The 142,039-nt window shown below is 48.8% G+C and overlaps 2 protein-coding genes across 4 annotated transcripts; one reads left to right on the plus strand and one right to left on the minus strand.

Annotated features, from left to right (window-relative positions):
• The first annotated feature begins 2,019 nt into the window (after nucleotides 1-2,019).
• On the plus strand, nucleotides 2,020-81,720 carry UXS1 (UDP-glucuronate decarboxylase 1). Of its 3 annotated transcripts, none has more exons than XM_082358456.1 (15): nucleotides 2,020-2,201; nucleotides 18,328-18,355; nucleotides 19,671-19,734; nucleotides 20,791-20,834; nucleotides 31,165-31,225; nucleotides 49,159-49,339; nucleotides 60,111-60,215; nucleotides 62,988-63,047; nucleotides 65,852-65,973; nucleotides 72,052-72,171; nucleotides 72,609-72,652; nucleotides 76,119-76,179; nucleotides 78,214-78,271; nucleotides 79,870-79,973; nucleotides 80,892-81,720. In XM_082358456.1, the coding sequence occupies exons 1-15, from the start codon at nucleotides 2,108-2,110 to the stop codon at nucleotides 81,021-81,023; spliced, it is 1,278 nt and encodes a 425-aa protein (XP_082214582.1). In that variant the 5' UTR covers nucleotides 2,020-2,107; the 3' UTR covers nucleotides 81,024-81,720. The 3 variants fall into 3 exon arrangements, with proteins under 3 accessions (XP_082214582.1, XP_082214583.1, XP_082214584.1); XM_082358457.1 differs by having other exon boundaries at nucleotides 2,021-2,201; nucleotides 19,686-19,734; XM_082358458.1 differs by lacking the exons at nucleotides 2,020-2,201; nucleotides 18,328-18,355; nucleotides 31,165-31,225 and having other exon boundaries at nucleotides 19,677-19,734.
• Nucleotides 81,721-107,471: 25,751 nt separating this feature from the next.
• On the minus strand, nucleotides 107,472-117,922 carry ECRG4 (ECRG4 augurin precursor). Its single transcript, XM_082357475.1, has 4 exons — nucleotides 114,927-117,922; nucleotides 112,991-113,038; nucleotides 110,788-110,945; nucleotides 107,472-108,197 (listed from the first exon to the last, which is right to left on the minus strand). Exons 1-4 carry the CDS (start codon nucleotides 115,354-115,356, stop codon nucleotides 108,039-108,041), a joined length of 795 nt encoding a protein of 264 aa, XP_082213601.1. The 5' UTR covers nucleotides 115,357-117,922; the 3' UTR covers nucleotides 107,472-108,038.
• Nucleotides 117,923-142,039: the final 24,117 nt, after the last annotated feature.

Here is a 142,039-nt window from a genome sequence, read left to right on the forward strand (position 1 = left end):
GTCCCGTGGTTAGGACTCCTTGGTTTCACTGCCCAGGGCCCGGGTTCCATCCCTGGTTGGGCAACTAAGATCCCACAAGCCTTGTGGTGCGGCCACAAAATAAATAAATAAATAAAATTAAAAAATAAAAATCATGGAATCATAGGATCCGAGGAGCTCAGGGCGCTCCCTGCTCTAGGCACTTCTTTGCAGAAATCATAGATTTAACCCAAACTCAAGATGTTAATGATGAGGAAACTAAGACTCCCAGACAAAAAGCGATTTGTCCCAGGCTGGTGTGCTCTGGCAGCCTACCCAGGGGTCTCTCTCTGCCTCCAAAGGAAGTGTCACCTGGCATTCTCCTTGGATACTGCAGGGGTGGGGCTGGGGTTTGGGGAGGGTGGAGGGCTGGGCATCCGGACAGGTGGCCACTCCAGGTGTGGGCACCATCCTCAGGGAGGGGCTTAACAAGTTTCCTCCGACTCAATGACTCTCCACGGCTAATGGGCAGACCTGGGATTGGGAAGGTTGTATTAGAATCACAGAGTCACAGCATTTGTGCTGAGTGGTTCAAAAGATGTAACCAATTACTGCCTTATTGCTAGTTGTGGTGTTCTTCTTGGAGGTTTACAACAAAGCTGAAGAAGGGTATTCCATTAAGTTTAGCAAAAGAACCTGGCATTCCCAGAGGTGAGAGGCGCTGCCGACCACTCTGTTTCTCCCGGGCGGCTGCTTCTCACTAGCTATCTATTTTACATTTGGTAGTGTATATATGTCCATGCCACTTGCTCACTTCGTCCCAGCTTACCCTTCCCCCTCCCCGTGTCCTCAAGTCCATGCTCTACACCTGCATCTTTATTCCTGTCCTGCCCCTAGGTTCTTCAGAACCTTTTTTTTTTTAGATTCCATATATATGTGTTAGCATACGGTATTTGTTTTTCTCTTTCTGACTTTCTTCACTCTGTGTGACAGACTCTAGGTCCATCCACCTCACTACAAATAACTCAATTTCGTTTCTTTTTTTTATTTTTTATTTTTTTTAATTTTAATTTTAATTTTTTAACATCTTTATTGTAGTATAATTGCTTTACAATGGTGTGTTAGTTTCTGCTTTATAACAAAGTGAATCAGTTATACATATACATATGTTCCCATATCTCTTCCCCCTTGCATCTCCCTCCCTCCCATCCTCCCTATCCCACCGTTTCTTTTTATGGCTGAGTAATATTTCACTGTATATATGTGCCACATCTTCTTTATCCATTCATCTGTTGATGGACACTTAGGTCGCGTCCATGTCCTGGCTATTGTAAATAGAGCTGCAATGAACACTGTGGTACATGACTCTGTTTGAATTATGGTTTTCTCAGGGTATATGCCCAGTAGTGGGATTGCTGGGTGGTATGGTGGCTCTATTTTTAGTTCTTTAAGGAACCTCCATACTGTTCTCCATAGTGGCTGTGTCAATTTACATTCCCACCAACAGAGCAAGAGGGTTCCCTTTTCTCCACACCCTCTCCAGCATTTACTGTTTGTAGATTTTTTTGTTGATGGCCATTCTGACCGGTGTGAGGTGACACCTCATTGTAGCTTTGATTTGCATTTCTCTAATTAGTGATGCTGAGCATCCTTTCATGTGTTTGTTGGCAATCTGTATGTCTTCTTTGGAGAAATGTCTGTTTAGGTCTTCTGCCCATTTTTGGATTGGGTTGTTTTTTCGATATTGAGCTGCATGTAAACTCCTCATTTTTAAAAGAAAGACGTTCCAGCCGATCAGAAGGAAAAAGGCACGGGGTCTGGACTTCATTGGTGTTTAGGTAAAGAAGCCGAGAGAACAGTCGGCTTTCAGAGGGAGGCGGTAAAGAACTCCCAACACCTGCCCAGCCCCGAGTCCGCCCCGAGCGCTCGGAAGCACAACGCCCACGGCGGCCCACGACTAGCGCTTGGAACCGCGCACGCGCACGCGCCGCCCGCCGGGGCCGCCGCACTGCGCCTGCGGGGCGGGGCGGGGCGGGCGTGGCGCATGCGCGCGGGCCCCGCCGGCAGGAAGCGGGCGCGGGGCGGGGCCTTCGGGCCGCCCCCGCCTCAGCCGCTCAAGGAGCCCAGCGGCCGCAGCGCGCGGCCCGGGATGCTGAGCCAGGCGCTGCTGCGCCTCGCGTCCGCCGTCAGCCGCAGGAGGATGAAGCTGCTGCTGGGCATCGCGCTGCTCGCCTACGTGGCCTGTGAGTGCGCCGGCTATTCCTTCCCGCCCGCGGCCTACTCTCTCCCTCCCTCCGTCTCTCCCTCCCGCTCCGCGCGCGCGGCCGCCGTCCGGACTGGAGGCGCGGACCCTCGGCCCGGCTGCCCCGCCGCACGCGGGGCTGCGGGCAGCGGTTCCCGAGCGTGCCGCGTCGCCGGGCTGGACTAGGGGGTGCGAATGCTGTCGCCTGGCAGAGCCCCCGCGCCGGCTGCCCGCCCTTAGGAAAATTCCTCCGCGTTTGGCTGCCGGGCAAGCCCAGTGTCGCCGGACCCCGCCGGCCCGCGGCCGAGCCCAGGGGTCCGACGCCCGGGGGTCCCCGCGCCCGGGGTCTTGGCGCCCAGGTTTCTGGACGCCCGGGGGTGCCCCCGCCCAGGTGTCCGCGCCCGGGGTCCTGGCGCCTAGGTGTTCGGATGCCCAGGGGTCTCTGCGCCCAGGACCGGAGGGTGCGGGTGCCGGTCGGCCCAGCACGGAGGCGCAGCGCTGGGGATCCCGGCGCCGCTCCAGTTTGTGTGGTTCTCCCGTCATCACTCACCGCGGCTGCCGGACCTAGGGCAGGAGGGGCACTTTGCAGGCAGAGGGTAGACCCTGTGGTTTCTTAGAGGCAGAAGCTGTCCCTTTAAAAAGAAAAAAAAATCTATTCGATGGGAATGTATTTTCATTGTTGCTATTAATACTTCCCCAAGTACCAGAATTGGACCAAGTGAGCTCGTTTGAATCCTAGCCACGAGGTGATACACGCTGAAACGAAACACCTGCTCACCGGTTGAGTTACCAAGATCTGACTCCCGAGGTGAGGGGGGCGCGGCGAAGTGATTTCAGTTGAGCTCTAGGAAGATGCGGGTGATTGAGACCCAGCCTGTCTGCTGCAGCCCAGCTGGGGGCAGTTGGTTGGGAGTAGTCTTCAAGAGAGGAAGAGCTAGTCTGAAGCTGTGCCAGTCTTGAGTGAGACAGCCGAGAACCCAGGGGAAAGACCGCTTTAAGTTGTGTAACTGTTGTTAGGACAGTAATTACCATATCTAAATTGGCTGCGAGCTTCCCCGTAGGTGCGTGAGCCTGTTTCATTGTCTCCTGTAACTATCTCAGCAATCCTAGGAAATAGGTACTGTCGTTATTCCCATTCTAGAGGTGAGTCTGTTAAGGCCAAGAGAAATCAGGCAGATTTACTGATGACCACACAGATGATAAGCTGTGGAGACCAAGACCTGAGCCCGGCAAGGCCGGGGAGCTGGGGCTGGAACCCAGGTCTGCAGCAAGCTCCATGTCGATTTTGGGGCTTCTGAAGGTAGGGGGTTGTGGGATGTCGTTCACCGTTCTGTAGACCAGGAGATCCTACTGAGCCCTAACCTTTGTCCGTCCAGCCCTTACTGCTGCGTGTCCCTCTGCCTAGTCCCCGAGGACCCCAAGGAGTGCAAAACACCTGGGCAGTGTTTCTCAAACTGCTCTGTGTCAGAGTCACCTGGAGGGTTTTCAGAACCCAGGTTGCCGCCTCTCCCCTCAAGTTTCTGATTCAGTAGGTCTGGGGTGTGGCCCAGCCGTTTGCATTTCTAATAGCTTCACCTCAGATGCTGTTGGTGTGGTCTGGGGACCCCACTTTAGAACCTGTGGCCTAAGCAGGTGAGTTGAGTTGGCCACGAATTAGATGCTCGCCCAAATGAGGGTTAAATTACAAACAGGTAGGAAGGAAGGGAGGGAATGCACGGGGGCTTGAGCTGGGAAGTGAAGTGTGTGTAGGAGTGACTAGGCAGGCGGAGGAGGGGTGGGTTCCGAAGGAGCAGCATGTGCAGAGGTCCTGTGGCGGCCGAGAGCAGGGCGTGTCCTCAGAATGTGGAGAACCGCGGTGTGGCTGGAGTATGGACACGAAGTAGCGACGAGGCTGCCCTGGCAGGCGGGCTGGAGCAGGCAGGCCTGGCGGAGGCCTCGTGCCAGCTCCCGACGCGGGTGAGTTTAGCTGTGAGGTTTTTAGACTAGGGTGGAGGCAGTGCTGGTAACAGGCAGGGATGGTAAGTCCCGGACACTTCGCAGGGAAAAGCATGACATTGTGGCTGCCTGCTGAGAGCATCCGAGAACATGGAAGGCGTCCGTGAGCCACGATGCCTGTGACGTCTAGTCTCTGCTCTCCTTGTTAATAATCTTTCCCTTTTGTTTGAGAAATCGCCCCTGCTCCCAGGTGACACACAGCCCCTTCTGGAAATGCTCTTGTGCCCGTGCGGGCCCAGCGTCCTTGCTGGCACATAATTCTTCGGTCCAGGCGCAGGGGCTGAGCTTGGGCCAGCTCGCACTGCACTGAGGTTCTTCTCCATGCATGTGTTTTCTTCTCGGTAACGGGGATTTCAGCCCTTGTAGCACTTAGATCAGTGCTGTTAGCTCCTTGGAAGAGCTCAGAGATCTGAAAGTCATGCCAACCTGCTAGGTAGATCCCTAGGCAGAGACTCAGCTGGAATTACTTTTAGTGTTTTTGACAGGGCTAGAGTTAAAGTCAAATAGCCTTTGCCGGGTTTGTTGGTGTCCCCAGGCACTGTTTTCCTCTCCCCGGAGGCAAGCGCTTCATTTCTTTGAGCTGATGATTTTGGTGTTTGTCCTTGTGCCGTAGAATTCTAGATACTACCTAGTGGCTCTCTTCTTTAGAAGACGATTGTTTATTCTCCTTGCTTTCCCCCCACCAACCCACGCAGATGCGGTGTGATTTTAAGGAGCTCAGTGCTTAGTGTTTATGCGCATGACTAAATGTTGTTCACCTGAGCCCTGTGAACGGCACCTTTTCTTTTTCCTGGAGCTAATGACTCCACTCTCCAGGCCCTATACTTGTTGGACCGCAAGCTTTGTCGCTCATGTCTTTCTCCCCCAAGACACTGAGCAGCCTCCTGAGCTCCCTGAGGAGGGGCCTTCGGACCTCGTGGCCCTGGCCTCAGCCCCTCAGCCCCGTTGGCCTGGAGATGCTGTCCCCTGACTGCCACTGCCTCATTTCAGCTGGAGGTCACGGGAGGAGCATTGCGAGGCGTTGGCCGTGTCTTCTCTGTCTTCACATGTACTTGACAGGTGGGTGGTGAGGCTCCTCCATCCCTTCTGGGTCCTGGTGCCGAGGCTCGAGCCAGCTCCCGGCTCTCTGTGACTTGGTTTTTCCGGGAGATCCCAGGCCCTGCCCTTCTCCTGCCCCCCGGCGCCATCCTCCACGGCACGCCTCGGCTCGGCCCCTCCGCACTCGGGTGTGCCCCGGGTGTGCCCCGAGTGTGCATTTGTGGACGTGCGGTTGACACCTGGCCTCCTCCAGGACCACCGTGCTCGGCATGTCGAGCCCCCTCCCAGAGTGAGGCCTCCGTGCCGCGGGGGGTCAGGGGCACCTGCGTGCCCACCCACCCGCCCAGGGGTGCGCGCCGGCTGGTGACGTGTGCCCACGTGCCGGGTGCTTCCAAGCCTGGCCGCCCAGGAGCCTCGCTCTGCGGTTCTGGGAACCTTCCGAACTGTCCTTTGGAGCGTTACCCCGCGGTGTGGGGTGGCCTGGTCTAGTCCTCTTCCTTTCGTCTCTTCTGTCATTTTAGACTTTTCCCTACTTTTTGGAAACTTTGTCATCTAACTCTTTTAGTGATTGAGGACATTTATGTTTGCTACCACGTTTTGTTTATGAGCATTCTCTTTCTCCCTGAATTTAAAAAACCAAAGAGCGTGGTCTTTGCGTCAGGGTCTCCTCTGCACGGTGGTCGTTGGCTCACTTTTCTTCCCCTGGAGAGTCTCTTCCCCCGGTGGCTTCCTTTCTCCTTGGAGGCTTTCCCGGGACGCTGGGCCGTCTGCTCTGTTGGCACGATCGGTCCTGGGCGGGTGGGGGGCCCCGGCTGCGCCATGGACCCTCAGCTGCCTCACTGGTTGGTGGAGCGCTCAGCATCCTCCGGGCGGCGGTGCCGGCTCTCTTGGGCATATGGCAGGGCTGCGGGGCTGAGCCGTACCCTGATCGTCCCCCAGCTGACGGGGCCCCGTGCCGCAGACCCTCTGCCCTCCCCTCTGCAGAGGTGGGACCGGGGGTTGGGGGGGCTGGAGCCAGCAGGGTGCCCCACGTCCGTGTGCAGCGGGCAGGGCCCTTCTCCAGCCTCCTCCAAGCGACCCGCCCCCGGCTCCCCGTTCTCCTGGTTCCTCTGCCCTCTTCCTTCTTCTCCACCTCCCAGAAGCGCTTGTCCCCATCCCCCTGCGCACCTTGGTTTATACCCGAAACGACAGAACAAAGGCGAAGCTTGCTTGCTGACGTTTCAGAGGCACTCCTTCAGCTCTTGAAATCCCGAGCTGTGACAGCAACAGCGCTCACATAGGTTTGGGTGTGTCCTGGGTTTTGTTGGGAGGACACTGTATTTGTGGTGCTTTCCTCTCCTATCCCTGTTATTCCACCAAAAAGACGCTAAATTACCCCCTGAAAACCGCGTGCAAGCATGTTTTACATGTGTTAGCTCTGCACGTGTGATAACAGACATCAAGTTTCTCTGAGCTGGGACTTTTGTGAGAGTAGTTTTGCACTTGGTCTGATGAGCCCTCCATAATTGGCGATCGTTAAGTCGCTCAGCAGATAGGTGATGGTGATGCCAGTGGGCTCCTGGGGGAAAAGAGAGGAAAAAAGGGGAAAACAGGCGAACTTGTGTAAGTGGTGCTTCCAGATTCCCCTGAGCCCAGCGGTCACTATGCTTGTCACTGCAGGTTCCCAGGGTCCCCCCAGACCCAGGAATAGGAGCCTAGAATCTCCCCCCACCTTCTTGGTGGCCGGGAGGGGCAACCTGGAAATTGTTTTGACCCTCGACATCTACTGTAAGAGTTTCCACACCTAATTTCTGTTGTATTGAAAAAATAATTCAGCAAGCACCCAAATAACCCTCGGCCTACATATGCCAGTTCTTTTTTTCCCCACATTTGCTCATTCTTTTCATTTTTACATATACTTCTTAGTTGAAATATTTGAAAGTTGTAGACATAGTAATACTTCATGTTTAAATACTTCAACATGTGTCTCCTAAGATCTGCATTTTCTATGTAATCTGATCACCATTATCATAGTCTAAAAATTAACAATAAATAGTATCATCTGATATGCAGTCCATATTTGAATTCCCTCCGCCCGCCCCCGTGGTACCATAAATGTCCTTACAGCCTTTTCTGTTTTTTGTTTTTTTGTTTTTTTTTAATCTAGGATCCCGTCAGGGTTTACACATCGCTGTTACGCCTCTAACTCTTGTTTTTTCATGACATTTACCTTTTAAAAGCACAGGCTGGTTGTCCTTTAGAAACGTCCAGCCTTCTGGACTTACCTGCTTGTTTCCTCAGGATTAAATTCAGGTAAATATTTTTATGATAACGCTGGTCGATTTGCATTACATCAGGCTTGTCCACTGTCAGTGCTGAGTTTGATGCCGGGAGGGGCTGGCTGCCGGCCACTTGATTTCCAGGATCCGTTTTCCCAGGACGCAGCCAGGGGTTCCCGGAGACTTACAAGCCAGTGCGCTCGCATCCATGCCAGTCCTCGCCTGGGTCAGGTTTATATTGGGGATCACACAAACGGCACTTTCGAATTCTGTAAATCCTCCTCTGTTTATTAACTGGCGTTCTTCTGGACACAGAGACCGAGGCCTGCCCCTCTCTCTCTCCCTCTCTCTCTCTCCCTCCCTCCCTCCCCCTCTCCCTCCCTCTCCTTCTCTCTCTCTCTCTCTCCCTCTCCCCCTCTCCTTCTCTCTCTCTCTCTCTCTCTCCCCCCCTCCCTCCCTCCCTCTCTCCCTCCCTCTCTCTCTCCCTCTCTCGCTCCCTCTCTCGCTCCCTCTCTCGCTCCCTCTCTCTCTCTCCCTCCCTCTCTCTCTCCCTCCCTCTCTCTCTCTTAGCTTTCTGGGGGCTGCTGTAATAAATTGCTAGGAACTAGGCGGCTTTAAAACAAGGGAAATTGATTCTCCCACGATTCTGGGGGCCGGAGTCAGAAGTCGAGGTGTCGGCAGGGCCGCCGTGGTCCCCTGAAGGCGCCTTCAGGCTGCGGGTGCTTCATTCCCGGTGCTGGTCCTGTGGCCCCTCCCCTGCTGTCTGTCAGGTCCCTCCGTCCCTTATAAGGTCACTGGTCACGGGATCGAGGGCTCAGCTGGATAATCTGAGGTGGTCTTTTGGTCTCAAGATCCTTAATTACACCTGCTAAGACCCTTTTTCCAAGTAAGGTCAGATTCCCTGGTTCTCGGAATTAGGATGTGAACATATTTTGAGGACCACCATCAATTTATACCCCTCTTTTTTTTTTTTTGTCACTAAGGACTAGAGGTTCTCTCTATCTTTGAGCACTTCCTTGATCTCCAGATACTCCAGGCTCATCTTGTGTTTTCTGTGCCCCAAAGCTGGACTCAGCCATTTCTCCAAGGAGCCCTGCTTCCTTTCAGTGGAGAGCGTGCATTAGAACTCGGGTCTGAGCACTCACTGAGGTGTCCTTGCTTCCAGCTCTTGCAGTGGACAGAGCCGGGACAGGTACGAATATTTTCCAGTTGTGAGTTTATGCCGATGCCCCCAGTTTAAATCATAATGGGGTTCTTCCTCCCCTGCCCACTTCCCATATTGCTATTGCCTCCCTCCCACTATGAAAATCTTGTTTCTGACATCAGGAAAAACTCATTTGCTCTGTACTACCAGCCATACCGGTTTCAGAATCATTGCCTCATTACCAGTACCAAGGACAAGCTTAAGAAAATTCAGAATTTCTCTGTAGTTCTTTTTGTCCTTAGACTCTCTCTCGCTCAGGGGGTACAGTTATTGTGTTCAAAAGCTCCGTGAAACATGTTTTTCTATGCCTGATACAAGTCAGGTTTATTTTTTTTTCTGTTTGTGTTCCGTTTATTTTAGGATTTCTTTTTTCTTTCTGATTGTTAAAGTGTGTAAGCCATTTCCATGGTTCAGAAGTCATACTGAATAAAAAGCTATGTGCAGACGTGTCTTGCTGCAATCCCTGGCCTCCACCCTCTTCCCAGTGTCATTAGTCCTTTTTATGCATCTTTGGTTTCTTTTTGCAAATCCAGGCATTAGGCCGTGTGTATACACACACCTGCTACTCATTGTTACCAGAAGGTGGTGAATCACGTAGACCATCTTGCCCTCTTTTCCTTTCCTGCACAGTATTTTCTGGAAGGCCCTGGTATCAGCGTATGGAGCTCACCTGTGCTCTGTGTGTCTCTCCTGCGTTCTCCGTGACCAGGCTCCTGAGCAAGGCGTTTTCCTTGTTTCAGATACTCTGCTCTTGGAAGCACTGCTGCAGTGAGTAAGCTTGTGCGTGTGGTCCCCCGAGCCATGCCCCAGAACAGCTGTCTTCCCCACACCCCCATCAGAGCTTGTGGACAACTCACCAGGCAGAGGTGGTCTCTCCTGCTTCGGTGTGCGTCCTCTACACAGGAGTGACGTTAAGCATCTTTTCAAGTGTTGAAGGATGCTAATGTATCTTTTTCCGAGAACTGTTCAGCTTCTGCCCATTTTTCTGTTGAGTTTTTGGTCGTCTTTCCCCTCATTTTTAAGAGCTCTTAACGCATCGGGGGTGTTAACTGTCCTTTGTGAGGTAGGCTGCAGCCGTTTTCTCACGCCTCAAGTGGTTCCGAGGAAGATGTCTGTGGTCTTGGTCCCCGTTCCTGGCACAGAGCTCCTAAAACCCTTGGGGTTTCCTGAGCCATAGGGGTGTCTTCTGTTGTTCCTAAGATGCCCCTTTTGATCACCCCGAGTTTTTGCCTGGGGGTGACTCAGGGTGGGCCCTAGATTGGCCTGGGATGGGGCAGGTCACTGTCAGCCTCAACCCCCCCCCCCACCTCCGGGAAGGGGGTTGGGGGCTGGAGATGGAGCTTTGTAAAAAGTCCTCAACAGTGAGGTCTGACGCGCCCCTCGGTGGGTGAGGAGCTGGGAGGGTGGCGCCCGGAGAGGCCGTGGAGGCTCTGGTCCCTCCGAGACTATCCATTCGTCTGTTCCTGAGCTGTGTCCTTGCTGATAAGCCGGTCGTCGTAAGGAGACTGTCCCTCTGAGTCCTGTGAGCCTTTCTAGCAAATTATCAAACCCAGGGAGGGGGTCGTGGAGCCCTGACTTGCAGCCAGTTGGTTGGTCGGAAGCACAGGAGGCCCCGGGCCTGGTGGGGTGAAGTGCGCTGTCCTGTGGGCCTGAGCCCCTCACCTGCGGGGTCAGCGCTTGGGGCAGGTCGTTAGCGTCCAGGGGGCCGGAGAGCTGGTTGGTGGTGTGGAAACCCCGCACGCTGGGGTCAGCGGTGTTCTGGGGGTGGAAACAGATCTTAGGACGATTTTTCCGTTTCCCCACGTGGTTCTTAAGAACGTGGTCCAGGTGTTTGGAGGGAGGTGAGAGGCCTGGGCTGTGAGGGGTGCGGTGCCCTGGAGGCCTGGGGGTCAGCGGGTTGGGAGGTGCACGGGATTGGACCCTGGAGCCCAGGGCGGAGGTGACAGGCGCAGGGACTGGGGGCCCTCGGGGCCAGGAGGCAGGGCTGGAGGTCTGACCCGGTGGGAACCCTTCAGCGAGAGGAGCTGCCGTCGGAGGAGAGCCGTGCAGCTGAGGAGCCAGGATGTGATCCACCTGCCCCAGATGTTCAGACTCGGGGCCAAACGCTGCGTGCGTTGCCCCCGGGCCTGTGGCTGAGTGTCGCCTGCAGCTGTGCACCCTCCTGGGCTCCTGCCTGCCGGGCGTGGGCTGGCAGGTGTGAGCCTGGTGGGACGGGGGGAGCCCTGGGGTCAAGGGCGGGGTGTCCCGTGGGGCTGGCTTCGGGGGTGCGCCCCACGGAACCTCGCACGCTGGAACTTCCGTGTGTGCGTACACGTCTCCCTTCATCCTCTTCCATTTTCTGCCTTTGTCCGTGTTGTGATGAACATAATACGGTACGTGTAGTACACGTGGGGCACGCGCTCCAGAGTTCTCGATCACTGGAGTGGGCGATGGGAGTGGTTTGGAGACTTGGAATCCGGAGCAGGAGCGGGACGAGGACGAGTCACCTGGAGAGAAGGCAGGAGCGCCTCGTGGGAGGGTGGACATGGAAGCACAGCCACGCGCGTCCTGCGGTGGCCAGAGCCTGACGAGGGGGGCCGGCACGGGACCGGGGACGTGGGCTAGAGGGACTCGCTGGGGGAGGAGCCGCGAGGGTCTGCCGGCCACCTGGGGGGAGGGGGGCATCCAGAGCTGTGCCCGTCACAGAGGGAGAGGCGGGAGGGCTCTTGACATCGGTTTGTTTTTATTTTAGTTTAATTTTTATTTTATATCAGAGTACAGTTGATTTACAATATTGTGTTAGTTTCAGGTGTACAACCAAGTGATTCAGTTATACATATATCCTTTTCAGATTCTTTTCCATTGTAGGTTATTACAAGGTATCGAATATAGTCCCCTGTGCCATACAGTAGGTCCTTGTTGGTTACCTATTTTGCATACAGTAGTGTGTATATGTTCATCCCAAACTCCTAATTTATCCCTCCCTCCCTTCCCCCTTTGGTAACTAAGTTTATTTTGTATGTCTGAGAGTCTGTTTCTGTTTTGTGAAGAAGTTGTTTAACGGTTGTCTTAGAACACGGAGCCTTCGGAGGCCTTGAGCAGGGAGGGGAACAGAGGTGGGCTCTCAGCTTGCGGGGAGATTGGCCGGAGCACTTGTTAAACCCCGATGGCTCCCCACCCCCTGAGTTTCTGATTGGGGAGCCCTGTTGGCGCCTGAGAATCTGCATTTCCGACGGGCTCCCGGGGAAACACTGTGTAGCTCTGGTCCGAATGAGCTTCTGCCCTGTCTACCTCGAGGGTCCCGGGGGCTGGGGGCTGTCCCCTCTCCGGGCTCCTCAAACAGCGGGAGTCCTCGAGATGACAGTTGGGTTTGGGGTCTCTACTGACTGACCGGCTCGGGGATCTCATTGGTCACCCTGCACTTTGCAAGCGTGGTGCTGCCCTACCTGGACGGAGTAACACTTCGGCTCCTCTGCAGACCTGAGGGAACTTATTTCAGGCTCTCTCCCTGCCGGCTGTGGAAACTGCAGTAATGCCAGAGCCTAGAAAGGCCTTCCTCATGTTTCTCAGGCTGTCTTCTGCGTAAATACGCCTGCATGAAGTTTTAAACGTGTGTCTAGTGTGAACAAGCAGAAATGGATTCTACTAAGTTTCTCATCTCAGTTAATAAGTGACATTTTTACATGTAAAGACTTCCTAAAGGGACCGATGTTATCTACGACGTCCACGGTTTCTTGAGTTTTTAACCACTTCGGGGCAAAAATTTTTCCCATGGAAATGTTGGGGCAGCTTTCTTAGGAAAGTCTCTGGGAAGGAGTGAGTCACTTAAAGGTGTTCTTTGCCGAATTTTGGGACCCGCCAGCTGGGACTCTGCAGGCTGCGGGGTGGGGAGCTGGAGGGCTTGTGCTGGGGCTCGTCCCGGAGGCCGTCCTGGAGGAGGCGTCTTGGGAAGGAAGCAGGGCTGGTGCAGGGCCTCCGCGCGTGGCCTGGGAAGGACGCCAGCCGCCAGCCTGCCGGGGGGTCCCCAGACCGCCTCATCTGGGCAGCTTCCATTCTGTGTAACGGCTGGCACGAACGCAGGCCCGGCCGGCTGGGCAGGGCTCCGGGCCAGCTCTCCTCAGGTCGGGGGACAGGAGGGCTCCGCGTTCCGTGGCTGCTGCCCTTCGTGTGTGATGCTGCCTGACCCTCAGCACCTGATAGTTTTAGGGAGACCTGGAGGCGGGGAAGCCCTCCTCTGACAGCCCCCTGCCTTATCTGGAGAATTTTAAACAGAATAGTATCTTCTGATGTGAACCCTCTGATCGGTTTAGGATGCGTTTCCTTGTCTGCTTTGAAGGCCTTCAGTTGAGCCACCGCGGGGTCTATATCTGTTCCTCGGGGGCCAGAGTTGTCAGGGTTCGTGGGAGGTGAGCAGGGCTCCTCTTTCCTGGGCACGTTTGATGCTGTGATCACACAAGGCAGGCAGCCTGCGTGGTAGGGATGGGGGCCCCTGGGACCTCAGCCACCCTTTCTGCCCAGGCGGGAGGAACTTTGCCCGGATCCTGGGTCGATGGGAGATTAAAGCACCTGCTTCTGCTCTGGTTCTGGTTGTTTCGCTGCGTGACCGACCACTTCAGGACTTGCTGGCACAGAGCAGCGGCTGTTTCACCACGCTCATGGGTCTGTGGGGTGGGAATTTGAAAAGCAGAGTCTATTCTCTGGTGACGTCTAGCCTGACGGTCGGGACTCACACAGCGGGGCTGGAGGGTCCCCTTCCCGGAGACTCGGCTGGCAAGTCTGCCCCTGAGGACAGCTCGGCCGGCGTGGTTGACCTGTCTGCCCTCGGGCGGTCGTGGTCCTGCCGAGTGGCCCTGGGCTGCAGGATCCGGTGTTTCAGCAACCGAGGCCCACGTGCACGCTGGTTCTGACCGGCTGCCCAGACTGCGGGGAGGGCCAGGACCCCTCCTCTGATGGGATGTGTCAGCTGTGGCACCAGGGAGGGTCTCGCTCTCTGAACGTCACGCTGACGCTGCAGAGTGCGGCGGACGGGCTGGGCCTGGCCTCTGCTGAGCCCCGTCTCGGGACCCGAGAGGAGCAGGGGCGGCCGGGGGAAGGCACCCGCCCTGCGGCGTCCTGGAACTTGCTCTGCAGACGGTGCGTGGTTCGGATGAGCCCAGGAGCCTGGGCGGTACGGGTTTCCATTGTGGATCCGCCTCTGGATGAAGCGTTTCTTACCTGCGCAGGTGGCACATCTTCCTCGGTCAGTGGGCTGCGTGGCCCTGAGGATTTCATGAGGTCGCGATGCTCAGTTTGGGTTTGATCACGTGTCCCACGGGCGTCTGGGGGGAATGAGCTTAGCAGCCGGTTTGGGGACAACAAGGTGCCTGTCTCGTGGGAGTGGGGACGAGCCCGGGCCCTAGACGGGCCACGCAGGCCTGGGAACGAGGCCCCCGCCCGGCCCGGTCACACGGCTGTGGGGTGACCTGACAGGTCACAGGTGCTCCTCTTGGCTCTGGTCTTCAGCTGTGACGTGGGAGTGACAGCGTGACCTCGGGCTTGGAAACGGTGAACCCGGAAGGCCCCTGGGGTGATTCCAGCGCCACCGAGTCCCTGCGCCACCTCGGCCTTGTCCCGAGACCCAGGCTGGGGCCGCCGGCCTCCTGCTCCATGCCTCCGTTCCTGCCCCCCCGTTAGACACCTCTCCCCGTCACCGTGGGATGGAGGGGGAGCCGAGAGTGCGCTTGGCCCAGCTGTTATCCCTCCCCCAGCCGCCCCCCAGCTCTTACCCTGTGACAACACCCATGTCCCACCCGCTCTGACCTCCCGGCCCATCCTGACGCCCCGTCCTCTGCTTTCAGCTCACTTCTCCCCTGCACGTCTGCCCCTCACACCCTGCTTCCTCTGGTGCTGCAACCCTGCTGCCTTCACCACACTGAGTGATGCTGGTCACCTGCTAACCACGGGCCAGCTACCAAAGGGGAAGCAGTGGTGCCCACGTTCAGTTCATGGGCAGAATCCTCGGGGGAGCTTGTCGGGAACACAGCCCCTGAGGCCCACCGTGACCTGCAGCCTCATCTTCCCTCCCCGGGGACCTCTGCTGCCCTCTCCTCCCAGGCCATCCATCTCCTTGTGAGCCCAGAAGGTGGCTCTGCTTCTGAAGATAAAAAGGACTAAGCAAGTGATGTTTGTAAGAAAGGAAGAACATTCCCTGACCTCCGTCTGGCTGGTGTTGGTGCCTGGCCCACCTGTGCTTGGTGTTTTGAGTGTGAATAAGGAAACTCCTGCCCTGGCAGGGAGACCCACCGTGAGCCGCCAGTGAAAAAGAGGGGTGCCGTGGTCACCATGGCAGCACAGGGGGCCACAGCGTCCCCTGCGGCGGGGGGGGGGGGCCGTCCCGAAAATGGAGTGCCCAGGCGAGGTGCCCAGAGACCCCTGTAAATGGAGCTGGAGTGGTGAGGAGGGGCCGAGTCCCGCGGGAGCAGGGGCTGCAAGGAGGTCCGCTGGTGAGGAGAGGGGAGGGGGTCACGAAGCCCTGGGCTGGACGGGGAGGAGCAGCTGGGGAGGAGGGTGCGTGTCCAGGTGCCCGCGGAGGGGCATTACCCGCCCACGGTCCTTATTTTCCGTTTGTAAAGGGCGGGGAAGCTCCTGCGGTGGGCGTCTTCCCCAGCAGATCCCAGGGCCGCCCGCGCTTCCCAAGGGAGAGACGATGAAGCAGAGCCCTGGTGGGGCAGGGGGGGATGACTCGGGAGGCCGTGTGTCTACTTCCCGGGAGGGATGGCAGCCTTACCTGCTCTCAAGTGGTCTAAGTGACCACAGGAGGACCGAGAAATGTCTCCAAAATAGACATTGTAAACAGATTCAAGAAGAGGTTAAGAAGGAGAAAATGGAATGAACTAATAACCGTGGGATGATTTGAGAAGATGGTCAAAAGGCTGTCACCACTCGGAAGGCAACTTAGGGCGTGGGTCATTCTCGCGTGCAGTTAGTTCCCTGGCACAGAAAGAGGGGGACGCTTCTGGGCTGTTTTGATGAGGAGCTAATCCTAAAGCCAGAATGTGAGACAAGGTACTCATTTCAGGTCCCCAGTGAAGACAAGTGTCCCAGGGTCTGCACCTCCTGGTTCACGGGCACCTGGCATCCCAGGTGAGCAGTGACCCAGATAGAGACCGGGGACAGGGGGCATGCAGCTTGGCAGGGGCTCAAGAATCTTTTCCCTCCTTTTTACAAAGCAAGGTAGGCACATAGATACAAGGAAAAAATAGTCAACGTCAGCACTTGAACTCAGTATTTTGGTGTCTTCAGACGGTCTTTTTTTTTCTGTGTAATTTTTAGTAGCAGATATATTTTCTTGTCTGGGGCTGTCACACCTGCATTATCACGTTGCAGCATGGTTTCGTTGCCATATTTTTATTGAGATGTAATTGACATATAACATTTTATTAGTTTCAGGTGTACATGTGATGATTCAGTGTGCGTGTGTATTGGGAAATGATCACCATAAGTTTACTTAACATCCGTCACCACACAGTTACAGATTTGTGTGCGTGTGTGATGAGATCTTTGAAGACTCACCGTTTTAGCAGCTTCCTTCAAATACTCAGGACAGTGTTGTTAACTACAGTCACGTGCTGTACACGACATCCCCAGGACTTATTTAAACCCCATTTCACACCACCCATCCCTCACCTCCCACCTCCCACGTCTGGCAACCTCTGATCTGTTCTCTGTACCTGTGAGCTTGGGTTTTTGTTGTTTGTTTTTAGATTCTACATGTAAGTGTGATCCTACGGTATTTGTCTTTCTCTGACTTATTTCACTTGGTGTAATGCCTTGAGGATCCAGCAGTGTTGCCGCAGATGGCAGGATTTCCATCTTTTTATGGCTGAACCATGTTCCATTGCGTATATACACCACATCTTCTTTACCCGTTCATCCGTCAGTGGGCACTGAGCTTGCTTCTGTATCCTGGCTATTGTGAATAGTGCCGCAATGAACATAGAGGTACACGTATCCTTTGGAATTAGTGTTCTCGTTGCCTTTGGATAAATACCCCGGAGTGGAATTGCTGGATCGTGTGGTAGTTCTGTTTTTAATTTTTTGAGGAACCTCTGTACCGTTTTCCGTAGCGGCTGCACCAGTTTACATTCCCACCAACAGTGAGTGAACCAGGGTTCCCTTTTCTCCACACCCTCACCAACGTCTGTTATCGCTTATCTTTTTTGATAATTGTTACAGTCATATTTAATGACTTTATGATTTCATCACGTGAATGGCTATATTATAATTTATATAATAGTTCCCCAATTGTAATGTATTTTGGTTTATTCTTTTCTTTTAAATTATAAATAAGGCCGTGACTTGTGAAGGCAGCTTTCTTGTGTGTATACTTATTTCCTGAGGATAATCCTCAAAAGTAAGATCACATGGTCCAAAGGCATAAGCATTCTTTGTTTTCTAATGAGTAATGAATACAGTACAGCTTCATTTTAATTTCTCCCATTTCTTGCTTACTTGACACTTTCTACTTATTTATTGCTTATCTTTTTGATCATAGTTTCTTCTTGTATTTGAAGAGGGCTGTGCTTTTATGGTTTCATCATTCCCCTTGTTCACAATGGGGATCTCTTGCAAGGAGCATGATTTTGGACACTGAGAACTCTGCAGTAAACGTTTATTAGCCCCCCGCTGGGTATCGGCAGATGCAGTGAGAACATGCCTAGGGTCGCCCCTCACCTCAGGGCCTTCCCAGGCTCACAGAATTGCCAGCCCCGGACTCCAGGGTGTGTGTGTTTGCTCCCTGCTTTCCCCAGCATCTGGCGGCACCTGAGCACGCCTGGCCTCAGGAGCTGTGCATCACTGGGGGAGTGGTCACGTGGGGGCCGTGTCGGCGTGCGGACAGAGTTTTAGCGACACCGTTCTCTGTGGGCGTCTCTCTGTGAGGTACCCTCTGGTCAGTAACTTCAAGTGCGTGTCGTGGTCTAGTGTGTCTGTAAAGTCACCCCTGGTAAAATCCACTGCGGCAGCCGGACTGGTTGAGACGCGGTTACTCAGGTGTCTGGCGTCAAGGAGGTGGCCCAGCAGACGAGGCTGTGATATAGGGGAGCTGGGTGAGGGCTGAGAGAGAGGACGGCCACAGGGCCAGGCCATCCTGTAGCTTCTCTCAGTCTCGGTCTCGTCGACATTTGAGGGGAGAGGTTGGACTGAGCCCTGGGATCTCTTTTATTCTTGCAGTTCTTTGATTCCCGTGACTGGCTCTTCCTCAAAGGCTGGGGACGTACTGCGTATCAAAGCACGTGCACCATGGCACTCCAGGCCCCAAAAGGTTATGCCAGAGTTAGGGGTATATAGGGTCATCTTTTCGCTCATGTTTAGTCGCACTTATTATCTTATTTATGTAGGTAGGTACGTAGGTATGTGTTCTTGGCCGCGCCACGCAGCACGCAGGGTCTCAGTGCCCCGACCAGGGATCGAACCTGCGCCCCCTGCACTGGAGGCACGGAGTCTAACCGCTGGACCGCCAGGGAAGTCCCAGGACTTACTATTTTGAAAGTGTGCATTTTATTGTCTTCGTGAGCTATAGTTTTCATAGCCAACTTTAAGATATTGGTTAAAAATTAATATTGTATTAGTTGGAGAACTTAAATATTGACTTTTCCTTTTTCTTTCTCTTACAGCTATTTGGGGCAACTTGGTTAACATGAGGTAATTGTTTTTAATAACTTGGCTGTTATGTTTGGGTTGAAAGGACACACGTCATTGTTATATATACACCCTGATTGAGGACGATGTCAAAGTGGACCTGAGCTTCTTGCTGTTCACACGTCCAGCTCGTCTTCTCTCCTGGGGTGCTCTGGAGGACGCTCTGGTTATCACGCTGACCCAAGTCCAGCTCAGACGTGACGGTGGATCTCGCGGCAGCCGTGGCGGCTCCTCGGTGGTGCCCGCCTCAGGCCTTCCCGGCCTTGTGGACAGAAGAGGGTGGACCTGAGCTTTCAGGCTCCTGAAATGTAAATGGCATTCCTGGGCGGCTTGAGCAGAGCACTCAGGGGCACCCTTCCAAAGCCTCTTAGGGAAACCGAGGCCGCCCTCACCCCCAGGAGCAGACCAGTGGATGCTTGAGGCCACTGTCCGTCCCGGGGAGGGAGGGCCCGAGGACCTTCTGGCCTGAGTGAGCATTATTTGTGCTGCTCAACAGAGCATGAGGGATACTTGTAAAAGTCCAATCCTTGTGTCAGTATTCTTAAAAAAAAAAAAATCAGCGAAAGTTATAAGCATTCACTGTAAAAACAAATTTGGTGCCGTGAGTACAGTTTTACATTTAAAGAAAAATCCCCTCCACTTTGTATTTCTTGGTGTGACAGTCAGAGCAGCAGTGGCGTTGCGTTGACAGCAGGTTTGGGAAGTCAGCGCAGCTGCGGGCAGCCGGGGAGGGTAGCTCTGCCCCCCCGGGCTCTTCACGTCCAGCGGGGCTTGCAGGGCGGCTGGGGCCCTGTTGACCCAGTTCCTCCCACCGGGGCTGGTGTGTGTCCTGACAGAGGCCCCTGTGTGTGGCTGGAGGGCTGCTCAGGTCCCATTAAAGGAGCTCTGTCTTTGCACTTGGAAAAACTCCATTTTGCATTAAATCCCAGGAAAACCCAGCAGAGAAACTTGTACTCCCTATAGACACACTTCCTGCCTCTAATTTAAAATCCCGTGTTGGGTGGAATGTGAAAGTGAGATGGTCTTAGTTTAACAGAAACGCCCCGTAAGGTGTGGTGAGCCTGGGGTACGGGGTGGTTTAACAGAAACACCCCGTAAGGAGGTGGTGAGCCTGGGGTGCGGGGCTGAGGAGCTACCCCCAGCCCCCTCCTCCCCGGCCGGCTGTCTGGTCCCCGGTCTCCCATCCTGGGGCGTGGGTGCCCGGGACGGGTTCTTGGGGAGGAGGGGGTGACGTGCAGCCTTCGGCTTGTGTTGCGGTGATTTGGTCAGAAATACACCTTGGAGTCACAAAGCCTTTCAATTGGTCTCAGTTTTGTAGTTTTCTACTCAACAGGTCCATCCAGGAAAATGGTGAACTCAAGATTGAAAGCAAGATTGAAGAGGTTAGTCTCTTTTCCAAAGTTTGCTCCTCCTTTTCCTGCTTATTTGTCCACTTCAGTCCCTTTGCTTGCGCTGGTATCTTTATTGTGGCCGCTTGATGCCGACCTGTGATTCTGAAACCATCTCGCAAGAAATCATTCCCTCACTGAAGAAGAGACTTTCTGTTTGTTAGGCTGTGGCCGCACCTCTGTGTCAGCATTTGTCCATTTGTAAAGGTGCAGTGTGTTACACTCTGCCCTACAGGCAAGATGGATTTACGCTCTTACGTGACTTTTCAGGGGAGCCTTTGCAGGCTTCCTTAGAGGAACGGCGGTGAGAACCGTCCCCAGGGATGGGGGCAGGGGCCGGCCTCCACTCACCTGAGCAGGTGCCCACAGGAAGCACGGCCCGACTCGTTTGCGAGGACCCGGGGACACACAGAGCAGGGCGGGCGCACGAGCGGAGGGGAGGCTGCGGCCTGCCTCACTGAAAGCCGGCAACTCTCGCCCACTTCACACCTTCTGGTTAAAATAATTGCTCGTGTTTTAGTCCAGTGGCGGTGCAGACAGCCTGTTGGAGTGTGGGCTGCGGGGGGCTGGGGGCCGCTCGCTGGGACGTGGAGGCACGTGGCGGTCGTCCTGCGCAGCCCCGGCCCTGGCCCGCGAATGCGGTGGGGACACGGCCTGCGAGGCAGGCGCGGTGCTCAGGGCAGGCGACACAGCGGGGGCAGCACCCGGGGGTCCTCTCTCTCACCTGAAGAGAAGCGGGGGTGGTGATCGCCTCTTTTCACGAGCCTGAACCACCTTTGACGTTGCCCATGAGGTCGGGAAGGACAAAGGTGAATTTCCTGAGAGCTCAGGCGTCTCTGGAGTAAGAGATTCCAGCACACGCAGTTCAGCATCTCGATCCTAGGATCGTGAGTCATGGGGTCTGACTTAACCTCGAGCTGGAGGTGAATCGTAGAAGGAATTAAAATCTGTTTCACATCACGCCCTGTCCGTCGGGAACATCAGAGTGGGTGAACGTGGCGGAGGACTGGGTTTCTGCTTTAAAACTGATACTGGTTATTTTCGTTTTAGATTGTTGAACCACTAAGAGAGAAAATCAGAGATTTGGAAAAAAGGTATGTGTGCTTTTTCTTCTGTGTCTAAGAAAATACTTATATCTTACTGATTTTAGAAGGTCAGTATCTAATGTCAGTTCATCTCAGCTGAGTAATTAACTCTAATTACAAACATACAAGGCACTTTGAAGACAGGGACTTTTCCATGAGAACGTCAATTTTTACTCTAAAATTCGGATGCAGTGCTTTTAGATATTTTTTTCCTTTGGTCATTAAAAACTATTTCTGATGAAAGCTATGGGTTCTCTTGAGAAAAAAAATTTATTTAAATGATTTTTTTTAACATCTTTATTGGAATATAATTGCTTTACAATGCTGTGTTAGTTTTTGCTGTATAACAGAGTGAATCACCTAAATGCATACGTATATCCCCATATCCCCTCCCTCTTGCGTCTCCCTCCCACCATCCCTATCCCACCCCTCTAGGTGGTCACAAAACACTGAGCTGATCTCCCTGTGCTATGCGGCTGCTTCCCACTAGCTATCTGTTTCACATTTGGTAGTGTATATATGTCCATGCCACTCTCACTTCGTCCCAGCTTACCATTCCCCCTCCCCGTGTCCTCAAGTCCATTCTCTACGTCTGAGTCTTTATTCGTGTCTGCCCCTAGGTTCTTCAGAACCTTTTTTTTTTTTTTTAGATTCCATATATATGTGTTAGCGTTACGGTATTTGTTTTTCTCTTTCTGACTTACTTTGCTCTGTATGATAGACCCTAGGTCCATCCACCTCACTACAAGTAACTCAATTTCATTTCTTTTTATGGCTGAATAATATCATTGTATATATGTGCCACATCTTCTTTATCCATTCATCTGTCGATGAACACTTAGGTTGCTTCCATGTCCTGGCTATTGTAAATGTGCTGCAATGAACATTGTGGTACATGACTCTTTGAATGATGGTTTTCTCAGGGTATATGCCCAGTAGTGGGATTGCTGGGTCACATGGTAGTTCTATTTTTAGTTTTTTAAGGAACCTCTTTACTGTTCTCCATAGTGGCTGTATCAATTAACATTCTCATCAACAGTGCAAGAGGGTTCCCTTTTCTCCACACACTCTCCAGCATTTATTGTTTGTAGATTTTTTGATGATGCCCATTCTGACAGGTGTGAGGTGATACCACACTGTAGTTTTGATTTGCATTTCTCAAATGATTAGTGATGTTGAGCATCCTTTCATGTGTTTGTTGGCAATCTGTATATCTTCTTTGGAGAAATGTCTATTTAGGTCTTCTGCCCATTTTTGGATTGGGTTGTTTGTTTTTTTGATATTGAGCTGCATGAACTGCTTGTGTATTTTTGAGATTAATCCTTTGTCAGTTGCTTCGTTTGCAAATATTTTTTCCCATTCTGAGGGTTGTCTTTTCGTCTTGTTTGTAGTTTCCTTTGCTTTGCAGAAGCTTTTAAGTTTCATTAGGTCCCATTTGTTTATTTGTGTTTTTATTTCCATTTCTCTAGGAGCTAGGTCAAAAAGGATCTTGCTGTGATGTATGTCATAGAGTGTTCTGCCTATGTTTTCCTCTAAGAGTTTGATAGTGTCTGGCCTTACATTTAGGTCTTTAATCCATTTTGAGTTTATTTTTGTGTATGGTGTCAGGGAGTGTTCTAATTTCATACTTTTACATGTATCTGTCCAATTTTCCCAGCACCACTTATTGAAGAGGCTGTCTTTTCTCCACTGTATATGCTTGCCTCCTTTATCAAAGATAAGGTGACCATATGTGTGTGGGTTTACCTCTGGGCTTTCTATCCTGTTCCATTGATCTATATTTCTGTTTTTGTGCCAGTACCAAACTGTCTTGATTACTGTAGCTTTGTAATATAGTCTGAAGTCAGGGAGCCTGATTCCTCCAGCTCCCTTTTTCGTTCTCAAGATTGCTTTGGCTACTCGGGGTCTTTTGTGTCTCCATACAAATTGTGGAATTTTTTGTTCTAGTTCTGTGAAAAATGCCAGTGGTAGTTTGATAGGGATTGCACTGAATCTGTAGATTGCTTTGGGTAGTAGAGTCATTTTCACAATGTTGATTCTTCCAGTCCAAGAACATGGTATATCTCTCCATCTGTTTGTATCATCTTGAATTTCTTTCATCAGTGTCTTATAGTTTTCTGCATACAGGTCTTTTGTCTCCTTAGGTAGGTTTATTCCTAGGTATTTTATTCTTCTTGTTGCAGTGGTAAATGAGAGTGTTTCCTTCATTTCTCTTTCAGATTTTTCATCATTTGTGTATAGGCATGCAAGAGATTTCTGTGCATTAATTTTGTATCCTGCTACTTTACCAAATTCATTGATTAGCTCTAGTAGTTTTCTGGTAGCATCTTTAGGATCCTCTATGTATAGTATCATGTCATCTGCAAACAGTGACAGCTTTACTTCTTCTTTTCCGATTTGGATTCCTTTTATTTCTTTTTCTTCTCTGATTGCTGTGGCTAAAACTTCCAAAACTATGTTGAATAATAGTGGTGAGACTGGACAATCTTGTATTGTTCCTGATCTTAGAGGAAATTGTTTCAGTTTTCACCATTGAGAATGATGTTTGCTGTGGGTTTGTTGTATATGGCCTTTATTATGTTGAGGTAAGTTCCCTTTATGCCTACTTTCTGGAGAGTTTTTATCATAAATGAGTGTTGAATTTTGTCAAGCCTTTTCTGCATCTGTTGAGATGATCATATGGTTTTTATCCTTCAATTTGTTAATATGGCGTATCACATTGATTTGCATGTATTAAAGAATCCTTGCATTCCTGAGATCAACCCCACTGGATCATGGTGTATGATCCTTTTAATGTGCTGTTGGATTCTGTTTGCTAGTATTTTGTTGAGGATTTTTGCATCTATGTTCATCAGTGATATTGGCCTGTAGTTTTCTTTCTTTGTGACATCTTTGGTTTTGGTATCAGGGTGATGGTGGCCTTGTAGAATGAGTTTGGGATTGTTCCTCCCTCTGCTATATTTTGGAAGAGTGTGAGAAGGATAGGTGTTAGCTTTTCTCTAAATGTTTGATAGAATTCACCTGTGCAGCCATCTGGTCCTGGGCTTTTGTTTGTTGGCAGATTTTTAATCACAGTTTCTGTTTCAGTGCTGTGATTGGTCTGTTTATATTTTGTATTTCTTCCTGGTTCAGTCTCAGGAGGTTGTGCTTTTCTAAGAATTTGTCCATTTCTTCCAGGTTGTCCATTTTATCAGCATATAGTTGCTTGTAGTAATCTCTCATGATCCTTTGTATTTCTGCAGTGTCAGTTGTTACTTCTCCTTTTTCATTTCTAATTCTATTGATTTGAGTCTTCTCCCTTTTTTTCTTGATGAGTCTGGCTAATGGTTTATCAATTTTGTGTATCTTCTCAGAGAACCAGCTTTTAGTTTTATTGATCTTTGCTATGATTTCCTTCATTTCTTTTTCATTGATTTCTGATCTGATCTTTATGATTTCTTTCCTTTTGCTAACTTTCGAGGTTTTTTGTTCTTCTTTCTCTAATTGCTTTAGGTGTAAGTTTAGGTCGTTTATTTGAGATTTTTCTTTTTTCTTGAGGTAGGATTGTATTGCTATAAACTTCCCTGTTAGAACTGCTTTTGCTGCATCCCATAGGTTTTGGGTCATGGTGTTTTCATTGTCATTTGTCTCTAGGTATTTTTTGATTTACTCTTTGATTTCTTCAGTGATCGCTTGGTTATTTAGTAGCGTAGTGTTTAGCCTCCATGTGTTTGTGTTCTTTACAGTTTTTTTCCTGTAATTGATATCTAGTCTCATGGCATTGTGGTCAGAAAAGGTACTTGATACGATTTCAGTTTTCTTAAATTTACCAAGGCTTGATTTGTGACCCAAGATATGGTCTATCCTGGGGAATGTTTCATGAGCACTTGAGAAGAAAGTGTATTCTGTTGTTTTTGGATGGAATGTCCTGTAAATATCAATTGATTAAAGCTTGTGTTTCCTTATTTATTTTCATTTTGGATGATCTGTCCATTAGTGAAAGTGGGGTGTTAAAGTCCCCTACTATGATTGTGTTACTGTCGATTTCCCCTTTTATGGCTGTTAACATTTGCCTTATGTATTGAGGTGTTCCTGTGTTGGGTGCATAAATATTTACAATTATTATATCTTCTTGGATTGATTCCTTGATCATTATGTAGTGTCCTTCTTTGTCTCTTGTAATAGTCTTTATTTTAAAGTCTATTTTGTCTGATATGAGTATTGCTACTCCAGCTTTCTTTTGATTTCCATTTGCACGGAATATCTTTTTCCATCCCCTCACTTTCAGTCTGTATGTGTCCCTAGGTCTGAAGTGGGTCTCTTGTGGGCAGCATATATACGGGTCTTGTTTTTGTATTGATTCAGCCGGTCTGTGTCTTTTGGTTGGAGCATTTAATCCATTTACATTAAAGTACCTATTGGTATGTATGTTCCTATGACCATTTTCTTAATTGTTTTGGTTTTGTTTTTGTAGGTCTTTTCCTTCTCTTGTGTTTCCTGCCTAGAGAAGTTCCTTTAGCATTTGTTGTAAAGCTGGTTTGGTGGTGCTGAATTCTCTTAACTTTTGCTTGTCTGTAAAGGTTTTAATTTCTCCTTCGAATCTGAATGAGATCTTTGCTGGGTAGAGTAACCTTGGTTGTAGGTTTTTCCCTTTCATTACTTTAAATATGTCCTGCCACTCCCTTCTGGCTTGCAGAGTTTCTGTTGAAAGATCAGCTGTTAAACTTACGGAGATTCCCTTGTATGTTATTTGTTGCTTTTCCCTTGCTGCTTTTAATATTTTTGCTTTGTGTTTACCTGTTGATAGTTTGATTAATATGTGTTTCGGTGTGTTTCTCTTTGGGTTTATCCTGTATGGACTTTCTGTGCTTCCTGGACTTGATTGGCTATTTCCTTTCCCATGTTAGGGAAATTTTCAACTATAATCTGTTCAGATATTTTCTCAGACCCTTTCCTTTTCTCTTCTTCTTCTGGGACCCCTGTAATTCAAATGTTGGTGCGTTTAATATTGTCCTAGAGGTCTCTGAGACTGTCCTCAATTCTTTTCATTCTTTTGTCTTTATTCTGCTCTGCAGTAGTTATTTCCACTATTTTATCTTCCAGCTCATTTATCCGTTCTTCTGCCTCAGTTATTCTGCTATTGGTTCCTTCTAGAGTATTTTTAATTTCTGTTATTGTGTTGTTCATCACTGTTTGTTTGCTCTTTAGTTCTTCTAGATCCTTGTTAAATGTTTCTTGTATTTTCCTCATTCTGTTTCTGAGATTTTGGATCATCTTTACTATCATTACTATGAATTCTTTTTCAGGTACGTTGCCTATTTCGTCTTCATTTATTTGGTCTTGTAGGTTTTTACCTTGCTCCTTCGTCTGTGACATATTTTTTTGTCATTTCATTTTTTTTTTTTTTTTATGGGTGGGGCTGTATTCCTGTCTTATTGGTTGTTTGGCCTGAGGTGTCCAGCACTGGAGTTTGCAGGCAGTTGGATAGAGCTGGGTCTTGGTGCTGAGATGAGAGCCTCTGGGAGGCCTCGCTCTGATTGTTATTCCCTGGGGTCTGAGGTTCTCTGTTAGTCCAGCGGTTTGGACTCGGAGCTCCCACCACAGCAGCTTGGGCCCAGCCTTTGGCCTGGGAACTGAGATCCCTCAAGCCAGTCGCTGGGGGTTCCTCCCACCCCCTTAGGTGTCCGTGGCCCCCCACTCGTGCCTGGTAGGTGCCCTAGTTGTGTGGAGACACAAAGTTAATTGATTTTTTTCAGGAGTCTTCCTGAAGCCTGACCCCAGATCCTGTGGGAAAGCCTTTCCTCTAAGGCCCTTTGTCAGTTTGATTTCTGCAACCTGTGACAATTCAGACAAATGTCCACATCAGTGTCATTGGTCCCCCCGCCAATAAAACTCCCAAATAGTCTGAGTGTTGGCAGAAGGAAGGATGTAGGGGCTTTGAAACCTTCCTTTCCCGAGCCCTGCGGACTTCTCAGCTCCTGCAGATTCGTGGCACACGGTCTGAGGCCACGCCTGCCCTCTTCTGGCTCCAGCAGGTGGTCAGATGGTTTCTAGCACCTGTTGACCGGTCTCAGAGGATTCCAAAGCAGGAATGCCATTTGTTGGGCCTGGAACCCAGGACCACATGGAAGCACCATGGGATGTTAGGGATGGGGAGCCGGGGAGCCTGTGTTTCGTCCCATTCAGTCATCTGTTTGCTTTTGTCCCCATACTACCAGTACATCGGGAAGTTTCCAGAACTGAGTCCAGGTGAAGCGACTGGGAGGGAAGAATGGTATTAGATGGTGGACACTCTTACTTGAATCCATGTCCAGAGGAAGGTCCTGGGTCCTGCTCGTGCTTTGTTTTGGCTCCATCTCTGTCTTGGCCTCGGGCACAGGGAGCTCTCCCTTGAGTGTGTGTAGAAAACTCCCAAGTGTCTGGGGTAACAGTCGGGTCTTAAGAGGTTTAAAAAAGAAAAATGAAGACATTCATTCATGAAAGTTTGTATATTTTTTTCCCCCTGGGAAGTGTTTGGACAATGTGGTTAGCCTTGTGTGAGCCCTTTATCAAGTCTAGAATAAGAAGGAAGCAATGGAGAGCAATTTTTTTTGATCTCGGTGTTTTCATTAAATGATCAAGGAGAAATGAGGATGGAGAAAATTCATCAAACTAAATGTGTTCATTCACTCTCTTCTTGCCCTCAGCTGATAAGTTATATGCAGTCAGCAAGCTATCGATTTTAACTCTTAACTGGAGCAGACGTTGTTACTTGTTTTTTTAACTAATTCCATCACTAATAGAAGGCTGTTATTTGTGCTTTAATCTTTCTTGCCACTATTCGGTGCTGAAATGACACTGCCTGTAACATTTCATTGGATGGGAACCAGAAATCCTGCCTTCGATAGGACTGCTGTAATTTGAGGAATGTTAATTGAAGCTTTTTAAAAAATAAATTGTTTACAGTAAGAAGTAACCCACCACAAGTTTTACCTTGGCTGAAAAAGAAAGAAAAAATCTGCCCACCAGTGATCATTTTCTTTAGAGAATAACATGAACTTTCTTATGAAAAGAAAGTGAATCATTTAGGTAACTTTTCTAAGGCAGTGGCTTTACACACAGGAGCTCTTGAATTATGAGAATTATACAGTTCCCTTTGATACTTCTGTGATGTTCTTGTTCCTTTTAACTTGGGAAGAGAAGCACACGTATGACTGTAATCTTAAATAGTTTTCTGCTAACTCATTCCTGTGAAACCGTGAGAGTTCCCTGTAAGCTGGGCACCGAGGGTGAGTGCTCGCCCCGCGGCGTTGCTTTGCTGTGACTCAGCCTGAAAGGGTTCTGTCCCTCTAGTGGGTGAGCCACTCAGGCGACAGCTGGGCCCTGGTTACTGGGTGAGTCAGAAGGTCAGGTGTGGACGTGACCTTGTGGAAGTTGGAGGAGCTCTGTCTAGTTTCATTCCTCCTGACTTTGTGTGATAGGAATGTTCACACAGCCATCCTGACCCTGGCAGCATAAGAATGTCACTGGGAGGAAATACGTGATCGTCACTTGGGGGCAGAGGGGCCCCAAGAAATAAGGACACAGTTGACAGGTCAGCACCAGTTGACACAGGGAGGCACAGGGGTCCGTGCCATCCTAGCAGCCTGGGTCGTGGACTCTGCGGTGTTTTGTTTGTTTTGTTTCTAGAGAGTACTGACACCTGGGCCCCCCTCCCTGCAATGGTGCTCTTATTGGCCCAGCATGCAGACTGGGCTTTGGGGGTTTGCACATCTCCCCAAGTCATTCTAATGTACAGGCAAGTTGCATTTCTTTTCTTTCTTTCTATTTTTTTTTCTTTAAATTTTATTGAAGTGTAGTGGATCGACAGTGTTGTGACCCTGGTCCTTCTGTCCTCCTAACCTCACGCTCCAGTTCCTGATAGTCGGCTTGCGTGCTGTTTCATTCCATCTCCACGTCTTTGAACATTCTTTGAATAGATAGCGGGTGATAATGCTAATTAAAATTCTGAGTAGAAGGACCTAGGCTCTCCTAACAAACAGGAAGGTTAGAGTGGGGAATGCGATAACTAACGACTATAGGATCCATCTGGGGGGTAAGGAAAGGTCCGTTAGGGAATTCACACTTCCTTCTGCCTTCTTGCCGCTTCTCACTCAGAAATGCAGGCTTCAGGTGGGCGGCTTCCCGCCGCCGCCCCATGGCTGCTGTGTCCCCAGCGCAGGGCGTGGTCTGGAACAGGTGCTCCGGAAAAGGTGCCTGAGCACACGAATCCCTGGGTGAGCGGCACCTGGGTAGGATTTTAAAGGGGCCCCGGCCTGAAAGAAGCCCACACCTCGCCCTTGCCCTGCCCACCCAGCTTGGGGCTCGGGGCTCAGCCCCTCGCACGGCCAGCTCGGTCACACGGCTGTCACCACAGCCTGGAGGTGCACACCCAGGAGGACCCTGGCTCCCACCTAGAGCTTTGTGCCCTGAGTCCTCAAAGCGAGGAACGAGGGCCGTGAGATCGTTTTTTAAACTTTCAGTAACATGATCACCCATGTGGAATCTGAAACTTGGTTGTTACACGTCGAAGAAAAACAGGGCACGAAAGCAGCCAGCGTTGTGTTTCTTAAATCAAGGGCTTATTAGCACACACTGTTTGAAGTGGTTTTCTTAGTCATCCTGCACCAGTGACTGTGTCAGGCGGCTGTGTCTGCTTCAGTTTTATTTCTTTTAAGTATATTTCCTATAAGAAAACCGTTTGCTCTTCCTGCCTGGTGTAAATAGCATATCTGGTTTCATGTTAAGCTTTCATGCAGGCACTGTTCTAAGCTCACCACTTGGATGAAAATTGGTTTCAGTGGACAAATTGGTCACCTCCTCCTGGAGGCACGAGTCTTGTATTGTGTTCCCTCCTCCCACTTCCATCCCAGGGTGCAGCCCTGGCCCGCCCTCCCCCGTGACTCTCTCTAAAACCCTTCAGCCTGGAGGGGATGAACCCTGGTGGGTGAAGGAAGGGAGGCGTCAGAATGGCCTGGAGGAGAAGCAGGCTGGTGGGCAGCACGGGGAGGGTGGGATGGAGCTGAGTCAGCTGGGCCCGCGGATGCGGGGAGCTCAGACTGAGGCAGGAGCGGGGGTGTCGGGCCCGCGGAGAGCGGGGTACCGGGCAGGTGGGAGGGCTGCCCCGGCCCCGCTTCATCAAGCGCTTACTGTGGTGGCCGGGTCCCAGGACGGCTTGTGGGCAGCCCCCTGGCTCGAGGGAGCAGGAAGCCCCGAGGTGCCCAGAGCGCCTGGGGGGTCTTGCCCCAGGGGTGTGGACGGGGTCACAGAACTGACACGGGAAGGCTGGTATTCTCACCATCCCCTGGGCGTCTCCCAACTGCCTGCCTGTGTTTGGCGTCTGCATGGCGAACTTGACCTTTTGAGAGTCTGGAAGCTCCTACGGGGGGATCACGTGCACTGCCAACCCGCCCCAGCTCTGTTGTCAGCGAGCTTCACTCCTTCAGGAGATGGGAAGCACCTGCTTCAAGGTCTTCTGTCTGAGGACCTGTCCTGCTCCGTTAAGTTCAGCCACCGCTGAGGAGATGCGTTCCGCGTCCCGGCTGCGGGTGTGGAGGGGATGGAGACGGGGGCCCCCGCCCAGCACATCTGCAGTTAAAATAATAACTCTAGAGCTGCTTTCTCCACATTTTTTTAAAAGCCCTTTTGTTTCTGACCGAATCACTTTAAGAGTGGATATTTCAAGTCTATATTTATCAACTCTCTTTTGACACTTTATATGTCTTTTATGCTGCCCCAGTCCTGGAACATCCATGTGGGTTGGGGACTGGTGGCACCTTGATGGGGGCAAGAGGCATTGAAAGATAAGGTGAGACCCCAGACAGGTTCAGACAGACCACGGTGGGCAGAAAGGGCTGATGCCCAATCGCTTTGTCCAGGGCCCCCGGCTGGGTAGGGGAGGCTGGAATTGTGAGACTGCCCAAACAGGGGAAGAGTCTTACTTACACCTTCTCTTCCTCTTGGGGGTACAGTCGGCAGGGCTGGGTCTGTGACTCCACACAGCCGATTTCTTCCTCCCAGGCCTGGGCACGGCATCTCGAGAACGCCGCCCCCTTCCGTGTTTTGTGTTCAGCTCTGGCTGCCGGTGGCTAGTACTTCCTGACGTTTTCCCTGCCCGGGGATAGCATCGCATGTCACACCTGTTTGATGGTAAACAAGGAGCAGGTTGATCTTGAACTCAGATTAACCAGTGCTTGCTTGGTTGCTGCAGCCCTCATTTGGAGAAGAGAGGGGAGCAGACAGTAACAGTTCTCAAATCCGGCATTTGTTTTGGTGGCAAGTAGAGAAAATACTCACATGAGATGTTTGACTCTTTCTTTTATAATCTCTTTATGTTATACAGCTTCACCCAGAAATACCCGCCTGTAAAATTTTTATCAGAAAAGGACCGTAAAAGAATTTTGGTAAGTTTACACATCTGATTCATATTTGTAATCAAGGAATTTGCTTTTTAAATGAAAGTGTAATTCACAACCCGTAAAAGTCACCGGTACAGTGTATACAGTTCAGCGTATACAGTGGTTTATGGTTTGTTCACAAAGTCCTGCACCAGCTCCACATCCTAATTGCAGAACATTTTATCGCCCAAAGAAACCCCTTAGCCATCAGCAGTCATTTCCCATCCCACCCCCCTGCCCCCCCAGCTCCTGGCAACCACGAGAATGACTTTCTGTCTCTATGGATTTGCCTATTTGGGGCATTTCAAATGATACAGTGTGTGGTCTTTTCTTAAACTTCAATGTTTCCAAGGTTCATCCGTGCTGTAGACGAATCCGGGCTTCATTCCTTTTTAGAGCTGAATAATTCCATTGTGTGGTCGTACCACACTTTGGTTATGCAGTCATCAGTTGATGGGCATTTGGGGTTGTTTCTCCTTTGAGGTTATTGTGAATAATGCTGTTGTGAACATACGGGTGGGTACAAGTTTCTGTGGACATAGGTTTCCTCTCCTTTTGGGTATATGTACACCTAGGAGAGGAATTACCAGGTCGTATGGTGACCCTGTCTGTAGCTTTCTGAGGAAATGTGAAACTTTCCGGAGCAGTGGTTTTTAAACCCTTTGCTGGTTCACACACCACCTTGATAGATACACCGGGGGCTTCCTCGGCTAGTGGTCTCCTTGTTCAACGCGAATACAAATTCACCGGTGAAAGAACCCCATGTGCGTGCAGCAGAGTGTGTCCAAAGAGATCGGCACCTTGGCGTTTTGTAGAAGTGCCAGCTTTGTTGAGATATAATTCATGTACTGTGCAACTCACCCCCTAAAGTGTACAGTTCAGTCGTTTTTAGTACATTCACAGGGTTGTGCAACCATCATCGATTTCAAAACAATTCATCCCAAAAGAAACCCTGAGCCCGTGAGCAGTCACTCCCCATTTCCACAGCCCCTCCACCCCTAGGCAACCACGGATTTACTTTCTGTCTGTGGACATTTGCCAATTCTGGGTATTCATACAGGTGGAATAATGCACTATTTGGCCTTTTGTGACTGGCTAGCATGTTTTTAAGATTTATTCATGTTGCAGCATTTATCTGTACTTCATATCTTTTTATTACCAAATAATATTCCATTGTATGGATAGGACACATTTTATTTATCCATTTATCCTATGAGTCATGTGGCAGCTCTTTAAACTTCGGAGGAACTGCCAGACTGTTTGCCACGTCGGCTGCACCGTTTCACATCCCATGACACGCAGCAGTGTATGAGGAGTCCGATTTCTCCACGTCCTTGTCAACACTTGTCATTATAGGTCTTTATTTGTAGCCCTCCTCGTAGGTGTGAAGTGCTGTCTCATTGTGGTTTTTATTTGAGTTTCCTGATGGCTGATGATGTTGAGCATCTTTTTTCATGGGCTTATTGGCCATTTCTGTATCTTCCATGGAGAAATGTCTACTCAGACACTTAGCCCATTTTAAAATTGAGTTCTCTTTCTTTTCATTATTGAGTTCTTTATCCTAAATCTAAGTTTCTTATCAGATACATGATTTGCAAGTATTTTTTTCCCATTCTGTGGGTTGTCTTTTCGCTTTCTTGATGGTATTCTTTGAAGCACAAGTTTTAAATATCGATGAAGCTTATTTTTTCTTTTGTTCCTTGTGCTTTGGTGTCACATTTAAGAAGTCATAGCCTAGGGTCTTCCCTGGTGGCGCAGTGGTTAAGAATCCACCTGCCAATGCAGGGGACACGGGTTCGAGCCCTGGTCCGGGAAGATCCCACATGCTGCAGAGCAACTAAGCCCGTGCGCCACAGCTACTGAAGCCCATGCACCTAGAGCCCGCAAGCCACAACTGCTGAGCCCACATGCCACAACTACTGAAACCTGCACACCTAGAGCCCGTGCTCCGCAACAAGAGGAGCCACCGCATTGAGAAGCCTGTGCACTACAACTACTGAGCCTGTGCTCTAGAGTCCATAAGCCACAACTACTGAGCCCTGTGTGCCACAGCTCCTGAAGCCCACGCACCTAGAGCCCGTGCTCTGCAACAAGAGAAGCCACCGCAGTGAGAAGCCTGTGCACCACAACTACTGAGCCTGTGCTCTAGAGTCCGTGAGCCACAACTGCTGAGCCCCGTGTGCCACAGCTCCTGAAGCCCACGCACCTAGAGCCCGTGCTCTGTAACAAGAGAAGCCACTGCAATGAGAAGCCCGCGCACCGCAATGAAGAGTAGCCCCTGCTCGCCGCAGCTAGAGAAAACCTGTGCACAGCAATAAAGACCCAAAGCAGCCAAAAATAAATAAATAAATTTATTAAAAAAAAAAAAAAGTCATAGCCTAATCCAAGGTCACAAAGATTTGCCCTGTGTTTTCCTAAGAGTTTTACAGCTTTGGTGTCTTACATTTAGGTCTCTGATCCATTTTGTGTTCATTTTTACGTATGGATTTAGATAAGGGTCTCCCATCCTTTTGCACGTGGCTGCCTAGTGGCCTAGCCCTGTCGGCTGACAAGACTAATCGTGGCCTGTTGAATTGTCTTGCCACCCTTGTCACAAATGAACTGACCATAAATGTGAATGTTTATTCCTGGACTCTCTATTCTGTCTGTTGATCTATATGCCTATCCTTGTGCCAGTACCACACTGCCTTGATTACTGTAGCTTTGCAGTTAAGTTCTGAAACTGGGAATTGTGGGTCCTCCACCTTTGTTCTTCAAGATCATTTTGACTGTTCTGGACCCATTACAGTTCCCTGTGAATTTTAAGACCAGCCCGTCAGTTTCTCCAAAGAAGCCGGCTGAGATTCTTACAGAGATGCATGGAATCTGTAAGTCAGTTTGGGCAATATTGCCATCTTAACAGTATTGTCTTCCGGTTCTTGAACATGGGGTGTCTTTCCATTTATTTAGGTCTTCAGTAGTTTCTTTTAACTTTTTTTTTTTTTGTAGTTTTCAGAAGACAAATTTTGCACTTTCTTTGTTAAATTTATTCTAAAATGTCTTATCCTTTTTGATGCTAGTATAAATTGAATTGTTTTGCCAGTTCCATTTTCTTTTTTTTAAATTAATTTTTAAAAACATTTTATTATAGAAAACAATAAAAACAATAAAATATAAACAAAAATAACAGTATAATGAACTCTTCTGTATCCATCATCCAGGTTCAACTCATAGTTAATCTTTTTTATTTCTGAGATATACATTTTAAAGTAATAACTAGAATTATGACTTATAACATTATACCAGAACATATAAGATTTTTAGAAATTTCATGTAATGTCTGAAACATTTATATTAACATATTTCCATACAAATAACCCAATGAAAGTTTAGTAGTAGTTGTTTTGTTTGTTTTTATACTGTAGGTTCTTGTTAGTCATCAATTTTTATACACATCAGTGTATACATGTCAATCCCCATCACCCAATTCAGCACACCACCATCCCCACCCCACCGCAGTTTTCCCCCCTTGGTGTCCATATGTCTGTTCTCTACATCTGTGTCTCAACTTCTGCCCTGCAAACCGGCTCATCTGTACCATTTTTCTAGGTTCCACATACATGCGTTAATATACGATATTTGTTTTTCTCTTTCTGACTTACTTCACTCTGTATGACAGTCTCTAGATCTATCCACGTCTCAGCAAATGACTCAATTTCATTCCTTTTTATGGCTGAGTAATATTCCATTGTATATATGTACCACATCGTTATCCATTCGTCTGTCGATGGGCATTTAGGTTGCTTCCATGACCTGGCTATTGTAAATAGTGCTGCAATGAACATTGGGGTGCATGTGTCTTTTTGATTTATGGTTTTCTCTGGGTATATGCCCAGTAGTGGGATTGCTGTATCATATGGTAAATCTATTTTTAGTTTTTTAAGGAACCTCCATACTGTTCTCCATAGTGGCTGTATCAATTTACATTCCCACCAACAGTGCAAGAGGGTTCCCTTTTCTCCACACCCTCTCCAGCGTTTGTTGTTTGTAGATTTTCTGATGATGCCCATTCTAACTGGTGTGAGGTGATACCTCATTGTAGTTTTGATTTGCATTTCTCTAATAGTGATGTTGAGCAGCTTTTCATGTGCTTCTTGGCCATCTGTATGTCTTCTTTGGAGAAATGTCTATTTAGGTCTTCTGCCCATTTTTGGATTGGGTTGTTTGTTTCTTTAATATTGAGCTGAATGAGCTGTTTATATATTTTGGAGATTAATCCTTTGTCTGTTGATTCATTTGCAAATATTTTCTCCCATCTGAGGGTTGTCTTTTCATCTTGTTTATGGTTTCCTTTGCTGTGCAAAAGCTTTGAAGTTTCATTAGGTCCCATTTGTTTATTTTTGTTTTTATTTCCATTACTCTAAGAGGTGGATCAAAAAAGATCTTGCTGTGATTGATGTCAAAGAGTGTTCTTCCTATGTTTTCCTCTAAGAGTTTTATAGTGTCTGGCCTTACATTTAGGTCTTTAATCCATTTTGAGTTTATTTTTGTGTATGGTGTTAGGGAGTGTTCTAATTTCATTCTTTTACATGTAGCTGTCCAGTTTTCCCAGCACCACTTATTGAAGAGACTGTCTTTTCTCCATTGTATATCTTTGCCTCCTTTGTGATAGATTAGTTGACCATAGGTGCATGGGTTTATCTCTGGGCTTTCTATCCTGTTCCACTGATGTATGTTTCTGTTTTTGTGACAGTACCATATTGTCTTGATTACTGTAGCTTTGTAGTATAGTCTGAAGTCAGGGAGTCTGATTCCTCCAGCTCCGTTTTTTTCCTTCAAGACTGCTTTGGCTATTCGGGGTCTTTTTGTGTATCCATACAAATTTTAAGATGATTTGTTCTAGTTCTGTAAAAAATGCCACTGGTAATTTGATAGGGATTGCATTGAATCTGTAGATTGCTTTGGGTAGTATAGTCATTTTCACAATATTGATTCTTCCAATCCCAGAACATGGTATATCTCTCCACCTGTTGGTATCATCTTTAATTTCTTTCATCAGTGTCTTATAGTCTTCTGCATACAGGTCTTTTGTCTCCCTAGGTAGGTTTATTCCTAGATATTTTATTCTTTTTGTTGCAATGGTAAATGGGAGTGTTTCCATAATTTCTCTTTCAGATTTTTCATCATTGGTGTATAGGCATGCAAGAGATTTCTGTGCATTAATTTTGTATCCTGCAACTTTACCAAATTCATTGATTAGCTCTAGTAGTTTTCTGGTGGCATTTTTAGGATTCTCTATGTATAGTATCATGTCATCTGCAAACAGTGACAGTTTTACTTCTTCTTTTCCAATTTGTATTCCTTTTATTTCTTTTTCTTCTCTGATTGCCGTGGCTAGGACTTCCAAAACTATGTTGAATAATAGTGGTGAGAGTGGACATCCTTGTCTCGTTCCTGATCTTAGAGGAAATGCTTCCAGTTTTTCACCATTGAGAATGATGTTTGCTGTGGGTTTGTCATATATGGCCTTTATTATGTTGAGGAAAGTTCCCTCTATGCCCACTTTCTGGAGAGTTTTTATCATAAATGGGTGTTGAATTTTGTCAAAAGCTTTTTCTGCATCTATTGAGATCATATGGTTTTCATTCTTCAATTTGTTAATATGGTGTATCACATTGATTGATTTGCATATATTGAAGAATCCTTGCATCCCTGGGATAAATCCCACTTGATCGTGGTGTATGATCCTTTTAATGTGTTGTTGGATTCTGTTTGCCAGTATTTTGTTGAGGATTTTTGCATCTATATTCATCAGTGATATTGGTCTGTCATTTTCTTTTTTTGTAGTATCTTTGTCTGGTTTTGGTATCAGGGTGATGGTGGCCTCATAGAATGAGTTTGGGAGTGTTCCTTCCTCTGCAATTTTTTGGAAGAGTTTGAGAAGGATGGGTGTTAGCTCTTCTCTAAATGTTTGATAGAATTCACCTGTGAAGCCATCTGGTCCTGGACTTTGTTTGTTGGAAGATTTTTAATCACAGTTTCAATTTCATTACTTGTGATTGGTCTGTTCACATTTTCTGTTTCTTCCTGGTTCAGTTTTGGAAGGTTATACCTTTCTAAGAATGTGTCCATTTCTTCCAGGTTGTCCATTTTATTGGCATAGAGTTGCTTGTAGTAGTCTCTTAGGATGTTTTGTATTTCTGCGGTGTCTGTTGTAACTTCTCCTTTTTCATTTCTAACTTTATTGATTTGAGTCCTCTCCCTCTTTTTCTTGATGAGTCTGGCTAATGGCTTATCAAGTTTGTTTATCTTCTCAAAGAACCAGCTTTTAGTTTTATTGATCTTTGCTATTGTTTTCTTTGTTTCTATTTCATTTATTTCCACTCTGATCTTTATGATTTTTTTCCTTCTGCTAACTTTGGGTTTTGTTTGTTCTTCTTTCTCTAGTTCCTTTAGGTGTAAGGTTAGATTGTTTACTTGAGATTTTTCTTGTTTCTTTAGGTAGGCTTGTATAGCTATAAACTTCCCTCTTAGAACTGCTTTTGCTGCATCCCATAGGTTTTGGATCGTCGTGTGTTCATTGTCATTTGTCTCTAGGTATTTTTTTATTTCCTCTTTGATTTCTTCAGTGATCTCTTGGTTATTTAGTAACGTATTGTTTAGCCTCCATGTGTTTGTGTTTTTTACGTTTTTTTCCCTGTAATTGATTTCTAATGTCATAGCATTGTGGTCAGAAAAGATGCTTGATATGATTTCGATTTTCTTAAATTTACTGAGGCTTAATTTGTGACCCAAGATGTGATCTATCCTGGAGAATGTTCCGTGCACACTTGAGAAGAAAGTGTAATCTGCTGTTTTTGGATGGAATGTCCTATAAATATCAATTAAATCTATCTGGTCTATTGTGTCATTTAAAGCTTCTGTTTCCTTATTTATTTTCATTTTGGATGATCTGTCCATTGGTGTAAGTGAGGTGTTAAAGTCCCCCACTATTATTGTGTTACTGTCGATTTCCTCTTTTATAACTGTTAGCAGTTGCCTTATGTATTGAGGTGCTCCTATGTTGTTGGGTGCATGTATATTTATAATTGTTATATCTTCTTGGATTGATCCCTTGATCATTATGTAGTGTCCTTCCTTGTCTCTTGTAACATTCTTTATTTTAAAGTTTATTTTATCTGATATGAGTATAGCTACTCCAGCTTTCTTTTGATTTCCATTTGCATGGAATATCTTTTTCCATCCCCTCACTTTCAGTCTGTATGTGTCCCTAGGTCTGAAGTGGGTCTCTTGTAGACAGCATATATATGGGTCTTGTCTTTGTATCCATTCAGCAAGCCTGTGTCTTTTGGTTGGAGCATTTAATCCATTCACGTTTAAGGTAATTATTGATATGTATGTTCCTATTACCATTTTCTTAATTGTTTTGGGTTTGTTTTTGTAGGTCCTTTTCTTCTCTTGTGTTTCCCACTTAGAGAAGTTCCTTTAGCATTTGTTGTAGAGCTGGTTTGGTGGTGCTGAATTCTCTTAGCTTTTGCTTGTCTGTAAAGCTTTTGATTTCTCCATCAAATCTGAATGAGATCCTTGCTGGGTAGAGTAATCTTGGTTGTAGGTTCTTCCCTTTCATCACTTTAAGTATATCATGCCACTCCCTTCTGGCTTGTAGAGTTTCTGCTGAGAAATCAGCTGTTAACCTTATGGGAGTTCCCTTGTATGTTATTTGTCGTTTTTCCCTTGCTGCTCTCAATAATTTTTCTTTGTCTTTCATTTTTGCCAATTTGATTACTATGTGTCTTGGCGTGTTTCTCCTTGGGTTTATCCTGTATGGGACTCTCTGCGCTTCCTGGACTTGGGTGGCTATTTCCTTTCCCATGTTAGGGAATTTTTCGATTATAATCTCTTCAGATATTTTCTCTGGTCCTTTCTCTCTCTCTTCTCCTTCTGGGACCCCTATAATGCGAATGTTGTTGCGTTTAATGTTGTCCCAGAGGTCTCTTAGGCTGTCTTCATTTCTTTTCATTCTTTTTTCTTTAGTCTGTTCCGCAGCAGTGAATTCCACCATTCTGTCTTCCAGGTCACTTATCCGTTCTTCTGCCTCAGTTATTCTGCTATTGATTCCTTCTAGTGTATTTTTCATTTCAGTTATTGTATTGTTCATCTCTGTTTGTTTGTTCTTTAATTCTTCTAGGTCTTTGTTAAACATTTCTTGCATCTTCTCGATCTTTGCCTCCATTCTTATTCCGAGGTCCTGGATCATCTTCACTATCATTATTCTGAATTCTTTTTCTGGAAGGTTGCCTATCTCCACTTCATTTAGTTGTTTTTCTGGGGTTTTATCTTGTTCCTTCATCTGGTATGTAGCCCTCTGCCTTTTCATCTTGTCTATCTTTCTGTCACCAGTTCCATTTTTATATTGCATATTCTCTTGGTAAATAGAAACACAATTTTTTTTTTTTTAATGAGAGTCACTTCTTTTTTTTATTTTTTAAATTTATTTATTTCTTTATTTTTGGCTATGTTGGGTCTTCGTGTGAGGGCTTTCTCCAGTTGTGGCAAGTGGGGGCCACTCCTCATCGCGGTGCGCAGGCCTCTCACTGTCGCGGCCTCTCCTGTTGCGGAGCACAGGCTCCAGACGCGCAGGCTCAGTAGTTGTGGCTCACGGGCCTAGTTGCTCCGTGGCATGTGGGATCTTCCCGGACCGGGGCACGAACCCGTGTCCCCTGAATTGGCAGGCGTATTCCTAACCACTGCACCACCAGGGAAGCCCCACAATTGATTTTTGTCTTAATGTCCTGCAACCTTGCTCAACTCGTTGGTGAGTTCTAATAGTTTTAAGTGAGTTCCTTAGGATTTTCATGCAGGTCGTGTTATCTGTAATTATAGGTGGTTTAGCTTCTGCCTTTTCAATGTGGATGCTTTGTATTTCACCTTCTTGCCTAATTGTCTTTGCTCTAACCTCTAATACAGTGTTGAATAGAAGTGGGAGGAGCAGACGTCCTTGTCTTGTTCCTGATCTCAGGGGAAAGGTTTCAGCCTTTCACCATCAAGGGCCATGTTAGCTGTGGGTTTTCAGAGATGCCTTTCATCAGGTTGAGGAAGTTCCCTTCTCTTCCTAGTTTGTTCATTTTGCAACCAACCTTGCATATCTGTAATAAATCCCAGCTGATTACCGTGTATAATCCTTTTTCGTATATTGCTGGATTTGATTTGCTAGTATTTTGTTGAGGATTTTTATGTCTATGTTTATAAGAGATATTGGTATAGAATTTACCTTTCTTATGAGGTCTTCTTCTGGTTTTTGTATCAGTAATAATGGCCTCGTAGGATAAGTGGGGCAGTGTTTTTTCCTCTTCTACTCTTTGGGAAGACTTTGAAGATTTGACATTACAGTTGACCCTTGAACAACATGGGTTTTAATGGTGCTGGTGCACTTATATTTGGATTTGTTTCAGTAAAGACACACTACAGGGGCTTCCCTGGTGGCGCAGTGGTTAAGAGTCCACCTGCCAATGCATGGGACACGGGTTCGAGCCCTGGTCTGGGAAGATCCCACATGCCGCAGAGCAAGTAAGCCCATGTACCGCAGCTACTGAGCCTGCACTCTAGAGCCCACGAGACACAGCTGCTGAGCCCGCGTGCCACAACTGCTGAAACCCACACACCTGGAGCCCATGCTCCACAACAAGAGAAGCCACTGCAATGAGAAGCCTGCGCACCGCAATGAAGAGTAGCCCCCGCTCGCCACAACTAGAGAAAGCCAACATGCAGCAACGAAAACCCAGTGCAACCAAGAAAAATAAATAAATAAATACATAAATTTAATCAAAAAAAAAAAAAAAAGACACACTGCAGTCCGTACTGCACGATCTGTGGTTGGTTGAATCTGCAGATGTGGAACCACAGATGTGGAGGACTGACTGTAAAGGTATCTTGGATTTCCCACCGTGTGATTGTTTGGCACCCCTGACCCCTGAGTTGTTTGAAGGTCAACTGTAAGTCTTCTTTAAATGTTTGGTGAAGTTCACCAGAGAAGCCATCTGCACTCAGGCTTAATTCAATCTCTTGTTACAAACCTGTGCCGTTTTCTGTTTCTTCTTGAGTTAGTTTTGGTAGTTTGTATCTTTCTAGGAATTTCACTGCTTTAGCTGCATACCCTAAGTTTTCGGAATGCTGTTTCTTCATTGTCATTCATTTCAAAGTATTTTCTAATTTCCCTTATAATTCATTCTTTGATCCATTAGTTACTTGGGAGTGTGTCATTTAATTTCTACATACTTGTGAATTTCTCAGATATCTTTGTTATTGATATCTAATTTCATTCCGTTGTAGTCAGAGAACATACCTTGTATGATCTGAATCCTTTTAAATTTGTTAAGGCTTGTTTTATGGCCTAGGATATAGTCTCTCCTGGAGAATATTTCATGTGCTCTTAAAAGGACTGTGTATTATGCTGCTGTTGAGTGGAGTGTTCCATAGGCATCTGTTCGGTCCAGGTGGCTTATCATGCTTTTCAAATGTTTTATTCCCTTGTTAATCTGCTGCATAGTTCTGTCCAGTATCGAGGATGAGGTATTGATGTTTGCTGTTTTTGTTGTTGAATTCTGTTTCCCCCTCTGATTCTTTCAACTTCACTTCATGTATTTTGGGTCTCTGTTGTAGGTGCATAAATGTTTGTAACTGTTTTATCCACTTGATGGATTGACCCTTTTATCCTTATAAAATGCCCCCTCTTTATCTGTGAACATTTTTTGTTTTAAAGTTTATTATGTCTGATAGCATTGTAGCCACTCTGTCTTTCTTATTGTTGTTTCTATGCTGTGTTTTATATTTTCACATTCAGCCCATTCTATCTTTGAGTCGACAGTGTCCTCGTTAGACAGTGGTTGGATCTTATTTTTTCTAGTGTTCTGCCTTTTGAGTAATTGTTTAATCCATTCACATTTAATGTTATTTTTGACATAGTTGATTTTTATTTTCGCCACTTCATTTTGTTTTCTGTTTGCCTCACATCTTTGTTCCTCTGTTCTCCATTACTGTTTTCTTTTGCATTAAGTGAATCTTCTCTTGTATAACATTCAAATTCCTTTAAAGATTTTTTTTTTTTTTTTACAGTATTTCAAAAATTTATTTTGTTCCTGGTTGCTCTAGTGCTCACCACATATGCCCTGACTCATGACTCTGCGCCAGGTTTATACTGTGGTCCAGTGAGGTGTAGAAATGCCCCCCGCATTAGTTCTGTGTATTACTTCTATCCATGTTACAAACCCAACACATTGTTATGATTATTACTTTATACAAGTTTATATCTTTTAAATAAGCTGAGTGAATAAAGCAGAGAAAGGATATATTTATGGAATTTGTTACATTAACCTTTTTATAATGTTTTTATCTACCTTCATTTGTTCCTGTGGGTTTGAGTTAACTTTGGTGTCATTTCCTTACTGCAAACAACTTAGCTCTCACCTACCTTCTTTGCACTATTGTTGTCAAATATATTTCTGTATTTTATAAGGATAAATAATATTATTATATATATTATTTTGTTCAAGTGGCTTTTTCTTTTTTGTTGTGGTAAAATATATATATAACATAAAATTTATTATTTTAATCATTGTTAAGCGTATAGTTCTTTGGCTTTAAGTGTGTCCACATTGTTGTGCTAAGTAGTTTGGTCTTTAAAGCAATTAAGAGGAAAAGGAAAAAAATGCAATTATATTGCCTTTTATAGTTACTCAGTTACTTTATTCTCCCCCCACCCCCCAGTATCATCTGCCTTCTGCCTGAAGAATTTAGTATTTCTTGTATGGCAGGTCTGATAGCAATGAATTCTCTCACTTCTTACCTCTCTGTTTTTTATCTCTAAAAGTTACCTTTGGTGTCTGTAAGATTCTCGGCTGTAGTTTCTCTCTACTGCTTTCTCCATCATTTGTTATGAAACCTCAGCTGTGAGTCACATTGGGGTTTCCTGCACTTCAGGGGTCATTCTCTTTTCCTCTTGTTCAGTTTCCTGCGGCTGCTGTAATAATTCCACCAACCCCGTAGCTCAGAACAACAGGAGCTCCCAATTCTGGACGCTGGAAGTGTAAATCCAAGTTGTCGGCCGGGCTTTGCTCTGCTCTGTCTGGAGGCTCTGGCGGGAGTCGTTCCCAGCCTTTCTCTGCACTCTGGTGCGGCCAGTAGTCCCTGAAGCCCTGCCTTGTGGGGCATCACCCCAGCCTTTGCCTCCATCACCAAGCGCTGCTCTCCCCATGTCTCACGCTGGACTCACGGTCCACCCGGGTCCACTCTGACCTCACCTGAACTAATTACACCTGCAGTAGCCCCACTTCCAAATAAGGTCACGTTCTGAGGTTCCCAGAAGGACATACATTTTGCAGGACAGTATTCAACCCAGTGCACCTGCTTTCAGACTTCATCTCTGTCTCTGGTTTTCATCATTTTTAGTGTGACGTGTCTGCGTGCATCTACCTGTGTTTACATTTTCCTACATGGAGTTAGTGGAGCTTCTTGAAGTATAGATTACTGTGTTTCGCCAGTTTGGGGGAGTTTCAGCCTTTATTTCCTTGAGCATTTTTCTGTTCCTCTTTCTTCCTTTTTCCCATTACATGCATGTTGGGGTGGTTATTGGCGTCTCATGTTTGTCAGAGGCTCTGTTCACTCTCCCTTATTTTCTCTCTGTTTTTTTTTAAATTATATTATTTATTTTTGGCTGCGTTGGGTCTTTGTTGCTGCACACAGGCTTTCTCTAGCTGTGGTGAGCGGGGGCTACTCTTCCTTGCAGTGCGTGGGCTTCTCACTGTGGTGGCTTCTCTTGTTGTGGCTCGCAGGCTCTAGGTGCGCGGGCTTCAGTAGTTCTGGCACGCAGGCTCAGTAGTTGTGGCTCGCAGGCTCTAGGTGCACGGGCTTCAGTAGTTGTGGTGCATGGGCTTAGTTGCTCCGTGGCATGTGGGATCTTCCCGGACCAGGGCTCAAACCCGTGGCCCCTGCGTTGGCAGGCAGATTCTTAACCACTGCGCCACCAGGGAAGCCCTTTCTCTCTCTTCTTCACGGTGCAGAAGCCCCCTTGGTCCAGCGTCAAGTTGGCCAATTTGTGCTTCTGCCAGATCCAGAAGATTGTCGAATCTCTCTGGCCCACTTTTCTTTTTGGTTTCTGTGCTTGTCAACATAGAATTTCCATCTGTTTCTGTCTTATAACTTTTCTCTTTTTCGTCTCTCTTTACTTCCTTAATCTGGTTTCCTCCAGTTCTTTTGAGTATACTTGTGGTGGCTGCTTTGGAGACTGTCGAGTCCGTCGCCTGCGTCCCACAGGCAGCTTTGTTGCCTGGTTGCTTTCCTGTGCATGAGTCACATGCAACTGTTGCTTTGCACATCTCGACGTTTTTGGTAGAAAACTAGACATTTTGGGTAGTTCATTGCAGCAGCTCTGGATCCTGACCCCCTTCCCCGAGGCCTGTTTTTACTTTGGTGTGCTTATTTATTTGTTCGGAGGCCTGGCTGGTTTACTTTGGTGACGTCTGCGTCCCCTGGAGTGTGAAGGTCTGGTGGCCACTCCTCAGAGGCTGCAGCCTCGGGAGTGGACACGGTCACCTGGATGACGGTGGTTCCAGCAGGGCCCTTGTCACGGCCTCCTTCCCTGATTGCTCTGTTGAGCTGTCTGCCTTGTGTGGTAGGCTCTGATAACTGGCCGGTGGGGTGATCTGTCCTTTCGTCAGAGCTTTGCATTATAAATTGCTCCTCACTTTTACCTAATTAAATTCTGGCCCCTTTGCAGAGGGAGATTGGAGCGCAGTCTTGGAGGCTTGTTCTGACCCGGGAAGGCTCTTGGGTCTCTCCCTGGTCCCGTCTGCTAAGCCAGCTGTTCTCCTAGAGCTGCCAGCCTCCTCCTCACGGCTTGCCACCGCCATCTCCCTTATGCTTGAACTTCCCCACTGTCTCTTCCAAGTCAAGTCAGTTCCTTTAGGGAGATCAGTAACGCCTGATCAGTTGCAGACTTCCATGCCTGGGGCGGAGCTTCTGCTCCGAGTCGGGGGTGGGAGCTGGTTGGGGGAAGGGAGCGCTCGACCAGCAGGCTTGGGGGTCAGGAGTCCAGGCCGAAGGGGACGAGAAATGTGAAATGCGGGGGCCCTGCCCTTCCTGGGGAGATGCTACGTCTTTCCCTGGGAGCCCCTGGTTTTGGCCATGCCTGACACTCTCACCGGCTCTGCACCGGGTGGAGGGTGGAAGGACGGAGTGAGCCGGGGCTCAGTTGTCCAGACTCTCACGGTTCTTATTAAATTTTGCCAGATTTTCATGGATAAATGTTTCCGTATCTGCTATATGCCCTTAGGGCAAAATCCAGAGACTTAAATATTGGCTTTTGAATTAATTTTCTCCTGTTGTGGTTGTCTTGTTTCACCAGGTCTGTGGAGCTCCTGGTATATCTGTGACCTTGGCATATCAGTGGTTAGGACACAGGGGTGTCTGTTCCTGGCCATCATCTCCAGTGTAGGACCGTGCATCCCAAACACCAGAATAACACTTGTGAATCAGTGTTAAACTGTTGCCTGTACAAAATCTCCCTTTTCTTCCAGAAGTTACAGGAAGTCTCTTGCCTTTTTTGGGTGGCTACTATACCTCACCCTGAGTAGACTCTAAAGCCAGTTGTACACCCATCTTTTGGGTTATTTCCATCACATCAAAAACGTATAAGTATTTAGGCATGAATTGAGAAATATATCAGTGAGGAGAAAAGCTGATTTTCCTAATCTCCCTGCGGCCACACGTCAGAGTGATCAGAAAATCTGAGGCTCTGCGCAAATGTATGAGCCCTGCACGGCCTTGCTAGGGTTCTCATCATTTCCACGTGGGATGGTTTTCCTGTGATGCCGGGCACTGTCGTATTTTTTTCACTTCACGCATAACCACAATCCATGAGCCTAGTGTTTTTGACTCATCTGCCGCCTCATAGGTTAAGTCACATCTCCGAGTCATTTGGTGCCCAAGGCTGGCATATGGTTGCTAAAACTTAAAGCCTTTTCAGTAATTGTTGAAGCCTTCGCACAAAGAAGAGTTTTGTTCTGAAAGACATCCTTTTTTCTTTTCTTTTTTTTTTTTTTGCTGATGGACGGGGCGGCATGAGATTGCGTGCTGCCCTGAGCTGGACCCGCTAGCTGCCTGTTGGCCCCTACAAGAGCAAGCAGCGCACAGGGCAGAGGTCACGGACTGCAGAGCCAAGCAAAGCTGTGCACGGCCTGATCTGTTCCGTGCACGAGGCCTGTGTCTCCTCTTCCCACCATCCGCTCCCTGTTACTCAAAGGCCTGCGTTCAGCGGTTATTTTCCTGGGGAGGCTACCTGAGTGCTAAGCTTCTGCCCGTTTTGTTTCTGTTTGAAATGCTTTCCTAAAGGGATGAAATTGATTAGGAGAAACATTTTATTTTATTTTGTTTTTATTTTTTTAATTTTTAAAAATTTATTTGCTTATCCTTTCACTTTCAGCTGCATTGGGTCTTCATTGCTGTGTGCAGGCTTTCTCTAGTTGTGGCGAGCGGGGGCTACTCTTCATTGCGGTGCGCGGGCTTCTCATTGCGGTGGCTCCTCTTGTTGCGGAGCACGGGCTCTAGGTGTGCGGGCTTCAGTAGTTGCAGCACATGGGCTCAGTAGTTGTGGCACGCGGGCTCTAGAGCGCAGGCTCAGTAGTTGTGGTGCACGGGCTTAGTTGCTCCGCGGCATGTGGGATCTTCCCGGACCAAGGCTTGAACCCATGTCCCCTGCATTGGCAGGTGGATTTTTAACCACTGCACCACCAGGGAAGCCCAAGAAACATATTATAACCACCCAGCTAGGTTACATAAATCTTAAGTATTTTAGATAGAAAGGAATTATTCAAGAAAAAAGAATTTTTTAAATTTATTTTAAGAAAGGCTAAGGTGCTTCCAGCAATTTTATGTCACCACTGAGACTAGTGAAGTGTTGCCAGCCATCGTGTATGATTTAATGCCCTGCGTTTCTGCTGGCTCCCAGGCCTTACCGGTTATTTTAGGTGCAGAGATAAAGTTAGCAAGCTACAGAACATCTTATTTTAGAAAACATTTGCATATAGATATAGAGTTACATTAAGAGGGGTTAAATTTCTTCTAAAAAGATGTAATTTTTTGCAGAAATATTCATATAACATCCACAATTTGAGACATACAAAATAAAATTTGTAAGAAAAAAAAGATGTAATTTTTCTGATTTAAAAACTGTGGGAAAATGCAGTAAAACAAAGGTAAGATAAAATGAAATCTCGCCCTGTGAGCTAAACACTAGTGGTGAGCCAGATTGGAAATCCAGTTATTTTCCCAGAAAATTATTTTTTCAAATCATCATTCAGGTGTCCAGGTAAATAAAGTGTAGGAGTGCTAAGATAAGACACACACCAGACAAGTCGACAGGTGGTGGAGAGAATATGAAATGAGGACGACCGGGCTGATTGCGTCATTCCGGTGATCTGGGGATCTTGGTCCAAAACTCCACCCCCCCAGATGTCAGTTCACATCCCTAAAGCAAAGGGGTTTAGAAAATGGGGCTCCCGATAAGGAATGGACGCAGCTGATAGGAAACTGTCGGGCATCAGGGCTTCTCAGCCGTGCACGTTCTAAGTGTTTGTATTTGTCTTTTCATCCGAGCACCCACATCTCTCGGTGGTGGTGGACGGATGGCTCTTCTTGGGCTGGTCTTACCCGCCCCCTCCCCCCGTCTGCCTTTTCTCCCCCAGGCTGCTCTGCTCCTGCCTGCCATGAACATGGGAATTACACATCAGATTTTATGTGAACAGAGGACTTCGTGGCAGATTAAATGTTTTAAAACCGTAGACCTAGAGGTTAAGGTGCTTTTTCTTTAGGTTAAAAGGAGTGGGTGTTTTTTCTGCTGTTAATTCTTTCCGTTTGGAACAGGAGGGTGATGTGAATGTGAAGTTTGAAGGAGCAGAGGGGAGGGGAGGGCAGGACAGGCAGAGAATATAGTTTCCCATCCCACGGCTGTCTTCTGGGTTTATTCTTTTCGCTCCTATCCTCCAAAAACAAAATACGCTTTATCTAGCCCCCTCCACTGACACTATTTAATTTGAATAAAGTCTTTTTATTAGTTTAATTTTTTCCCAGTCATAATTGCCTTTACACATTTGGAGGGTTTAAGTTTTAGAAGCACATTAGTGGTGATCTCCTTCCCCTCGTGGGCCCCTCAGAGCTGCCTTCCTTCTGTTTGGCTGGGTCGCTGACACTAGGTAACCAAAGAGTAGAACTGAATCATTTAGGGCCTTGGTCTGCACACGGTGTCTGCTGCTTATTAATTTGTTCTTATAAACAGTCTGGAAGATACCAGTTTTTCATGAGGTGTTTTTTTTTTTTTCTGTTTTACTCATCATTTCCCCATTTTATTTTAAATTTTTTTTTAGTTTTATTTTTTAACATCTTTATTGCGGTATAATTGCTTTACAATGGTGTGTTAGTTTCTGCTGTATAACAAAGTGAATCAGCTATACACATACACATATCCCCACATCTCCTCCCTCTTGCGTCTCCCTCCCACCCCTTCATGAGGTGTTTTGAGTCCAGTTTCAGTATCACATCCTTTTTTTTTGGTAGTTCACCAAATAGATGCGTGTTGCTGATCATTTTTTTAAAAAGTGATTCTAAAAGTATTAGAACCACATAAGTGATGCTCAATATCCCATCCACTGTAAAACAAGGACCTTTTAATAATGTCAGATTTTGAAACTCGTAACTACTCTTTTCCTGTGTTATTTAGTGGCGGCAGTTTAGATTTTCAGGCTGCTTAGAAGTTTCGGAAGGTTCGGCTCCCTCCTCTGGAGTGAGAAGAGACGCGCTTTGAAACCTTCCCAGTCCCCCTTCCCGCCCCCTCCTGTGTTCCGTGGGGACCGCACCGGGACCCATCGCTCGCACGGGTGGTCACCGCACCCTCCCCTGCTGTCCGCATGCAGGTCACCGGAGGCGCGGGCTTCGTGGGTTCCCACCTCACGGACAAGCTCATGATGGACGGGCACGAGGTGACCGTGGTGGACAACTTCTTCACGGGCAGGAAGAGGAACGTGGAGCACTGGATCGGCCACGAGAACTTCGAGCTCATCAACCACGACGTGGTGGAGCCCCTGTACATCGAAGGTGAGCGAGGGCCGCCCCGTGCCGGTTGGTGCCAGGCGGGCAGGCGGGCGGGCAGGCTTGACGGGGTGGCAGCCCCAGGGCGCCGGCTGACTCGGCTGAGTCCCTGTCTTGTTTTGGAAATGGTCTCACCGCGTCCCAGGCACCACCCTGGCCCCTGCGATGGAGAACAGCCGGGACAGGGGAGTCTGGATTCGCTGTCACGTGGCAGCCCTGCGTTTTAGCCTCGTGGGCTGTTGAGGGGGCTCGATCAGGGCACCCCGGTCCTGGTGGCCTCACAGTCTAATGCCTGCCGGCTGGGGGGAGTCACTTCTGTCCTGCAGGGAGCTGGCTGATGGAGGATGCTGGGCTCATAACGAGACGCCCCGTGTCAGAGTTCAGAGCCCTCCGGTAACTCTGCCACCCTGAAGGAGTTAGGTTTGGGGGACGGTGGTGGGTTGGATGGTGGTCCCCAAAAGATGTGCACCTCACGTGCGTCCTCACTTGCTCTGGCTGCAGCCCTGAGGGTGGGAGGCTGCACCCACCTGTACTTGGTGCGTGCAACCTGGAGCCAGGGGGCTGCCCAGCTGTGGGGCTGGTGAGGCCGCACACACACCGCAGGGGTAGCTGGCTCTGCTTTTCCCGTGGTCCCCCCATCATGGGCCTCCTCCCCGTCCATAAGGGGAACCTTGAAGAGCTCGTGTAATCACTGAGCAGTGCTCTTGTGCAGGTACGCCGCGGTTTATGTAAATCTTCCCTTATTTAAAGGTCTCCAGTGCTTCATTATAAATATCTTCGAATTTTACATCCTTGGTAAAGAGTCCAAACGTGAATTGTGCTCAGCACTAAGGAGTCTCCTTCGTTGTTTGGTGGTGTCTTTTTCACTAATACATTAGTAGCCTTGAGTGTTACCTTAAAAAACTACTAACAAAAATAGTTTGTTAATTTGGTAGAAAACCCATGGTTTGGTGTACATTTTTTTGGTTACTAAAAAGGTTAGACTTTCTAATGTGTTAATTCCCAGAGGAAATCCAAATAGTTCTTCATCATAAGGATGTAACTCCTTTGGTGCCTGTTTAGTAAACCGCCGCCCCCTTCTGGCTTTTGCCTTTTAGGTAGACAACCAAATTGAGTAACAGTGGTAACTCAGTTGTCTGCTTTGAGCTCTGACACCACAGCTGTTCTAGGCCATTTCTGCCGCTTCTGGCGCTGGACTCCACGTAGAGGGCCCCCCCCCCCCACACTCTCTCTCTCTCTCTCTCTCTCTCTCTCTCTCTCTCTCTCTCTCTCTCTCTCTCTCTCTCTCTCACACACACACACTCACTCACACACACACTCACTCACACACACTCACACACACACACACTCACACACACTCTCTCTCTGCATGGACTCTCCCTGCCCCTCCTGCCCCTCACTCTCCCGCCCCCTGTAGCGCACGGGCTTCTTCCAAGCGCCAGGTCGCTCCCAGCCATCCCGGCCGCCTCCTCACTCTGTCCCACGATGCCCACCGGGCTCTGAGGTCCTCGCGTGGAAGGGCCATGGTTCGGGGACAGCTGTGCTTTTCAAAGGTGGTGATCCCTCCTACCCACTGAGGTCCCAGTCACAGCAGGAATTTAACCAGCTGAACTTAGCTCCATGGCATGAATTATTCACTCCCCGCCCCCCTGCTTTGCGTGGTGAGAGTGTGTAACAAAGTACAAACACTCGGTGTTTACTCTCTGTGGGTACCTTTTTCCTAATAGAAGCAGCCTTAGTTGATCTGATATTTACAGCATAGCAGGAATGTCCTCCTGCTTTGGCAGGTGTTTTGCGGGATCGTGTTGGTCTGTCTGTTTCCCGGGCTGACAGGTGTGGGTTTTAACGCGGCAGCAATGGCGTCGCCTGACCTGGCAGCGTCCCAGCAGAGCTTCACTAAGTTCTCCTCAGCACACGCTTCCTCCTCTTGTTATTTTCAAAGTGTAACCATCGTGGTTTATTCTCTTTCCGTATGTCCAGTGGGAAAGTAACTGTTGTCTGGGCTCAGGGTGGGGTGGTCGATGTGGAAGGTTAGCTGTGAGCGCGGTAACTCACGTCGGGGCCGAGGTGGCACCGTGACCCTGGGGGCCCCCTCGTGTACTTAACTATGAAACGATCAGACAGGAAGCATTGTTGTCACGCGGCTTACGACGGAGGCCTCTGCGTTGTGTAGGTTAGATGTTTGGGGGAGAAAATCGTTGCTTCGGAAGGAATCATAAGTCATCATTGAGATAACTTAATCGGATTTCCTGTTGCTTTAAAAGAGCTCTGGATTTTACCCACCACAGCGTTTAAGTTCCAGATGTTGACTCCACCCTGCGAACTGGCTCTGGAAGGGATAAAGTTAACTCTTCTTTCCACCCGCCCATTCGGGACGCCGGGAGGTTTCTGAGAAGCCGGGGTCGGGTAGAGGGTGTGTGTGGTCTGGGGGGTGGACGCCAGGCCGTTGGGACGGTGGTGATCGCAGAGCTGCGGCCCAGGACGGCTCCGTGGACGCGGGCAGGCGTCTGTCTGGGGAGGGGGCCCCGGGGGAGCACAGGACAGCGGGCAGTGACCGGGCTGTAAGGGCTGACGGGACACTGCAGAAGGGAGCAGGGAGCACCACGTAGCGGGGAGGAGCCATCTGCGTCTTCGTCTTCGCGGGCGGCTGGATGGACTTCAGGTTTCTGGTCTGACCTGTCGGGACCCCGGAACAGTCCCTCCCGTCCTCACAACAGGGAAGATGAGCAAGCTGATGGCCCGTGGCCCTTCTCGGCTCCAGCAGGGGACAGGGTCCCAGGGCAGGCTGCCGCCTGGGAGCTGGAGATGGCGGTGGATGCAGAACCCTGACTGGGGCGGAAGCGGCTGCGGGCGAGTGGGAGCTGCCCGCGGGCAGGGACAGCGTGGACGGGCCGCGAGTCCGGGCCCCGGTTCTGGGGGTCGGGGGCTGTGTGGTGAGCTTCACCTCCAGGACCCCCACGAGGTTCTCAGTGACGATCAGCCTTCCAGCTGGGGGAGGGGAAACGAGCCTTCCTGAAATCCGCCCAGAGCGCCCTGTTTTCCCCCAAAGGCCTCGCAGGGGCACTTCCCCCAGGGCCTGACCGACGAAGAGGAGACGCGGGCCTGGGACTGGGGGGCTCCGGCGCTCAGTGGAGACCCCGAGGGTGACAAGAAGCAGAGGAGGCACGGGCCCATGCCCAGGTAAGGAGGGGTCTCTAGGGAAAGCCGGGGACAGCGGGGACATCAAGCAGGGGCACGGGGTGGAGGTACAGCCTCCGACCCCGAGGGCTGCAGGGCAGCCAGCGAGCTCGGACCTCGTGCCGAGGCCCGTTACCCCCGCCCCTGGTGCAGCGTGTGTGCCTTTCAGCGAAGAACTGCAGGCGTGTTCCAGGGCACGAGCACAGTCTGAAGAGGCGGAGCAAACATCAGACCCGGACAGACGTGGCAGAGACTTGGAGTCACCACGAGGGCTGGTTCAGTAACTATGGTCAACGTGCAAAGGATGCCGGTGGGAAAAACGGACTCTGCAGGGATAGGTGGGTCATGGAAGCTGAGAGGTGGAAACTCTCAGAATCAAAGGGTAATGCCCGAAATAAAAAGCATTGTGCCAGAAATGAAGAGGGCCTTCGATGGGCTCGTCTCAGCCCAGGAGAAGGACAGGGAGCTTGAAGGTGTGTCAGTGAAAAGTTCCCGAAGTCAAGAACAGAGAGAAAAAAGAATAAAAATCCAGAGCGGACTATCCAAGAGCTGTGGGCACATTACAGAAGGTGTAACGTACACACAGGGAGATTCCCAGAGGAGAAGAAAGGAAAGAACGGGAGAAACGTGTGACGTAAGGACGGCTGAGAATCTTCCAAAGTTAGTGACACGGACTACGCCGGAGGCTGAGGGAGCTTGGAGAACACCAGGCAGGATACACCCCCAAAATCTACGCATTGAACTTGTAGAAAATGACTGATGAACAGAAAACCTTGAAAGACGCTGAGACGGGTGCGGGTCACACCTCACCCGTAGAAGAACAAGGCTGAGGGTCACGCAGACTCTCTTCAGGAAGCGTGCAGAGTGGAGGGAGGTATTTACATAATTGAAAGAAAAACCCACCAACCTGGAATTCACCATCCTGTGAATTTGTCCTTCGCGTGTGAAGGAGAAATAAAGACTTTGAGGGATCTGTCCCCTGTAGACCTGCTTTGCAGGAAGTGTTCCAAGAAGTCCTTTAGAGAAGGAAAATGATGCAGATCTGAAACTCGGATCCGCATAAAGAAAGAAGGAATTTCAGAGGAGGAATGTGATGGTAAAATTAAAACTTCCATTTTTCTTTTTCTTAATCTAACAGGTAACAGTTTGTTCAAAATAATAATAGCTCTCGGGTGATTACTGCTCATGATAAATGAAAGAATGACAGCAGTGTCACCAGAGACGGAGGAGGAGTTGGGGATACTCTGTTTATATGAGGCACCTGATTGCCTGTAGGTCAGTCACATATGGTAAATTATAGGACAACCACTAAAGGGATTTTTTAAAAGGTATAATTGATATGCCAAAAGATGAGAGAAAACGGGATCATAGGCAATGCTCAGATAAAACGAGAGAAGGCAGAAGAGGAGTGGAAGACAAGAACAAGGAAATGAGTAGAAAATAGCTAGAAATATGGTAGATATTAATCCAGGTCTATTGATAATCACTTTAAATATGAATGCTCTAAATACGCCAGTTGAAAAACAGATCGTCATAGAGGTTAAAAAACAACAAGACCCAACTCTCTGTTTTCTGCAGGAAACCCACACTGTATATAAAGATACAGATAGATTAAAGGGATGGAGAGAGGTGAAGCATGCTGACACGAATCAGAAGAAAGCTGAGGTCAGTGTCTTCACTTCAGAGCAACTGGACCGCAGAGCAAGGCGAGTTACCACGGTAAAGCCAGCGCATCCTGACGTAGGGTCAGTTCTCCAGGAGGACGTCACGGACCTCCCTGTATATGCACTTCACAGAGCTCGGAACTGATGGAATGAACGGAGGAGGGGATGAACCACCGTCATAGCTGGGGACTTGGACACGCCCGTCAGAAAGGACGGGTCCAGCAGGCAGAAGATCAGTGAGGACATGGCTTCTCGCAACACCGTTGATCAACAGCTTGTGATGGACGTGTACAGACTAGTTCATCCAACAACAGAGAACACATTCTTCTCGAGCTACATGGAGCGTCTACCAAGATTGACCACATTCTGGCCCAGAAAGTACACCTTGACAACCTTTTAAGTTTGTTACTAGAGTAGAAAACAATTGAATAGAAATTATATAAATGTACTTTCAGATCACAATGGAATTAAACTAGAAATCAGTAACAGAAAGATAGACGGAAAACCACAAAGTATTTGGAGAGTAAACAACATACTTCTAAATAACACGAGTCAAAGAAGAAATCTCAAGAGAAATTTAAATATATTGTGAACTAAATGAAAGAACTGGGTTTTGTGTTTATGTATTTGATAAAGAATAACATGGAAGAGAATCTTAATTTTTTTCTCTTTTCAAAAGACGATTGTTTCCTGATGATAAAAGTTATACATGCATGCTACAGAAAATTTGGAAAAGGATAAAAAAGAAGAGAATTTTAGAGGAGGAATACCCAGAAATACTCTGTTCTTGTTAACATCCAATCATTTCTTTAAATGTGATCTTTTTTAGATTAAACATATGCTTAATAGGCAGTATAATTATATGGTTCAATTATTTTTAAAAAAATTTAAAAAGATATTCCGTAGAGAGTCTTTCTCTTGCCTCCGTCTCCAGTCTTCCCAGGTCCCAACTCACCTTCAAGAAACTGCTCTTAGCATTTCTTTGTTCATCTGCAGTTTATGTGACCCAGTTAACACATCTAGGTATTCATAATTCTCCCCTGTGGGTAGAGAAAGTAGCAATTTCTATATTGCTCTGAATCTTGTTGATTTTCTGCTTTTTGTATCCCGGTGATCTTTCTGTATCAGAATTCACAGGGGGGCCAGTGTGCTGCGGCCACCCCACCCCGGGCCCATCCTCTCCCCAACATAAAAATAACATGCCCAGACCTGCCAGGATGCTGCTTTGAACCTATTTAAGGAAATTATGTGAAAAAGGAGAACACGCCTTTGCTTTTCTGTTTAGTCTCTCATTAATTTGAGCTCTTTCAGACTCATTTCTCAAGGTTCTTCTTTCCCCAGCTGTGGTTCCTGCACTCAGCCTTGTAAATGGGACAGGGCCTCCGGAGGGTTGCTTGGCGGCCGACGGCCAGCACGAATGGCCGTGCCGTTCTTCCTCCCCCAGCTGGGACGCTTGAACGCCGCGCTCATGTTTGGTGCAGTTTGTGCCGTGCAGTTGGCAGGCTTTGAGGGCTTTTTTCCTGGGCTGTGAGGGCTCACCCTGCTGCTCTGTTGTTAACGTTTCTTCGTATTTTCCGAGCACCTCTCGTGGCTGATCATTTACGCTTGTTCTGAAGTTGCCCCGCTCTCCTCCTCGTAATTCCTTCCAGAAGACTGTCAGGGACTGGCGCTGTGTCCTCCTGGGACGGGCGCTGGAGCTGCTGTCCTTACTGTTGCAGGCAGGACAGCCTCGTAGGAAAGAGGCGCTGCTTAAATCAATGCAAGGAATGGTCTTACGGGGCGTGTCTTCTTAGTCCTTCCAGCTGCGGTGGGTGGGGACAGCCGCTGGGCTAAGCTGTCAGATGATGGAGAACGCGACAAACCAGATGGAACGGCCTTCGGATGAAATAAGCCCCAGTGTGCAGCCCATCTCGACACTGGCTGACCCCACTGAGCACTGCTCCCACGTCAGCCCCGCCGTGCAGGGGATGTTTCCAGTTGCAGGTTTCCTGGGTCTGCCCGGGAATCTACATTTGCACGTGCTCTAGTCTGCCGTCCTGCAGAGAGCGGGGCCGTGTGCGGATAAATCATGAGGAAGGACGTGTGTGGAGCCCTCGCTGAGGCAGGAGGAGGGATTGGGAACCCGAGGTCCAGGCCGCCAGCGGTGACATGTGAGGTCCTGACCGCACGCACGCCCTGACGCCTGGATCGCGCCAGCGTGGGTGAGGATGAGGGTGCACGCGCGGAGGCTCGCGTTTGAACTTCGCTCTCTGAAGTGGCCCTTTTCCTCTGTCTTTGATGCCGTTTCCTTTTTTTTTCACTGTATATGTTGTCGCCTCCAGTGTGAAACCAGTGGTGAATGATTTGTGCCAGGAGGTCGCAGCCCGTACGCCTCGACTGACGCTGTCTGCAGCCCTGCTGGGGGCCTGTGAACCGGGAGGGACGCCGAGCAGGCCCCACGCCGTGGCCCTCGCTCTGCAGCCCATCTGGAGCCCAGCGCTGCCCCACTCGCTCGCTCGCGAGGTTTTGTGTTTTTTTAGTTTCTTGAAAAAGGATTATTCTTTGAACAGCATGGGTTCCATTTTTAAATCAACCCAGTAGTTTTAAAACGTGGTTTTACAAAATACATAAATATACACATGTAAGTAAAGGTCCAGAGTCTCCCCGCCTGTAGTGTCTGCGGCAGGATGCCAGGGGTGCGGGCCCCTTTTATTCAGAAGCTTCCCTGGGGGGGACTCTGATTGCAGAGCGAGGACTGAGGAGAACCCTCTGCAGGCTGGCAGGGTTGGGGGTAGAAAGGGAGGGGAACAAATGCACAAACCACAACTACTCATTTCCACCTCCACTTTGGTAAAGGCACTGATCCTCTTCTTTGCATTTGCTTTCACTGCTCCTAAGCCTCTTTTTCTGTTTTTACCATCGTCACCAAGTTTAAGTGCACTAACCAGCAGTGTGAAGTATGTTGTTGTGAACTAGAGCTCCAGAACTTTTTCATCTTGCAAAACTGAAACCCTGTACCCACCAAACAGTAAGGCCCTCCCCCAGCCCCTGGCAAATTGTTGGTGCTTGCTGTCTCTCTGACTCTCACTGCTCTAGGGACCTCACGTGCATAATAGAATCACAGAGCATTTGTCTTTTTGTGACTGGCTTATTCCACTTGGAGTAATGTCCTTAAAGTTCATTTGTCCTGTAACACGTGTCAGAATTTTCTTCCACTTTAAGACTGAATAATATTCCACTGTTTGGATTTACCTCATTTTGTTTATTGGTTCATCTGCCTGTGGACACTTGGGCGGCTTCCATGTCTTGGCTATTGTGAATGATGCTGTCGTGAACATGGGTGTGCAAGTATCTCTTTGAGACTCTGCTTTTTAATTCCTTTGGCTATGTACCCAGAAGCGGAATGTCTTATCATATGTTAATTCTATTTTTAATATTTTGAGGAAATGTCATACTGTCTTCCACAGTGGCTGCAGCATTTACATTCCCACCGGCAGCGCACAGGGGTTCCAATTTCTCCACATCCTTGACAACAACGTTTGTTACTTTCTGTTCCTGTTTTGTTTTTTTGAAGTAGTCATCTGATGGGTGTGAGGTAATACCCATTGTGGTTTTGATTTGCATGTTTCTGATAAGTGACATTGAGCATTTTTTCATACGCTTGTTGGCCTTTTGTATATCATCTTTGGAGAACTGTATATTCAGTGCTTTGCCATGTTTAAATTTGGTTATTTATTTTTTGTTCATTTGTAGGAGTTCTTTATATATTCTGGATATTAGCTTATCACATATGTGATTTGCAAGTACTTTCTCCCATTTTGTAGGTTGCCTTTTTGCTTTGTTGATCGTGTCCTTTGATCTTGGCAGAAAAGTTAAGTTTGATGTAGTCTCATTTGTCTGTTTTTGCATTTGTTGCCTTTGCTTTTGGTGTCACATCCAAGAAATCTTTGCCAAATTCAGTGTCATGCAGCTTTCCCGCTATGTTTTCTTCTAGGAGTTTTATTACTTTAGGTCTTATACTTAGGTTCTTAATCCATTTTGAGTTGATTTTTGTGTGGGGTGTAAGATAAGGGTCCAGTCTCATTCTTTTGCATGTGGATATCTAGTTTTCCCAACACCGTTTGCTAAAGAGACTGTCATTTCTCCATTGGTTCAGCACCCTTGTCAGAGATTGTGTGATCATACACAGAAGGGTTTGTTTGTGGGCTGTCTATTCTGTTCCATTGGTCTTTATGTCTTGATGCCAGTAACACACTGTTTTGTTACTGTAGCTTTGTAATATGTTTTGAAATCAGGAAATAGGAGTCCTCCAACTTTTTTTTTTTTCCAAAATTGTTTTGATTATTTGGACTCTTGAGATTCCATATGAATTTTAGGATGAATTTTTTTCTGTTTCTGCAAAAAAAATGCTGTTGAGATTTTGATGGAGATGATATTGCAGAGTATTGGTTTTAAAATAAGAAGACTTTAAAAAATAAAAATCCCATCAGGAGTTTGCTGGAAAGCTCTTAGCAAAGCAAGAAGCCACGTCAGTAAACACCCAGAAGACAGGACCTGCAGCCTTGCACACGTAGTTCTTGCCTCCCTCGGTGTATGGTCCTGGTATAGGAAAAACCGTAGTTACCAGGTTATACCATGAGTCTGTCTTCACCTAGAACCCCTTCCCAAAGATGCCGTGTGCACAGAACCATCCGGGTCCTGGTGGCTCACGTGTCCTCTGTCCCCCAGACGCCCTAGGGCTTGAAAGACCATGATCATTGGGGTGAGTTGAGTGGGACCAAGCCCCCTGCCTAGAATACCAGGCTCTCCTGGTCTGAGGATGAGAAAGCATCATCCGCTGCTCACCCCGGGGTGGATGTGTCGGGAAACAGCCCCGGGTCCCAGACGGCACTGCAGTGGTGCCCACGCCGCCCCGGGGGTGACAGAAGACTTTCAGGGGGACAAGGGGTGTGTGATGTGGGCAGGTTGGGCACTGTTTGGACGGGGGCTGCTCTCTGAGAACGTCATACTGCAGAATTCGTCATGGGGACCTTTTTTTTCAAGTTTGCCTGTTCCACCCATCATCTCTGAAACCTGGCCTCTGAGGTGCCCTGACCTCAAAGGACAGCAGTGGTCCTGGCTGGGAAGAGGATGGGGGGACAAGGGGACAAGGGGTGGAGGGGCAGGGTCCCTGCAGGCGCTCATGTCGGGGCCGAGCCGTGTGGGAGGGAGGCTCCCACTGGCAGTGGTGTCTCGGACCCCGTCCCCCGGCTGGCCTCGGCGGGGGTGGTTTCCCTTGACTGTAGTGCAGTGGGTGGCATCACAGACGGTGTGTCTGCAGGGATGGCTCCCCCAGGGGACACGGCCCTGCCGGCCTCTGCTGTGGGGCAGGGGTCGCCTGACCCTGGGGAGTGAGGGTGGGTCGCAGGTGGTGACATTCCTCAGGTCGTGCGGAATCCAGACATTCCCCGTTCGTGGCCTTAAAAACCACCCTCCGACTGTCACCTCTGGGTCTGTTGTTTATACGCAGGATAAATAAAAACAGAGCAAAAGGCTCTCTTCTCCCACACATTTGTGCCCCTTGTGTCAGCTTTGTTTTATAAGTTTAAAATGTTGTTTATTTTAATATTCATGCTTAACTCTGTCTGAAGAATCAGTCTGCCTTCCGATTTGAATGCTTTATTTGGGACAGATCTTCTCAGAAAGCAATCAGCTTGGTAATCAGACCGTTTCTGATTAGAGGAGAACAGGCCACGTCAGGGGCCAGCACGTTTTTGTTCCAGATTAATGAGACTTTCTATTTTTGTTTAAAGTTCTTCCCATCGCAAATGTAAACTAGTTTGTAGGAAGAAGGAAACGTGACAACTAGAATTTCAGCGGAAGACACACGAACACCCGTATGATACGGTCTGATTCTTAGGGGTTCAGGTGTTCAGTGTTTTCCGTGGACGTAACAGATGTGGTTTTGCCCCCCACAGTGGACCAGATCTACCACCTGGCCTCTCCAGCCTCGCCCCCCAACTACATGTACAACCCCATCAAGACGCTGAAGACCAACACCATCGGCACCCTCAACATGCTCGGTGAGTCGGCCTCCCTTATTCTGCAGCTGCTGTCGGGCTGTCTTGGTCCGGCGTCGGTCACTGACTGCTCTGTTTCAGTTTGATCTTGGTCTTCAGCCGGCGCCCCACACCCCCCGTCTCCGTCCGTGCCCTTGGTGTGACTTGATTTGCCATCAGAACTTGTCATGGGGGTCGGTAGTGACATCCCCTGGCCCCCGAGCGGCCGCCCTCCCCTCCTGCGCTTTCCGGGACTCGTGGCATGTGTGCCTCGGCGGCTCTGATCCGAGATGGAGTGGGTGGACTGAGCCCACGCGGTTTGGGTGGTGGCCCTGGGAGGATGGGGAGAGCGCCCCTCGTGGGGTGGTGGAAGCTGAGCTCTTGGCCCTGGACTGACCGCAGGACTCGCCCTGGAAGCGGGAGGTGAGAGCGAGAGCACCGTCCCAGGTGGCCGCACGTGTGAATCCACGGACAGCTGGCCTGAGACCCGGAGTCTGGGCCGTGTGCACGTGGATGGTTGAAATCAGGCGCTTCAGTTCCCACAGGTTTAGAAAACCAGGGCCTTTGGTTAGGTGCAAAGTGGAAGAGAGGAACCACTTCATTAAATGTCAAGTAAAAAGTGGATTTAATTATGGAACATTTAAGACAGGTTCCGTAAATGGGTTTGGGAAATAGCGCTGCATTTTAGTTTGAGCGAAGCTGGGAGACGGGCGTGAAGGGCGGTGGGGCTGGGCGCTCCGCCTCTTACACGAAGCCCTCGGGGGAGCAGGCTGTGCAGGAAGTGAAGGGTGATTCCTCTGACCCAGAGAGGGCGTCGGCCTGCGGACGGAACAGAGCCCAACTCTGCTCACAGGCGCGCCTGGTGGAGATCCCCCGTTCTCGGCGCTGCAAGCGCCTGCCCCCTCTCTCCAGCCGCCCAGCCCCTCCTCCACACAGAGCCAGAGGCAGTGCGGGAACAGCCTCATGTGCACGGAGTTGTTCAGAAAGACGACTTGCCTCCCCCCCGTCCTGTCCACTGGGGGCGCTCAGATGAGGATTACACTCGGGCTTGGCGACCATGGGGGACGGACAGGTTCCCAGAGCAGGCGCCCTGAAGTGCCCTTAGAGCTCCGGGGGGAAGGCTCGGGCTGGGGCTGGAACCACAAGTGAAGGCGGCCTGGAGGACTGAAGCGGGTGTGGGGAAGGGTCTTCCAGGGGCGACATGGACAGAGGCTGCAGGGGGACAGTGGCCAGGCTGGAAGGAGACTCAGTGGGACTTGGTTTTCTGAGCGGGGTGCAGTGTCACTAGCTCTTCTGCACTCGGGGCGGGTGCTCTGAGCCTGGGGGGCCCTCCCTCTGCGGCGTCACCCCCTGCCGGCGCTGAGCACGGCTGCGTCTTGGTGAAACCTCGTCCAGTTTCAGTGCAAACACCGGCCTCGCCCCAGGAGGGGGCCGCGTGGTGAGGGGTGTTCTGTGACTGTATCCCTGTCAGTATCCTGGCTGTGATGATGTGCTGGTCTTGCACATTGTTACCGTTGGGGAAGCCGGGCGAAGGGCATCTGTCTGGATTACTTGTAACAACTGCATTTGAACCTACGCTTTTCTACATTGGAAGTTTAAATTAAAAAAAAAAAAAAGACCTCAGGATCCTTCGTGACTCCCACCGTCCCTGTGCAGCAGTGGGTCTGGCGGGGTCCACCTGGCCGGCGTCTGTGGGGTGGGAACATGGGAGGTGGGCCTGCAGTGCCGTGAGCTTGTAGATTCCACTTCAGCTGCAGCCCGTTTGCCGTTGTCTTCCTCGAGCTCGTCGTGGCGTCTGCACCTTCACCAGCGCTGGTCTCTGTTCTTGCAGTCATCCTCAGGGCTCCGCCAGATGCTCCTACACACTCACGCTGGGACCCTTCTGTCTCGCCCCCCCGACACCTCCGGGATGCCCGCAGCTGGCGTGCGCCCTGAGCCTCTCCCTCTGGTGCACCTGACGGCCCGAGTTGGCCCTCTGCCCTGAGCAGCGCCCGGCGAGTGGCACGGCCGGCCCTTCATCCCGTGGCGTCTGTGCACAGAGGCTCCGTGGGGGAGTCGTTTGGGAAGCAGGGGGTTGAGTGCAGGCGGTGGGTTTCCCTGGGGCAGGGCCTGCTGTGTTGGGACTGTGGGAGCATCTGGAGGACTTACCTGGGCACTGCAGGTGACGATGCTCTAGTCCGTTCTGCATGGAGTGGGGCGAACCCGGGAAGGGTTCAGAGCAGCACGAGGATGCGGCCAGTTGCTCTGGAGAAGATGCTCTGGAAGCCGGACCTCAAAGGAGGGAGGGTGTGGGGCGGAGGTGCCCGGACAGGAGACGGGCTCGGGGGCAGTGGGAGACGCCTGGGGCGTGTGGGGAGCGGGGGCAGGCGGCCGACCATTGAGGGGGACAGTGGGGGGGGGGGCTAAGGCTCGAGGGGCCTTGCGTTCTCCCTGCGGGGGTGGGGTGGAGTTACCTGATGAAATACCGGGTGGTACGTTCGGGCCAAGGAATCTTTATGAAACTACTCAAGTCGTGACTTACAACAAACCCACAGACTCTGCATTTGGCCCTGCTTTCAGTCACAAGTGTCCAGCTAAATACTGTGCTTCTGGAGGTTCATTCGTGCTTCCTTTCCTTACTATTTTAATTTTGGTTCCAAAGTAGATGCAATAAGAGTGGGTAATGGAAGATGCATGGATGATCAGATACAGTTAATACTAAAAAATTGCTTAAATTGGCTACGGAAATGAGCGTGTGCACACGTGTTTTCCTTGTTCCCTGAAGGTGACGGTGTCCTGGTGTGTGTCTCTCTGCAGGGCTGGCAAAGCGAGTCGGAGCCCGTCTGCTCCTGGCCTCCACCTCGGAGGTGTACGGAGGTGAGTGGGTGTCGCTCCGGCCCCCTGGACGGTTGCATCCCATCTCAGGCGGAGAAGGGACCAGTGAGTCTGCACTCCATTTCCAGGAAGGCCCGGCTGGCTCTTGCTCTCCAGCAGGTGGCAGCAAGGGGCTCCCTCCTCCGGCTGGGGCGAGCCTTTCTCTCCTGCTGAACGACCACGCCCTGAGGACGGTGTCCTGTCACTTTGCCCGCGAGCACCCACCACTTACCAATCCACAAGAGTGTCTTTGCTCCACAGGTGCCCCAGAAGTCAGATCCCTGGGGACTTCGCCAGTTTAGCTGGAGCATTTGCTCCAGTGAGAGCAGGGTCCCCCCACCCCCACCGGGAGCTCAGGGGTCGGCTTTAGAGCCTGCTCGGTGGGGAGACGTGCGCTGGTTGCCTCACCTGTAGGAGGATGGGTTCTGGAAGAGTCTTAAGTAGGTGGAGCCAGAAAACCCAGGCGCCTGCTTTGCCCTCCACAGGCCTTGAGGAAGTGAGCGTCCGGAGAGGGCTGAGGGCCACCTGTCCTCTCATGGGGCTTCCTGCTCGGCCCCGCCAGCTGGGCGCAGGGTTCTGGAGAACTGCTTAGTTGACGCAGCAGAAGCCAGGTGCTAATGCGATGCAATTTTCTCCTTGCATTACTGTTGCGGAAAGGAAGTGAGAAGGCAACATGGGAAGAGATGACTTTTTAAAAGATAATAAGGGAACCAGATGGAAAAACCCATAGAGGCAGCAATTCTACTGACGCAGTTCTGCTCTTTGCCACCCCAGTGGGAAGGCAAAGCACCCACCGCCCCCGGCTCTGGGAGCGGGGCAGGCAGGGGGACCTTTCTTCCCCGTCCCCGTGCTCCCCGCTTCCAGCCTCTGCAGAGGCCCATCGGGTACTCGAGTGGCACCAGGTGGCCCATCGCGTCACGTGTCCCAGCAGCATTGGTGCCGACGCCGTCGGGGCTGCGTCCTTGTCACCGTCTCAGAGTGCTGACGGCACCCGTCCAGGCCCCTGATGTCTTTCCCCCGCCCCCCCCCCCACTCAGCTTTGCATCTCTGACGGCAGCTCGCGGTCTTCAGGGCTTGTGAGTGACGTCAGGGAAACTCACGGAGGCCCCCCTGCCCCGGTCTGCAGGCACCCACCTCCTGTGGGTTCCGTGCCTGGTCTGCCAGCCTCCCCGATGCTGAACAGGGGACACAGAGTCCAGACGAGGTGTCCCTCTGCACCCTCGCTTCTGTCGTAGCAAGGTGGTTTTGTGTGTCCTGAGCCTCGGGCTTGTCCGCCTGGACGGTACCAGTCGAGGGGCGGTGCCTGTGCCCACTCTTCTCTTTCTGGTCCTTTGCCACGTTCAGGGTCTCTCTCTGGGAGTCCAGCTTGCCCAGCCCTCGGCAGAAATCCCTGAAGAGGTCTCGCGTCATCAGCACATCCACGTGAAGTCCCGTCGCTGGTTTTCTTCTCTCAGGGCCTGTTTGCCTCTGAGCTGTTCTCCTCAGGGAACTTTAAGCACAGCAGCAACTGTAGAGGTCTGGGTCCCGTCCTGTCCCGGCTCACGTCCCGTCATGCCCACGAGCTTCAGCTCCGACATAAGCAGAAAGGAATTGTGAACCTTATTCAGGTTTCTTGGCAAAGATTTATGCATTTTATAGCATAGTTGTGTAAAATTCCTGCTGTACCGGATAAATTAGGTATTAATTGATTCCAAAAATGCACTTGTGTTAAAAAGAATTTGTGACTAGGGACTTCCCTGGTGGCGCAGTGGTTAGGAATCCGCCTGCCAGTGCAGGGGACGTCGGTTCGAGCCCTGGTCCGGGAAGATCCCACATGCCGTGGAGCAACTAAGCCCGTGCACCACAACTACTGAGCCTGCGCTCTAGAGCCCGTGAGCCACAACTGCTGAGCTCACGTGCCACAACTGCTGAGCTCACGTGCCACAACTACTGAGCTCACATGCCACAACTACTGAAGCCCACGCACCTAGAGTCCGTGCTCTGCAACAAGAGAAGCCACCACAATGAGAAGCCCGTGCACCGCAACGAAGAGTAACCCCCGCTTGCCGCAACCAGAGAAAGCCCATACGCAGCAACGAAGACCCAACGCAGCCAAAAATAAAGAAAAAAAAAGTCAAGATAATATTTTTAAAAATAATAATTTGTGACTAGGTTTCTTTACATAGTCCACTCCTCTGGTACATCTTAAAGTGTGATTGATTTACACACCAAAAAAACAGGCGTTGGGAAGTACACAATGCGTGCTGGGGAAAGAGCTCTTTGCATTGCATGCTTGTGCTTAGAGGACCAGGGCCGACCAGGTCCTCAGGTGTGTCACTGAGGCTGTCAGGTAGTTCTGGTGACAGCACAGGTGAAAGCCATTGTGTTCCAGAGAGAGGCTCTTAAAATATTTTCAGTAAGTCCATGCTTTATAAAATTCTGTATTTTATAAATGTGAAATTGGACCCTATGTCTTTTCACATAGATGTTTAATTTAGTCTGTATAGTAATCTAGAAGTTAAGAACAGTTTACGGGAGTGGGGAGACTTAAAATTGAGAGACTTTGCTCTTTGAATTAATTTTTTTCCTGTAAAAACTGTCATCACTGATACGAGCGGTCAGAATAGCGCATCCCTCTGGACTCGTTAGAGGTGGACCGAGGGGCGCTGAAGGTGCTCCTCTGGTAGGTGTCTCTCCAGGTGAGATGTTCACCTTGGTCTTTCCCAAGCTCCCTTTTGCACTGTCAGTATCCATTGTTCGTAATGTCTATGAACGGGAACAAAGGGAGACTCTGAAAGCACTTCTTTATTGTTTCCCCGCCCCCGCAGACCCTGAAGTCCACCCTCAAACCGAGGATTACTGGGGCCACGTGAATCCCATAGGACCCCGAGCCTGCTACGACGAAGGCAAGCGCGTCGCCGAGACCATGTGCTATGCCTACATGAAGCAGGTATCCAACGCGGCTCTGGGGCTGGCGGTGTACACACAGCTTTGTAGACCAGGACTGTGCTGGAATAAAGCACCGTGACTGACCCTGCCCGGGGGTGGGTGTTTCCCCAGTTTCCCACTGTCATAAATCAGTGGTGCCATCAGCAGCTTTCCCCATGTCTCCCCTTTTTTGAAAAATGATTTCCAGGCATGAAGCCTTAGGTTTGGAACACCCTCGATTCGAGTGACTGGGGTCAGCCTTATTCCTCATCACCCACCAGCAGTTAATGAGAGCCTCTGTTTTCCCAAAGCCTCCCAATCGGTGGAATTTTTTTTTTTTTTTTTTTTACTTTTCTTTTTACCTTTCTTTCTGTTTTCTAATGGGTATAATTCATTCTGGCTTTAATATAGGTCTCTTCAGGGATGGTTATTTATACTTACTCTGATTCCCTGCTTCCTTAATCATGGCTGTGCTGGGGCTTGCCTGTGGATCTTTCCAAGTTCCAGATTTGCTCACCTCCACGCTGGAGCAGGTAGAGCCTACAGCCGAGAGGCGGGGGTCTGGGTTCCCACCTGGATCCCCACTGTCTACTCCGGAGACGTGACCCATTGGTCACAGGGCCCTGTCCTGCCTGCCTGAGGGCTGTGCAGGGGCCGATCAGACGTCCAGATGGGGCCCAGCTAGGCCATCCATTGTGCTTGACCAGCTCTGGGACCCTCACAGACATGCCCTTGGAGGGACGTGTAGGTGAATAACCGTGGACGGGGGTGGTTCCAGGACAGGCTGCTGACAGAGGCATGGTGGCCACACTCCGGGACTCAGAGACGAGCAAGTGTCCATCCTGGAGAAGCCTTCTCAGGCCAAGGGTTCCTCCTGCCGGCCCGCTCGGAGGTCAGCTGGCCACGGGCTTTGTGTGATGGGGGACCCTGCCTGGGTACCCGGTGCTGAGAGCTCACGGCTGGGCTGGGGGCACTGAGCGCCTTGTTTGTTTTTTGGAGGGCAGGTGGCAGAGACTTTTTTCTCATATTTTTAATGAAATACCAATATTGACGACCCACAAAATAATCTTGTGCTGAGGTAGGTATTGTTATTTAGGTTTTTCTGCCTTATTTCTTGGCCAGGAGCAGAACTGATTGTTTTCTAAGCCACTTTGGGCAGTTGGCTTGTAGTATCCATTTATTTTAATCAGTTTTAGAAAAGACAAACTGTATCATTTTGGAGCCCAGAATATCTTGACCCAAAAGTTTAATAAGATGGTCTCCCAGGTACACAGAACAACCTCTGTGTATGTTGGTGCCTAAGAAAACTAACTCGAGTGTGTGAGGGGACATAAATCAATAGGGTTCTCGGCTGTTTCGCTTTCAGTCTGTGGGTGTGTTTCATAGTGAGTTTTTGTGTAGGTAAAGCTGGTGGGCAAGTAGGACATTTTCATTGAACTTTTAGTTCTTGTTAAATGATGAGTAGTGTAACTTAATAATGTAAGTATTCATGTTACCTTAAGGTATGAGCTCATGATAACTATGGTGTTTAGTAACAGCGTAGCCAGCATTTACTGAGCACTGACTGGATGCCAGGACCCGGGGTGTGGGTTCCACTGCACACGTGCTGACCCGGGATCTGTAAGCGCCGTCCAGCTCGTGAGCGCAGGATCACGGCTCCCTCCACACCCGGGGGCTGTCAGCGTTTGCATTTCTGCTCGCACAGCTGGTGCTCCCCGTAAGGTATCCTCTAGGAGCCCCGTGTGCGGCCGGCCGGCGGTGGCCGGCGGGAGGGTGTCGCCCGCTGCAGAACGCCTCTGCTGCAGGGGCCCCAGCAGATGATGTCACCTGTGTGCAGAAGTCACCTGGTGGTTAGGGTGACAGTGGGCTTCTCACTGAGGACAGTGCACAGACTGCTCCCCGTCACGGTGTCAGGGCCGAGGGTTGCTTTCGGACGCGGGCTCAGCACCTTTTGTGAAGCTCGGCTCTAGGCCAGCAGCACCGTGTGACCTGTGGGTTCTGCTCGGCACACCTGCCCCAGGACTCCCGTCTGCCCAGGGCAGCAGTGCCGTCCGGGCATCCGGAAATGCACCGTGGAAGGCCTGCCCCTGTGGCCTTGGAGGCAGGTGTGGGTCCCGCTCTCCCCACAGTCCCAACCCCACTCCTGCTGGCTGGCCCTTAGGTCCAGGAGTGACCGTGTCTCTGGCCCTGTGGCTGGCGGAGTCCCCTCTGGTTCCGGTGGCTGCAAGGCCAACAGGCTGATGCAGGACAGCAGGGCTGGGCGCCTGGGCCTGGGTGGAGGTCCCTGTGGTCTCGCCCGCTTCCGAGTGGCCTTGAAGAAGGCCCAGCGTGAGCTTCACACCTCGCATGCCTTGTTATTCATGTTGCACGTACTGTGTCCCCTTCTAGGGGGAGCTGTGGGCCCAAGACTGTGACCACAGCTGGGGCTAAGCCGTGCCCCTGCACTCGCTGTCCCTCGTTTGTCCGAGTCGTGCTGAGGGGGGGAACCGTGGGCATCTTCTCTCTCTGTCCACAGGGCCAGACACCACACAGCTGAGGGGTGTTGGGATTCTCGTACTGCAGGTTGCTTTGCCAGGATAGGAAATAAGAAAACACAGATAAGCAAGAAGGAAAAAATACTACCACCCGCGGTCCCATTCAGAGATAAACGGAAGGGAAAAATAGGGCAATTCTTTCACTTGGGATTTTATATTAGCTGCGGCAGGGGGTGAGTCAGAGCCCCTCCTGCCACACTGGGCTGGCCCCTGTGGGCACAGCCCAGTCTGGGGCAGATCAGACCATCTTTGGAGTTCAAACAGCAGAGCGACTGATTTTCAGTATTCCAGCTCTCCTGCTTCAAAACTTTGGGTGTTAGTTTTTGCTATCTGGAGGCAAATGAAAAAATAATGGCCAGTAAAATGATGAACCATGTGGAATAGAATGCCTTTGGCCTATTTTTAGTTATTTTAATAATTAAAATTTTTTTTAATACATAAAGGCATGTCCCCTCTTAAGTATAAATCATCATTTTATTGAAAAGACCACATATGGTATGTGGATGTATCTTTCTCTGACTAAATTTAATATATAAGGATTGAGAATATAAACAAGATAAATCCAGGGATGAATACACATTTTATAAAAGATTTTAAAGGATTCTCTTCTGGGTTTGTTGTAGTGAATTAAATATCCTAAAATGTATTCAAAGTAGAATTTGATTTCCCAGAAAAATCTATCGCAGGTACATTTCAGGGCACGTTTCTTACATAAAGAGGGGCTCCCTTGAGTCTTCCTCCAGGGGATGGGTTGAGCTGCCAGTTGGGATCAAAGGGCATCGCATCTTTCAAGAACACTTTGAACTTGTCAGAGAAGTTACATTGGGCTCGTCCGTGCCCTTGGACGTGCTGGTTTCATAAACGTGCGGACTTGTCCAGAAGGCTGCGGTCAGCGCTTGTGTGCTTTGGAGCTCGTGGCCCCGCCTGCGTCTGACCCTCAGGGGTCTAAGCCCGACCCACGGGGCTGGGTCTGCGAAACAGGCCGCCATTCCTAAAACCACAGACCGCAGAGCAGAAAGAAAGGAAACTCAGAAACACTCTCGTCCAGGGCCTTGAGGGTATGGTTTTGTTTTATTTTCTGGCATCAGAATACTTAAAATTAAATGCCTGGTATGCGTATTATACTTTAGTTAACAAAAGTGTTCAGCAACCAGCTAAAAGACGTCAAATGTCCAGTGAGCGGGGTTCACCCCAAGGGGCTAATTAAGCCCATGGCCTGGAACCCCCAGTGCAGGCCTGTTTCTGGTGCCCACTCCCCGCTGGCCGTGGCCTGGGCCTAGTGACCGCTCTGGCCTGAATGTTAAGGGTCTGGCGGGACCGTTGAGGGCAATTGCCAGGCAGGCATCCTGCTGTCCCCAAACCTGTGTGGCCTCCCTCTGCCACCACCCAGCGTGAACGGGAAGTCTTCTGCACCTTCGGGCATCTTGCTCAGCAGCTGAGCTCTGCCTTCTGTAATGGCCTCGGTCTCGTCCCCAGGCGGGGAGCAGACCCCACGAAGCTATGTTTATGAGAGGCCGGGGGGAATCGTGTGGTTCAGCCTTCGGGGCTGAACCCCCCGTGACCCCCTTACTTTAGGGATGGCATGTCCTTCTCCTGGGGGCCTGCCGTCTCTGGGGGCTTCCCGCTCTCTGTGTGTCCTCCTCCCTGCAGGCGAACGTGTCCTGGGCGCCTCCCTCAGGGCAGACCTGGCACAGCGGAGAGGGTGTGAACGAGCGTGAGAGCCGGGGCTCCTGGGAAGCCCGTGTCAGCCGCACCTGATAGTCGGGAGGAGCTGCCTGTCCCCTGAGGTCCCGGACCCAGGTGGACAGGTCACAAGAGGCAGGTCCCTCTGCGCTGCAGTTCATGTGTGCAGAGCCCAACGCTCCTGGGGGAGGGGGGCGGGGAGCAAAGCACAGCCCCCCAGGCGCCCTGCCGGCACGCGGCCTGACCGCTGTGAATGTGCTGAGCTTTTCCTCTCTCCTTGGAATAAAGCCACCTTCACTCACTTCGGATTTTGTCGTCTTAACAAGTGACTGCAGGTGGATACTTGGGAGCTGTTTTCTAGTGAGAGCAGCGTCTCTGCTCCTCCCTACGCCACCCCCCGTGTTTGACATGCTCCCTGGTCAGTTCAGAGAACAGGGTTGGTTTATTCCTGGACCTGGAATTACAGCTCACATCGTAGTCCTAGGAGTCTGAATGCCCATGGGAAGGCTTGACGGTGTATTGCTGGGGCTTAGCAGAGATGTGGCAGCTCCGGTTTCTGAAAGCTACCTGGGCTGGGTCCACGCCTGCCAGCCACTGCACGTCGGCACACGTGGAGACCTGGATGAGACCACTGTGGGCGGAGGTGGCTGGCAGCTCCAGCCACTGGGAGGCCTGGTGGGGCCCTAGGGATGCCGCAGCCCATGGCCGTTCACTCGCCGTACTTCTGGTGGAGAAATTCTGTGCTAACTCAGCCCCATCAGCCACGGGTCCCTCAGGTCCCAGCCTGTACCGGCTCTGATACATAGAGTCAGGAAAGAACTGTGTCGACCAGCAGGACCCCGGCAGCAGCTAAGCTGTCATCACTGGGCCTGTGCTGAGGCTGACTTGTACACGAGCCCCGCCCTCTCCCGCTTCCCCGGCGAGGAGAGACTGACAGCGCGGCCTGGCCACTGAGCCCTGGGGCTCAAGCCCACCCCACCAGCCCTCTGACACCCGGAAATGCACATCTGTTGTCTGATGGGTGATGGATTGCTGTAAGAGTCTGCTGAGTCAGAGTGTGATAGAAACATTTAACTTTTTATCACTGACAAAGTAGTCTGTGAAATTGATAATTAAACGAGATAGTTCGCAGAAGGCTTTTGGGGTTTAAAAAACTATACTTTCCTTGATTACATGTTTGAAAATATGCTTTCCCCAATTACAAAAGTAAGAGATGTTTATCGTAATAAAAACAGAAACATTAAAAGTACAAGCGGGAAAGTCTGTGAAGGTCTGGAACACCCGTTTTTGTAAACAATGTACGTTGGCATCTTCCCAGGCTGTTTAGCTATATATAGCCTGTATCAGGTGCCAGATTGTCTTTGGTTTTTCACTGAACGGATGAGTTTTCCAGCAGAACAGATTGGGGATGTAGTAGGTACAATGTAGCCCTTTCGGAACGCTCACCTGCCCCTCCTTTCCCAGGACAAAGTGCTCTCTTGTTTTTCTTCAAATCAGCTATTAAACATTCACAAACATTTAAATCTCTGTTGAGTGATAAAGTTATACAGAATATTACATGAAAGAGATGATGAAAGAGATGCATAGCCTGGTCCTAGTTAAGAAAGTAGATATTTATTTACTGGGGAAGAAATGTATACCCATCATTTACCCCTTGCACTGCTTTAACTGTCTCTCAGGTTTCTGCAGCACGTTTCATGCCGGGGGCCTCAAGGTGGTGGGAACCGGGGCTCATGTGAGTTTGGTGTAACTCGCAGCCTCCAGATTTGATTACAGGGAACACAGCATCTCATCTGGACGGAAAAGCGCCTGTGTCTGGAAGGAAGAGCAGAGGTATCTGTGGGGCGCAGGGGCCGCAGGGCTCACCCTCTTCTGTGTTGCAGGAAGGCGTGGAGGTGCGCGTGGCCAGGATCTTCAACACCTTCGGACCCCGAATGCACATGAACGACGGCCGGGTGGTCAGCAACTTCATCCTGCAGGCGCTGCAGGGGGAGCCGCTCACGGTGGGTGGCGGGCGGGCGCGGGGGGAGTGCGTCCGATCGGGTGTGTGGGGCGGGTGCCTGCCCTGAAGTCAGGAGTCCCCGCTGCCCTTGGAGGGAGGGAGGGAGGGGGCGGTGCGTGGAGGGAACACACGGGAGCCGTGACCCTGGACGGGGCTCAGGTCACCCTGCTCCCTGAGCTGCAGACACCCTGGTGCCTCGGGCTCAGGGCCTGCCTGCAAAGGCCTCTCCCGCCGTGCTCTTGGCCCATGACTGTGCCCAGGGGCGTCTCTGTCCACAAGGTGCCTCAGGGTGCCCCTGGGTGAGGCCCCGGGCCTGGTGGAGGGCCTGGCACGGCCGGACCCTGGGGTTGTCAGGGCTGAGGTCAGGCTACGCCCCTGGTGGTTGAAGGCTCCCGTGTAGTCCGTGGTTCCGGGACCCTCAGTGTGGTCTCCCCCCAGGTGTACGGATCCGGGTCGCAGACAAGGGCCTTCCAGTACGTCAGGTAAGACCCCCAGGCGGGCGAGGACCGTCCAGTCGCGTCTGGGTCACTTGCTCGTTGTGCTGTGTTCATTCCGGTGAAGCAGCTGGGTTGATGTTAGTTCTGCCCTTCCTGTGGGCGGCCCCCCCCCCACCCCCCCGCTCCGGGTTCTCTGCCAATAGAGGTCGGATGTGCTGGTCTCCTGCTGCCACCTAGTGTCTTGTCGGCCAACCTGCCGGCCCCGAGGGTCACCCAGGGCCTCCAATTCAGGCCAGTGAGGTGATGGCCTCAGGCATCCAGCATACCTGCAGATGCCGAAATCAGACCCTTTAGACGTGCCTTCTGGGGTGGACGAGGTCGTCATCATTAAGAAGGTCAAGAGGCCTAATGTTGATAAATTTTGTGCCCAAACTAAATGCAGATAAAAATATTTTAAGAACTTTGTTGAACAGTCTCACACGGTCATATTTACTGTTTTCTTGGTAGTGCTCCTCAATCTAGTTTTTTGTCGGCCAGTTCGGTTGGTGGCAAGTTTTAAAGTGCGGTTTGGATTCTGAGAGAAGAGTTATTATATGAGCAGTTAACATCTACCGAAATATTTTCCCATGTGGCACAGTGATGGTGAATTCTGCACAGGTTTGCGGTGTCCTCAGTCATTGGAAAATCTAGCTGTATGTTTTGGGACCGTATACTTGCACTTTTCAGTACAAATACCCTGGACTGCCTGTCCATCAGAAAATGCTGTCCCTGGTGCCTGCGGCCACCCCAGGGATGCTGTCAGGCGAAGTGGTGGCAGGTCTTGGGGGGCTCCCACCCCACCTCGGCCCGAGCAACCACACGATTTTTGCCTGGTTTAAAAGAAAAAAAAAAAAACAAAACACAACCACTGTAGATTTTTTTTTTCCCTGCAAGTGTTTGTGAATTTTCACATTTAGTCCAAAAGAAAGCTGAGTAAGTGTCTTATAATGAACAGTGGTTTTTCTCTCCCCATCGGTTAGTATCTTGCCCAGCAGGGCAAAAGCCTGGGACCATCACGTCACTGGCCCATTTTGTTGCCCAAATAGTCTAAGAAGGGATTCAGCCAGGAGCTAGCCGGCCTGTTCTCATGTCAGAGCACTTAACCCGGGAGCCGTGCGCTGCAAGGAAGTGATGGCGGCCCGTGTCTGTGTGGGGACCGTGCTCCTGGGATCCTGCGCTCGGGTACCGTCTTCTCATCGTGACACGTGTCCAGCCCGCCTGCCCTCCCCCGGCCCCTGTCTGCGCACTTTCTCGAGGTGGGGGGGGTCTTGACGTCTCAGTCACGTTGAATCTCCTCCAACAGCCTCATCAAGGCCCCCAGACTCCTCCAGCCGTACCACCTCGTGGAGTATTCCAGAGACTGTGCAGTGAAAGGGGCATCAGTTACAACCCGTTCTTGCTATTTCAAAGGCATCAGATAGAAAATTCATTTCAAGTAGCCTCTCAGGTGCTTGTTTTTGCTGCTGGTTGAAACCTTTTAAGCATCGAGTGACGCACGAGCTGCACTCCATCCCCGACAGGACGTGCCTCGCTGGCCGGCCTGTGCGGTCCACGCGCCCCGTCACCGACCCAGACACCAGGGTGCGCCCTGGAAGGGACCTCAGTGGTGTCACTAAAAGTGGTGTTGGGGGCCCTTCGGGCAAACCCTTTCTTCGTGAGGCCGTGCCGTCTGCTGGTCTCACATCTTGAGTTAGTGGGCTCTGACGTGCTGAGGTTCCCTGACTTCACCAGGCTCGGGGAAGGAGCTTTCCTGGCTTTCGCTCTCCATTGTTCAAGGCTTGGCTGAGAGAGTTAACTTACCAACGCTGGGCTGTTTTAAAGAAGCTATTTTGTAGAAACTGAGGCTCTTTTACTTCACAGTTAAAAATGCACAACGTTTGGATCTGTAGTTACTGAACTAAATTACCCATTTCCAAAATCCACAGCTGCCCTGCGGCAGCGTTGCACCGTTTCTGGGTGACCGTTGCGGTGTCTGGGTGGCGTGTGCGCTGACATCCTGGCGTGACTGTGCTTGGTGCTCTCGTGGCCAGGTTACGTCCTCACCCCATCACGGAGGCATGCTGTGTTGTCTTAAAAAGTCACTTTGTCAAAATGACACTTTTAAAGAGCTTCAGGTTAAATGGATGTGATCTGTGCACTTTGGGCCTTAAAAGTTGCCAGTTTTTTGCATAAAAGATGCATGCCCCTCCCCCCAGGATGATTACATAAGTGTCCGTCACCTTCCAGCTTAATATGGACCCCCCCCCCATTAAAAATGTTTGTGGATGCTACCGAATGGCACATTTTAACGTCTTTTCCAAACATGCAGAGATGTGTGCTGTTAGAGGACGCGTTGGGATGTGGTCGTTAACGGCCATAGTGATGAAGGGACTTTTTGCCAGTTTCTAGAAGCGAGGAATCATCTAAAGTCAGCGGTTCTTTGCATCTGTGCTTGATCCGTGAGAGCAGAACGGACTTTAGGCGTGTTTCCTGCAAAATGCCCATTGGCTGTAAGCAAAAACCCAGAAAATCATTTGTTTGCTAAATTACCCCCCCCCCCCCAAATTGTTTTTCAGTGAAAAGGAAAGCAAAACCTGAGGTTTCCTTTTGGAAGTTTAGCACAGTAACCTGCTCCTTGCTGGTTACGGCGGAGGAGGGGAGAGCGTTCCAGGCGGCCGCGTTTGCATCCCCGGAGCAGCGCCCTCACAGCCTCGTGAGGCACAGCTGGTGAAAGTGACCTAGTAAAAGTGCTCGTGTAGCAGCGAGGTGTCATGTGTACGAAGTCACTTGTTTTTGACAGAACCACCCTTTAACGTTTCTGAAAATAAGAACCAAACCTTGGTAAGCGGAAGTTCGCCTCTTGACCGTCACCCTCACGGCCCGCTCGCTCGCCATCCGTCTGCAACACCCAGACGCCCCCGCCCGTCCCATCCGGGTGCTGGGGTTCCTGGGGGGAGGTGAGGGGCCAGACGTCCAGGGAGCTGGTTTCAACACTCAGGGTTGTCTGGCTTTCTCTGTGAGTTGCCAGTATGAGACTTACATACTGGAGTTCTTTCATTGCAGGAGACCTTATTTTTTAAAAAACCATCTGCTTTTCCATATGGGCCGACTACCTGGGTTCCCGTTAAACATGGACTTTCCTCAGAAACTTGCATAAACGCCATCTTTTTTTGGGTGTGTGCCTTACTTTCATTTTTTAATTGCTGAAGGGTTTCAGAAATACACAAAGCAGGGAGCTCAGCCCCATCACTGAGCTTGCGTCCTGCTCAGCCGCGTGCCGACGCCCGCCCGCGGAAGGCGGATCCCAGACGCCACGCCATCCCAGCCGCGAGCACTTGAGCGTCCTCTGCGCCCTCTTACGCGCAGGGTTTCATTCTGACGTCCAGTCCCCCACGGGGGTTTTGGTTTCCTTCCGGGAGGTGGGCGGCTCGTGCCCGGTGCTCGGCGCCTGCGGGCCCCGGCGGGCAGCTGAGCGGCCGCGCCTCTCTTCCAGCGACCTGGTGAACGGCCTCGTGGCGCTCATGAACAGCAACGTCAGCAGCCCCGTCAACCTGGTGAGTCCCTCCCCCCGCCCACTCCCTCCCCGGCAGGCCGGTTCCCGCTTCGCTCGCTCCGTCAGCACGCTCAGGGCACGTGCCAGTCTGCTGCTTGCCCAGTACTAGAGGAAGATAGACGGAATAGAACAAAACGGCAGTCCACAGAGAAGTAAGATCTGGGATAAACTAACCCCGCTCCGTCCACCGGAAGGGCCAGGTCTAGAAATTCGTGGAGCCTTTGGTGGTTGTAGGTGACATTCTGTGTGTCCTTTGTCCATCACTGAATGTGCAGTTGGTCTCGATCAGCTTGCTTTCCGGGGCTGTAGAAGATGGAGTGGCTAGGAGAGCTTCCCTCACTGTCATGTCTGTGAGCGCCCAGACCCCCTTCGTGCCGCTTCCTCCCTCACTTCCTGCAGCCCAGACGCTCCCGGGAGGGATGGGGAGCTGGTTCCGCCTGATCTCTGATCCAGCCTCGCTCACTCTTAGTGCTGGAGGATGTGTTTCTCTGCAGAGCAGTTTGTCCTGTCCTTGGCCGGTTCTCACTGGCAGAACGTTTTTCCTTCTGTTTAGAGGTAAAACCTCGTCCTCTGTGTGCCTGCCCACGGGCCTGCCTTCTCCGTGGGGACCCCCCAGAGCTGGTCTATGCCGCTGTGATGTGACAGCTTCCCCAGGACTTCCCCAGTCTCCTCTCCAGCTCTTCCAGGGATCAGGTTGGGCTAGAGCCCTCTGACCCTTTTGGTCCCTGTCTCCTGAATGGTTTCATTCCATCCCGTTTAAAATGTGAGGTGTCCAGTGTAGACTGCCCGTCATTCTAGACGGTCCGCTTCTGCCGATGGCAGCTGACCCGAGCCCCCGTACCCCCCCCTCCCCGCATTGGGGGAGCCCCGCCCCTCTCACCACCTCGGCCCCCTCCCCTCCCTGGGAGGGGCTAAGCTCACAGGTGTGGACGTGCTTGCTCATTTCTTGAAAGCACTTCACTCGCAAACCGTTCCGTGTACTTTTCTTCATGACCAGCAGTCTGAAGCACGCTCTGGAACGTTCATTTCTCCTGGGTTGGGCGGGAGTTCCTACCAACGGCGAAGGACGGGCCCTGGAGAGGTCCACTCCCTGTGGGACCTTTGACCAATTCATGGGTACCGGCGGCCGCAAGCACCCAGCCAGCGCTGTTGTCATGCATTTTCGAAGAAACAGGCAGTTAAATAGCATAAGCCGTGTCTCGTGATCCTCACTTCATCTTGAGCCTTCACCGCCCTTACCCTGTGTTTTCACTTCTCGCCCTTCCAAGTGTGCGTCTTAACCAGTGGTCGCCCCAAGCAGCCACTCCCCGCGTTAGTGTCGCGTCCTTCTTGCCCCTCGGCACAGAGCCGTGCTGGAGTGTCCGACTCCTGTAGAAACCTGTCTTGTTTAGGGGCGTGTCTGCCGGTAGCCCCGGGGTGCTCATAATTAGGCCTAAGGTCCCTTCCTGCCTCTTTTACCTTTGGTCTCAGACGAAACCAGGAGATTGGGGATGAAGAGTGTTGGGACGTACAGTTGCCAGACTTCACGGTGCTCTCTCCCGACGGGACGAGCAGGCTCGGGGAGGGGCTGGGCCGCGGCTGCTGGAAGGTAGGGCGGCAGGAAGAGGCGGAGGGGCGTTCAGAGGCCCCCAAAGTAAGCCCGCCGTAGAGCCACATCCTGGGTCTCGCACCGGCTGCCCAGGGCCCCCCCTGCGAGCGCGCTTCGCGTCCGTTGGGACTCCTGGCCAGGCTCACGCGTCTTCATTACCGAGGGGGCAAGCAGGGCGCCCCGAGTGGGAAGCAAGAGTGTCCTGGGAGAGCTAAGCTCGCAGAACCAGGCTTTCCTGCCGAGCGACACCGAGCCAACAGTACCTTTGCGTCTGGAAACCGTCCCGTACCTGGGCCAGGGGACGCAGCGCCCTGATGCGCCGCTACACGGGCGGGCGTCTGCTGACCCTGCCCAGCCCCCGGCGTCGGGGACGGCGTGCGCGTGGGGCGGGAGGGCGTGCCGTCGCCATTGCGTTTACACCTCTAACCAGAGACCTTTCTTCCTTAGGGGAACCCGGAAGAACATACGATCCTGGAATTCGCTCAGCTAATTAAAAACCTCGTTGGTAAGTAGGACAGAGGCCTTCCTGCGTGTGAGCGGCCGCGCTTACCCTGTCGGTTAATAACGCCTCGCCTGGACGGTGGGTAACGAATACACGCTAATTGAATTGGAAGAGAAGCAGAACTTGCTCAGGAGCGCCTCACCGCTTCGTAATTCTAAGCGACGGAAAGGTGAAGGGGTGCGGGGAGGGGGCCAGCTTTGTGCGCCCTTGTGACAGAAGGCCTGTGTGGAGCAGAAATGGTACGTCTGTCCTCTGTGCTCAAGACGTGATTGTGGTCGGCAGTTCTGCCCCGGTGACCACTGTCTGGTTCCAGACGCCAGCTGGGCCGAGCACAGGGTTTCAGGGAGCAGGAGAGCGACACCGGGGCTTGTGTGATTCTGGTGGAATCTGGTGGCGAGTTTCAGGTTCCACGTGCAGTTCTGGCCAGCCTGGCTGCGGGGTGTCTCAGGCGGTGTGGACACTGGGCCTGGCCCCCGAGAGGGTGTGCTCTTAAGCCATGAGAAGTCTGTGCGTTTTCAGCCAGCCGTGGGCTGCCGGTGTCTACGGGCTGTGCCCTTGGTCACAGGGTCAGGTTCCTGGGGCTCGGGTTGGGGGTTGTCTGCTTCCCAGGGTTGATCAAGAAATCAGAGTCCAGACACAACCAGATTGGAGTGGGGTTGGCTAGACCAGGCGAGCGTGATGTGGGCCCGTCTAGACCCTACGCTTAGCAGGCTGGATTCGCTGCAGTTGTCCTTCCTGGCACTGGACAGTCGGACAGGACAGGGGATGGTCCTCCTGAGATGAAAACCACAGCATCTTCACCACCGTCAGGCACTTGTTAGAAATGCGGAGTCACACACCCTGCTCGGGTCTCCCGGATCAGAATCTGCGTTTTGCCAGACTCCTCGGGTGGTCGTGCTCACGTTGAAGTTGAGAAGCTTGTCTGAAGCCTGGGTGGATGGCTGTGTAACACATCGACCCAGACCACTGGCTTCAGACAGCAGCTGTTTTATTCGCTCCAGATTCTGTGACCAGGCCTGGCCAGTGGTCACTGGGCTGGCTTCGTTCTGTTGGTCCTAGGAAGCTGGACCGGCCAGGCTTCTGTCCTTCTGCTTGAGGTCTGTCCGGCAGGGTGGCTGGACATCTTTTGTTGGCTCAGGGTGGCCCTGGCAGGGCGTAGGTGGCAGGCCCTCGGAAGGTGTCAGCCTGGGCTGGCCGATGGTCACTCCCCGGCACTCTGCCCGTTAGACGGGCTGAAGGGAGCCTGGCTGCAGGTGAGGGGCTCCCGCAGGGTGTGAACGCCTGGGGGTGGCTCATCGGGGCGTCAGGGTCACAGCCCCCCTGGCGGCAGCGGGCACGCGGCTGTGTTGCTGGGGGGGGTGGTGGTGTGCGCGGGGCCTGCCCCCTCCTTCCCCTCGGGGTGGCTCAAGCCGGTGTCCTGCCCTCGGCAAGCGCCGTGTGGCCAGCGGCACAGTCCCCTGGTGGGGGCCCGAGGTGACTTGGGACACAGTACTGCATCTGCACCTGTGTACCTGGCTGGCGGGCCTTTGGTGTGTGTGGTGAGTCGCGTCCCAGTGGTTCCTGATTCTCTTCTGACATTTTTTTTTTTTTCAATACTACAGGCAGTGGGAGTGAAATTCAGTTTCTCTCCGAAGCCCAGGATGACCCCCAGAAAAGGAAACCAGACATCAAGAAAGCGAAGCTGATGCTGGGGTGGGAGCCCGTGGTAAGTGGTGGTGGGGGGGGGTCCCACTGCCCTGTGGAGAAGGCCTCCCACCCCCGCGCCGTGTCTGTTCCTTGGGGGTGCTGCTGTGTGGGGCGGTCTGGGGGCTTGGGGGTCGGGGTGGCCCCAGCAGTGTCTTCTCCAGGCCCACACGGGGCTTGTAGCCTGTGCCCCTCGTCCTCTGTTACGGGGAATGGCTTGGCCCCAGGTAGCGCTGCTTGGCCTCCGTCCACTCAGCCAGGGTGTCATGGACGTGCAGGGCTGGCCACGATGCCCGCGACGTGGGCGAGCTCATCCACCCCGGTTCCCATGCAGGCGGAGCCGGGTGGGAGTGTGAGGGGCTGGAGGGGGGAGACCACGGGCCTCCCCACCTTTCTGTTACGCTTAGAGTCCATCAGCCTGGTGGGTGTGGCCTCGCCAGGCCCGGGATGCCTGTCCCCCAGGCTGACGGTCCCCGGGGCTGGGCGTGGCTGCTGCATTCCTTTCTTTGAGGTCTCAGTTGAGAGGTCATGTCCGCAGAGAGGACATGGGCAGCTGATTCGGTTTCTGTTTCCTGTTTGCTGCAGGGCAGCTCTAAACTATGAGGCTTCCCAGGTCATGGGTCCCTTGTAGGTCCCCGGGGGTGAAAGTACAGAGAGTAAGTAAGTGTCACCCAGAGAATCAGGCATGTGGATTGGATACGGATGCTTCCAAGCCTCTTCCTCCGCGGAGACTTCTGAGAGAAGGGCGCACGTGGGCATTATTCTAAGGGTGCCTTTTGTGACTGATTCAAACTGGAACAGACTCCCAACCGGCAGGAGGAAGTGTGGGTCTCTGGGGCTGCAGCTCGTTCAAGTGCAGTCTGTCAGGGTGCACAGCACAGGCGCAGACAGCCTCGGGGGACCCGGCCGCGCCCCTCATTCTTGCTCTCTCTTTAAATAGGTCCCGCTGGAGGAAGGGTTAAACAAAGCAATTCACTACTTCCGGAAAGAACTCGAGTACCAGGCGAATAATCAGTACATCCCCAAACCAAAGCCCGCAAGAATAAAAAAAGGACGGACGCGCCATAACTGAAAACCTTGCCTTTTGGGACGGGAGATGCCCTGTTTCACACTTGACGAGATGTGTTTTTCTTTTTTTTAAAAGAAAGACTTAAACAGGTATCATGAAGAACAAACTGGAATTCATTCTGAAGCTTGCTTTAAGAAATGGATGTGCCTAAAAACTCCCCTAAAAAAACTGCAGATTTTGCCTTGCACTTTTTAAATCTGTCTTTTTATGTAAAATAGCATTGATGCATCTCTGCGTATTTTCAAATTTTTTACCTTGCCGTGAGAGCCTATGTCGTGACTGTCATCGACAGTTTTATTTACTGGTTTCTTTGTGAAGCTGAAAAGGAACATTAAATGGGGTGATTAAATGCTGATTTATTTATAAAGTGGGTAGTTATAAATGAGACGTTATACTATGCACAGAGGAGAAAAAGCAGACCAGCAGTATTGTCAGGTAGGTGGGTGGCGTACCGCATTAATTCTCGGGCAGATAAAAAAATTCTGTTTGAGAGCTTTATGTTTCTTCTAATTCAGAATTTTTCCAACGTCTAGTTTTTAGTTGCAGACTTGACTTTGAAATGTTTCTGTTGGTTATCACAATCCAGGATATTTGAAATCAATCACTACTGTGTTGTGCTGCATATGGTGGGGGTGGGGAGTTAACATATTCTTGGTTAACAGTGGTTAAATATGCTATTTTAATAAAATATTGAAACTCACTCTCAGTTTTAAAGGTTGGCTTTCTGCTTTGCATTGTGCATCATCAGATGGCTAAGAAAAATATTGGAGAATTTAATTTTAAAGAAAATTCTGTAACTATCCAGGTTGGTATAATATGTAACTTGATGAGTGGACAGTGGAAACATTTCTGTGCTGCTGGGGCTGAATCTGTGCAAACGGTGTTCACTGCAGTGTGGAGAGATTTTCAGGTCTCACCCAGGGTTGGAATCATTGTGTGTCCTTCCCTGGAAGCATGGAGCAGATGGAGAAAAGGAAATGTCATTAGTGGCCTGTGGAGTAGAAACTGAGAGCTTTCATTTCATTTTCACTAAGAAGAATTCTTCCAAGATTTAGTGGTAGGGCTTACTGGTAGGGTTTTTTAATTCCTTTTATAACAAATGGAAGAACACATAGAAAGTTAGTTAAAGCTACACATTTTCGAGTCAGTTGGCTCCATGTGGTAGTGACAAATGCTGCAAGGACACCAAGGGGATAAAAGCATCAAGCAGGGGCACTGCGCTCATCTCCATACTAACCAGGGTAAACTAGGCTTGCCTGTCTGTCCTTCTAAATCTCCTAAGGATATCTGTTTTTTTAATTGGGCATGTTTTTCCAATCAGTCAGAATCTCTGGGGTCAGACCAAGGAAGCTGTGGTTTTGTTTTATTTGTTGTGCTAAGGTCCCCAAAAGATTCTGGAACTGAAGGTCGATGCTAGAGTGGACATGGCGTGAGAAGGAGAGGACTCAGGATGCCTTCTTATATTTACTTGTCATTATTTGGGCCTGAACTAAGTGACACCATTTACTGAGAGGGGGTGAACAGAAACTTGTTTGGGAGCCACTAACAAACAGTGACGGCCAGGCACTGAGGAAAGAGTGTAGGCATGGAGGGAGTTTGGTGGAGCTCAGCTGTGCAGTGCAGGTAGGGAGAGCCCCAAAGCCCCAGGCTCCAGAATTCTCTTACCTCGTTACTTGCTATATCTAGAATATAGGAATATCTAGAATTCCTTTATGAGATTCATTCCTTCGACTTTCTTCCCCACAGTTTTCATCAAATATACTCATGGAACAAGGAAGAGAGGGGGGAGCTGAAAAAAATATTCCTAGGAAAAGGGCTGACCGTTTGCTGAATTTGGCAAAGCAACATAAAGGTTCAGATTCAAAATGCTGAGTGAACCCCAAATGAGATAAAACCAAAGAAATCCACACCAAGATGTCATAGTCAAACTCAAAACTAAAGCCATAAGAAAAGAATCTCAAAAGTAGCCAGAGGGAAATGACACATCACCTCCAGGTTCAAAACAATCAGAATGGCAGCAAGTTCCTCAGAAACCAGGGCCCCAGAAGTACGTGGCCACATTTTTCATGGGCTGAAAGAACTCTCAATCCAGAATTCTATATCCCATGAAAATATCCTTCAGAAATGGAGGGGAAATCAAGACAGACATTCTCACATGAAGTAAAACTGAAAAGTTTTCACCAGCAGACCTACCTTAGAAGTATGACTAAAGTAAAATTCCCTAAACAAAAAGGAAACAATAAAATATGGAAACTTGGGACATCAGGAAGGAAAGAAACAAGGAAAGAGCAAAAATATGGGTAAATATAATGGGTTTTCTTTCTCCTCTCAAAGTTTTCTAAATTACGTTTGATGGTTGAAGCAAAAATTGTATAAGTTTTATGGTTTTCAATGTATATAAATGAAATAAAATAACTGTATTATAGATACGGGAGGGTAAAAGAAAGTAATGTTTCCAAACTGGTAAAACTTGACACCAGTAGATTTTGAGAAGTTATGTGTATATATACTGTAATACCTGGAGCATCCACTAAAAATCTGTACAAATGCCCAAATAGAATTCTAAAAAAAAAAGAAAAGAAAAATTTTTTTAATTTAAACTACGTGAAGGGAGGAAAAAATAGAAACAAAAGACAAGCAGAAAACAAAAAGTAAAGTGGCACATTTAAGCCTTAACATAATACATTAAATATAAATGGAGGCAACGGTCCCTCCCACCAGGAACCTGCAGAAGCCTCTTAGACAGCCTCCTCCACCATGGTGCAGACAGCAGAAGCAAGAACTACAACCCTACAGCCTGCAGAACGGAAACCACAATCACACAAAATTAGACAAAATGAGATGGCAGAGAAATATGTCCCAGATGAAGGAACAAGATAAAACCCCAGAAGAACAACTAGAGGAAGTAGGCCATCTACCTGAAAAAGAAGTCAAAGAAATGATAGTAAAGATGATCCAAGATCTCGGAAAAAGAATGGAGGCACAGATGATTGAGAAGAGACAAGAAATGTATGACAAACCTAGAAGAACTAAAAAACAGAGACGAACAGTACAATAACTGAAATGAAAAATACACTAGAAGGAATCAATAGCAAATAACTGAGGCAGAAGAATGGGTAAGTGAGCTGGAAGACAGAATGGTGGAAATCAGTGCTGCAGAACAGAATAAAGAAAAAAGAATGAAAAAAAATGAGGACAGTTTAATAAGACACCTCTGGGACAACATTAAATGTACCAACATTTGCATTTAGAGGTCCCAGGAGAAGAGAGGGAGGACCTGAGAAAATATTTGAAGCGGTAATAGCTGAAAAATTCTCTAACATGGGAAAGGAAACAGTCATCCGAGTCCAGGAAGCGCAGAGAGTCCCAGGCAGGATAAGCCCAGGGAGGAAACACGCCGAGACACGTAGTAATCAAAGTGCCAAAAATTAAAGACAAAGGAAAAATATTAAAAGCAACAAGGTAGGGCTCCCCTGGTGGCGCAGTGGTTGAGAATCTGCCTGCCAATGCAGGGGACATGGGTTCGAGCCCTGGTCCGGGAGGATCCCACATGCCGCGGAGCAACTGGGTCCATGAGCCACAATTACTGAGCCTGCGCGTCTGGAGCCTGTGCTCTGCAACGAGAGGCCACGATAGTGAGAGGCCCGCGCACTGCGATGAGGAGTGGCCCCCACTCGCCGCAACTAGAGAAAGCCCTCGCACAGAAACGAAGACCCAACACAGCCAAAAATAAATAACAAATAATACATAAAAATTTAAAAAAAAAAGCAAGGTAAAAGCAACAAGTAACATACAAGGGAATTCCTATAAGGTTATCAGTTATATCAGCTGATTTCTCAGAAACGCTGCATACCAGAAAGGAGTGGCATGATATATTTAAAGTGATGAAAGGGAAGAACCTAAACCAAGAATACTCTACCCAGCAAGGCTCTCATTCAGATTAAACAGAGAAATCAAAAGCTTTACAGACAAGTCAAAGCTAAGAGAATTCAGGACCACCAGACCAGCTTTGCAACAAATGCTAAAGGAAGTTCTCTAGGCACAAAAGAAAAGGACACAACTAGAAACAAAACTATGAATGGAAAAGTTCACTGGTAAAGGCAAACATACACTACAGGTAGGAAATCATCCACACACAAATATATCAAAACTAGCAATTGTGACAAGAGGAGACCACAAATACAGGATATTAGAGATGCATCTGAAATTAAAAGACCAGCAACTTAAAACAATCCTGTTTATCTACAGACTGCTATATCAAAATCTCATAGTAACTGCAAACCGAAAATCTATAATAGATGATACACACAAAAAAGAAAAAGGAATCCAAACACAACACTAAAGTTGGTCATCAAATCACAAGAGAACAAAAGAGGAAGGGAAGAAAAAAACACCTCCAAAAACAAAGCCAAAACAATTAACAAAATGGCAATAAGAACATATATACTGATAATCACCTTAAAAGTAAACAGATTAAATTCTCCAACCAAAAGAAATAGATTGGCTGAATGGGTACAAAAACAAGACCCATATATGTGCTGCCTACAAGAGACCCACTTCAGATCTAGGGATAAATACAGACTGAGAGTGAGGGGATGAAAAAAGGCATTCCATGCAAATGGAAATCAAAAGAAAGCTGGAGTAGCAAATACTCATATCAGATAAAATAGACTTTAAAACAAAGAATGTTACCAGAGACAAGGAAGGACACTACATAATGATCAAGGGATTAATCCAAGAAGAAGACATAACAACTGTAAATATATATGCAGACAGCACAGGAGCACCTTAATATATAAGGCAAATGCTAACAGCCATAAAAGGAGAAATTGACAGTAACACGATAAGAGTGGGGGACTTTAACACCCTGCTTTCATCAACAGATAGATCATCCAGACAGAAAATTAAGGAAACAGAGACCTTAAATGACACATTAGACCAGATGTACTTAATTGATGTTTATAGAACTTCCATCTGAAAGCAGAATACACTTTCTTCTCAAGTGCGCACAGAACATTTTCCAGGATTGATCACATGCTGGGCCACAAAGCGAGCCTCAGTAAATTTAAGAAAATCGAAATCATATCAAGCATCTTTTCCGACCACAACACTTATGGGATTAGAAATCTACTACAAGAAAAAAGCTAAAAAACACAAACACATGGAGGCTAAACAATGTGTTACTAAACTACCAATGGATCACTGAAGAAATCAAAGAGGAAATCAAGAAATACCTAGAGACAAATGACAATGAAAACACGATGATCCAAAACCTGAGACAGCAAACAGTTCTAAGAGGGAAGTTTATAGCAATACAATCTTACCTCAGGAAAGAAGAACAATCTCAAACAACCTAACCTTACACCTAAAGCACCTAGAGAAAGAAGAACAAACAAAACCTAAAGTTAGTAGAAGGAAAGAAATCATAAAGATTGGAATAGAAATAAATGACATAGAGACTAAGAAAACAACAGAAAAGATCAATGAAACTAAAAAGCTGGTTCTTTGAGAAGATAAAATTGATAACCCGTTAGCCAGGCTCATCAAGAAAAAGGGAGAGGGCTCAAATCAATAAAATTAGAAATGAAAAGGGAGAAGTTACAATGGATACCACAGAAATACAGAGGATCGTAAGAGACTACTACAAGCAACTATGTGCCAATAAAATGGACAACCTAGAAATGGACATCCTAGAAGAAATGGACAAATTCTTAGAAAGGTACAATCTCGCAAGACTAAACCAGGAAGAAATAGAAAATATGAACAGACCAATCACAAGTACTGAAATTGAAACTGATTAAAAAACTCCAAACAAACAAAAGTCCATGACCAGATGGCTTCACAGCCAAATTCTATCAAACATTTAGAGAAGAGTTAACACGTATCCTTCAGAAACTCTTCCAAAAATTGCAGAGGAAGGAACACTCCCAAACTCATTATATGAGGCCACCATCACCCTGATACCAAAACCAGACAAAGATACCACAAAAAAGAGAAAATTACAGGTGAATATCACTGATGAACATAGATGCAGAAATACTCAGCAAAATACTAGCAAACCGAATCCAACAACACATTAAAAGGATCATACACCGTAATCAAGTGGGATTTATCCCAAGGCTGCAGGATTTTTCAGTATCCACAAATCAGTGTGATACACCACAACAAATTGAAGAATAAAAACCGTATGATCATCTCAATAGATGCAGAAAAAGCTTTCGACAAAATTCAACACCCATTGATGATAACAACTCTCCAGAAAGTGAGCTTGGAACCTACCTCAACATAATAAAGGCCATATATGACACACCCACAGCAAACATCACAGTCAACAGTGAAAAGCTGAAAGCATTTCCTCTAAGATTGGGAACAAGACAAGGATGTCCACGCTCGCCACTTTTCTTCAACATAGTTTTGGAAGTCCTAGCCATGGCAATCAGAGAAGAAAAAGGGAATCCAAATTGGAGAAGAAGAAGTAAATCTGTCACTGTTTGCAGATGACATGATACTATACATAGAAAATCCTAAAGGTGCAACCAGAAAACTACTACAGTTCATCAATGAATTCAGTAAAGTTGCAGATACAAAATTAATACACAGAAATCTGTTGCATTTCTATACACTTAATGACAGAAGATCACAAGGAGAAACTAAGGAAACAATCCCATTTACCATGGCATCCAAGTGAATGAAATACCTAGGAATAAACCTACCTAAGGAGGAAATAGTCCTGTACTCTGAAAACTGTGAGATGCTGATGAAAGAAATCAAAGACGACATAAACAGATGGAAAGATATACTATGTTCTTGGATTGGAAGAGTCAATATTGTCAATATTGTCAAAATGACTATACTATCCAAGGCAATCTACAGATTCAGTGCAATCTCTATCAAATTACCAATGGCATTTTTCACAGAACTAGAACAAAAAAGTTTTAGCTTATATGGAGACACAAAAGACCCTGAATAGCCAAAGCAATCTTAAGAAAAACGGAGCTGGAGGAATCAGGCTCCCTGACTTCAGACTATACTACCAAGCTACAGTAATCAAGACAGTATGGTACTGGCACAAAAACAGAAATACAGATCAATGGAACAGGATAGAAATCCCAGAGATAAACCCATGCACGTATGGTCACCTAATCTATGACAAAGGACGCAAGAGCATACAATGGAGAAAAGACAGCCTCTTCAATAAATGGTGCTGGGAAAACTGGACAGCTACATGTAAAAGAGTGAAATTACAACATTCTCTACCACCATATACAAAAATAAACTCAAAATAGATTAAAGACCTAAATGTAAGACTGGATACTTTATAGAGGACATAAAGAGCAGAGTATCTTTTTGGATCCACCTCCTAAAGTAATGAAAACAAAAACAAACGGGACCTAATTAAAAGCTTTTGCACAGCAAAGGAAAACATAAACAAAAAAACCCCTACAGAATGTGAGAAATATTTGCAAATATCATCATCATTTGCAAATGATGTAACCAACAATGGATTAATTTCCAAAATACTGATATATCAACAGCTTATACAGCTCAATTGCAATAATAATAATAATAATAACCCAATTAAAAAATTGACAGAAGTTCTAAATAGACATTTCTCCAAAGAAGCCAAAGGATGTCCAACAGGCATATGCTCAATATCACTAATTATCAGAGAAATGCAAATCAAAACTACAATGAGGTATCACCTCACTCCAGTCAGAAGGGCCATCATCAAAAAGTCTACAAATAATAAATGCTGGTGAGGGTGTGGAGAAAAGGGAACTCTTCTACACTGTTGGTGGGAATGTAAATTGGTGCAGCCACTATGGAGAACTGTATGGAGGTTCCTTAAAAAACTAAAAATAGAACTACCATATGACCCAGCAATCCCACTCCTGGGCATATATCTGGAAAAGATAAAAACTCTAATTCATAAAGATACATGCACCTCAGTGTCCACTGCAGTACTTTTACAATAGCCAAGATGTAGAAACAACCTAAATGTCAATCAACAGATGAATGGATAAAGAAGATGCGGTACATATATACAACGAAATAGTACTCAGCCATAAAAAAGAATGAAATAACACCATTTGCAGCAACATGGATAGACCTGAGACATTATCATACTAAGTGAAGTAAGTCAGATAGAGAAAGACAAATACCATGATATCACTTACATGTGGAATCTGAAAAAATGATAGAAAGGAACTTATTTACAAAACAGAAACAGACTCACAGACATAGAAAAAAAAATTATGGTTACCAAAGGGGAAAGGATGGGGAGGGATAAATTAGTAGTAACAGGTACACACTACTATATATAAAATAGGTAACTACCAAGGACCTACTGTATAGCCCAGGGAACTATACTCAACATTTTGTAATAAACTAAAAGGAAAAAGAATCTGACAAAGAATAAAGATATATGTGTATAACTGAATCACTTTGCGGTACACCTGAAAGTAACACGACATTATAAATCAACTAGACTTCAATTTTTAAAAAAAAGAAGAGGAGGAGGAGGAAGCAGCAGTGTCTAGGCCATGCCATCCTCCCATGCCCAATTTAAGAGTTAAAGCTCTTGAGGGAACTCTACTCAGTGCTCTGAAGTGACCAAAATGGGAAGGAAATCCAAAAAAGAGTAGATACATGTATAGGTATAGCTGATTCACTTTCTGTACAGCAGAAAATAACACAGTATTGTAAAGCAAATACACTCCAATAATAATTAATAAAGCTCTTGGTCAGTATCTTCTTCCAATGGGAACTTCTGTCCCTTATTGAAGCTTTATATGAAAATGGTTGGTATAAAATCCTGGAAAGTAATTCTGATCCATAGAGGAAGACAGTATTTCTTGACTTAAAGGGGATGCTTGGAGGACCAGGTGGTGTGATTCGGAAAGCACTTGGCCCAGGGCCACTGACCAAACTTAGAGAATATTCCACCTAATGGGAGCTCAAGTACTCATCTAGACATGGGGAGCTCCTGCCAGAAGGCAGCTGACCGTCAGTGCAATGTCAAGAGGAAACACTACTTTGCTATTTCCAGGCTCAGTACAGGCTCATGAAACTGCAGGCCCATGAGGCATACATTGAGGGGGAGGTGAATCCTGCCATGGGGGGGGGGAAAGGGGGAAAGGAGGAGGTGGACAATGTTATGGGAGGTCAGAGGGGGCCACGGCAGAGGTGGACCCTGTATGTGAGTTCAGAGGGGGGCACGGCAGAGGTGGACCCTGTTCTGGGGGGTCAGACGGGGGAACGGCGGAGGTGGACCATGTTATGGAAGGACAGAGGGGGCACGGCAGAGGTGGACCCTGTTATGGGAGGTCAGACGGGGGCAGGGAGGAGGTGGACCCTGTTATGGGGGGTCAGAGGGGGGCAGGGAGGAGGTGGACCCTGTCATAGTGGAGGGAAGAGGGGGCAGGGAGGAGGTGGACCCTGTTATGGGGGATTAGAGGGGGGCAGCGAGGAGGTGGACACTGTCATAGTGGAGGTGAGAGGGGGCAGGGAGGAGGTGGACACTGTCTTAGTGGAGGTAAGAGGGGGCAAGGAGGAGGTGGACCCTGTCTTAGTGGAGGTAAGAGGGGGCACGGAGGAGGTGGACCACGTTATGGGAGGTAAGAGGGGGGCAGAGATGAGGTGGACCCTGTTATGGGGGGTCAGAGGAGGGCAGGGAGGAGGTGGACCCTGTCATGGGCGGGTAAGAGGGGGCAGGGAGAGGGTGGACCCTCTTATGTGGGGTTAGAGGTGGACAGGGAAGAGGTGGACCCTGTCATTGTGGAGGTAAGAGGGGGCACGAAGGAGGAGGAACGTGTCATTGTTGAGGTAAGAAGGGGAACGGAGGAGGTGGACACTGTCATAGTGGAGGTAAGAGGGAGCAGGGAGGAGGAGAACACCGTCATAGTGGAGGTAAGAGGGGGCACGGAGAAGGTGGACCCTGTCATTGTGGAGGTAAGAGGGGGCACGGAAAAGGTCCCACTCACTGTAGAGGTAAGAGGGGGCACGGAGGAGGAGAACCCAGTCATTGTGGAGGTAACAGGGGGCACAGAGGAGGAGAATCCTGTCATTGTGTAGGTAAGAGGGGAAACGGAAAAGGTGGACCCTGTCATTGTGGAGGTAAGAGGGGGCACGGAGGAGGTGGACCCTTTCATTGTGGACGTAAGAGGGGTCACGGTGGAGGTGGACCCTGTCATTGTAGAGATAAGAGAGGGCACGGAGAGGTGGACAATGTCATTGTTGAGGTAAGAGGGGGCACGGAGGAGGAGGACCCTGTCATTGTGGAGGAAAGAGGGGGCACTGAATAGGTGGAGGCTGTCATTGTGGTGGTAAGAGGGGGCAAGGAGGAGGGGGACCCTTTCATAGTGGGGGTATGAGGGGGCAGGGAGGATGTGGACCCTGTCATAGTGTAGGTTAGAGGGGGCAGGGAGGAGGTGGAACCTGTCATAGAGGAGGTAAGAGGGGGCACGGAGGAGGTGGACCCTGTCATTGTGGAGGTAATAGAGGGCACGGTGTAGGTCCCAGTCACTGTGGAGGTAAGAGCGGGCACGGAGGAGGAGGACACAATCATTGTGGAAGTAAGAGTGGGTATCGAGTAGGAGGACCCTGTCTTGTGTAGGTAAGAGGATGCACGGAGAGGTGGACCCTGTCATTCTGTAGTTAAGTGGGGGCACGGAGGAGGTGGACCCTGTCATTGTGGAGGTAAGAGGGGGCACGGAGGAGGTGGACCATGTTATGAGGGGGTCAGAGTGGGCAGGGAAGAGGTGGAAAACGTTATGGGTGCTCAGAGTGGGACACGGAGGAGGTGGAACCTGTAACTGAGGAGGTGAGAGGGGGCAGGGAGGAGGTGGATCATGTTATACTGGAGGTAAGAGGGGGCACGGAGCAGGTGTACCCACTCATAGTGGAAGTAAGAGGGGGCAGGGAAGAGGTGGACCCAGTCATTATAGAGGTAAGAGGGGGCAGGGAGGAGGTGGAACCTAGCATAGTGGAGGTAAGTGGGGGCACGGAGGAGGTGGACCCAGTCATTGTGGAAGTTAGAGGGGGGACGGAGGAGGAGGATCCAGTCATTGTGGAGGTAAGAGGGGGCACGGAGGAGGAGGACCCTGTCATTGTGTAGGTAAGAAGGGGCACGGAGGAGGTGGACCATTTCATTTTGGAGGTAACAGGGGGCACGGAGGAGGTGGACCCAGTCATTGTGGATGTAAAAGGGGGCACGAAGTAGGTGCACCCTGTCATTGTGGAGGTAAGAGGGGGCACGCAGGAGGTGGACCCTGTCATTGTGGAGGTAAGAGGGGGCACGAAAAAGGTCCCACTCACTGTAGAGGTAAGAGGGGGCACGGAGGAGGAGGACCCAGTCATTGTGGAGATAAGAGGGGGCACGGAGGAGGAGAATCCTGTCATTGTGTAGGTAAGAGGGGCCACGGAGGAGGTGGACCCTGTCATAGTGGAGGTAAGAGGGGGCAGGGAGGAGGTGGACCCTTTCATTGTGGAAGTTAGAGGGGGCACGGAGGAGGAAGATCCAGTCATTGTGGAGGTAAGAGGGGCACGGAGGAGGAGGACCCTGTCATTGTGTAGTTAAGAGAGGGCACGGAGGAGGTGGACCCTGTCATTGTTGAGGCAAGAGGGGCCACGGAGGAGGTGGACCCTGTCATAGTGGAGGTAAGAGGGGGCAGGGAGGAGGTGGACCCTGTCATAGTGGAGGTGAGGGGGCAAGGAGGAGGTGGACCCTTTCATTGTGGAAGTTAGAGGGGGCACGGAGGAGGAAGATCCAGTCATTGTGGAGGTAAGAGGGGCACGGAGGAGGAGGACCCTGTCACTGTGGAGGAAAGAGGGGGCACTGAGGAGGTGGACGCTGTCATTGTGGAGGTAAGAGGGGGCAAGGAGGAGGTGGACCCTTTCATAGTGGGGGTAGCAGGGGGCAGGGAGGAGGTGGAACCTGTCATAGAGGAGGTAAGAGGGGGCACGGCGGAGGTGGTCCCTGTCTTTGTGGAGGTAAGAGGGGGCACGGAGGAGGTGGACCCTGTCATTGTGGAGGTAAGAGGGGGCAAAGAGGAGGTGGACCAGGTTATGGGAGGTCAGAGGGGGGCAGAGAGGAGGTGGACGACCCTTTTATGGGGGGTAAGAGGGGGCACGGAGGAGGTGGACTCTCATAGTGGAGGTAAGAGGGGGAACGGAGGAGGTGGACCCTGTCTTAGTGGAGGTAAGAGGGGGCAGGGAGGAGGTCGACTCCGTCATAGTGGAGGCAAGAGGGGGCAGGGAGGAGGTGGACCCAGTCATAGTGGAGGTAAGAGGGGGCACGGAGGAGGTGGACCCTGTCATAGTGCAGGTAAGAGGGGGCACGGTGGAGGTGGACCCTGTCATTGTGGAGCTAAGAGGGGGCACGGAGGAGGAAGACTCTGTCTTTGTGGAGAAACGAGGGGGCACGGAGGAGGTGGATCCTGTCATTGTGGAGCTAAGAGGCGGCACAGGGGATGTCCCAGTCACTGTGGAGTTAAGAGGGGGCACGTAGGAGGAGGACCCAATGATTGTGGAGGTAAGAGTGGGCAAAGAGGAGGTGCACCATGTTATGGGGGGGTCAGAGGGGACAGGGAAGAGGTGGAACACGTTATGGGTGGTCAGAGGGGGACATGGAGGCGGTGGACCCTGTCTTTGTGGAGGTAAGAGGGGGCAAGGAGGAGGTGGACCACGTTATGTGAAGTCAGAGGGGGGCAGAGAGGAGGTGGACCCTGTTATGGGGGGTAAGAGGGCGGCAGGGAGGAGGTGGACCCTGTCATAGTGGAGGTAAGAGGGGGCACGGAGGAGGTGGACCCTGTCATTGTGGAGGTAAGTGGGTGCACGGAGGAGGTGGACCCTGTCATAGTGGAGGTAAGAGGGGGCATGGAGGAGGTGGACCCTGTCTTAGTGGAGGTAAGACGGAGCAGGGAGTAGGCGGACCCTCTCATAGTGGAGGTAAGAGGGGGCAGGGAGGAGGTGGACCCTGTCTTAGTGGAGGTAAGACGGGGCAGGGAGTAGGCGGACCCTCTCATAGTGGAGGTAAGAGGGGGCAGGGAGGAGGTAGACCATGTCATAGTGGAGGTAAGAGGGGGCACGGAGGAGGTGGAACCTCTCATTGTGCAGTTAAGAGGGGGCAGGAAAGAGGTGGATCCAGGCATTGTGGAGGTAAGAAGTGGCATAGAGGAGGTGGACCCTGTCATTGTGGAGGTAAGAGGGGGCACAGAGGAGGAGGACCTTGTCATTGTGGAGGAAACAGGGGACACGGAGGAGGTGGACGCTGTCATTGTGGAGGTAAGAGGGGGAACGGAAAAGGTCCCACTCACTGTAGAGGTAAGAGGGGGCACGGAGGAGGTGGACCCTGTCTTTGTGGAGGTAAGAGGGGGCACAGAGGAGGTGGACCCTGTCATAGTGGAGGTAAGAGGGGGCAAGGAGGAGGTGGACCCTTTCATTGTGGAAGTTAGAGGGGGCACGGAGGAGGAAGATCCAGTCATTGTGGAGGTAAGAGGGGCACGGAGGAGGTGGACCCTGTCATTGTGTACTTAAGAGAGGGCACGGAGGAGGTGGACCCTGTCATTGTTGAGGCAAGAGGGGCCACGGAGGAGGTGGACCCTGTCATAGTGGAGGTAAGAGGGGGCAAGGAGGAGGTGGACCCTGTCATAGTGGAGGTGAGGGGGCAAGGAGGAGGTGGACCCTTTCATTGTGGAAGTTAGAGGGGGCACGGAGGAGGAAGATCCAGTCATTGTGGAGGTAAGAGGGGCACGGAGGAGGAGGACCCTGTCATTGTGTAGTTAAGAGAGGGCACGGAGGAGGTGGACCCTGTCATTGTTGAGGCAAGAGGGGCCACGGAGGAGGTGGACCCTGTCATAGTGGAGGTAAGAGGGGGCAGGGAGGAGGTGGACCCTGTCATAGTGGAGGTGAGGGGGCAAGGAGGAGGTGGACCCTTTCATTGTGGAAGTTAGAGGGGGCACGGAGGAGGAAGATCCAGTCATTGTGGAGGTAAGAGGGGCACGGAGGAGGAGGACCCTGTCATTGTGTACGTAAGAGGGGGAACGGAGGAGGTGGACCCTGTCATTGTGGAGGTAAGAGGGCGCACGGAGGGGGTGGACACTGTCATTGTGTAGGTAAGAGGGGAAACGGAGAGGGTGGAACCTGTCACTGTGGAGGTAAGAGGGGGCACGGAGGAGGTGGACCCTGTCATTGTGGAGGAAAGAGGGGTCACGCAGGAGGTGGACCCTGTCATTGTAGAGTGAAGAGAGGGCACGGAGAGGTGGACAATGTCATTGTTGAGGTAAGAGGGGGCACGGAGAGGTGGACTCTGTCATAGTGGAGGTAAGAGGGGGCACGGAGGAGGTGGACCCTGTCATTGTGGAGGTAAGAGGGGGCATGGAGGAGGTGGACCCTGTCTTAGTGGAGGTAAGACGGAGCAGGGAGTAGGCGGACCCTCTCATAGTGGAGGTAAGAGGGGGCAGGGAGGAGGTGGACCCTGTCTTAGTGGAGGTAAGACGGGGCAGGGAGTAGGCGGACCCTCTCATAGTGGAGGTAAGAGGGGGCAGGGAGGAGGTAGACCATGTCATAGTGGAGGTAAGAGGGGGCACGGAGGAGGTGGAACCTCTCATTGTGCAGTTAAGAGGGGGCAGGAAAGAGGTGGATCCAGGCATTGTGGAGGTAAGAAGTGGCATAGAGGAGGTGGACCCTGTCATTGTGGAGGTAAGAGGGGGCACAGAGGAGGAGGACCTTGTCATTGTGGAGGAAACAGGGACACGGAGGAGGTGGACGCTGTCATTGTGGAGGTAAGAGGGGGAACGGAAAAGGTCCCACTCACTGTAGAGGTAAGAGGGGGCACGGAGGAGGTGGACCCTGTCTTTGTGGAGGTAAGAGGGGGCACGGAGGAGGTGGACCCTGTCATAGTGGAGGTAAGAGGGGGCACGGAGGAGGTGGACCCTGTCATTATGTAGTTAAGAGAGGGCACGGAGGAGGTGGACCCTGTCATTGTTGAGGCAAGAGGGGCCACGGAGGAGGTGGACCCTGTCATAGTGGAGGTAAGAGGGGGCAGGGAGGAGGTGGACCCTGTCATAGTGGAGGTAAGAGGGGGCAAGGAGGAGGTGGACCCTTTCATTGTGGAAGTAAGAGGGGGCACGGAGGAGGAAGATCCAGTCATTGTGGAGGTAAGAGGGGTATGGAGGAGGAGGACCCTGTCATTGTGTAGTTAAGAGAGGGCACGGAGGAGGTGGACCCTGTCATTGTTGAGACAAGAGGGGCCACGGAGGAGGTGGACCCTGTCATAGTGGAGGTAAGAGGGGGCAAGGAGGAGGTGGACCCTGTCATAGTGGAGGTAAGAGGGGGCAAGGAGGAGGTGGACCCTGTCATAGTGGAGGTGAGGGGGCAAGGAGGAGGTGGACCCTTTCATTGTGGAAGTTAGAGGGGGCACGGAGGAGGAAGATCCAGTCATTGTGGAGGTAAGAGGGGCACGGAGGAGGAGGACCCTGTCATTGTGTAGTTAAGAGAGGGCACGGAGGAGGTGGACCCTGTCATTGTTGAGGCAAGAGGGGCCACGGAGGAGGTGGACCCTGTCATAGTGGAGGTAAGAGGGGGCAGGGAGGAGGTGGACCCTGTCATAGTGGAGGTGAGGGGGCAAGGAGGAGGTGGACCCTGTCATTGTGGAAGTTAGAGGGGGCACGGAGGAGGAAGATCCAGTCATTGTGGAGGTAAGAGGGGCACGGAGGAGGAGGACCCTGTCATTGTGTACGTAAGAGGGGGAACGGAGGAGGTGGACCCTGTCATTGTGGAGGTAAGAGGGCGCACGGAGGGGGTGGACACTGTCATTGTGTAGGTAAGAGGGGAAACGGAGAGGGTGGAACCTGTCACTGTGGAGGTAAGAGGGGGCACGGAGGAGGTGGACCCTGTCATTGTGGAGGTAAGTGGGTGCACGGAGGAGGTGGACCCTGTCATAGTGGAGGTAAGAGGGGGCATGGAGGAGGTGGACCCTGTCTTAGTGGAGGTAAGACGGAGCAGGGAGTAGGCGGACCCTCTCATAGTGGAGGTAAGAGGGGGCAGGGAGGAGGTGGACCCTGTCTTAGTGGAGGTAAGACGGGGCAGGGAGTAGGCGGACCCTCTCATAGTGGAGGTAAGAGGGGGCAGGGAGGAGGTAGACCATGTCATAGTGGAGGTAAGAGGGCGCACGGAGGAGGAGGACCCTGTCATTGTGGAGGAAAGAGGGGGCACCGAGGAGGTGGACCCTGTCAGTGTGTAGGTAAGAAGGGGCACGGAGGAGGTAGACCCTGTCACTGTGGAGGTAAGAGGGGGCACGGAGGAGGAGGACCCTGTCATTTTGTAGGTAAGAAGGGGCACGGAGGAGGTGGACCCTATCATTGTGTAGATAAGAGGGGGCACGGAGGATATGGACCCTGTCATTGTCTAGGTAAGAAGGGGCAGGGAGGAGGTGGACCCTGTCATTGTGGAGGTAAAAAGGGGCACGGAGCAGGTGGACCCTGTCATTGTGTAGGTAAGACGTGGCACGGAGAAGGTGGACTCTGTCAGTGTGGAGGTAAGAGGGGGCAGGGAGGAGGTGGACCCTGTCATAGTGGATTTAAGAGGGGGCACGGAGGAGTTGGACCTTGTCATTGTGGAGGTAAGAGGGGTCAGGGAGGAGGTGGACCCTGTTATGTGGTGTCAGAGGGGCCCAAGGAGGAAGTGGACCCTGTTATGGGGGGTCAGTGGGCGGCAGGGAGGAGGTGGAACCTATCATGTGGGGGTCAGGGGCCATGGAGAAGGTAAGAGGGTGGTGATTATCCCGGGGAGGGTGGCAGATTAAAGGGTGTGGGCAGGACCGCCTAATGTGAGCTATAGGTCCCGTTTTGTTCCTAACTCACGTTGTGTCTAGGAGGCGACAATCTACCCCTCTGTCCATTGTCCTCACGTGGAAACGTGAGACTACGTCACCTGTTTCTTTCCGGGTGCCCTCAGGCTCCACCCCGCACACCTTCTAGAGCGGATGGTCCGACAGGCTCTGTGTGCGGCTCTGAGGACTTCATGGCACAGACTGTGGTGATCCGCATCCTGGGTTCCCCGTCCAGCTGGAGAAACGTCTGTCACACAATCACCTGTGTTATTCATAATTTTCCCAAAGATGATGCCTTGGATGCATTAAATAAATAAAAAAATAAAGTGTTGATATCTTTTTCAATATAGCTGCTTTCATTTTTAATCTTGTGTATTTTATGTATTAAAAAGCATTATTCTTAGAAGAGATTTCCTAGACACACAAAAATGGTGAAGCCTGTCATTATACATTACCCAATAATAGTCATTGCTGTATTCAATAATGAATTACTTGACAACATATGTCTTGGGATCCTCGACCATATTTAGAGTACAAATATTAATATAACCTGTTGGATTAAAACTAATCAACCTAAATTAGTCATGATTGTTGCTAAAATGTCACTATCACATGTATTGATTTTGATTGATAAAACTTGGCCTGTGGGGAGATGCAAGAGGGAAGAGATATGGGAACATATGTATATGTATAACTGATTCACTTTGTTATAGAGCAGAAACTAACACACCATTGCAGCAATTATACTCCAATAAAGATGTTAAAGAAAAAAATCCCGCCCCCCAAAATAAAAACTTGGCCTGAGACTTCTCACTGATGAAAGACAGTTTTAACAAAGATTGCAAATATCCCTTTAAAAATCACCTTGGCCAAGCACAGTAGACCCTTGCCATATGCGGCTTTAATATCCATAGTTGCAATCACTAGAAATATTCCCCGAAGGTCAGTGACACATATTGATTTATAATTTTGTTGAGACAGAGATTTGAACCTTCTTGGCCTGATGTGCCAGTCACTCAAGCACAGAATGTGCCTCTTGGTGTGTTAGTTATATCCTTAACATTATCCAGCTTTGATAACGCAGGGTGGTTTTGTGTATTTTCAAATACTCCCCATAACGTGTAAATTACTTATAAACCTTTCTCATCACAATATCACAGTTTGCAATGATATGCTTAGTGAATTACTTGATTAATGCCTATCTTCCCCATTAACTTCCATGAAGACAGGCATAGTGTCTTCTGGTTTTAATTGACAAGTTTATCATTAATGACTAGCAGAATTGTCTGGTTCATTGAGTAATGAATGGGTGAATTATGTGCTAAAGAGCAATTCTCCAATTTGGGGCTACTCAAAGATTTCAGCATTTATTTATTGAAAAAAATTAGATATTTCAATGTTAGATATCCAAAAAGATCTACTGCTGATTTGGTAGCATGACAGTAGTAAAAACTTAGCCATTAGACATCTTACCTTCCTTAGACTAGGAATCCAGATCATTTCTAAGAGTTAAGAAAGGGATCTGAGCTAAATTCAAATTCATCAAATTATTCAATATATATGATATTATGCTTTTTTGTGCCAATAATTTAAAAGAAAAACTTTAGTATGTAATATATAACTGTCAGCTTTTAATAAGCTCATAGTTAGTTAATACAATGTATTGTATTAGTATACAATGTCCCTATCTTATCTACATACATCCCTGTGACCTTCACTAATGATTCCTGGTTCACCAGAAGCCAATTGGGTAAGATCGCCAAGATGACTTGTCTAGTTTTTGACAGATCAAGAACTGCCTTTTTACTGTGGGTCTTGCTAAACTTCTCATTTCCAAAGTAATTCTCCTTAGAGTATGGTACCTGGCCATCATCCCCTGGGAACTTTTAGAAATAGAAATGAAATTCATGGCCCCGACTCCCAGGAACTCTGGGGATAGGACTCTGTTTTAACAAGACCTCTAGGTAAGAGAAGTACTAATCTAAAGAAACTTGGTTCTATGAATTCCTGCTCAGATGATGACTATATGTTTGGTTTTACTAGAGGATGTAAAGATTTTTAAAAAAATATTAGCAGTAACCATTTCATACAGATAGTGTGATTTTCTTTAGGAGTTTTTATTGCCCCACAAAGAGCTTTGCTGATGTGGCACAGAAATAAGCAAGCTACCAGTGTAGAATACTCTTGATAGCTTTGAGTCATATCCCGTCCCTGTTGTTCAGCTCCTGAGATGGATTTCCTAATCTCTATCTAAAATGACCCCTCAGAGGCTAGTGATCATACCTGCAAATATGAATCACCTGCATGAAAAATTCCTATGACCAGGCCACACCCTATACCATTCAGAATCTCAGGGACTTGGGTTAGAGTGGGAAGGGAGAGGTGAAGGGGTGGTAATGTTAAATCTCTCTAGGTAGTTTCAATAAGACACCAAGTTTAAGGACCAAAGAACTGGAGCAGTGGTTTTCATAGTGTGGTATTCAGACCAGCAGCATTAATATCACGTAAGAGCATGCTAGAAAAGAAAATTATAACATCCCACCAAATGTAAGTTCTCACACCCCGAAGACTTAATCAAAACCTCTGGGAATACCCCATCTCACTCCCTCGCCTGCTGTGTTTTAACAAGCCCTCCAAGTATTTTGATGCACTCTCAAGTTTGAGAATCACTAAATTACAGTATCTCACCTCTTATGCTCAATATGGAATAAACTATGAGATGGCAAAGGGAGAATTAAAGGACTTGAACTTTGTAAGGTAAACTCCTAAATATTTTCAGGGTAAATATAGATATGGAATTTTTACCATTGTCACCATCAGTAATTGACAATCATTAAATGTGCTCACTTCTCATCAAATGCTTGTTGACTCGAAAGGCTCCTTAGAGATGAACTCTTAGGGAAAGTTCCTTCACAGAGGACCGCCATTGGAAAGTACTGACCTGAAGTCTCTCTACTATAGAAAAACTGGTTGCTGAAGGAAAACATGCACTATTTAGAGTCACGTGTATAATTCATTAACTTTGGAAACTCATCTCAATTGCAGCATCTGTTGTCAATGAGCTCTTACAACAGGATTAGCCACCTTGCCCCTGAGCTTCTCAGGAGGAACCAGGACATATATGCAAATGCTCATGTAATGAATCTCTAGTGCCTTTCTACTTCTGCTCACTGAGAGTGCAGAGGGCTTACACTAAGGGGTCTGTGAGGTTAAATAAGTTCCAGCCCTCTAGCAATTGGAAAGCTATTAGAATTCAGAGATAAAATTGTAATAATAACTATTTGTTGGAAAACTCAAATCTCATTACAATAAATCATTTTAAAACTAAAAAAAAAAAAAGCATTCTTCTTAGAAGAGATTTCCTAGACACACAAAAATGGTGAAGACCGTATGATTTTCAATCAATGATCAAATGGGAGCCTCTAGTAGTGGGGGCAGATTAGATAGATAACCTGAGTCATCAATGCTCCAGTGGGAGCAGATGAGCTGCTGAATATGAGTTTTAAAAATCTGTTTAAAATGCATCCCTTAGATGATACGAAAGCAAGGAATCTGCAGAATCCCAATATGAAGTGAAAGCAGACTTTGCCTGGAGGATTCTGCAGAATCCTGTAGAGCCTGTGCTTCTCTGAGGGCTGCCTGGCACTCAGAATAGGAGACAAAGCCCGGGTCAGATGCCCCCTATGAGACTGAGCCCCCTAAAGGCTCCACCTTGATGAGGGGAAGTGACAAATTAAGCCATCACAGTGAAAAGGGCAGGTAGGATGCTTTGGGTGGGAGTAGATGGGTGGGTGGGGAGAGGGCACCAGGAGAACAGGGACCACGAGGGGTCCCTGTTTGGTAGACGCCCACCCTCCAGCCCTGGCCCCTGAACCTTAGGCCACTAGCAACAAGAAATCCAAGTGCTGGCTGGAAGAATCCAACTTAACTCAGGCTTAACATTGCGTGCAGCAACGGAGACCCAACACAGCCAAAAATAAAAATAAATAAATAAGTTTTAAAAAACCAAAAAACAGCTCCAAAGAAAATGAGTACATCATGGTTAGAAATTACATGACATCAAGGAGGCGAGACACCATGAGTGAGAAGCAACGGGTGGCAGCTAGAAATAGAGCCGCAAAGACTTCAGATGGTGGAAATAAAGTTTAATACCTTTAAGGAAATGAAAGGGAAACTTGAAAATCTGAACAGATAACAAGACATAACTAAGCACATTTGAAAAAGGGAAAATAGTGAAATTTATACACCTGAATAAAGTTCAAGAAATAATAGGACGGGGAAGAAGTAACATTCAAAGAAATAGAATTTTCCAAATTTGTTGAAAGACACCAACCCTCAGATTAAGAAGCTCAAAAAACCCCAAGCAGTATAAATATATAGACACAGATATAAGGAACAAAGGTGGGTCTGTTATAAAAGACAGTTGGAGAGGATGGTGTCCCCTCCCCACAGGAAAGACAGGTTATAATGAAAGCCTTCACATCCACAGTGGAAACCACAAGGCTATATGACAGTATCTTCAAAGTGCTGATTAACTCAAGCAAGAATTCTATAGCGAGTAAAACAAGGGAAAGTGTGAAACTTGGGAGTTTACCATCAAAGGACCCTCACTAAATGGATTCTGGAGGATGGAATTAAAGCCAAAGGAAAATGAGCTCAGATGTGTGGTCTGAGTCTGAAGGAGAAATAGTGAACCAAGCGGCTTTGTGACATCTAATCAAACCAGCAACTATAAATGAAACAACGGTAACGTATGGGGAAATAAAGCAGACTAGATTTACAATGCCAAGTTACTGTAGGTTATAAATTGGGAGGGGAGGTTGCAGAATAAAGTATTTTGGGGTCCTTGTATTGTCCAGGAGAAGACTATGGCTATTGATTACTGGTAACTTGTTAAATATGGATTAAATGGGCAAACACTAATAGAACAGACCCAGTGTAACCTTCAAAAGAAGTGAAGGGAAAAGAATAAGTGAAGGAAAACAAACAGTCCAAATGAAGGCAAGAGAAGAGGAAAAGAGGGAGAGGAACACGTAAAATGGGACAAGTCAAAATTCAAAATGTGATGTTAGAGATAAAACCAAATCACAAAGGACTTCCCTGGAGGTCCAGTGGTTGAGACTTCGCCTTCCAATGCAGTGGGTGCAGGTTCAATCCCTGGCCAGGAAACTAAGATCCCACATGGGATCTTTTGGCATGGCCAAAAAACCAAAACATAAAACATAAGCAATATTGTAGCAAATTCAATAAACACTTTAAAAATGGGCCACGTCAAAAAAAAAAATCTTAAAAAAAAAAAGAAACCAAATCATGGGTCACAATACATGTAAGTGGACTAAATTCTCCTGTTCAGACCTTGAGAGTTATACCCTATTTTAAAAACAAAACAAATTTCAGCTATGTACTCTTTGCAAAAAACACACCTAAAGCACGCAGAAAGATAAAAGGCCCAACTATGGAAAAGACAGACCAGGCAATGAGTAACCAACAGGAGGCAAAATATAGTCATATTAATAGCAAAGGAGAATTCAGGCAAAAAGCATCATTAGAAATAAGGAAATTTGCTGCAGAACAATAAGTGATTCCATTCACTGGGAAAATGTATCAATGCTAGATGTGTGTCCCATGTGAATTTGTGTATAGCCTCATGTGAAGCCAGACTGACAGAATTAAAGGAAAAACTTGTCAAATCCATTGTCATAGTAGATTTTAACACACTTATCAGTAATCGGTAGATCAAATGAACCAAGAAAATTAGTAAGAAAATACAATATGTGAACAGTGTCACAATCGGGCTTGAGCTAAAGCACTTGACTGCATCTGACGTCTGGAAAAGACACATTCCTTTCAGGCACACATGAACACGTGCTGGTTTGGCACACGCTCAGATGTAAAGCTGGCCTTGGTATACTTCAAAGAATTATGATCAGACTACATTTTTTTAAAACCGCAATGCAATTAAGTTAGAAAACAAAGCCAATAAGATCATTAGAAAAATTCATTCACTTGGAAATTTCATAACACTTGTAATCGACTCATGGGTCAAAGGAGAAATTATAACTGAAATTAGACAAAATCATCATCTAACTTTTCACCTCAAACCATGGGATACAATTCTTGAAAGGAAACTTAGAATAGTAAGAATTGGCCTTTGAAAAAAATAAGGCTCAAAATTGAGCTAAGATCTAACAGAAATCAAAGACCCACAGGTGCAGAAGGAAGGAAATTAAGAGAACAGAAATTTATGAAATAGAGAAGCACATCAACAAGGCAAAAACTACATGTTTGAAAACACAAGATTCATTTTTTTTAAAGGCACAAATGAAATGGAGTGAAAAAAACCATAACCACAGATGTTACAGAGAAAAAAGGATAATATACTAAGACCAACTCTCAAAACACTTCAAATTTTCATATAATCGATGACTATTGAGAAAGACAGAATTTAGCAAAACAGATTCAAGGAGAGAAACGAAGCCAGAATAATCCTTTACCTGTAAAAGAAATGCATTCAATGGTCAAAGATTTTACCATGAAGAAAACACCACATGCAAATGGCTTTATCAGAATGCTCCCAAACATTCAGGAAACAGATAATTCCATTCTTACATGAAGAAATAATAAACAATTCATTTTAAGAAGCCAGCATAAGCTGGACACCCAAACTGACAAAAACGGAACGGGAAAGAAAACTACAGCCCAATCTTCCTCATGGACACGGATGCAAAAATTCTCAACAAATATTATCCAACCAGATCCAACAATGAAAAAAAAAATCATGATCAAGTTAGTTTTTATTCCAGGAATGAGACTGATTCATATGAAAATGTATTATAGAATTGCTGTTAAGATTTAAAAGGATATGTTATCTCAACAGATAAAGAAACTAGAATTCAGCATCCATATATGACATTTAAATTTTTTCTTAGCATATTTTGAAAAGAATAGTAATTTCCTTAACCTGACAAAAGACATCGACCAAGCACACCCAGCAAACATACTTTATGGGGAAGCACGGCAACATTTAAGATGAGGAATAGAGTGAAGACGTCCTTTCCACCACGCTCACCCCGCCTCCCCCTCAGCGCTGCACTGGGGTTTGCGGCTGCCCCAGAGGAGTGAAGAAAAAGAAACGAAAGTTTTCATGGACTCTGTTACCCAAGCTCTCACTGCTCGCCACACGACAAGCGAATAAATTGAGAGGCTGAGAGGCGAGTTGCTGGGGCAAAGAAGAGTGACTTTATCTGGGAAGCCAGCAGAGCAAGACGGCGGACCGGAAGCCCAAAGAACCGTCTTGCCTTCGTCAGCAGTCAGGCTCCTTTTATACCAAAAGGGGCGGGACTAAAGCCCAGCACTTCCTGGTTCCCAGCAGCCTCCGGAGGGGACGTGTTAATTTCTCCCTCGTGCAGGCATTCACAGGTGGGCCTGCTCAGGAGGGTCCCTGGGGGCTAAACACAGGTGTTTGAGCTGAATGCTCATTACCTGGGAGGCAGGGCTCCCAGAGATGGGCCGTTATGTAGAGTTTAAGCGTATAGGCAGCATCCCTTTAGTGATTAACTGGTAATAGGATACAGAGGTTCTTCTCGATGCCAATTACCCACCGTCAACGTCCATTCCACAGTCTTGTGGGAAAAGGCACAAAGATTGCCCTGGCTATTTCCTACTGAACGGGGGCGATGAGTATTCTTTAGAATCTTTAGTTGGTAGTAAACATTCCCCGTTTTTGAAGACAGAAATTCAAGATAAAACACAAACAGCACTTACAAGTGCTAGCCTTCAGAGAAGCAAACGAATCCTCTCTCCAACAGGGTATACCCCACTCCAATACGAAACAAACTGGCTTATTCCAGAGAAAAAGCCCCAAACGGAGAGGAATAAAGTCGCCGGCTGTACACGCCGGAGCCACTTACCCTAGCGTACGCAGCCCGTCGGCTCCCAAATGTCGATTCCTTCCTTCCACTGCCAAGCGCTGGGGCGGCCGGTGCTGCTTCAGAGAACTCTGAAGGGCAGGTCCTCAGGACAGGGGGTCCCGGCAGCTGCTAGGGTCTCACCCCAGAATTCCCCAACCAGGGCGGGCAGGCCACGAGCAGCAAGGCTCCTGGGTGGCTTCATCAGAATTGGTTACTAAGTCCAAGCTTGTACTGCTCGCCACACGACAAGCGAATAAACTGAGAGGCAAGTTGCTGGGTGCAAAGAATAGTGACTTTATCTGGGAAGCCAGCAGAGCAAGACGGCGGACGGGAAGCCCAAAAAACCGTCTTGCTGAATTTGAATTCAGACTCCTTTTATACCAAAAGGGGCGGGACTAAAGCCAAGCACTTCCTGTCGGCCTCCGGAGGGGAGGTGTTAATTTCTCCCTCATACAGTCATTCACAGGTGGGCCTGCTTAGGAGGTTCCCTGGGGGCTAAACACAGGTGTTTTAGCTGAATGCTCATTTACCTCCATCTCTCGGAGGCAAGGGTCCGAGATGGGCCATTGTGTGGAATTTAAGCTTATCGGCAACATCCCTTTAGTGATTAACTTGTAAGAGAATGCAAAATGTTCTTCCCTATTACAACTCTATGTTATATTAAAATGTAGAGTATTACAACTGATGTGGAAAACATGTGTGGTGATTCCTCGAAAAATTAAACAGAGTTATCATATGATCTAATAATTCCACTTCTCGGTATATCCCCAAAAGAACTGAACGTGGGGACATGAAGAGATGTTTACAGACCCCTGTCCACAGCATTACTCACAACAGCCAGGAGGTGGAGGCAACCCAGTGTCCGCTGATGGATGATGGATAAACAAAATGTGGGCTACACACAAAATAGAATATTATTCAGCCTTAAAAAGGGAGGAACTTCTGACATCTGCTAGAACATGGATGAACCTTTAGGACATTATGCTCAGTGACATAAGCCAGTCACCAAAGGACAAATACTGTATGTCTGATTCCACTTATATGAGATCCCCAGAGGAGTCAAATTCACCGAGACAGGAAGTGGATGGTGCGTACCAGGGGCTGGGGGAGGGGATGGGGAGTGAGTGTTTAATGGAGACAGAGTTTCAGTTTGGGGAAGATTCAGTGATTCTGGACGTAGAGGGTGGGATGGTTGTACGACAAGGTGAATGTACTTAATGCCACTGACCTATACATCTCAAACTGCTTAAAATGATGGATTTTATGTTGTGTACATTTTACCACAAAGTTTTAAAAGTTGTAAGGATTCCAAAAGATTGTCCACAAACACTGGTCTCCTGATGCTGGTAGGTACTTCCCACCAAACCCAGGGGTTTATCATCTGCAGCTTGTGAATGAGGATGTGTTTCAGAGACTATATGCAAAATCACATACCATTTTTCTGAGAAAGCTTCCATCAGGCTGTCAGAGGGTCTGTGACCCACACGACTTCAAGAGCCATTCTGAGGGCCCCTCCCCTCTGCAGGTGTCACCTCCCCACTTTCCTCCCCTCCCTCTACCCACCCCCAGGACACTTTGCTCTTTCATTCACTCAGATTGTTTAAACATGATGCAATGTATATTCGTAAATCTTTCTTGAACTTATTAGACAAAGTTTAATTTTTTAAGACAAGTGAGGCTCTGAAATCAAACTTCAGTGTTTTTTCTATTACCCTTTTTCTCCTGCCTGATAATATTAAACAGGTCCACCTGTGGCTAGGGATGTGGAACAGCAAATTCACAAACCCATGTGCATGCTTAATCCCCCAAACCGTGTTCTGTGACCTTAAATTAATTTCCAGCTAAATTTTCTTGCTTTTTTATTCTTAATTTGGCATTTAGTGTGGACTGAATCCTAATACATTGAAGACCCCTGCTCGGTCCCATGGTCTGGGGTGGTGGGAATTCTTGGAGAGGTAACACTTCAGATAGCAGAGGGGAGGTGCCTCTGAGAAGTTGCTTCAACCTCAGGAACATGCAGGGAAGGAAAACTCTCGCCAGCTCAAGTTTCATCCAAATGAACTCTGAGACTTTTTAACAAAATGCTTTTATTTCTATTTTTAAATGAAATACATTGTTAGGTACTTGCATGAAACCTCGAAAGGCATTTACGTTCTTTGCTTTAACTCTTCCTTTGTGGCCACGGAAAGCGGGTAGAAGGATGAACCGAGAACAGGCGCAGCAGACACAGCCCGGGCATCGTGCGGAGCCTGCGGCCCGAGCTCGCCTGAGTGACGGTCAGTAGTCGTCATAGTTGACGCTGGCTCCGTGCCTGAAGCCATAGGGGCTCCAGGGACCAATCTCAGCATCCTCATCATGGTGGCGCCGGTGGTAATCGTAGTAGTCGTGCCCATTCCGACCTCTGTTTAGCCAATAGGTGATGTCATCCTCAAATTTCTGCAGGAAAAGAGGATGAGAGGGAATGAACGTAAGGACACCGTTTCCCAGAGAACATCTTACTGACACTGTTTCTCTGGGATTTTTCTTCAACGAGGAACAACCCCCCTAAGAATAACTCCTGCCACAAGGACCTACTGTACAGCACAGGGAGGAAATATATTCCATATCTTGTAATAACTTATAATGGAAAAGAATCTGAAAAAGAATATATGTAGAACCGAATCACTTTGCTGTATACCTGAAACTAACACCACATTGTAAATCAGCTCTACTTCAATAGAAAACAATAAATAATCGTTTTTTAAAAAGAATAGCTTCTGGCTACAGCATCCCTGGGCCAGAGGTCAATACTAAGCAGCTGGAGAACACTGCTGAAAGCTTTTTCCCCCAAAGGAGTACACACCCCTACCCTTGAACACGTCTGTCTGTGAGTTCTAAATATACCCCAGACTTCAACAGTTTTCTCTTTTTCAGTAAAGAAAATGGACATCTGCCCAATACAGTAACAGCTGGGCCTGTCCCCAGGCGCTGGGAATCTGATGTGGCAGACACTGACCCCTTCCCCATCCCGCCCAGGCTTCGTAAACGTGCTGCATGAAACCACACTGCAGCCTCGGGGCAGGGCATTTGGACACGTCTGGTGGTGACACTCTCACACCTGTCGTGTTGCTCAGACAGGTCTGGATGCAGTGATCCAGGCCACAAACGCTTACTACGTGGGCACGATTCAACCCTCATCCCCGTCTACTCACTCGGCCGGGGGCTCCAGCCTCCTCTGACCCTCCCCCAGTCCCTGCCTTGAAAAGGAAACAGCTTGCTTGTCTCACAATACTGCAGTTTTTCCCATAGTGAAGTAGTCTCGTTCCTTGGTTTTTCTCATTTTATAATCTTGTTTGAGGTTTTGGCTTCACATATTTTTTTCCCAAACAATTTGTAAAATCTTTTATGAATACAGAAATAATGCAGACACATTTAACAAATGTGTATGTGAGAGGGAGACAAAGAAAAAGGGAGATATTTCCATTGCCAAAGGCAACCACTACTGACATTTGGATGCATTTCCTTCTAGTGTCTTCTATGCATCATATTTAGTTATTATACTCTTACTTGATCCCCATTTTTATTCTGGTTTTGTCACCGGTCATTATTTTAGCCATTTCCCCATGTCAAACTCTTAACACCCATTTTCTTGAACTGCAAATACAGGTAATCAAGGAAATGCAAATTACTAAATTATGATATGGCATTTTCATCTATCAAAGAAGGAAATTGATTTGTTTTAAAATTTCTTCAATGGCAATACCAGATGCTGCTGAAGATTTGAGAATAGTGGGGCTCTCATGCATGACTTATGGGAAGATGAAATTTGCTGGTACTTAACGACCCTGACGTGTGATTCTATCTTTTGGCCCAGTAACTCCACTGGACAAAGTGATACTAAGTAAGGAGAAAACTACACACGAAGATGCAAATAACAGTACCTGCCTTTTCGGTTGTTGTGAATGTGAGGGAATTCATATAAGTATGAGACCCGTGCCTGGCACAGTTTGGCTATAGGTGCTTAGTGATTTGCACAGCAAGAAAATTATATTTGAGTAGCCAAAAGATAATTAGGGAACAACTGGTATATCCAACGGTTAGGACTGGGAAGGACATTATACAGCTACAGGATTGCATGCTACGCAACCATGAAAAATGATGTTTCTGAAGAGTTTACTTTTGTTCGCCTCTTGCAGTATTTTGTATACACCCTCCATTCACAATATGAGCCATGAGCCCGTTTGGAAAAACCCTTCCAGCTCCCCCCTGGAAGATGCCACCCTCCGTCCACTCCCTGGCTGGGGCAGTGAGCTGTGCTCTCCACATCAGGCCTCACTCAGCACAGCCCTGCCCATCACCCTGCAGACTCGCTCCGGGCCAGCGGAACCTCACACCTTAACTCCGCCGCTGGCTGACCTGAACCTGGTCCCCAGCTGGGAGTCGGTGATGAGAAGCAGTCTTTTTCCTTAATTTGGTGAATATGTCCATTCACGCTACCTGGACACATGAACCGAACCGTACTTCCTGCAAATGTATTGACAAATTTTCCCAGAAACATCTGCAAAGACCCGTCTCTCTTTAAAAGTCGCTTTGCATCTCTTTCCATCATCCTCATGGGGCTTTGCATCGATCTTGCTGTTTCTGACATTTTTTTGGAGGCAAAGTTGAAAATGTTTTGGGAGGTGGTGAGTTATTTTTAAGGACACCCAGGCAAAACTGACCAGATACATTAAAAGAGTCTCTAAGAAAACCAGATTCTCGATGAATTTAAGTCCCAGCCACTTTGGGCGGGGACGTCTCTGGAAGTCTGCTTCCAAAATCTGATGGGAGAGATTCCCATCTGGGCACAGTGGGATAGAAAATTCCAGCTAATACCCTTATGCCTGACGGTCATGTGGTCCAATGCCTGGCAGCTCTTGGCATAGAACGGGGGCTCTGACTTCAGGGCAAATAACAGAACTTCATTCTCTGTGCCCGTTTCCCCAAAGCAGGCCTCCCCACCCCCGTCCTGCCGGGCAGGAAGCCAGGCTCCAGCCAGAACACCCACCGCTTCGTCGAAGCCCAAGTACAGGAAGTGCTGGTACCACTGCTGCACCTCGGGCCGCGTGCGGTCCCACAGCTGCCGCTTGAGCCGCCTCAGGCCGCTCAGGAACTCCTTGGCTCTGCTCTCTGGGACGGCCACCGGGGTCGTAGGGGGAGCAGGGGCTGAAACGAGGGGTTCCCCACCCCCAAGTACAGAGAATGATTCCTTTCCTCATTGGGGTGAATTGCTCTTCTCCATCCCCCTCCCCATCCCCACCTGGCAGGAGGTGGCGTTCACTGGCACATCCTTCCTGCAGGGCGCGGGTGCTGTGTGGGCTCCCACCGTCTGTCCCGGGCTCTGGGGTAGCGAGCCCTGCTGTCCAGGCACAGCCACGTAACAGGCCCGGGGCTGGAACCGAACTCAGCTCCTCCTCTGCAGCCCCTCGCCAGGCCCAGACCCCAGGCCCCAGGCCCTGGGCAGGGGCTGGTGCTCCCCCTGGGCTCTGCCGTGGGGAAACCATCGGGTGTCCAGTGCCGCTGGGTGTGTATGCCTTGTCCGCACACACACGAGCGCGCTGGGATTGCTTAGGGGGCCAGGGGAGAAAGAGCCGGAGCAGGGGTCTGAGCAGGCCGGCCAGTGAGCCCAGCGGTACAGCAAGTCCTCAAGTCAGGCCGCAGGGACACGAGGCACCCCCTCGGCCACCGTCTCTGGGCCTCACAGTGTGACCATGAACGCTTCGACTGTCTCTTGATGGGGGTGACCCTCGCTTTCCCACGGCTTCCCCGGACGCCTTTCCATCGTGGGCTCAGCTGCAGAAAAGGCCGCGCTTCTGCAGATGTGCTCGGGGAAGTGCTGTGCCGCTGGGCCGGCCCTGCTGTCCGGCTCGGAGCCTCTGTGCCCTCATCTGCAACACGGGACTGAAGGGCCCGCCTCCCGTTATGGAGGCTGCGCAGGCAAAGGAAGTCAAATGCCCTTGTGTCCCTTGGTCACGTGGATAAATATCAGCACATTTGTGTTTTCACCTCCTGTCCACCTGTGCCTTTCCCTCAGGGCCTGTTACACTGATCTGTACACAGTAGGTGCTCAAAATGTGTTTCTTGGCTTGAGCTGAATAAAAGCTGAGGATGTACACGGAGGAGTCATGATCATCTCGGCCGTTAGCTCTCCAGTCCCCCTTAGACAGGTGGCCCAGCCAGGGCCCCCGTCACCCCTGGTGTCCCCGGGAGATGGCTGTCCAGCACAGGGAGGGGCCATCTGAGGGCCCTGGGAGGTCGGGGGTGGACCAGGGCCTTGGGAGCAGCTGAAAGAGCTGCAGAAGATGCTGGGAGCTCCCCCAGGAGCCCCTCCCCCGAGAGGGGCCATGTGTGCTCAACAGGTGTGTGTGTGGCGGGGGCAGCAGACTTCAGCCTCCTGGAGCACCCGTTAATCCAGGGGAAAGAATAAGTAGTTAAAAGTTCACCTCAGAAATGTAGTCTTGGGAGGAGATATGGGGATGTATGTATATGTAGAGCTGATTCACTTTGTTGTACAGCAGAAACTAACACACCATTGTAAAGAAATTATATTCCAATAAAGATGTGAAAAAAAAAAAAAGAAATGTAGTCTTCATTCTAAGAGATCGATAACTTGCTAATTTCCAGGTGAAGACGAAAGTTCTGCGGGAGAATGGCTTTCACAAGCCCACACAATGATCGAACTGATTACAGTGGGCCCAGAACTCACCTGTGTGGCTCCCAGACAGTTCTGTTTCTACGACATTTTGCTGCATTACCATATCTATCTGAGGTGTGTTCTTCACAACAGGTGTCAGTAACAAAACGGTCTTTCTGTTCAACCCTCCCACAAGAGCTAGTTGGATACAGAGGACACCCACAATACCGCTCTGTGCTGCCCCAGAACAGAGGCTGTGTGTGCTCTCAATTCAGGTACGTGCTGTAAGGGGTATCACAATTCTAAAATAAACAGCCTTCAATTAACACTACAGCTCGGTTCCTTTTATTTCTGAGTCCACACTGACAGCTGTCAGAAAAGCATTAACTGGCAATAATATTTACCTGATGAAATACCGCACCACATCCCCACAGGACGAGCCCTTCAGATCTGCTAACCTTCTAAGGAGTAAACACTTTGGTTTTCCAAACACAAGCCTCAGGTGAGCACATCAACATCGCTGTTTCATTGCAACCTGGTTAAGAATGCAACCCTTATCTGTGTGCGCTATATTTACCTTCCCCTTTCTGAAGCATCAGCTTGAGTTTGTTTCCACTTATGCCACCTAAAGGAATGAAAATGGAAATTATTTCAGGGTTGCACTGCACCCTTAAATTTCTCACATGCAAAAATCCACACTGGAAAAAATCACTTCATACCCCTATGTTGCTTTAGCAACTTGGTAGTATTACATTATTTAATGCTTGTTGCATTTCCTGTTGTGTAGAAAAAGCAATTCAGGCTGCCTGTGGCTCAAACTAGTGACAAGGACCATGGCCGAGCAGGGCACTTTGAGCTACCTGAGACCATCTGAGCTGTTCTCTAGGAAAAGTGACGTTGTCCTTTGAGCCTTTCTGTCATAATATTTGGGCAGCCACCTGTCATATGCACCTGCCTGCAGACTTAACTTTTCATGGTACAGTCGATCAACTAGTGTCCCCCCAAATTCATACCCACCCAGAACTTCCGAATGTGAACTTATCTGGAAACAGCGTCTTTGCAGACGTAATGAGTTAAGGACCTCGAGGTGATATGATGCCGGGTTTAGGGTGGGCTCTAAATCCAGTGACCGGTGGTGTCCTTATAAGAGGAGGTGAGGCCACAGGGAAGGCAGCCGTGGGAAGACGGAGGCAGAAGTGGAGGTTCTCCACCACAAGCCAAGGAATGGGCCTTAGTGCTCTAAAAGCTCAGCCCCGTTTTGTAACTTGCCCTGATTGTCTTAAAATCAGGCATTATTTGTACCATTTATTGTTTTTTTTCAGATCTAAAAGTGTTTCTACACTCTACAAAACGATTTTCATTTGGTGTCCTAAGAACTTTCACATTCCAGCTCAATGATGATAATATTTTAACTGATTCCTATCACTGCATTCTCGGTATAAACGAAATAAAATATAAGTTCTGAAAAGGACTGGCTTATAGCCGATGCCCACTTGCTGTGTTCAGATGTGCTTCTTAAAATGGGAGGAACAAAGAGGGAAGTGATAAAGCACTTGACGGGGAGTGATGGACTGGCCCCCCATGTGGTCCTAAACTAGAACAGCCGTCACCCTCCCCCCACCCCCCTCCCAGGGCTCCTGCTGCCCCCCCCCACCCGGTGTTGGGCGTTCCCTACTTGTGCTGAACACCCAAAACGCAGAAGCTGAGCACCAAGGGGGGTCCTGCCTTTCCACCGCACCGTGCGGCTGCTTTGCGGTGGAAGATGCACCAGCCTCAGGGTGTTGGGCGAGTCACCTTCCGTCTTCCAGCCTCAGCATCTTCGCCGTAGACCTGGGTCATGACCCCTGCCTCTCAGAGGCCCGAGCCTCAAGGGCGCCCCTTGCCGGCCTGAGCCGGGAAGGACGGTAGGAGGGGAGGTAGCAGTGTCAGGGCAAACCCTCTGATTTCAGGTCGCCCTTCTGCGGTGGGGATGTGGGCTCCCAGGGTTCAAAAGTCCACACCCCGAACCCGCCGCATTTCCGGCGTGCGTGTGAATGCGCGCATTCTGTAGGGAACGGAACCGGGATTTTCAACCCATTCACGGAGGGCTCCAAGGAAGTCGAGAAAGTTAAGCCTTTCTCGCTGGAGAACTTTCCCCCAGCTGGGAGGTGAGGCCTGCTCGCAGCTCTGCAGACCTGGAACTTGACCGAGCCAAGGCGCCGGGAAGGGGACGCCTGGTAGGCCCTGTGGGGATGGCCCTTCGGCTCCGCTCTGCCCTGGGCGCACCACCCGCCTACAGCGCCCACCGCGCCCGGCCCTTCGCGTTCAGCCCGAGGCTTCTCCGCCTCCTTTTCCAAGCTTGCCGCGCACATCGGAGACCCTGCCCTTGACCCAAGCACGCCACTTCCCACCGCGCAAGGGCAGAACCCAGGACCCCCTGTCAAACCTTGGCCCTTGACCGGGCTCACGGTGGGTGCCTAGGCCCCCACGCCCTCACCGAGCCTCTCCCCGGCGCCCTGGCATCGCCCCCTTACCTGGGCCCACGCACAGCAGCAGGAGCAGCGCCAGCGCTGGCATGACCAGGGCGGCGGGCCGCGCGGAGGAGGCGGCCATGGGTGCACGGAGTGCGCAGGGCGGAGATGCCGGCGCCTCGGCTGCCGCCGCGCGGGGAGGGTCGACCAGGCGCGGAGGCACCAGGCGCGGGGGGACTGCGCACGGGAGGACCGCGCATGGGGATACTGGGCGGGCGGGCGGTCCCTGCGTCCCTGCGTCCCTGCCGGGGCGGGACCCGCCGGGCGGGCGCTGTGCCTTCAGGTCCCGGACCAAGCGTCCGTGCCAAGCCACCGCGCCCCTCTCTCCGGCCGCGGCTCCTCCAAGCCCACGGGGGGTCCGGGTGCGGGGGCCGCCAAGGACCGCGGGCGAGGGGCAAGCGAGGTCCAGCCGCCCCGGGAGGGGCCGCGGCATCCAGAGAGGGGAGGCCTCCGCCCGGGAAGGACTGAGGATGGTGTGCCGGATCCCCGCTCAGGCCGCCGGGTCTCGCGCCTGCCTGCCCCGCCTCCGGTTGGCGGCGCCGCTCCCCTCCGCGCCGTGCGCCCCGGCCTCCCCAGCCCGCTCCCTCCCGCGCAGGCCTTTGCAATGTCCTGGATTACGGATGCCTTTGGCAGTTCTGTGCTTCGTGCTGTTTTGAACGTCTCCACACTCTGGGTTCAGAGCTGCGTTCCAGGAAAATATCTCACTCCAGACGACCCCGATAGACGAGGCTTTTAGTAACCAGGAGCCGGTGAGCCCATTTGGTATTCTCAGGACGTATTTCCCCCTCGTGCGCCCCGGATCCACGCACACTGAAGCGGTACCGCCGTGAGGCCCGGCGAGAACCGAGTGTGCCTTCCCCGGCCGCGGGCCTGTTCGCACACGAGGACTCTTCGCAGGCAGGGCGGCTGCTGAGAAGTGACCTCTCTAGGCCTGTCTACACCGCGGCCGCTTCCCTTTTTAAACCTTTGCACCCTGACCCAGCTCTCCGCGTGATGCGGTTGGCGCTCTGCAGGCGGAAAGAAGCGCGTGTACGTTGAGCCAGCAAAGGCCAAAGGACCAAAGGGAAGGCGAGAAGGGGCTCTAAGAGAACCCCAAGCCTTGGGCTCACAGGCTTCCCGAGGCGCCAGAGAGAATCCGGAAGATAACCTCATACTTGCAATGCTGGCAGGAAACTGCTTATAAACCCCGGGGAGCTGGGGAGCTGGGGCAGGATGAGAAAAAGCAAAGCCATACCTGTCCTTCTGCCCAAGGACAAGACGTTTATCGTGAGGAGGAAGACCCAAGCAAAGGACTGGCTTAGAACAGGCGTGGAAGATATTAACTGTAATCTCTCCCTTATCTGTGGAGGTCTCCCGGCTCAATCCAATCTCCAACAGCATTTGCTTCTCCTGTAACACTGAAATTCTCCACTTAACCAGGGTCCGATCAGAACCCAGTCGTGTTGCCTCTAAGGACAGTAGCCATCTCCTTGAGGAGTTTTCTTTTTCCCTCTCGTGGAAACGGGCCTTCATTTCACACCCTCCCACTGACAGTTAAAACGCACGTGGCGATTTTACTTTTTGTTAATTCCAAGATTCCAAGAGGGAAAAAAAAAAGTCTGCTTTAATCAGCTCATACAGTTGTAGGATTTGAAGGTAAAGTAAATATTGAATCCTAATTTTTTATTAGCCTATATTAAAAAAAAACCCTCAATTGCTGTTTTAATGTAGAATTGGTTAGACAGATCAAGGATCCCACAGGAAATTATTTCACAAGAATTGTCAATAAGGTGAGAAGAACACATCCTGAGGACCTGGCCCTGCTTCCTGTCCACAGGGAGGGGATCGAGGTTAGGTCATTCACCAGCGCCCTCGGAACTGCTCAGATGACATCCTTGGGGCCCGGAGTGGCAGCCTGGGCCCCAGCAGGGCAACGGTGAAGTTGCCAGAAGTGGATACTGTTGCTGAGTCTTCTTCCTGAGCTAAGCTTACACGTCCAACAAGAAGACAAAACTGGTGACCGTTCGACGTAAAGGACCCATCTGGTAACCACATAAGGCTTTGACGTCCACTTGTCTGTTTACACTCTTTACGAAACGAGAATGGTTTCCAGGAGATTTCACAGTTCCCGGGTAAGTGGAACATTACACACCCTAAATAAGGGCTGAATTCTCCATCTCTGCCATTAATAGAGACAGTCCCTTCATGTCAACTTTTTATTGAAATGTAACATAATATAGAAAAGTGCGGAGATCAAATATACAACATAGTGATGGAGAAACCATGTTACTAGCCCTCTGGGAGCCCCTGTGTCCCTCCCAGTCCCCCCTCACCCCACATATAAGTTTAGTTTGAGGCAATCCTCTTTTAAAAGCACTTCGTTGGTATTTTATTTTCATTTCCTTAAAACGAACAAAACTCAACATACTTTTGATTACCGGTAGGAAGATACTAATGATAAAAAGAAGGATTAAAGGGATCAGATTCATGACTATCAATTGAATCCAATTTGATTCAGTATCAATATCTGTTTCTCAAATACTCAGTGGACATCCCTGTAGACAACCTTCCAGAGTGAAATGTCTTTGGTTCCCGTGTTCGTGTGCCTTGCACATTGTTAGTAATGTTTATTGCCGCGAATAAAGGCACACAGAGCATTGCGTCCACCTGTCCCAGCCTTTTGTCCGTTTCCATCCATGCCAGGTCTCTGGTTGCTTGGGTCCTACTCACTGGGGTTTCTCTCTGTCTCCCTCTCTCCTGCACAAACATGGGAGGGTTCACTTGTAAGGAGGGCGTGGGAGGGAAGGTGACCATGATGGGGCCCAGGGCCATTACTGCCGCTTCAGTGAGAGGTTCGAGGTGTGATGAAACCCCCCATGTTTATTCACAGGAAAACAGCCCTGGGTCAGTAGCAGGGCCAACCCCCTGCCTTCCTGGGGGCTGCCAAGCTCAGGTGACCGGCTGGAGATGCTGTGCCAGTTCCGATGTCCAGCTTCCTTTCCATTTGTTTACTTGTTCACCTGTATTTACTTATAAAAGGAGGCACTGTGAAAAGTCCTTTTCTTCCTATTTACTTAAATTCGCCATCCCCTTTCTCCCTCTACTAATGCTGGTCTAGTCCTTATTCCTTCTTCCACCGTTTCTCAGACTCGGTCTAAAAATCCCAAGGCGCTTGTTCAGGCAGGTTCCTGGGCCACATTCCCTGGAATTGCGATCCACTTGGTCTTGAGTGAAGCTCGGGGCGCTGCGTTTTTGGGGGGATGCTGATGCGAGCGGTGCCCAGGGAGCTCCCCGGCTCTCCACCAACACTCACCTGCTGCCCTCAGCGCCCACTCCGCCGAGGCTGTCCACTGACACGCCCACATGTGGCCTGTCCGGCAGGAGGGGCCCGGCATAGGTCCTGCAGCGAGGCTCGGGGCTCCCAGAGAGAGTATCCCAAGATCAGCTGTTCCAAAAGATAAGAAGAGGAAGCTGCCAGCACCTTAAGGTCTTGGCCTGGAAGCTGACCTGAGTTAATGCCACCATATTCGCTTGATGGAAGCAGTCACAGAGCCCACCATCCAGGGGGCCTTCAGGGGGAGGGCCAAAGGTCCCATTTCTGAGTGGGGGGGGGGGGACGTCAAAGGTTGTGTGGCTGTCTTCAACCCACTGCACTCAGTCACCTTTCAAGGTCAAGCTTAGATGCTGCCTGCTCCAGGAAGTCTTTCTTGCTTCCCACTTTGGGCCGGGAGCATATTTTCCTCTGAATTCCTCCAGGCCTATGTTCCCCCTGAAGGTTTCCCCATTCTACCTTATTTTTCTTTGAGCTCCTCCAATTGTTTGTTCCCTTTTTTATGACCCCATAAAACTGACACCCAATAAATATGGCGTGAATGAATAAATGTTGCCATCTAAAAGTGACTCTGTAGTTACACAGATCTTGTATAAATGAGATCATTTCATATGTCGTTTTTAAGTTTGATATTAGAAAAGTACGTGTTATAGCTAACGAAAACTCATAGCAGCCCAGGAATAGTAATAAGGGAGGACCCCTGAGTAGAGACCCTCCCCGAAGGCCAGCGTAGAAACTGCTGACATTGCAGGACTGGCAACTGCAGGCTTCATCTTCATGCTCAGCAGCGGGTCCTCAAAACTCCTTTCCTGTTTATTAAGCAAATTCCCACGTTGGAATTTTAATAACTTTTGCCATTTCAAATAACTAACTGAAGCCAAAGGCAGGGAAAGCAGGAGAGTTTCCGTTCAGCCTAAAAAAATAATGAGAGGCACAAAGTCCTTTTTATGCACAGCCCTGCTCATGGAAGGCTCGGTGAGCAGGGCTCTGGGAGGGGCCAGGGACCCACAGACAAACGAGGTGTTAGTGATGTGACCCTGAAGGCAGACATGGCCCTTAGTGATGGGGTCCTGCAGGCAGACGCTGTCCTTAGTGCAGGTGAGCGTAGATCCCTAGCCCCGGGTATAGAGACAGTCAACGTCTTGAAGCAATGGTCTTCGGATCCCTAAGGGGCCTCTGGTGAAAAGAGATGATTCTACTAAAACAGACTCGGACATTAAATGGGGCCAGTTTCCAGTCCCTCCATACCGTAAAATTTCCAGCATTTTAACCAAAACTATCCTGAAAGCTGAGGAGACCCCAGAGACTCAGAGTAGACTGCTGCAGTTGAAGGTAGCGTAGCTGCCCGCAGTAGAACAAGCCCCTGTGAACTCTGCCTGAAGTCCTTTGCCCTGTGGGGCAGGGAGCACGCAGATTCTCAGCATAAAACCCAGGGCAGCGGCTCCACCACCTGGACGCAAAGGATGGTATAATAGTTGGGGCTCTGCTGCTCCAGGCCTGAGGGGTCCCAGCCTCGGGCACCAAGGCCAAGGCCAGAGGGCTGCTGTCAGAGCCAGGTCCTGGCTCCACGCTGGGCGGCCAGGAACCGGATGAGGCCTGCCGTCGCCTGGCACAGATGGGGCCACAGTACCGACAGGGCCACAAGCACCACCGTGATTCTTCCCTAACGAATGACTCAAAGTAGCCCTTTCAACTTTGACAGAGACCTTGAATCCCAAAGAGGTGGGAGGGGGTCTTGCCGTGGCCCCGCTCCTGCAGTCATGGGCCATCAGGGACGGAGCCCGGCTGGGGTCTCTTCAGGGCTGCCCGATTAGAGCACCAGCACCCACTTGGTCCACGGAGCTCCCCCAGATTGCTGGGGCTGTTGTAATTGCCTTTTGTTTCTGGTGTTGTTTCGTTTCATCGTACATTGATGTTGTGAATTACTGAGTGCAGAATTTTAAGACAGCGGTATGGGTAGAGTGAAAGTGTGATTCAAACTAGCTCCCTCCAGCCCCGACATGAGCATCCAAGATTCACTCCTTCTGCTAAGGCAGTGTACTTCCAAGACTCTCCACTCAAATACAAACATGTTTGAGGGGGTGATAACAGTGAAATATCCTCCCTTCACGGAGATGGAGAGCTGCAGCGGTACCATCACGGGCACGCATTCTGTCCACTCTGAGGATGCGGGCACCTGTTAGGTACAAAGGGTGGCCCAGGGATGCAAAGCCTACAGCTAAATGGTGCTTTCAGATTTCCAAGTCCTCCCCAGGTCCTGCAGGGCGGGCAGGAGCGGCCCCCCTACTTTACAGATTAGGAACCCGGGGAGTCAGAGGTTGTGACTTGCCCGTCAGCAGTTTGCTGATCCAGCCCGGTGCTCTTCCATTCTTTTGGTCTGTTGGCATCCTCAGGTGGCCCAGAGGCAAGACGCCGTGCTGCGTGCCGTCCGCGGGCAAGTGTGAAGTCCGATTCTGGTCCTCAGGGCGCTGTCCATCTGGTGGGGGAAGCAGGACATACATAGCAAAGTGTCAGGAGCAACAGACCGTAGTTAGACTTTGCAGCTGTTTGAAAGCTGTCTCAGAACTGGCATTTTAAGGGCCCCAAACAGTCAAGATTACTATCATTAGAAACAAGAATGATACAGCTTTATATAAGTGATTGATGGTTTATAAACACCTTCACATACAGTTCATTATTTCAAACTCGTGGTTCAGAGGTGAGGTCATTCTTTTCCGCCAAAACCTGTCTCTTCATCTTACGATTCTGCTCAAGAATCTTGTCTCACCTGAGACATTTAGGCAGGAAATCTCCTTTTATCTTTGATATAATGCTTATTTAGATCATCTTAGCATGCTAGTTTCCAATCGTTTAGGTATTTCCGTTGCGACATTTAGTCTTTGCTCTATTTTTTCTCCCACGTGTGTGCATGTGTGTGCGTGCGTGCGTGCGTGTGTTACGCGGGGAGGGAGGTATTTTTAAGTCATTTTTCGTGTTGCATCAGTCAGACCCTCCAGCTCGGGATGTGTGCCCCTGAGTCACTGTTTAAGCCTCCTCAGGACCTCATCCGTGGAGGACTGCCTGCGGTTGCAGGAAAGGGGTGGGGAGGCCCTGGGCGCTGGGGTGGCTCCAGGACTCGGGTGGAGGGTTTTGTCACAGAGAGGGACCCCAGTGGCCCTTTTCCACTAGTCTTGTCTCTACTTGAAAGGTCCTGGGAGCAGGGGAGCTCTGCCCCAGGCAGGGGTGACAGCAGTCACAAGGCGTGGCCGCACGATGACACCCACCCCCATCCCAGACGACGGTGGGTGAGCGCAGTGACCTTCCCTCCATCTGGTAGCCCCAGGGCACCAGTCAGTGAAGTAAAGAATTTATCGGAGCCCCACTCCCTATCATGCAACCTCTGAGTTACCTTTATTTTAATTTTTGTGTTGAAGTACAGTTGATTTACCACGTGGTGTTAGTTTCTGGTGTACAGCAAAGTGATTCAGTTATATACACACACACATATATATATATATATATATATATATATATATATTCTTTTTCATATTCTTTTTCATTATGGTTTATTATAGGATTTTGAGTAGAGTTCCCTGTGCTCTACAGTGGGTCCTTGTTGTTAATCTATTTCATATACAATAGTTTGTATCTGCTGCAGCAACATGCGTGGACCTAGAGGTGATCATCTTAAGCGAACTAAGTCAGACAAAGACAAATACCTGCTGAGTTACTTACATATAACTTTCCCCAGCTATCCCAAGCCTAAAAACGGAGGCTAATAACACCTGCGTTCTCTCATGACTGCACAGGGGTGCAACTGAAGCAGAAGCAACAGCACATAGTTCAAGTGTGCAGTTCAAAGAGTTCTGACGAAAGTATACAGCTGTGTAGGCAGCACACAGTCACGGTAAAGAATGTTCCCCTCACCCCGGTGTGGTCCCTGTGCCGCCCCCAGCCTCCCCCTCCCCTGCCCTCTGGCCACTACTGACCTGCTTTGCATCACAAAACATGTGGATCTGACTTTTCTAGAATCCACTCGAATGGAAGCCTGCAGTACACACTGCATCGGGCTCCTTTCAGGAAGCGTCGTGTTTTTAACTTGTCCGTGTCGTTTTGTGTGTCAGGACTGTGTTCCTTCGCATTTGTGAGATTTATATATGTGTGGGTTGGAATAGTCCTTGCTGTTTTTGGTTTTCAACCAATGAAATGATGACCATGTCAGTGGGATATTGGATAAAAGACCGTAGAAAGCCTGGACCAACCAGAACTGGCTCTGCAGCCCAGACCAGGACGAAGCCCCATCTCGCCACGTGCAGGGAAGCGTTGCCCTGTCTGACACTGATGCTCCTCTTTCTACCTGCCTCTACCAACAACTCCCTGCCGCGCTCCAAACAGGTGTGCCCTCCTCCGAGGTGACCCGCTCTCCACGTGTCGGTGGGTGACCCCAGGCGTGGATAGTGGATTCCAGCCCCTTCCCTGGGACACTTGGACGTGTGTCAGGGGCGGCACGGCTCAGTGTGGCCCAGGCTCTGCTGGGGGATATGGGGAGCAACAGCTGGGCCCGTGCCCGCCACGTGCAGAGCGTGTCCACAGCCGTGGAGGGAGGACGGGGATGAGACATGGGCACCCAGAGCTCCGCCGGGTCCACCACCTGCCCAGGCCTCCGTGATGCCCCGCAATCTTCCCAACTAATCCAAGTCCTGGCTTTAGTGAGCTCAATAGGACTTTGTCACGTTAGACCCAAAGTGGCCTGATACACAGAAATTTCCAGAGACAGGCGGCTCCTGGCTCAACACGGACCCTGAAATGGTGTGAAAGCGACAGTGCCTGCCCCACAGAGAGTTCTCTGTTAGGGTTCATGTTGTTGCACTTGGGCCAAAACCGCTGTGCACTCCCTTCTTACACCCACCAGGCTGGCAGCTGAGGGGGTTCGTATGCTCTGACCCGCAGGCAGTGCTGGAAGCTGCCGGGCAGGGAAGGGAGCCCAGAGCATTAAAAAGAAACAACAAGTTCCCTGCTGTGTGACCACCTAGAGGGATGGGATAGGGAGGGTGGGAGGGAGACGCAAGAGGGAGGAGATATGGGGATATATGTATACATAGAGCTGATTCACTTTGTTATACAGCAGCAACTAACACAACACTGTAAAGCAATTATACTCCAATAAAGATGTTAAAAAAAAAAAAAGAAGAAGAAGAAGCAACAAGGCTCCCACCTGAATGGTGGGGCATTCGTGTGATTTAACATTAAAGGACTTTGTGCCCATGGGAGGGGGGCGTCTTTCTAGCATCTGTCCTCCTGCCCCTCGCATACACCCAGCCCCGGGTTGTCAAGATTGGACTTGGATGTAATTAGCAGTTCCAACTCCTCTAAGGCCCCATGTATACGCAGCCCATGGTGATTATACCAAGCATTTTGGTTTCTTATAATAGTCGCTTCTTATACTGATCAAGTCCCGTTTTGCACAGCATGAAAAAGGGCCAGAAGCATTCAGATACTCTGCAAGAAAATAAAATTCCAGAGGTTAAATGTTTCCTTACAATCCAAAGTGGCTCAAAGAATATATTGGTAAAATTTTTCCAGTTCACAGTTTTGAAGATCCTTAAGGGTGGGGGACATGCCTGCCTCTGGTGTTGGAGGGAGACTTAAAATAAATACCTTTGGTGGAATTTAAAAGCATCTCTGTTTAAAAGAATCTGCTTCAATGCCATGGAAGTCTACTACATAATTAACTGAATATTTAGTTGGCCCAAGATTAATTGTCAAACATTTTGGTGAAAAGAACTTCAATTAAGTACTACTGACTATGGATGCAAGTGAAACTATTTTTACAAAGCTTAGATGCACTTTTTTTTTTCTGGGTCAGCTTTTGTTTCTTCATCAAAATTCCTGATGATGGCAAACATGTGAGGAGCCTGATAAAGAAGATTCAGTTGTTCATAATCTGACCTGTACGTCCAATTCTACTACCAACAAGACAATGCCTTTCACTTCCTCCAAACACATTTGATGTTGAAAGAGTTGGGAGATGACTTAAACATCAATGATTAAAGTTATCCCAGCTATGCTTTACAGATAACCCATCTCCCTGCCTGCAGGAATGGGAGAACTTAAAGTTTGTTCATTGATAGAATCAACTCCAGATCAAACAAGAATGGCAGAATCTTTCGAATGTAAAACAGCCACTTTCCAGGACTACTCTCTTAAGCTCTCAAATATACTGTTAGAGGGACCACGCTCATTCACAGAAGTCGCTTGTGTTTTGGTAAATGCTGTGGGTCTGACTGTCCTCTGAATCCACTATCAGGACGGAAGTGGCAAAAATGAAGGAGAAGATGGAGAAGGTGCAGGGAACAGCGGTCCCCCCGTGACCCTTCCCCTCCCGGTGCTGAAACGCCCACCGGGGTCGTTTCCTTGGGCTTCTTGTCCGCTGACCCTTCCTCTCCCACATGACAGGGTAGCTGGAGGGCCACAGGCCCCGTCACTGTAGGTCATCCCCCTTTAAGACCACTGGTTGTCCAAGGTGCAATCAGATCTTGGAATAACTGGCCGGAGACTAGCTCATCTTGGCTGCCAGGGGCTGGGGCGGTTTGCCCAGAAAGGACCTTGCCCAGGCCCGGTTAGGAGCTGCACTGGGGAGCTGATTCTGTATCTGGAGGGTCAAGAAACAAGGGTGTCATGGGTGGAGGAGAGCTTGGATGTGTGGGTAGGGTGGCCCCACATACCCTTCTCCAGGACCAGCTCAGGGGAGATAGACGCAGAGGACCTGTGATGAAGATCGGTGAATAAATGGATTAGCCAAACTCAAACCTTGTCAACAAGGTAGTATCTGGAGCCAAGAGACAAAAAACCACAAAAACAACCAAAGCAGAGACTCAAGGGGAGGAAAATGGGGACAGGAATATAATCAGTAAATAAACACTGGGTGGTAGGATGCGTGTCGTCAAAACCCCAGTTGGGGCGTGAACCAAAACACACGGTGACCTTCACTGCTGCGGGCAAAGCCCAAAAGTGGTGAGGGTCAGGGGTAGGGGTGGGCTTCAGCCTGACTCTTGTTACTACGGGGACTTAGTGTAGGAACTGTAGTGCCTGCCACGGTGAAAACTCCACTCCACACACACACACACCCCAAAAACCCCACAACAACAACCTTAACGGGAACACTTTTTACGGGATGAAAATAAACACTACAGACTTGTGCTGGGAAGCGGATGCTGCCTGTTAGAGAGGGATGCTCTTCCCGTAAGTCTTTTAAGGAGTTTAAAGCAATCGTCACGTGCAAAGATGTCAGTTTGCACATTTTTTGAGTTTGGTTGTGCACATCACAACTTATCCACTGCTGTACAAAGCGATAAAGAAACAGAAGGTAAATTTTAAGAATCATTGCGGATTTCGTGTTTTGAATCGCCTGGCGAGGACACAGGAGGCCGAGCAGGAGGCCCTGAGCTGTTCCAGGTGAGAGATGATGGAGGTGGATGAAAGTGGTGTTGGAAGGGGCAGAGAGCTGTGCGCAGAATTCAGAAGACATTCAGGGTGGAGAATGGACAGGACTGGGTGATGGGTTGTGGAGGATGGGATGGCGAGAGGGGCAAGAGGGGCTCTGCATTTCTGACTCAGCGACCTGGCAGATCTGTTGAATTTGAAAGACCCACGACGCGCCCAGCGGGAGCGCCCAGCGGGCAACTGAACATCCAGGGCAGGTCTGGAGCTCATGTGAGAGACCGGGCTGGAGATGGTTTGGGAGTGTCAGCGTATGGGGGTCTCTGATTCCACAGAAGTGGAGAGATTCACTCAGGAAAATGGGCTGAAGTGGAAAGGTGAGTGCCTAGGGGAACCTACAGGGAAACCGACATTTAAGGGCACATCCAAAGAGAAACGTAGAAATGAGATGGAGGTGGAGAGGGTTTGGCTGCTTTTTAAAATTTAGGTACTCCTGGAAAGGACAAATTATTAAATTCCTAACCCTTCAGTATAAAGTAGTGTATCAACTTTTTCCTGAGAGGAAAATGCATGAACACCTCAATTACTAAAACAGAGAGGTCCCCAGAGACAAAGTCTGAGTGCTGGATCTCCTGCCTACTCGTAATGGGACAGCGGCCAAAACTTTGCTCATCTGTAAAGTGGGAACCCTCCTAAGCCTGCTTACCCCCAGGGCTGTGGAGAGAAAGGGGGTTATAGGAAAACTCTACCCATGATCTCTGATCCTCTCATTGCTCTGTGTGTGTGTGTGTGTGTGTGTGTGTGTGTGTGTGTCCTAGCGCTGCTGTAATAAATTACCGCAAACTTGGTGGCTTAATTCAACACACATTTATTCTTTTACAGTTCTGGAGGCCAGAAGTCTGCAATTCATTTCACTGGTTCAAAATCAAAGTGTGGGCAGGGCCACGCTCCCTCCAGAGGCTCAGGGGAGGATCCGTTTCCTTGCCTTTCACAGCATCTAGAGCTGCGTTCCTTGAGTTCATCGGCTCCCGGCTCAATTTTCCATCATCCAATCCAGCAACATAGCATCTATGCTCTTCTGTGTCAAACCTCCCTCTGAGTCTCTCTTATAAGGACCCTTGAAATCACACCGGGCCCACCCCAAGGATCCAGGACAATCTCCCATCTCAAGATCCCTGACTTAATCACACTGCAAAGTCTCTTTTGCCAGATAAGAGAACATTCACAGGATCCAGAGCTTAGGGCAAGGACGTGTTTGGGAACCATTATTCAGCCGACCACACCGTGTGTGCTCTGTGGGATGCAGGCGGGGGAGGAGGGGCGGTGCTGGGATGGGGAGGGGGTCAGCCACATCTCAAGGCAAATCCAGCTTGATGGTCCCAGGTCCCGCTATGTCTACATGGGGGGTCGGCAAGGATGGAGCGGGGGCGAGAGTCACACGCTCGGGTCTGAACCCGAGACCGGCGGTTCTCCGAGTGTGGTCCCGGGAACTTGGGACTGCACAATTCGGACCACACCCCGGACCCCCTGAGACAGAAACTCTGAGGTGCTGAGTGAGTCCTGCCGAGGATTCAGATGCTGGCTCTCGGTGGCTCAGGTCTGAGCAGGGCCCGGAAGGAGGGGTGGGGCCAGCTTCTCAGTGCTGTGCTCAGCTCAGCAAAACCATGCAGAGCTTTAAAAAAAATGACATTCGAATCAGAACCTGAGGGGGGAGGCCCTGGCAGTGGGTTAAGTTCCCAGGTGATGCTAAAGTGCCCCCCTCCTAGGGCAGGGGCCCCGTCGCACAACCTGGCCTTGTGGGGAGAAATCGGGGTTCCTAAATCAGCACTTCTCAAACTTGAGGGGGGTCAGAATCTCTGGAGGCCTTGCTCAGACTCAGATTCCCGCCCCTCCGCACCCCGAGAGAGCGGAGTCAGCAGGTCTGGGTGGGGCCCGAGATTGGGCATTTCTGACGAGTTTCCAGGTGATGCCGACAGCGCTGGTCCGGGACCTCACGTGGAGAATCTATGCACTAATGTGTGATTTTAATACCAGCGGCCCCCGACAGCGCTGGTCCGGGACCTCACGTGGAGAATCTATGCACTGATGTGTGATTTTAATACCAGCAGCCCACCCCAAACACGTCTCCCAGACCAAGCTAAGACCCCTGAGCCTAAAAGCCTTAGAAATCAATTTAGGAGATACTTTTCCCTGTTTTTTCTTTAGGGTAGACGGCACTGGAACTTAACTATCGAAATTTGTGTTTGTGACTTAAAGAAGGGGAAAGAAATAGGGTGGAAATGGAGTTCAAGGGGAAAGTGAGGGGAGAAGGACATTAAAAACAGGTGGGATGGAGGAAGAATTCCCAAAATGACACTAACCGGCTTTTCGAATGGCCAGCACCTGACGGCGGTATGTGGGCGTGTGTGTTTGTGCGTGTCTGTGTGTCGGTGCCAGAGCACTGATTTAGTGAATAAATCCTCCAGCGTTCAGAGACAGCTCTCGACTTCTAATTATGAAGGGATAATTTTCAGTTTGGGTCAACAACGTAAGACAGTATCTGTCCAGACACCATCTGGGGGTCCTGCCTGCTCCCCTGACATCTCCGTCCATCACCCCGAAACCCTCAGTTCCAGGCCTCGGTAGTTCAGGCCCCTCCGGAAGATTCCTGTTAGTCTCCAGGGAACTTGAGTCACTGTAGATCCTGAAAAGGGCTGAAAACCTTTGACTTCCTTCATTCCTCTTTTTTCACCCCAACGGGAAACTTAGCCCTTTCACCAGTGTTCCATTAAAAATGTAAAAATTCACTCCCACCAAGACTTTTTGTGGAAGACTCGGGGGCCAAGGAAGCTTCCTTGTGCCTCATCGCAATTCCCCACACCCCCCTGCCCCGGGCCGCTTCACCTGCCTTCTCTCCCACCTCTTGCCTTGATTGTCTCATGAGCAGAATACATCCTTGTGCAAACACATCCCCCTTCCCCTCTCACACCTGAGGATTCAGCTGCAGTCCTCTGGAGCAGAGAGACCCACCCTCGATTACAAAAGCCGTCATCGAAACATCTCTTTCAAACAAATCATTAGATTTCTGATCAAATTTTGAGGAATTCTGGTGAACAGTAATGTTCTCTGCTTTAGTAGGAATATTAGCTATATTCATCCATTCAGTTTGCAATAAACTTTACATTTTAGAATCGCTTTAGATGTAAAGTAAGTGGAACGCTAGCGTGGAGAATTGCTGTATGCCTCACACCCGATTCCCCTTGTTAACATCTTACGCTACTGGGGTATATTTTTCACAATCAGTGAACCAACAGTGATGCATTATTATTACTATGTCCATGCTGTGTTCAGATGTCCTTAGTTCTTCCCTAAAGTCCTTTTCTGTCCCAGGATCCCGTCCAGGACACCACATCACATCGGGTCATCATGTTGAGTGTGTCTCCCTAAGCTCCTCTGGAAAGTGACAGTTTCTCAGACTTGCCCTGTTTTTAATGACCTTTTCCACTTTGAGGTACTTTGTAGAAGGCCCTTCAATTTAGGTTTCTCTGGTGTTTTTCTCTTGATTAGACTGGGCTTATGGGATTTGGGAAGATGACAGAGGTGCCTTGTCCTTCGTGTCACATCATGTCATCAATGAGTTATCACTGATGACACTGACCTTGGCCACCTGGTGGAGGTCATGTTGGTCAGGCCTCCCCACTGTAAGGTTACTCTCCCCAGCTAAACCCATCTTTGTCCACACTGTCCTCTTTGGAAGGAGTCGCTAAGCACAGCCCACACTTAAGGTGGGAGTTACGCCCCAGCTCCTTGAGAAGGGAGTAGCTACAGAAGTTATTTGGAATTCTGAACATAAGAGCTACCCCCGCCCCCATTTATTTATTTACAATCATGTATTTTTGCAAGTATAGACACATGGATATTATTTAAACTTTGAATTATAACAATGTTACATAGTTTTCTTGCTCAAATTGTTCTAGCTTTGGCCATTCTTTCAGTTGGCTCCTGTGACCTTTTGACATAAGCCCATCATTTTGGTTTTTGAGCTCTTCTTTACTTTCTGGCACTACAAGACGCTCCAGGTTCATCTCCAGGTATAGCCCCTCCCTCACCCCTAGACTCAGCCATCTCTCCAAGGAGCCTTGGTTCCTTTTATTGAAGAACGGTATTAGAAACCAAGATCTGAGCACCAGCTGTGCTCATTGCCACTGAGGTGTCATTGCTCCTAAACCCTCTCAGCACACAGAACTTGGAAATACGTGAGTGTGTATTCACCTGTGTGTGTACAACCCACTGTTATTTCTGCATTTGTCCATCTGTGTCTAGATTAAGCTAAACATGAATCCATACTGATGTCTTATATGGACTCTCACAGAATTCCACTGTTCATCCTAGGCTTTCCCCTTTCCCTCTACAGGAGGTCACCTGTGACCTCCCACTCCACACACCTCTAAGAAACAACTTTATCACCTGAGTACAGTGTGCAAGGACAGTGTCTCTTATCTTCAGCCTTCCAGGCTCCTCTTGTGCCCAGAGGTACTCAGGACAGCACTGCCCTACCATCTTCAGTGAGGTTGTGTCATACTTTGTGACACAGATTCTCTTGTCAGTCTGCATTACATCCTGCAATCCCTGACCTCATAACTGATTTTTATAATCTGCACACATTAAGGTTTACTCTTTGTGCTGTAAGAGTCCATGGGTTTTGGTAAATGCAGAATGTCATGTCTCCACCACTACAGTGTCATCCAAAAGAGATTCTTAGCCCTATGTACTCCCCCTATTCAACCCTCCTCCCCCAGCCAAGCTCCCGGCAATCACTGATCTGTTTCCCATCTCTGTGGTTGTTCCTTTACCAGAGTGTCATATAAATGGAGTTATGGGGGCACATAGCCTTTGTAGACTGGCTTCTTTCACTGAGCATAATGCATTTAAGATTCATCCACGTGGTGTAGTTTGAATGTCTATTCCTTTTTTTTTTTAAATATTGATTCATATATCAATTTTTTAAAAAATTTTATTTATTTATTTATTTATTTATTTATGGCTGTGTTTGCGTCTTCGTTTCTGTGCGAGGGCTTTCTCTAGTTGTGGCAAGCGGGGGCCACTCTTCATCACGGTGCGCAGGCCTTTCACTGTCGCGGCCTCTCTTGTTGTGGAGCGCAGGCTCAGTAGTTGTGGCTCACGGGCCCAGTTGCTCCGCCGCATGTGGGATCTTTCCAGACCAGGGCTCGAACCCATGTCCCCTGCATTGGCAGGCAGACTCTCAACCACTGCGCCACCAGGGAAGTCCTATTCCCTTTTAATCTCTGAATGCTATTCCATTGTCTGGATGGACCACAGTTTGTTTATCCATCACCTATTGAAGAACATCTTGCTTGTGTCCAGGTTTTGGCAATTATGAATAAAGTTGCTATAAACATGTGTGTGCAGGTTTTGAGTGCACATAAGTTTTCAAATCAGTAGGGTAAACACCTAGGAGTGTGATTGCGGGATCGTGTGGTAAGAGTTTGCTTAGCTCTGTAGAAACTGTCAGACTGTCTTCCAATGTGGCTGCACCACTTTGCTTTCCCACCTGCCACGAGTGAGAGTTCCTGCTGCCCCACATCCTCACCAGAAACTGCTATTGTCAGTGTTCTGAATTTTAGCCATCCTTTAAAAAAGTGTGTACTGGTATCTCATTGTTCATTTCATTTTTTTTTCCCAACCCATGCTGGAGCATGGCCAGTTTGGAGCATGGAACAGATTTTCCCTGGCCCTGGATTCTGCGTTTTATTTTTTAAATATATGATTTCATCAAGACCAAAGGGCTTAATGGGAAGCAGTAGCGCCCAGCTCTTCAGCTGCCCCTGAACCGGTGACACTCGTTAGTGTGTAAACAGAAGCCTCAGCCTGGTTAAGGGGCATCTGGATAGACAGCAGGGGGAAATAAAGTTACCGGAGAGTGGGGTGGAACACAGGCAGCTTTGGTCAGGGCAAAAGAACAGTTTTAAATACCTCATTAAAATATTTACAAAGACGCAAAAATTTTTTACCTTAGGAGGTGGCGGTTGAGAGTGGAATTTTCAGTGTCCCCACTGCTCACAACTGCTTGCATGCACGACCAGGAGAAGCGCCCCTGACCGGTTGGTGTGCAACCGGCATGCAGCCTGGCCACACTTTCCTTTGCACGGGGTCTGACTCTCACTTACTCCTGACGAGCTCTCCAGGAACCCCCCCACTGGGGGCGTGTGCTCTTCCGTTTCAGGCAAGATCTTCCTGTTTTCCGGCCGCCTCTGTCTCGCAACCAGCACAGATCTGTTTATGCAACTGTGCTTTGTCTTGGAGGGAACATTGCACGCCAGAAAATGAAGGAAGATCAGACTTCCGCCTCGAGCCGGCCTGCCGCGCTCCTTCAGCCTTTCCTCCCCCTCCTCCCTCCTTTCCTCACTCTGATCCTTGATAGAATCCTTGGAAGTCTGGGATCACACCGGTATCACATCCCGCAGCTTACGTACACCGAGATCACAGATCCCTGAGGAGATATCGCTGGACCCTCTGCTGACCTAGACGATCTCCCTGTTCTCTGGTCTACACCACGTATCTATTTTAAAAAACAAAAATATTTTTCTGTTCCTAAATGATCAATTCCAGTTTTTAAAGTTCACCAAAAATGATCTGGATAATTCTCAAAATACCATGTTGCAACCGAGCAGGACCCTATGGGGCCTTCCCAGAGCAGATCCCCGCACCCCGTGTCCTCTGCCTGCATTTCCTCTATAGAAAACTTTTAGCCAAAGAATAAATCTAATCAGAGAAGTGAGAAAATGCAAAAAGAAAGGAAAACAGTCTAGCAAGACAAAATAATAATACTTTAGCCATTAAACACAGTCAAGGACTTTTAGTTCTTCCTCAAGGGCTATAGAGAATATTCTGAGCCATGTCCTTTGAGCTGTTTTGCAGATACTGAAACCCCCTCCAGGTGGGAGAAGTTAACTGTCTGCTGCCCACAAGCACGGAGACCCCAGACCAGTTGGAACCAGAAGGTTGATGATGCCGACTCCCGATTACCTCACCACCAGCCAATCAGAAGAGTGTCCACGAGCTGACCACACACCCCTGCAACTCCCCCCTACCCTGTCTTTAAAAACCTTTCCCAGCCATTTAAAAAATGTTTTTATTTATTTTATTTATTTTTGGCTGCATTGAGTCTTCGTTGCTGTGCACGGGCTTTCTCTAGTTGCGGCGAGCGGGGGCTACTCTTCGTTGTCGTGTGCGGGCTTCTCATTGCAGTGGCTTCTCTTGTTGCGGAGTACCGGCTCTAGGCATGAGGGCTTCAGTAGTTGTGGCGTGTGGGCTCAGTAGTTGTGGCTCGCAGGCTCTAGAGTGCAGGTTCAGTAGTTGTGGCTCACGGGCTTAGTTGCTCCATGGCATGTGGGATCTTCCTGGACCAGGGCTCGAACCCGTGTCCCCTGCATTGGCAGGCGGATTCTTAACCACTGCGCCACCAGGGAAGTCCCTTTCCCAGCCTTTTAAGCATTAGCTGCCCTGGACTCCTTGCTTGGCGCCTGCAATAAACACTGCACTTTCCTTCACCATGACCCAGTGTCAGTAGATTAGCTTTACTGTGACTCTGTGGTGTTGGATTTATTTGAACTGAAGGTACCAGGATGCAGCCATGATTTAGAAAAATGTATTACTTCTCTCTCTCCACGGAAAGGGACGAGAAGTAATGATGCCCTAGGAGTGACAAGCACCTATAGTCCCCAGATTTTAGTTTCTTAGAATCCCTCGCCATTAAAACAAGGATTCCTGGGCAAAATGGCTGATTTGGGTCTGGAGCAGAGAAAGCATGAGGTGAGCCTGGAAGTGCTCCCAGACCAGTGGCGACTTGTAGAAGCTTCTCAGCTACCATGGGGCCCGGCCAGGAACCGACCCCAGCTCCTCAAACGCCAAAGCCAGCCATCCTTTCCAGGTCACTGGGCTGTGTTCTCCACTGTGAAATCTGCACTCTACAGAAGCTGTATCTTGGTGTCACTTTTTAATTTTAGAGTTTTGTCCCAGTCATCAGAGCAGTGCCTTCCTCACCTTGTCTTCTCCTCCTTTGCAATAAATAAGGCTTTTTTTTTTTTTTGGCCATGCCGTGTGGCTTGCGGAATCTTAGTTCCCCGCCCAGGGATCAAACCCAGGCCCCTGGCAGTGAGAGCGCCAAGTTCTAACCACTGGACCACCAGGGAATTCCCTGATAAATTAGGCTTTTCAAAAGCCAGTCACAGCCTGCCAGGATCCAGGCTTAGGCTCTGAGCTTCTTTTATGTTGTGAAGTCTGCAAAGCTTCCCTGTTAAAAGCCCTGCGTGAATGTCCAGACCAGAGCTGACCTGGGGAAGTGCGTCCTTCTGCAGGCTGTCCTTCCTGCCCTGTGTGGCCACTTCCTCCCTCTTCTCCTGGGAAGAAGCAGATGAGGAATGAGGGCGGGGGTGAGAGTGGCAAAAGCAGAAGAAATAGAAAACACACTTTTTTCCAATGAATATTGAACCTTTCTTTTTTTTTTTGGTAGAAAAGCTTTCGGCAGCACAAATTAAATTGCATTCCTGACACGAGCTGAAGGCACCTTATATGTATCAAGTGCACGGAATCCAAAAGCATTTCCCCCCAGATTTTCCAGAATGTTCTCAGGAGGCTCCTCCCCTGTAAAATAAAGGGATGTTGGGGCCCTCTCCTCAGTATAGGTGCTGTGTGGGCATCAAAATTTATCTCCAGACCATTAATTTCCACACGCATCTGCTCGAGGAGTTCTTCCTGCCTCCATGGTATGTTCATCTCCATCTAATTCACATTTTTTTTTTTGGCTGCAATGGGTCTTTTGTTGCTGCACGTGGGCTTTCTCTAGTTGCGGCAAGCAGGGGCTTCTCACTGCGGTGGCTTCTCTTGTTGTGGAGCACGGGTTCTAGGCATGAGGGCTTCAGTAGTTGTGACTCGCGGGCTCTAGAACGCAGGCCCAGTAGCTGTGGCTCACGGGCTCAGTAGTTGCAGCACACGGGTCCTAGAGCATGCGGGCTTCAGTAGTTGTGGCTCACAGGCTCTAGGGTGTGTGGGCTCAGTAGTTGTGGTGCATGGGCTTAGTTGCTCCACGGCATGTGGGATCTCCCCGGACCAGGGCTCGAACCCATGTCCCCTGCATTGGCAGGTGGATTCTTAACCACTGTGCCACAAGTCCCTAATTCACATTTTATTGTCCATCTTCACGCTACAAGTGTTGTCAAGTCCTGTAAGCATTCGGGGGCCCTCGACTGCCCCCTGGGCTTCCTGGCACCACTTACAGCTTTAATTTCCAGTCAGCTGTGATTCAGGATCACCAGGGCTCAGTGTCTGCCAAGAAGCATCTCGCCAGTAGCTCCTAATTTACCAAGTCTGTGCAAACAACATGCTTACTTAGAAGTGAAGTAAGGCTGCTGACTTTCTCCCTGCTTTTTCCGGGTACTCTGGGTCACTCAGCAGCCAAATCGACACTGAGGACGGCTGTTCCCGTCCCCTGAGGGTCTGGCAGGGATCCCAAAAGGCAGTTTCCCATCTCTGAGGCTTGGAGGCCTGAGACACCCCTGTGGAAATCATGCCTGCCAGGCTGCTCTGAGTCTTCCAGCCAGCGCTTCTCAAATGTGAGAAATGCACAGGCCATTTTAAAGGCGGAAAATCGTGCACAGTCGAGAATCCAGCTCAAAGGATCCTCTTTGAACACCACTGCACAAAAAAATGACATTTCATTTCATGCAATGTCCTTTCATTGCAAATGAGCATTGCAAAGAGTTCTGTCTGCACAACTGGTGTAATTTAGGACGCGCCTGCAGCCCTGGCAGTTGGGGAATGGATCTCATCCTTATTTTTAGACTTGTTCCTTGAGGAGTTGAAACAATTCACACTTTTACCTTCTCACTCTGCCTCGTGGCCCAGCTTCTGGGTGTAACAGTATCTCACTGAACCCCTGTTGCCCAGCTAGTCTTCCATCCTCACAACCATCCGCTGAGTCTGGAAGGGTCCTCTGGGTTTTTCAGAGACGGGAGGGGGGTGAAGCTCCCCCAGGGTCATAGGAGTAATCACAGGAGGCCGGGCCACATGCATTGCTGTGTCGGAGATCAAAGAGCCAGGGCAGGTGGCAAAGAGAGCCCTGGGGTGTCCTGGGGGCACCTCCACGTCATACACACCAGACCACCCAGAGCAGAGCCAGGCTGCCTGCACCCGCTTCCAGACCAGAAAGTGAGAAGACAAAGCCCAGCCTCTTCCCTTGCTGAGTCCTGGAGACACAGGTCAGATCTGGGCTGGGAGAAGAGCATTTTGTTTTCTGTTTTTTTTTTTTCTCTCTCTCTCTCTTTTTTTTTTTTTTTAACGTAAGTTTCAAGTTGGGTTTTTTTTTTTAAATTTTATTTATATTTTTATACAGCAGGTCCTCATTAGTCATCCATTTTATACACATCAGTGTATACAAGTCAATCCCAGTAGCCCAATTCATCACACCACCACCACCACCACCACCCCGCCAGCCACTTTCCCCACTTGGTGTCCATACATTTGCTCTCTAAATCTGTGTCTCAATTTCTGCCCTGCAAACCGGTTCATCTGTCCCATTTTTCTAGGTTCCACATATATGCATTAATATACGATATTTGTCTTTCTCTTTCTGACTTACTTCACTCTGTATGACAGTCTCTACATCCATCCACATCTCTACAAATGACCCAATTTCGTTCCTTTTTATGGCTGAGTAATATTCCATTGTATATATGTACCACCTCTTCTTTATCCATTCGTCTGTCGATGGGCATTTAGGTTGCTTCCATGACCTGGCTATTGTAAATAGTGCTGCAATGAACATTGGGGTGCATGTGTCTTTTTGAATTATGGTTTTCTCTGGGTATATGCCCAGGAGTGGGATTGCTGGATCATATGGTAATTCTATTTTTAGTTTTTTAAGGAACCTCCATACTGCTCTCCATAGTGGCTGTATCAATTTACATTCCCACCAACAGTGCAAGAGGGTTCCCTTTTCTACACACCCTCTCCAGCATTTGTTGTTTGTAGATTTTCTGATGATGCCCATTCTAACTGGTGTGAGGTGATACTTCATTGCAGTTTTGATTTGCATTTCTCTAATAATTAGTGACGTTGAGCAGCTTTTCATGTGCTTCTGGGCCATCTGTATGTTTTCCTTGGAGAAATGTCTATTTAGGTCTTCTGCCCATTTTTGGATTGGGTTGTTTGTTTAATATTGAGCTGCATGAGCTGTTTATATATTTTGGAGATTAATCCTTTGTCCATTGATTCGTTTGCAAATATTTGCTCCTATTCTGAGGGTTGTCTTTTCGTCTTGTTTATGGTTTCCTTTGCTGTGCAAAAGCTTTTAAGTTTCATTAGGTCCTATTTGTTTATTTTTGTTTTTATTTCCATTACTCTAGGAGGTGGATCAAAAAAGATTTTGCTATGATTTATGTCAAAGAGTGTTCTTCCTATGTTTTCCTCTAAGAGTTTTATAGTGTCCGGTCTTATATTTAGGTCTCGAATCCATTTTGAGTTTATTTTTGTGTATGGTGTTAGGGAGTGTTCGAATTTCATTCTTTTACATGTAGCTGTCCAGTTTTCCCAGCACCACTTATTGAAGAGACTGTCTTTTCTCTGTTGTACATCCTTGCCTCCTTTGCGATAGATTAGTTGACCATAGGTGCATGGGTTTATCTCTGGGCTTTCTATCTTGTTCCATTGATCTATGTTTCTGTTTTTGTGCCAGTACCATATTGTCTTGATTACTGTAGCTTTGTAGTATAGGCTGAAGTCAGGGAGTCTGATTCCTCCAGCTCCGTTTTTTCCCCTCAAGACTGCTTTAGCTATTTGGGGTCTTCTGTGTCTCCATACAAATTTTAAGATTTTTTTTCTAATTCTGTAAAAAATGCCATTGGTAATTTGATAGGGATTGCATTGAATCTGTAGATTGCTTTGGGTAGTATAGCCATTTTCACAATATTGATTCTTCCAATCCAAGAACATGGTATATCTCTCCATCTGTTGGTATCATCTTTAATTTCTTTCATCAGTGTCTTATAGTTTTCTGCATACAGGTCTTTTGTCTCCCTAGGTAGGTTTATTCCTAGGTATTTTATTCTTCTTCTTGCAATGGTAAATGGGAGTGTTTCCTTAATTTCTCTTTCAGATTTTTCATCATTAGTGTATAGGAATGCAAGAGATTTCTGTGCATTAATTTTGTATCCTGCAACTTTACCAAAATCATTGATTAGCTCTAGTAGTTTTCTGGTGGCATCTTTAGGATTCTCTATGTATAATATCATGTCATCTGCAAGCAGTGACAGTTTTACTTCTTCTTTTCCAATTTGTATTCCTTTTATTTCTTTTTCTTCTCTGATTGCCGTGGCTAGGACTTCCAAAACTATGTTTAATAATAGTGGTGAGAGTGGACATCCTTGTCTCTTTCCTGATCTTAGAGGAAATGTTTTCAATTTTTCACCATTGAGAATGTTTGCTGTGGGTTTGTCATATATGGCCTTTATTATGTTGAGGTAGGTTCCCTCTATGCCCACTTTCTGGAGAGTTTTTATCATAAATGGGTATTGAATTTTGTCAAAAGCTTTTTCTGCATCTATTGAGATGATCATATGGTTTTTCTCCTTCAATTTGTTAATATGGTGTATCACATTGATTGATTTGCGTATATTGAAGAATCCTTGCATTCCTGGGATAAACCCCACTTGATCATGGTGTATGATCCTTTTAATGTGCTGTTGGATTCTGTTTGCTGGTATTTTGTTGAGGATTTTTGCATCTATGTTCATCAGAGATATTGGCCTGTAGTTTTCTTTCTTTGTGACATCTTTGTCTGGTTTTGGTATCAGGGTGATGGTGGCCTCGTAGAATGAGTTTGGGAGTGTTCCTCCCTCTGCAATATTTTGGAAGAGTTTGAGAAGGATAGGTGTTAGCTCTTCTCTAAATGTTTGATAGAATTTGGCTGTGAAGCCATCTGGTCCTGGGCTTTTGTTTGTTGGAAGATTTTTAATCACAGTTTCAATTTCATTACTTGTGATTGGTCTGTTCATATTTTCTATTTCTTCCTGGTTCAGTCTTGGAAGGTTATACCTTTCTAAGAATTTGTCCATTTCTTCCAGGTTGTCCATGTTATTGGCATAGAGTTGCTTGGAGTAGTCTCTTAGGATGCTTTGTATTTCTGTGGTGTCTGTTGTAACTTCTCCTTTTTTATTTCTAATTTTATTGATTTGAGTCCTCTTCCTCTTTTTCTTGATGAGTCTGGCTAATGGTTTATCAACTTTGTTTATCTTCTCAAAGAACCAGCTTTTAGTTTTATTGATCTTTGCTATTGTTTTCTTTGTTTCTATTTCATTTATTTCTGCTCTGATCTTTATGATTTCTTTCCTCCTGCTAACTTTGGGTTTTGTTTGTTCTTCTTTCTCTAGTTCCTTTAGGTGTAAGGTTAGATTGTTTATTTGAGGTTTTTCTTGTTTCTTGAGGTAGTCTTGTATAGCTATCAACTTCCCTCTTAGAACTGCTTTCGCTGCATCCGATAGGTTTTGGATTGTCGTGTTTTCACTGTCATTTGTCTCTAGGTATTTTTTGATTTCCTCAATGATCTCTTGGTTATTTAGTAATGTATTGTTTAGCCTCCATGTGTTTGTGTTTTTTTCCCTGTAATTCATTTCTAATCTCATAGCGTTGTGGTCAGAAAAGATGCTTGATATGATTTCAATTTTCTTAAATTTACTGAGGCTTGATTTGTGACCTAAGATGTGATCTATCCTGGAGAATGTTCCGTGTGCACTTGAGAAGAAAGTGTAATCTGCTGTTTTTGGATGGAATGTCCTATATATATCAATTAAATCTATCTGGTCTATTGTGTCATTTAAAGCTTCTGTTTCCTTATTTTCATTTCGGATGATCTGTCCATTGGTGTAAGTGAGGTGTTAAAGTCCCCCACTATGATTGTGTTACTGTCGATTTCCTCTTCTATAGCTGTTAGCAGTTGCCTTATGTATTGCGGTGCTCCTATGTTGGGCACATATATATTTATAATTGTTATATCTTCTTCTTGGATTGATCCCTTGATCATTATGTAGTGTCCTTCCTTGTCTCTTGTAACATTCTTTATTTTAAAGTTTATTTTATCTGATATGAGTATTGCTACTCCAGCTTTCTTTTGATTTCCATTTGCATGGAATATCTTTTTCCATCCCCTCACTTTCAGTCTGTATGTGTCCCTAGGTCTGAAGTGGGTCTCTTGTAGACAGCATATAGATGGGTCTTAGTTTTTGTATACATTCAGCCAGCCTGTGTCTTTTGGTTGGAGCATTGAATCCATTCATGTTTAAGGTAATTATCGACATGTATGTTTCTGTTACCATTTCCTAATTGTTTTGGGTTTGTTTTTGTAGGTCCTTTTCTTCTCTTATGTTTCCCACTTAGAGAACTTCCTTTAGCATTTGTTGTAGAGCTGGTTTCGTGGTACTGAATTCTCTTAGCTTTTGCCTGTCTGTAAAGCTTTTGATTTCTCCATCGAATCTGAATGAGATCCTTGCTGGGTAGAGTAATCTTGGTTGTAGTTTCTTCCCTTTCATCACTTTAAGTATATCATGCCACTCCCTTCTGGCTTGTAGAGTTTCTGTTGAGAAATCAGCTGTTAACCTTATGGGAGTTCCCTTGTATGTTATTTGTCATTTTTCCCTTGTTGCTTTCAATAATTTTTCTTTGTCTTTAATTTTTGCCAGTTTGATTACTATGTGTCTCGGTGTGTTTCTCCTTGGGTTTATCCTGTATGGGACTCTCTGTGCTTCCTGGACTTGGGTGGCTATTTCCTTTCCAATGTTAGGGAAGTTTTTGACTATAATCTCTTCAAATATTTTATCGGGTCCTTTCTATCTCTCTTCTCCTTCTGGGATCCCTATAATGCGAATGTTGTTGCATTTAATGTTGTCCCAGTGGTCTCTTAGGCTGTCTTCATTTCTTTTCATTCTTTTTTCTTTAGTCTGTTCCGCAGCAGTGAATTCCACCTTTCTGTCTTCCAGGTCACTTATCCGTTCTTCTGCCTCAGTTATTCTGCTATTGATTCCTTCTACTGTAGTTTTCATTTCAGTTATTGTTTTGTTCATCTCTGTTTGTTTGTTCTTTAATTCTTCTAGGTCTTTGTTAAACATTTCTTGCATCTTCTCGATCTTTGCCTCCATTCTTATTCCGAGGTCCTGGATCATCTTCACTATCATTATTCTGAATTCTTTTTCTGGAGGGTTGCCTATCTCCACTTCATTTAGTTGTTTTTCTGGGGTTTTATCTTGTTCCTTCATCTGGTACATAGCCCTCTGCCTTTTCATCTTGTCTATCTTTCTGTGAATGTGTTTTTTGTTCCACAGGCTGCAGGATTGTAGTTCTTCTTGTTTTCTGTTTGTTTTTTATTTTATTTTTTTTTTATTTGGCTGCTGCATCTTGTGGCATTCGGGATCTTATTTCCCTGACCAGGGATTGAACCCAGGCCCGGGCAGTGAAAGCACTGAGTCCTAACCACTGGACCACAAGGGAATTCCTGGGGGAGGAGCATTTTGAATCAGATATAATAGATGGAGAAATATAGCATGTTCTTGGATTGGATGAATCAATATTGTGAAAATGACTCTACTACCCAAAGCAATCTACAGGTTCAATGAGATCCCTATCAAATAACCAATGGCATTCTTCACAGAATTAGAACAAAAAATTTCACAGTTGGTATGGAAACACAAAAGACCCTGAATAGACAAAGCAATCCTGAGAAAGAAAAATGGAGTTGGAGGAACCAGGCTCCCTGACTTCAGACTATACTCCAAAGCTACAGTAATCAAGACAGTATGGTACTGCCACAAAAACAGAAATATAGATCAATAGAACAGGATAGAAAGCCCAGAGATAAACCCACACACATATGGTCACCTTATCTTTGATAAAGGAGGTAAGACTATACAATGGAGAAAAGACAGCCTCTTCAATAAGTGGTGCTGGCAAAACTGGACAGCTCCATGTAAAAGAATGAAATTAGAACACTTCCTAACACCATACACAAAAATAAACTCAAAATGGATTAAAGACCTAAATATAAGACTGGACACTATAAAACTCTTAGAGGAAAACATAGGAAAAACACTGACATAAACCACAGCAAGATCTTTTTTGACCCACCTCCTAAAGTAATGAAAGCAGAAACAAAAATAAACAAATAGGACCTAATGAAACTTAAAAGCTTTTGCACAGCAAAGGAAACCATAAACAAGATGAAAAGACAACCCTCAGAATGGGAGAAAATACTTGCAAATGAAGCAACAGACAAAGGATTAACCTCCAAAATATACCAACAGCTCATGGAGCTCCATATCAAAAAAACAAACAACACAATTAAAAA

This window comes from Balaenoptera borealis (genome assembly GCF_965194805.1).
Source record: "Balaenoptera borealis genome assembly, chromosome: 15".
Lineage (NCBI taxonomy): Eukaryota > Metazoa > Chordata > Mammalia > Artiodactyla > Balaenopteridae > Balaenoptera > Balaenoptera borealis.

Excerpts from the sequence above, each read along its gene's own strand:
- UXS1 (XM_082358456.1), top strand. The coding sequence starts at position 2,108 with ATGCTGAGCCAGGCGCTGCTGCGCCTCGCGTCCGCCGTCAGCCGCAGG. Across the intron at positions 18,356-19,670 it reads GGCAACTTGGTTAACATGAG|TTTTCTACTCAACAGGTCCA; the intron begins GTAATTGTTTTT and ends TCAGTTTTGTAG. Across the intron at positions 72,653-76,118 it reads AGGGCCTTCCAGTACGTCAG|CGACCTGGTGAACGGCCTCG; the intron begins GTAAGACCCCCA and ends CCTCTCTTCCAG.
- ECRG4 (XM_082357475.1), bottom strand. The coding sequence starts at position 115,356 with ATGCCGCGGCCCCTCCCGGGGCGGCTGGACCTCGCTTGCCCCTCGCCC. Across the intron at positions 113,039-114,926 it reads GCTGCTGTGCGTGGGCCCAG|GTGGCATAAGTGGAAACAAA; the intron begins GTAAGGGGGCGA and ends TCATTCCTTTAG. Across the intron at positions 110,946-112,990 it reads GATGCTTCAGAAAGGGGAAG|CCCCTGCTCCCCCTACGACC; the intron begins GTAAATATAGCG and ends CCCTCGTTTCAG.